Source organism: Gopherus flavomarginatus, chromosome 5 (assembly GCF_025201925.1).
Source record: "Gopherus flavomarginatus isolate rGopFla2 chromosome 5, rGopFla2.mat.asm, whole genome shotgun sequence".
Lineage (NCBI taxonomy): Eukaryota > Metazoa > Chordata > Testudines > Testudinidae > Gopherus > Gopherus flavomarginatus.
In genome coordinates, this window is record NC_066621.1 from 25,367,527 (window position 1) to 25,508,785 (window position 141,259).

Consider the following 141,259-nt stretch of genomic DNA (forward strand, 5'->3'; position numbering starts at 1 on the left):
CCCGGCCCCGCGCCTGCTGAGGACAGAGAACTCCAGGGCTGCGGGCACTGGAGCTCTCTATCCCCGGCAGGCACGGGGCTGCAGCTTCTTTCCGGTCCCGTGCCTGCCGGGCACAGAGAACTCCGGAGCTACAGGCTCCAGTGCTCTCTGCCCCCAGCAGGCGTGGGGCTGCAGCTTCTCTCCAGCCCTGTGCCTGCCGGGCACAGAGAACTCCAGGGCTGCAGGCCCCAGCAGGGGAGAAAAGCCAGGGCCCCTGCCTGCTGGGGACAAAGTACTTCGGAGTTGCAGGCTGCTGACGCCCACATTCTGTGTCCTAGCAGCTTCTCGCTGCACTGCTCAGAACTGCCGCCAAAAAAAAAAACAACCTTCCACCTCTGCAGAAAGGACCAAATGCTGCCCCGTAGCATGTGCTGACACAGGCACCTGCTTGCTCCATTGGTGCCTGGAGCCGGCCCTGTATGTGAGTACTCTTCCTGCACTGATACTTCTGTTTTCTTGTGCTTTGCAATTTATTATTTTTTTAACATTTTGCTCCAAAATGAGTGGTTCAAATAAGAGACAACGTATGTATTATTTCAACCCAGAGTGGGAAGAATCCTATTGTTTTATTGAAAATAAAGGGAAATATGTTTGCTTATTGTGTGTGGGTGCTGTTGCAGTGCCGAAAAAACATAATGTCAAACACCGTTTTCAAACTAATCACGGCTCTTTTGACATTAGCCATCCACTTAAATCTCAGTTGAGAAAGGTATGATTTGAGTTGATTAATTTTCTTCTATCGGCCCAGCAATCTGTTTTCACTAGACAAGTGGTAAAGTCTAAAGGTGCTACTATTGCTTCCTTTAAAATTGCTCATCTGCTCGCAAAGAAGAAAAAACCCTTTCAAGATGGTGAATTGCTGAAGGAAGCATTTTTGACTGGTGCTGATTGCCTGTTTCAAGGATTTCCTAACAAGGGTGAGATTTTGTTGGCAATACAAGACTTGCAGTTATCAGACAACACAGTTACGAGAAGGATACATGCAATTGCAAGCGACATGCAAACTCAGCTAAAGGATGACTTGGAAATATGTGACTGGTTTTCACTGCAATGTGATGAGTCGACAGATATATCGGATACAGTGTAGTTGGCAGTTATGGTGAGGATGGTATTTAGTGACTTCACCGTAAAAGAAGAGTTACTAAAAGTATTGCCTATGAAAGGGCGAACAAAGGGTGAGGACATCTAAAATTTATTCAAATCATACGCAACATCAATTAGTATGCCACTACACAAGCTGTCTGCAATCACCACTGATGGGGCACCAGCAATGATGGGCAGTGCCAATGGATTCATTGCACTCTGTAAGAAGAATGAATCCTTTCCAAACTTTGTATTATCATTGCATTATCCACCAAGAATCTTTGTGCCTCAAAGTTCTCTCTTTTCAACACGTCGTGATTGTTTTATTAAAATAATTAACTCTATTCGAGCGAAACCTTTGCAACACCAACTTTTTAAGGCCCTGTTGGAAGATGTTGATGATAAACAATCTGGTCTTATCTTGCACACAGAAGTACAATGGCTGAGCAAAGGTAAAGTTCTTGCATGTTTTTTAAGCTTAATAGAAGAGATCAAGGAATTTCTGAAGTCCACAAATCAGAACTTCGAGCAACTAGAAGACTCCAGCTGGTTAATGGACTTGGCTTTTCTTGCCGACATCACTGACAAATTGAACATTTTAAATCTTGAGCTCTAGGGAAAAGACAAACATTGTGGCTCAAATGATAGGTTCTGTAAAATCATTCAAAGCAAAACTGATATTGTGGATGTCACATATGAAGACAAAGTCTCTCGAACATTTCCCAAGTATGAAGAAAATGGTATGTGACAGTGATTTTAACCCATCACCATTTGTTATCCACATTCAAACACTTCTGGAACAATTTGAAAAGAGATTTCAACAGTTCACCATCACTGAGCCTGTAGTTGTCTTTCTTGTGAATCCTTCTACTTGCCAAATAGAGGTAACAGAAATGGCTACATCAATTGCGAGTCTCATTCAAGTAAGAACAGAAGATGTGGAACTGGAGATTTTGGACCTTCAAAATGATATTGTTCTAAAATCCTGCGCAACAGATGAAAACTTTTGGAATCTGGTTGACCGAAAACTTTCCTACCTTAAAAAATGTAGCATACAAAATAAAATCTTATTTCGGTTCCACTTATCTGTGCGAAGCTCTGTTTTCAACAATGAACATCATAAAATCAAAATACAGATCTCGGCTTACAGATGCCCATCTTGATGATTGCTTACGAATGGGAATATCATCCTACTCTCCCAACTACGAAAAATTGGCTGAAGAAATGCAGTGCCAAAAATCACACTGACTTTATTAGAATAACCATGTGAATTAATGATACCTATTTTCCAATATGTGCTGATGAGTGTGTATGATTAACTAGTGTTTAACTTTTTTTATTGTTTGTTTGTTTATTGAAATACAGATATAAGTAACAATACAAAAAATATTTTTAATTAACCATAACTGGCTATCTATGTTAAAGTAAGAATAATAAATATATTTGGACCAGCAGTTCAACAATGTTTTACTTTTTTAAAATAAATAAGATGAAAACTGTTTATGATATTTATTTTGTAAAAACTCCTTAATTTTTCTTACAGGTAGATAAAAAAGAGCAAATTCACATGGTAAGGTGAAAGAGTAATTGACGAAGAATTTAATTAATACCTTTTACATGTACAATTACCTTTTTTATCGTATGGATTCATATATTATGTAATATTAAATATGATTTTCATACTATTTAATGTACAAATGCAAAATAAGCCTTGAAAAATTGTTGACGCCCGCCACATGTGTTCTTCTGAAAACATGAATGTGCTACTGGCCACAAAAAGCTTGGGGACCACTGCCCTAACCAGTCACTATCACCATCCTGGTCAGGTGGTTGGTAATATATCCAACTGTTATATTCTTATTATTAGAGCATGGAATTATTATCCATAGAGATTCTATGGTACAGTTTGATTCATTTATGATTTTTACTTCATTTGATTCTATGTTTTCGTTCACATATAGTGTCACTCCCCTACCAGCACGACCTGTTCTGTCCTTCCGATATATTTTGTACCCTGGTATTACTGTATCCCATTGATTATCTTCATTTCATCAAGTTTTTGTGATGCCTATTATATCAATATCCTCATTTAATATGAGGCACTCTAGTTCACCCATTTTAATATTTAGTCTTCTAGCATTGGTATATAAGCACTTTAAAAACTTGTCTCCTTTTATCTGTCTGCCATTACACGACGTAATTGAATGGGACTCTTCTTTATTTGACTGTTTCTGATCAGACCCTGCCTGTATTTTATCATTTTCCATCCTCTTGTTCTCACTAGGACATAAAAATTATCTAATAATAGATCTTCCCCTAAGGGATGTCCAGACCATGTGCTCCTCTGCACCTGTCGGCTTTCCCCCAGCCCTTAGTTTAAAAACTGTTCTACGACCTTTTTAATGTTAAGTGCCAGCAATCTGGTTCCATTTTGGTTTAGGTGGAGCCCATCCTTCTTGTATAGGCTTCTCCTTTCCTAAAAGTTTCCCCAGTTCCTAATAAAGCTAAACCCCTCCTCCCTACACCAGCATCTCATCCACGCAATGAGACTCTGCAGTTCTGCCAGTCTAAGTGGCCCTGCATGTACATAGCAACACATACACAGCAAAACTTCATAACTTCACATACAATGATAGAACATACAATCCAATGAGATATTAATGTTTAGTAAATCAAGACTTTTAGAATGATACCTCACAAGGCATACTTTGTACAAAACATATAAGTATATGACAGTGGTGAATATGGGGGTGTAGGGGTGTTGCTTTGGGGCATAGAGTGTCAGAGGGTAACTCAGAGGGTTGCCCTGGAGGTCAAACACTGCTGACCCTCCTAGGGCCCTGGGTCAGAATCTGGTGGAGGTGGTGGGCCGCGGTTCCCCTACCACTTCTCCATGACTGAGTGGATGCTAACTCCTAGGCCTCCCAGCCCACTGAGAACCCTATTACACTGCTCCTTTTAATTTTCATTTAACTGGCATACTCATTTTTGAATAGTTCCCCTTTTTCAAATTAAATACTACTGTGGTAGGTTTCTTTGGTATTTCCCCCCTACAATGATGTTCAATATAATTACATTATGGTTGCTATTACTAAGCGGTTCAGCTATATTCACCTCTTGGATCAGATTCTGTGTTCCACGTAGGACTAAATCAAGAATTACTCTCTAGCTGCTCCTATACATAACCCCTTGCTGCAGCAAATACCCCTCGTTCACCACCCACACAAATCAACACAAAGCTCCCTGCACAACACACATACTCACCTACCCTCACTTATATTTACCATAAAACCATAAACTTGAGCAGCAAAGCCACAGCTCAGCAATAGTAATGGAAACTGGGATGTCTCTGTGCAGCTACTGAGGCATGATTTAGAGGTGTCTAGTGGATGGGGTACTGGGCTGGGTTCTTTCTCCAGCTCTGCCACTTGCTGCTGGGTAGGGTTGCCATCCTTCTAGTTGCACAAAACCAAACACCCTAGCTCGGCCCTTTCCCTGAGGCCTTCCCCTGCCCCACCCCTAAGGCCCTACCCCTGCTCGCTACATTCCCCCTCCCTCTGTGGCTTGCTCTCCCCCAGGCTCACTCACTTTCACTATGGTAGGGCAGGGGGTTGGAGTGCAGGAGGGGGTGAGGGCTGTAATTGGGGGTGAAGGCTCTGGAGTGGGGCTGGGGATGAGGAGTTTGGGGTGCAGGAGGGTGCTCCAGGTTGGGGGTGTGTGTCAGGGCTGGGCCAGGGGGTTGGGGCTTGGGCTTGCCTCGGGCAGCTCTCAGTCAGTGGTACAGCAGGGGGGAGGGCAGTGCTAAGACACGCTGTCTGTCTGTCCTGGCACCATGTTGCGTGTGCCCCAGAAGTAGCCAGCAAGTCTAGGTCCTAGGTGTGGGGGGAGGGGCACAGGAGGCTCCACGCACCGTTCTCGCCTGCAGGCACTGCCCCGCCACCTCTCATTGTGCAGAGCCAGTGCTCGGGGCAGGGGCAGTGTGAGGAGCCATGTGGCCCCCCACTCCAGAGCCTAGGAGCCAGACCTGCTGGCTGCTTCCAGGGCACAGCATGGAGCCAGAACAGGTTGGGGCTAGCCTACCTTAGTGCCACAGCACCACCAATTGGACTTTTAATGGTCCAGTCAGCGGTGCTGACCAGAGCCACCAGTGTCCATTTTCAACTGGGTGTTCCGGTCAAAAAACAGACACCTGATCATCCTACTACTGGGTGAGTTATGGCCAGTCCCTTCCCCTTGATGTGCCTCAGTTTACCCTCCCACTCCGTGCCTAGGGTTTCCAGTTCTGGTTGGTTTCATCCCATGACATAACCTTTTATTAAAAATTCATCTTTAATTCCTTGAGACTCCAGGTCTATCCTGGAGGGCTGGCAACCATACCTGTGCCTAAGTGTACTGTGAGCTCTTTGGGACAGGGACTATCTTTCAGTGTGTGTGCCACGCTGACACAGTGGCCTAATCCCAGCTTGGGTCTAGGCCTGGTACCAATAATAATTATTTTTTTAAAAATTGGAGTCGCCTATCGGTACTCGATTGAGGAGGCCTAAGAGCGTAAAGTCGTTTGATTGGCTTCGCCTAGCCGCTCGGTCTTCGACTGGTTGCGTCTGGCCTGTGCTTTCAGCGCTCGGCTGGCTCTGCCTGGCGGTTCCGGCTGTCGCGTTGGCTGTGGGCTGGGAGGTCGTGGCGCATGCGCAGAGAGGATCGGAGCGCCCCGGTCTGTGAGATGCGGTGACGGGAGCGGCTCGGGACTCCAAAGGGGCCGCCCCTCCCCCCCCCCGTCGCCATGACCAATGGTGAGGGGCGAGCGTAGCCCGGCGTGTCCTGCCCGAGCTCAGAGGCCTGGGTTCCGCGGTGGGGGGAGGGGGCTCTCGGGCCGGGCGGCGCTGGCCAGCGGCCGCCTCTCAGCAGCCTGCCTGGCCGAGCCCCCGGGGCGCAGAGATGGGAGGGAGCCGGCCGGGGGGGGGGGAGGGGGGAATGACCCGGGGCCGGCCAGGGAGGAGGGGAGACCGGGGGGAATGACCCAGGGCGGGGCTGGGCCCGCGCCCGCTGCAGCCGGTGACGCTCTGCTCCACTTGCCTTGCAGCCTACTCGCTGGACGGGGTGCTGGTGTTCGGCCTGCTTTTCGTCTGCACCTGCGCCTACTTCCGGAAGGTGCCGCGGCTCAAGGCCTGGCTGCTGTCCGAGAAGCGCGGGGTTTGGGGCGTGTTCTACAAAGGTAAGGCGGGGGCTGGGCCGGTGGGGGCGCAGGCAGGAACTCCGGGGGTCCCAGTGTTGCAAAGCTCCACTCACGGAGGGCGCGAGGCTACCTGCTCTGGGAAACCCCTGGGCAGGTGAGAGCAAGGCATGGGAGCCAAGACACCTGGGGCCTGCTCCTGATTCACTGTAACTTTCTTGTTAGGGGATGGTAGCTGTTTAACCTTTCAGACACTAAACCATCAGTAAAATGGGTCCGATAGTTACCTACACGTAGGTGTTGTGAGCTTTAGTGAATGTCATCCTGAGATGTGTGCTGGAGATGCTATGTATCTTCATTTTGTCTTTCAGCTGCAGTGATTGGCACCAGACTTCATGCAGCGGTGGCTATATCCTGCATTGTGATGGCTTTTTATGTTCTGTTCATAAAATGAATCTCAAGGCTGCAGACACACACATCTGTTTGGGAGAAGCTGCTGAGAAGGAGAACTTACCTGAGGCGGAGAGAGGCCAATGGAATGGACAGAGCCCAGTTTGGCGATGCCAAGAGGAAATTTACCCATTACCAAGCCTTTTCCAAACCAAGAGAGTGACCCTCTGCTCTTCACAGCAGCTCCAAGTTCTCTGTGCTTTCAGCAAAGTGAGAAGATGTTCTTTTATCTTCCTACCCCTTTATAAAGTAATCAGCAAAGATCACTTTATATATGTATACAGATCAAATTCTCTTTCTTATAACATTATACAGTCTGCTTAAGGAAAGCCTCTTGTTGTTTCACAATTAATTGCTTGGGCCTACCAAAATGGATACAGTTTTCAGTTTGACAGAACATAGATGGGAACAGGTTGCATTTAAGCTATTTTAGGAATAATACCTTTAAGTCCCAATAAGTGTAGTAAGAACAGCTGGGGGGGGAGAGATAAGTTGACCGTAATGACACTCTTGTGTTAGAGCTACGTATTTTGGGGCCTAAGACTAGAGAGAGATGATATCCTAAAAGCACAGACTTCAACTGAAACTTCTCAATAGGTAACAAAATGAAACTTATCTAACGTGGTTCTGAAGACTATCTTCTATATTCACGTAAGAAGGTTTTCCAAGCAGAAAGTAGATCTGGATTGCAATGGGCAGCAAATCACTGTTCAGTGATAGCAGGTTGTCATTGGTGTAAATGTAGCATGAACTACAGGTGTCTAAAAGACTGCTTGCTCTCTGGGACCCTGACATACTGTACAAATCATCTTTGTCCTTGAATGATGTGCTGGATGAAAGTGGTTTAGAAGCCAACACAAGCCTTGATATTTATACTAAGGAGGGAGTAGGTGGGGAGGGAGTGGGAACACTATGTAACTAAACTTAATAGTAAAGATAATGTCTAAGCCACATTTTAACATCACAGCTTGTATATTTGGAAAGTATATAGATTGTTAAAGACAAATGCCTCCTATACTCATGTTATTCTGTATTCTATTTCCATCTCCAATGGGCCTGTCTTCTCAATTTGTTTTTTACCTCTCTGAGCTGTTCTCTCCAGCTTCTGCACACCCAGATTGAAATGTAGGAATCAATCCCCTACAGTAGTTGCAGTGAAGGGATCACTCAACTACTTTTTGTAGCTTAGTTTTTTTAAATTCTCCATTGTTTAAAAAATCCTGAACAAAAAACTTGCCAATAAAATGTCTCTTCCCTACTGACTTTGTCCATTTTCATTTGGCAAAGACTGAGGTATTCCCTTCCCAGCCTCAGTTTGTCTTTCTAGTAGCTAGCACCCATTGGAGTCAATGGGAGTCTTTCCATTGACTTGCATTGGCTTTGGATCAGGTCTCAGTAGAATACAGAATTTTTTTGTGTGCTACCTTATTTGTGCGCCTGTTACACTAGTGTTGGCAGGGATGTGAATGAGTTTGGTTAACCATGTGCTACCAAGAGCTTGGAGGGCAGCTCAGGGATTTGATGTCGCAAACTGTTACCTATCTGTTTAGTTTCTTGTTTCCAGAGCAGTGGAGTTTGAGAACTACTTAGAATGCAGATGGCATTTTTAGCTATGTTTATCACCTTCTTTTAAGGCTGGTGACCCCCTTAAAGGCAGCTGTTCAATTAATGTACACATCAGTTAATGGGACAACACTTCCCTGTGAAACATTCTCCAAGTGTGTGATGCTGAAAAGGTCCTGGGGATTACAATGAATGAAAAGCTGGATATGAGCCAGCAGTGTGACCTTGTTGCCAAGAAGGATAACAGCATATGGGCTGTATAAGTAGGAGCATTGCCAGATCAAGGGATGTGATTATTCCCCTCTATTTGGCACTGGTGAGGCCACATCCAGTTTTGGACCCCCCACAACAGAAAGGATGTGGACAAATTGGAGGGAGTCCAGTGGAGGGCAGTAAATCAGCCAGAAGTTAGGGGATATTTCAGGAGTGAGTGAGGTTCTGTGGCCTGCAATGTACGGGAGGTCAGGCTAGATGTTCATGATGGTCCTATCTGACCTTAAATTCTATGATTCTATGAAATGATCAGGGGGCTAGGGCACATGACTTACGAGGAGAGGCTGAGAGAACTGGGCTTGTTTAGTCTGCAGAAGAGAAGAGTAAGGGGGGATTTGATAGCAGCCTTCAATTACCTGAAGTGGAGTTCCAAAGAGGATGGAGCTCAGCTGTTCTCAGTGGTGGCAATGGTGTTAAGTTGCAGTGGGGGAGGTCTAGATTGGCTATTAGGAAACACTGTTTCACTAGGAGGGTGGTGAAGCACTGGAATGGGTTACCTAGGGAGGTGGTGGAATCTCCATCCTTAGAGGTTTCTAAGGCCCAGCTTGACACAGTCCTGGCTGAGATGATTTAGTTGGGGATTGGTCCTGCCTTGAGCAGGGGATTGGACTAGATGACCTCCTGAGGTCTCTTCCACCCCTAATCATCTATGATGGAAACTCAGTGTAGCTCCCATGAAAACTTGTGTGGATGGAACCCAGCATGTGAGCTTCTTAACCCTCTTTTCTCACAATAGCCATTAGGAAAGCCCAGTTGAAATAGGGACTTTTGTGCATGGATACTGTTCTTGGAGGTCTGGGCACGGATTCAGATGTGTTAGGGGGAGGGTATCAGACATTTAAGTTGGTGTTCTGAGGGACTGAATACTAAAGATGGTGTAAAATCCACAGTAAGTTCTTCTAGGGCCCCCATCTGGGCACCTCATAATCTTTAATGTTTATCCTCACTCCTCCTATGAAGGGGGGCAGTATGATTCCCATTGTACAGAGGGAGACCTAAGGCACAGTGTGACTAAATCACTAGCCCAGGGTCACACAAGAAGTCTGTGGTAGAACAGGGATTTCAACCTGAGTCTTCCAAGTTGTATGCTAGCACCTTGTCTTCTATGCCACCCTTCCTCTCACTTGGCCTCTTTCTGCTTCTCTGATTTTTCTGCTTGGTGAATGAATGTGGAAGTTTCAGCCGTCACCTAGAATGGAGTCTAAACTAACCCCATTGTAGCAGAGCCTGGAAAACACATCCCCTCTCTATAGTCTGGTTACTGGCTATATGGAGCGTGTGCTAGCCTTGTAGGTATGGCAGAGGGCACTGCCAGACAGAATTTGGGATTGGGCTGACTATGCAGTTGACCAGATGCAGGAATTTCATTCAACAAAGGCCAGCAGAATATCTAGACTGACCTCCTCTAGCACCCACACACTAAACCCAGCAACCAATATTAGACCCAAGTATTACAGCCCACAGGAGTCAAATTATGTCCCTTCTATACTAACAAAACAAACGTGTTCCCAGACCCTGCTACATCATGGAAGTGAGTTAGCATGTTATAGCAGTGTCCTGGCCTGCACAGATGGAGTGACTGGTGTTACTGAATTGTGCTAGACTGGGGCTGAGCATGCCTGTGTCTGGTGTGATCTACTGTGCACAGACAAAGCCAGAAATCACACAAGCTCTGAAAGCTATGAGCCAAGTAAACTCGGTGGTCAGAATACATTTATCAAACTATAATGCAAATCACAGAAAAATACAGAGGGAACAAATCTCCTCCCTGCATGGAAAATAATTGAGTATTTAGAGCCTGAGAACTGATAGTGACTTTCCCTGGCCTTCCTGCATATGTGCAGATCTACCTCACTTTTGTATTTGTGCAGCTTAAGTTTTCTGTCCAGATCTCTAAAACAAGACAATTTCATATTATGGAGCTGCCCCAGCCACTGTGGACTGTACCCATTTTCTGGTTTGGGACTGATGCTAGCAGGTGTTTAAGGTTCCTCCCAGTTCTGCAGAAGAATTCTGTGGGTGAGACAATGGGATGTTTAAGTCTCATAGTGTGTTAACATCTCCCCTCAGGAAAACACACGTTTTGAGCTAATCGTTGTTTCTAAATTATGTTAAAATAATGTTGTTGGCTGGAGATGCGGAGATGTCCCGATTCCAGCTCACCCGGCCCCGGTCCTGGCTGGGGGCAAAGGGAGCTGGACGTGAAAAGCAGCGATCCAGGCAGGAGGGTTGCGTGAAATCCTCCCGGCCGAAGAGGGCGCCCGAGAGGCCGCGGCCCGTCTGGGGCGAGCTCTATGGAGGCAGCTGGTGCTCCCATGATACACTGCGGCCCTAGGCTGTATAAAAGGGAGCTGTTGCGCACGAGGAGCACTGCAGGGGAGCGGACGGCGCGTGAGTGAGTGTGCAGGGGATGAGTGTGCAGCTGAGCGAGCGTGGGGGTGCGGGGGCGGGGTGCATGTGCAGGGGTGGGGGCGTGTGTGCGCAGCGTGTGGCCCTGCTGGAATCCCGCCTACACGTTGATCTTATTCGATCGGGCCGGGGGCGGCCGCCCGGCCCGAGATGAGAAGACCCCTCCCGCGAAGCCCGCGGGCGCTGTGCGGGGCAGAGTTGGAGGCCGCAGCCGGCTCGTCCGGCGCTCAGAGGTGATGAGTCGATCAGATAGATGAGGCCGCGGGGCGGGTCCGCGCTGGCCCGAGCCCCCGGCCCATGAGTATCGAGGCGATTCTGATCTGAGCCCGGCGGCGCGGGCTCTGCCTTGGGCAGCGTGGGGGCGCGGCCGAGCCCTTCGGGGGAGGGGTGTGTGTGTGTGTCGCGAGCCGGGGGTGTTTCCGGGCAGGGCCGCGCAGCGCTGGCTCTAAGGGCGCGGAACAAGTGCTGCAGAGCAGCCGCTGGTAGCTTTGTTCACACGGTGGCCCCAGAGTAGTAACTCCCTTTCCAGCCGCCCGCGGGAGGCCCACGAGGAGCGGGGTTGCCTGGGGCTTCCTTGTGCTACAGGCGGGGAGACTCTGATCAACCCGCCTGCGCCCACGAGCAGCCGACTGCAGTGAGCCGCCCGGGCCACTGTTCCCCGGGAAGCGTTGTGCCCTGCAGCCCCAGCTAGGCTTGGGGCTCCATCTGTCCCTGGAACACATGGCCCTTCATTCCTCCCTAAGGAATGCGTGCCGCTCCGGGGGCTTCCTGCTGGGCGGCGGGTTTGGAGGGGATGGGGGTCAAGCTCATAATAAATAAAATTCTTGTAAGTCTTCATTTTAAATGTGGTGGTGTTGCCCAGGGTGGCTGGGGGCAGCCTGTTATCCTGCTCCGTTGGCCAGAGGGTGATTTAGCTGCGTGGCTCTGGTATTTAGCTAGACTTCAGCTGTGCCTCTAGACACTCTGCTTTGCCAGTAACAGGACTATACTTGGATGTGCGCTGCACTCACAATGGGGGGTGGGGAGGTGGTTTCAAGTAGGCTCAACATGCAACATACAGATGTGGCCCCTTATTTTAGTGCTGTGAAGGGAACTGAGCTTTCAAAATCTGAGCCACACTGTGGTACCCTCCACTCCTTAAAATCCTCCTTGTAATCTCTGGTGTTCAGCTCCCCAAATTGCATGCAGGCTGGAGTAGCTTAGTATTCTCCAGAAGAAAATAAATGATCCTGATCCTTGGCTCATGGTTGACTGTAATCACTAATCCACAGAACTCTCACTGAGCCTGGACATGGTGCCTCACTTGGTTTTCAGGGTGAAGTTCCTGGGTGCCTCTTGCTGCTTCCCTCTAGGGGGTGGATGCCTGTCTCCTGCCTAAGTCCCAAAGGAATTCAGCTGCCCATCTTGCCTGCTAGGACCAGGGATACTGTGATGTGGGTTTCTCTCCATCCCTTTTCTTGAAACTGGTACACTGTGGCTAAATTATGAAAGTTGTGTTAGGCCAGAGAGACTGACTCTAGCTCAGGGACGGCCAAGGTCCAGTCCCCATGCACCACTCACATTTAATTATCCAAAGTGGAGTGGCTTCAGAGATTGAAGGAGACCCACAGCAGAATGTCCAGGGGTTTGGGCAAGCTCCTGAGATGAGAGACCCCTGTTCCAATTCTTCCCCCCAGCAGAGGGGAGTTCTGGGACAAACCCACAAGTTGATTTCCGCTGAGGTCTGGTCTACATTTTGGGTTGACATTGCTATGGTGCTCACAGTTGTGCAAACCTCATACTCCAGTGCTGTTGCTGTGCCACGCTTGCCCCCGGGGTAGGCACAGCAAGGGGAATGGAAGAAAGTGTCCATCAACCTAGCTCCTGGGCTTGGGGACATGCTAGTCAGAACTCCCTTGCTGTGGTGCTAGTCCCTGTAGCATAGAGGTGCCTTAGCCCTGCCTGGAGTTGGAGGTTAATGTGGCACTGAAGTGAATTGGGGGTCGTGAGGTTCACACTTTTGGCTGCTGTAACATTTGGCTAGAGCCATGATTCTGGAAGGCTGGTTAGCTGCCCATCCATCCCACCGCAACCCTCTTCTATTGCCAAGAGAGGAACTTCTTTTAATGGAAACTCTATAGAGTTCTTCAAACCGGTGAAGAATCATGTATGAGCGTTACTCTTTCCCCGTTGTGCAGGCTAAGGCAGGGCTAGCCCAGCAATGAGTGCCAAGGAATAAACGCTGGAGCTGATCCACAGCTGCAGTAAACTGGTGTGTGTGTTTCTTGTTCCTGAGGCATACATGGAGGGGGAAATGAGCAGCTGCTGGTGTGAGCGGGGTGTAATGCAGGCAAGTGCTACAGTAGCATCTTCCACATTGGAAAGGTGCTTGAATTCTATCAAGCCTTATCTGTCTCAACCTATGCACCTTGCCTCTGACTGGCTGCTCCTACTCTGAGACCAACTATTCCCCAGAGGAGTTCAGACAAATATAAAGCAGCTGTAGAGTTGAGATCATCAAACTCATTTCACATATGGCTTGACCCTGGGGCTGGATGTGTCATGTATAGCCACTGATCTGCACATGGCTGTTTTGTACCAGTATAAGTAATCCATTTAATTGCACAGGTGTAAACCCCCACTATAGAGCCATTTAATCTGGATTATTTTAACCAGGTAATTTAATGAATTAACCTGGTTTAAATCCATCTACATTAGGCCTTTGCCCTGATGTAACTAATTCCATGTTGTCATGCTAGTGCAAGCTTTCTGATACAGACCAGCTGCAACTGGGCTTCCCCCAAACTGGCTCGTCTTAGAAAGCTGGGAAATGGCTCCTTTAGCTGCCTGGCACTGAGCATCAGGTGTGTTTTTGAGCCCCAGGCTGGAGATGTGCTAGTGCTGGGTGTTACACGTGGGGCCTGAATTACCTTGCTGAAGGCCATTTGCTCACCATGCAGAGATGTCTGGCAGCATCCCATGATTCCTGAGCAACATACGTGTACCTATGCTGGAACCATTGTAAGGACAAGGAAAAGCAACTCTTCCCAAGAGGGCAGAGCCGAGGCGTGAACTCGCTGGCTTGGAAGAGACCAAACAAATCACTTGAGTTTTTTTTAAAAAGCATCTTGTGGGGAAGCTGGATTTCTGTCCATGATGATTTAATCCCAAAACAGCAGGCGCATAGGAACCCCCAGCATGGATCAGCCCATGGCTCCATATAGCCCTGTCTCTGGCAGTGCCCAGCCCCAGCTGCTTTATAGGCTGGTGTAAGAACCTTAGGATAGCAGAATGGGGGTAATCTGCCCCCACATTAGGTCTCATCCTGGTCTCTAATAGAGATGAGTTTGAGCCCTGCAGCAGGAAGGTTAATATCCCTGCCAGAATTAACTCTACTCTGAATTTTCTCATTTCCATGGAAAAATCCCCAATCCTTTTAAAAATCTTGCAAATTCTTGGCCTCAACTTCTTGTGGCAGCAAGTTCAATAGGCTAAGTATCGTGTGAAAAAAAAATGTCCTTGGATTAGTATGGAATTTGCTGCCTTTTCAGTTTATTGAATGCCCCAATGTTTTTTAATGCATAAAGCGCCACGTTGCCACGTGCGGTGCCTGCTCTTGCCCACAGGCCAGCTTCCGGAAAACAGCCTCTTATTTTAGGAGCCCTGATTATTGGAAGCCCAAGTTAATAAAGGGTCTGATTGGTTACCTACTGGTCCTACAGGCTTTATTGGGGGCTGTGGGTACTGAGCACCAAGTTGGACCCCCAGAATTAGAAGACCAGACTGGATGGCTGACTGGAGCCACGTTGGAGGTGGAGAGGTAGCATAACGTATTCTGGGCTGATGCACGAAGGTCAGTGTTGCTGCTGCAATGCTGTGTACCCCACAGTTACCCAGCCTGGAGGGATGAATGCAGCAAAGAGGACAGGGAAACAAGACTGAAATTAAATTAAAATCTCTCCTGTTCATGGCTGTTTTTCTGGACAAGCTTTGCTGACCAGAGGGATTTAATGCACACAGAGCAGACAGAAGAAGGTTCACTCACGTTGGAACTGGGTCCAGAGCCGCACAGCCAGGGCACAAGCCAGCAAACTCCTCACTGAGAGAAGAAGCCGCCGTTCTCCTTGCGGGAGTAACCACTGTTGGTGGCAGCTGTGTGGGGACACTCTAGGGAAGGAGAAAGTCATGTGATTACTACTACCAAGCGTGGAAGGTGGCATCAGGCCGGGCCTCATGCTGGAGTGAACGGGGACTCCGGTTCTAGTAGTTATCATGGTGGCCGTAGAGCTCCAAGTATGTCACAAAGGAAGGGCACCATCATTATTCCCATTATACAGATAGGGAAACTGAGACAGGAATGCACCATGAATCACCCAAGGTCACACAGCTGGGTGGCACTGACCAGGTCTCCTGACTCCCATACCAGTGCTCTATCCGTAAGGTCATGCTGCCTCATGCATCCCCAGTTCTGACAGGCTCACTGGTGGCCTTGGGAGAGTCTCTTCAGCGGGTACTCAGTGCCTCTGATAGCTAGCCAGTCAGCCACCTAATCTCTGAGCCTCATTGCCTGGGGTCCTGCTGATAAGTAATGGCAACCACTGATCCTTGCAGAATAGTTCCTGTGACGTAGGTAGGATAGGATTTGCCCAGGCAGCCTCATACCACAGCCACATTGGAGCTGAGATCTCCATATGGCTGTGAAGCAGCCTCCATAGTGCCCTGCACTAAAGGAGCGGCCCCTTTGTTACTGCCCCACCAGCCCTGGTCCTGCCCACTCCCAGACTTTCAACCCTGTGAGCTGTGACACATTTTGAGGCCCATCCCATTGGCTGATCTCCATTAAGATGGAGGCACAGGTAGCTGCCTGCTGCCCTTACCGATGGCTCCCTCGATGCTGTGGATCGACTCCTTTGTGGGGCTGACCCAGCATCTCACAGACAGGCCCCTGGCTGTACGGTGCTCCATGGGGGGCGGCTCGGATTCCTTCACAGGCTCGAGACCCTTCAGTGCTCTGGAGCAGGCAGGAGGGGAGGGAAAGGCATTAGAATTCCAGACTCTGCGCTCCCTGGGGCAGAGGCCAGCTCTTACTGGGTACATGTCCAGCACCTAGCACCATGCCACCTGCATTCTGGTTGTGCCCCCGGCGCTACTGTAACACAAAGAACCGTCTGGGTGGGTTTAGTGCATGTGCTCAGGGCTCCCAACAAAGGGATCAGCTGCTCCTTGCAGCTATCCAGGCTACTGGGTCTGACTGCAGGACTGAGAGCTTTCAAATGGGAAAAACCTGATCAGACCTGTCTTCCCCCTGGGGCAACATGCCCATGGTAACGATAACGTGATCATCTTGCATGTATTAATTGCCTCTTGATTCGTTGTCAGGTGCAGCATCACCAGCCCCAAAGTCAGGAGTGAGGCCCCCAAAACTTTACAAACGATGCTTTTGGGTTTCTTTGCCTCCTGCTTTCTGAGCCTCTCTGGTCACGCTCAGGGCACATTTCCAAGCTTTTCTCTGCAGCCCAGAGGGCTAGAAATGTACTTTGTTTAAATAAAAGCTGAGGGTCTCCCACTTCCGGAGCTGGGGCTTGAGGGAAAATACCAAATATTGCAAGATGTGTGATAAAGTCACAACAGTTGGCAACTCTGCAAAGAGCACAATATCCTGCCTGGTTCTGCCTCCTCCTCCATTTGTAGGGAGAAACTGACAAGAGCAACACTGTGGCCAGGGTCTGTGCTTGTGCCTCTGGGACACAAGGCTCTGCCGCTGACACCCCCCAGCCTGCAGGGACTGGACGCCTGTAAAAAGCTGCCGAGTAAGTTCTGCTGGCTCCCAGAGGCCTGTTACCACCCCAGCGTATGAGAAGAGGGCAGCGTGGCTATTGGTCAGCGCCAGAGCCGTAACAAGGGCAAGGTGAGTGAGGCACTTCCCTCAGGCGCACAAAGCCAAGGGGCGCAGAAAGCGACGGAGGGGGGAAAACAAGAGAAAAAAGTCACGATCGGTGGCGCTTCACAGCAGCTCTACTGCCACCACTTCATTCATTCTTTGGCAGCAATTCGGCGGCAGGCCCTTCCCTCTGAGGGGGACTGAGGGACCCACCACGGAACTGCCGCCAAAGAGCTGGCCCTGGGGGAGGGCGCAATTTTATATTCTTGCCTCGAGTGCAAAAATACCTAGTTACAGCTCTGGTCAGGGAGCAGGAGGCAGAGTGAGGGGCTGAGGAATCAAGCTCAGGCTAAGGTTTCTGTTCTGTTCTCCTGAGCAGGGATCCATTAGCCTTTATGCAGTGTTGGTAGCTGTTCTCTGGCCCAGCAAGAGGCTGCCACCAGCTACCATGGAATCCTTCCAGCTGGCTTGTATCCCAGGTACAGGCTCTTAGTGCAAATAGCTACAAACCGTGTCAGCTGGGTACCTAGTGGGGACTCACCAGTGTGCTACCTAACAATGGAGCCCTTTCAGAGCAGCTGTCAGTATGACCAAGGCCATGCCACTCATCCTGCAGCGCCCAGCAAGCTGGCGAGGTAGGCAGCCGCTAAGGTAGTGCCTAGGCATGCGTTGGCCAAGTGACTTGCTGATGTCAGGGCTGCTCTGAGTTTATGTAATGCTCTGCAGGGCCAGGATTTGAGCTCCTGGGGAGAAATGTGGCAGGAGCCCCAGCCGAGGCAGCAGCCTTTGCAAAGAAGCTGCCCTCCCATGATCCTTGAATGCCCAAATCTGAGGTAAACAAAGCAGCTCTTCTGTCCTGGGAGGTTGCAACCCCGTATCTCTCTGTAGCATTGTTCTCACAGTAACTAGCTGCAGCGTATGGACTCTGAAGTCACTTGCTAGTCATTAACTTCAAACACCCCTCTCTTCTGTCGTGGTACTAGGGGCACCATCAGATCTGTCCATACCAGATCTCCTAGGTTTCTCTGCCCCGGTGCTGCCAATGCTGTGATGGGCTAGCAGCATGCTGGGCTACATGCCAATACTGGGACTTTGTGACTGAGAATTTCTGCCTCACCCCATTCCCTAGCTGCCCCAGGGTGGTGCCCAGCTCCCAGGCACTGGAGTCTGGGCTGCTCCAAACCCCAGGTAAGTGGGCACAGCCCAAGGCTGATGGTGGGTTGGATCGTGGGGGAATCTGGGCACAGCCTGGTACAGTTGGCTGATTGGGACAGATGGCTGCAAAATTTGGGAACCAGGAGCAGGAGCTGTGTTGGCTGAAGGTGAGCTGCTGGGGCAGGGTCATTTTGGGAGCTGTTGCCAGGGAGGTGCCTTCCCTCCCCATAATGACCCTGCAGCACCACTGAACCTATGCTTAGACCTCCTCCATGCACAAGCCAAGAGGCCAGAAGCTTCTGCAGGATGTAGGCTTGTGACAGGGCACACTAGCCCTGCACTGGTCTAGCAGGAGTTAAGCCCACTCTATGGGCCAAAGAGGCCACGCCTCTGAGCTGGTTGGAACCCGGGTATAAACGGAGCAACTCAGCTTGGTTGGGGCTGACTGCTAAAGAGGTAGGATGCAAGAGCTGACAAATCTATAGACCGCAGAAGCTAGATGTGACGGAAGATGCCCAAGAGGGGTTAGAGCTGCTGGGAGCTGCTCACACTGATGAATCCTGGGATGCTGGGGATGCCAGGACCACCACACGAGGAGATGGGGTAGGAAGTGGCTTAGGGGGATGACCTATTAGGCTGAATGCTGTCACTGTGTTGCAGTGGGATCCCCCCATACCCAGTGGTGGAAGGTTCTCCCACTATTAGCAAGGAAAGCTACCTTAGTGAGGTCAGAACATGTAGGGATAAAGTGAGAAGGCTAAAAGCCATGTAGAGTTGGACCTTGCAAAGGGAATTAAAACCAATAGTAAAAGGTTGTATAGCCATATAAATAAGAAGAGAACAAAGAAATAAGAAGTGGGACCGCTAAATACTGAGGATGGAATGGAGGTTAAGGATAACGTAGGCATGGCTCAATATCTAAACAAGTACTTTGCCTCAGTCTTTAATAAGGCTAATGAGGAGCTTAGGGATAATGGAAGGATGACAAACGGGAATGAGGATATGAAGGTGGATATTACCACATCTGAGGTAGAAGCCAAACTTGAACAGCTTAATGGGACAAAATCAGAGGGCACAGACAATCTTCATCCAAGAATATTAAAGGAACTGGCGCACGAAATTGCAAGTCCGTTAGCAAGAATTTTTAATGAATCAGTAAACTCAGGGGTTGTACCGTACGACTAGAGAATTGCTAACATAGTTCCTATCTTTAAGAAAGGGAAAAAAGGTGATCCGAGTAACTATAGGCCTGTTAGTTTGACATCTGTAGTATGTAAGGTCTTGGAAAAAATTTTGAAGGAGAAAGTAGTTAAGGACATTGAGGTCAATGGTAATTGGGACAAATTACAACATGGTTTTACTAAAGGTAGATCGTGCCAAACCAACCTGATCGTCTTCTTTGAGGTGACAGATTATTTAGACAAAGGAAATGCAGTAGATCTAATTTACCTCGATTTCAGTAAGGCATTTGACATGGTTCCACATGGGGAATTGTTAGTTAAATTGGAAAAGATGGGGATCAATATGAAAATTGAAAGGTGGATAAGGAACTGGTTAAAGGGGAGACTCCAACGGGTCGTACTGAAGGGTGAACTGTCAGGCTGGAAGGAGGTTACTAGTGGAGTTCCTCAAGGATCGGTTTTGGGACCAATCTTATTTAACCTTTTTATAACTGACCTTGGCACAAAAAGCGGGAATGTGCTAATAAAGTTTGCGGATGACACAAAGCTGGGGGGTATTGCTAACACAGAGAAGGACCGGGATATCATACAGGAAGATGTGGATGACCTTGTAAACTGGAGTAATAGTAATAGGATGAAATTTAATAGTGAAAAGTGCAAGGTCATGCACTTAGGGATTAATAATAAGAATTTTAGATATACATTGGGGACACATCAGTTGGAAGCAACAGAGGAGGAGAAGGACCTTGGAGTATTGGTTGATCACAGGATGACTATGAGCCGCCAATGTGATATGGCCGTTAAAAAAGCTAATGCGGTTTTAGGATGCATCAGGCGAGGTATTTCCAGCAAAGATAAGGAGGTGTTAGTACCGTTATATAAGGCACTGGTGAGATCTCATCTGGAATAGTGTGTGCAGTTCTGGTCTCCCATGTTTAAGAAGGATGAATTCAAACTGGAACTGGTTCAGAGACGGGCTACTAGGATGATCCGAGGAATGGAAAACCTGTCATATGAAAGGAGACTCAAAGAGCTTGGCTTGTTTAGCCTATCCAAAAGAAGGCTGAGGGGGGATATGCTTGCTCTTTATAAATATATCAGAGAGATTAATATTAGGGAGGGAGAGGAATTATTTAAGCTTAGTACCAATGTAGACACAAGAACAAATGGGTATAAACTGGACACTAGGAAGTTTAGACTTGAAATTAGACGAAGGTTTCTAACCATTAGAGGAGTGAAGTTCTGGAACAGTCTCCCAAGGGGAGTAGTGGGGGCAAAAGACATATCTGGCTTTAAGACTAAGCTTGATAAGTGTATGGAAGGGATGGTATGATGGGATAGCTTAATTTTGGCAATTGATCTTTGATTATCAGCAGATAAGTATGCCCAGTGGTCTGTGATGGGATGTTGGATGGGATGAGATCTGAGTTACTGCAGAGAATTCTTTCTTGAGTGCTGGCTGGTGAGTCTTGCCCACATGCTCAGGGTTTAGCTGATCGCTATATTTGGGGTCGGGAAGAATTTTCCCCAGGGCAGATTGGCAGAGGCCCTGGAGGTTTTTCGCCTTCCTCTGCAGCGTGGGGCATGGGTCACTTGCTGGTGGATTCTCTGCAGCTTGAGGTCTTCCAAACCACAATTTGAAGACTTCAATAACTCGGACATAGGTTAGGGGTTTGTTAGAGAAGTGGATGGGTAGGGTTCTGTCGCCTGCTTTGTGCAGGAAGTCAGACTAGATGATCATATTGGTCCCTTCTGACCCTAAAGTCTATGAGGGCCTTAGGCTGGGACCTGGTGAAGTAGGGTGGGTCTGGATTCCCCTACCCCCTGCTGCCAACCACACCCTCAGGATAGCAGTCTTCCCACCTTAGGCCAAGAGGCCTGCATTTGTCTGCTAAACCAGGCCATAAGACCCTAAACTGTTTAACGTTCCACCCTACCAGAGGGCCCGGGGCAGTCGGACTGACTCTGACTATTAGGCCACACTTCCCTGAGGCTAAGGGGGGACGAGCGAACTCAGCCCCAGGACTGCAGTAGCACTGTCCCTGCCCCAAAAAGGGGATGGGGCGAACAGCCATAGCTACTGGTGCCCTTGCAGCTGTGAGCAGACTGGGGCATTTGCTGTCACCAATAAGCTGCTCCCAGAGGAGGCTGTGCCCTGTCTGAGATCGGGGAAAGGCCGCTTGCTCTTGCTCACCCATGGTCATCCAAGAGGGTCTCCTTGTGGATGACGATCTCACTCTTGTCTCTGAGCTGCTCCTTGTGGTGGTTGTAGAGCGAGGTCAGCTTAAAATCCAGGCTGTCTCTGGGAACCTGCCGAAGGGTTCAGAGAGAGTCACTAGCCAGAGCCTCTGACAAGCCTGGTAAAGGCGCCTCATCCCTGGGTGCTGCACGGGCTTCACCTGAGGCAGGGGACAAATTACATTATGCTGCATTCACTGTGGGGAGTTACGCAGGGAAGACTTTCTCTCTCTTATTCGGCTGCTTAGAGCAGGGGCGTGGGAGTCAGGACTCCTGAGCTGTGCTCCCAGCTCTGGGGAAGGGACGGGTCTGAGTGGTTAGAGCAGAGCAGTGAGCCCTGGAACACCTAAGTCCTACTCCCACCTCTGCCACAGCCACACTGTGTGATCCTGGGCAAGTTGTTTTACTTTTCTGCATCTTGGTTTCCCTATCTGTAACACAGATCTAAGCCAAGGGCAGTGGGGGGATCGACAACGTGGCCTGTGCCCAGGGGCCCCAGCCAATTTGGGGGCCCTCAGCAGGAGCGCCAGAACATTGGTAGAAGAGGACAGGCATGAGGCCCTGCCCCTCTCTGTGGCCTTGCCCCTCTTTCTCCTCTTTGCCCCCAGTCCTGCCCCCTGCTCAGGCTGCCTGGAAGCGAGAGCCAGGTGGTGGTAAGAGCCGCTCATGGAGTCCAGGCTGCTGTGGGGAGCCCTGGATCTTCCACTTGCCCTGGGCAGGAGGCCAGGTTGCTGGAGAGCAGAACACTGGCCTGCGTCCCCACAACCCCACCCCAGCCAGACAGTGGGGCCTCCCGAGGGGAAGAGCAGGGGCAAGGCCATCGAGAGGAGCCGGCTCTCATGGGGAGGGGTGGCTAAGATTCCCCTCATTCCCTGGGCAGAGGCTGGTGCTGCCAGCAGGGACCTTGCTTCACCAAGGGGGAGCTGATCACTTTATCGGCTCCCCCCCGCCATGAAGCACAGCCTCTGCTGGTGCCTACCTGAGGCTTGTGGTTTGGGGGAGCAACATGACCCCCTGCCCGCAAACTACACCCATGTTAAATAGTGGGCAGGCCTCAGTTTTTAATAGGGTGTTTTGTGCCCAGGGCCCCAGTAATTCTTAATCTACATTAGGACGATTGCGAGGCGAGGTTAATGTTTGTCAAGGGCTTGGAGAGCATCTAGAGAGCAGCAAAGTGTTCCGAGAGGTGTCCCGGATGCTTCGCAGCGTGGGTGTTATGCGCTTCCTCTCTGCTGCTTGGGGTGGGGACAGCACATGGGCATGGCCTGGGATGCTGCTGGGCAGAAAGCAAAGCCCAGAGGAGCAAGTGGAGCACAGAAAGGAAACCAATGCAGCTGCAGGTGAAAGGCTTTACTATGCCCTTGGCCTGGCCAGTGCAGCTGCCCAGCCTGGGCGAGGAGATGGCTGTGCACTGGGGAACTTGTATCTGCTAATTCTGGACCATTGCAGGCGCTGCCCTTCGGGGGAGGGTAACCAGAGGGTGCGGGGTGGTGAGGAGGGGGAGGAAGCAGCAAAAGGCAGGGCGGGGCAGAGGAGCACTTGGGGACCTCTACCTCAGGTTCTGTATACCAGACTTCCTTCCTGGTGCTGGACAGGGTGGGTGTTCTGTGCAGGCGATTCCAGGGGTCCTGCTGCTGGGCCAGGTGGGTGGGCTCAGTATAAGGGCCTATCTGGAACAAACAACAGTCAGCCACTCGTGCTCTGAACACCGATTGTCAGATGGTCTTTACCATTGGCATCAGGGCATCCTCCAGACACATGCACTGCTCCCTACTCCAGTGGGTGTGTGGGTGATTCTGTATGTAGTGGAAGTTAGCCCTCTGTCCCTAGCCTGGTGCAAGGGGAACCCTGATTTAACTGCAGGCACTTGGGACCCCCGGGGATCAACTGCCCCCCTCCGCCCCCCACATGCCAGCAGGGCTGTGCAGGAGGCCACTGCCTAGACCTGTCATACTGGCGCAACAAGGAAGGTTTATGCCTCTGGTATCCCCACTCTCCCTGGCATCACTTGGGCTGTTACGACCCATAACAGCTCTTTTGGGATGGAGACGATCTTGTTCTGTGTTTGTGCAGCCCTTAGAGCTATGGGGTCTGTCCTGCTCAGTGATGGGGGCTAAAAATAATTGGCAGTGAAAGCCACTGCCCATCAGAGCAAACAGGTAACTCCTGTTCTCCCCCACTCCCGGCCCAGAGCCCTTTCCAGTGACTGCCCAAGCAAACCTCTGACATAGTTTAAATCCCACAAGAACCCCCCTGCTGCTTTCTGCCTACCCAGACTCCTTGCTCCTCTGCTACTGAAGATCTGGCCTCACTCATCTTGTTTGCAGAGTTGTGGGATTCTTGATTGTTTTCAATTTGCTCCTTTTTTAACACAAGGTCTAGTGATCTAGCTATCAGAGCTAGGGCTGGAGTATAAAACTCTGGTGAAAGGTCAGAGTCCGCAGTGAGCTCTGCACACCAGCACCTGGATGGCAGCTGAACTCGGGCCCCATTTCTAAGTAGCTCATTGTGACGAAGTGGGACTGTTCTTAATGTTTCCTCTGAATACTGTGTGGGTGCCTCAGTTTCCCCTATGCATTTCTTAAGTCTCCAGTGTGCATAAATGGCTGACAATCTGTCTCCTAGCAACAAATGGCCATGGCCCTTCCTTCCTTGCAAGGGGATGGCTAAAGGTGAACAAAGAGGTCAAGTGACCTCCTGGCCCAGGAAAGAGACAAAGGCCAGAAAGGAGGGGTTGGAGGGTTTCAGTTTGGAGCTGGCTGGGGATGGGAAGCGAGTGCAGACGGGGATGTTTGGCTTGCTGGGCCCCAGAATGGACCCGGCTGAGGGGTCCTGTTCTCTGTACCTACAAGCTCTGTTTTAGACTGTGTTCCTGTCATCTAATAAACCTCTGTTTTACTGGCTGGCTGACAGTCACGTCTGATTGCGAAGTGGGAGTGCAGGACGCTCTGGCTTCCCCAGGACCTTGCCTGGGTGGACTTGCTGTGGAAAGCGCATGGAGAGGCACATGCTGAATGCTCCAAGGAGAAACCCAGGAGGTGAAGCCGTGTGAGCTTCTTGCCCTGAAGACAAACTCAGGGCCGGCGCTTCTATTTAGGCGACCGAGGTGGTCGCCTAGGGCGCCAGGATTTGGGAGGGCGGTATTTTGCTGCTCTCAGCGGCAATTCGGCGGCAAGGGGTCTTTCCGTGCTCCGGGTCTTTGGCAGCAATTCTGCGGTGGGTCCTTCACTCACTCCGGGACCCGCCACTGAAGTGCCCCGAAGACCGGGAGCTTGGAAGGACCCCCCTGCCTGCCACAGAATTGCCGCCGACCAGGAGCACGGAAGGACCCCTGTCTAGGGTGCCAAAAACCCTGGCGCCGCTCCTGGACAGACTGCTTCAAGGGAGAGGAGGCTCCCCAAAGTCCTGACTGGCTTTGTGGGGAGCAATTCCAGAGCATCGCCCGGGGACTCCGTGACATACATGACGAAGCGGGGGTTGAGCTGGACATAAACATTGAAATGTTGATTTCAAAGGGACCCCACTGACTTGCAAGCCAGGCATTTTTTATATATAAAAGGAGTCAAAAGTAGTTTCAGGCAGTGTCTCGCCCCTGACCCCGACCAGTTTGTTGCCATGTGAAAGATCCAGCCAGGCAAACGGGAAACTGAGGCTAAATCTTTCACAACAGACAGTGGATTCTGGGTCCTGCCTCCTTAATTTAGTTCCTTCCCTTGCTAGCAGCCGCGGTGCTCACCAGCTGCCCTGTTCCCACCAGAGGTGGCTGCATGTTGGCGGGGGGCAGGTTGGGCTGGAGCTGGGTCGATGCAGGGCCCGGTAGGAACTCGGGCAGCCCAGCAGGGGGCGGGACCTTACCTGGCCCGGCCTGGCCTGGCCCGTGAAGGTGTCCTCGTTCTCGTAGCGGGGGTAGGGGAAGGGGTCCCGGGTGGGCGGCATCCTGCGCCGGGCACAGCAGCGCTCCTAGCCGCTTGTTTGCGAGCCCGGCCGCGGTTGCCAGGCGACGGTCCCCGCCCCGGGGATTCCGAGGAAGCTCTGGCGCTGGGGCGCCCCCTGATGGCTGGAAAGAGCGGCGCGGCGGGGCGGCCCCCAGGGACTGGGGGACAAATGAGGGAACCGGCACGCAGCGGCCCGGAGGGCAATGCAGGGGGCCGCGCTGGGTTGCAGGGCTGGGCATGGAAGGAGTGTGCATCTTTCCCTGCAATCTTCCCGCAGAGAAACTCAGGCATGGATGGAAACTGCGCCTGGAAAAGCCAAGCATCAGCCTGCACAGCGTTTATTTTAAAACCTGCTGCCTCCATATTTCCCCCCGCCCGCTTTGTTGCACATGGCTGGGCACTGCATGGCCCTGCTTCCCCAAGCTGTAGAGGACAACACTCAAATCCGCGGGCCAAGCAAAGGGCTGTTGAAAAAGTGCGCGGGGGGAATCTGATTTTGCAGGGAAGATGCCCATGTGCGAAACGGGACACGCGGCGCAGAGGCAGAACAAAGGGCTGAGTGCGAAAACTTACATGGGGCTAAAATGGGGAGGGGGATGAACGTGCAAAAGTAGGTCATTAATGCTGGGGCTAACGGACGACGGTGCGAGCCCCCAGGAAGGACTAAATCCGCACGAGAGAGAGCCGCATAGCTGGGAGGGGACCAGACGGGCCCGGGGCTTTGCACAGGGGAGAGCGCAGATTTGGCCTCGCGGCGCGTTGCGCACGAGAGGCTGTGGCTGGCTCTGCCCGCGTACCGGCGCGCGGGCGCATCTTTCGAGCCGCAGGTGCGTGGCCCAGGTGCGCGCGGCGGCGGTTGCCGGGGGTGGGGCGGGGCTCCGGCGTCCTCCTGCCTCCCCGCGGTGGCTGTACCTGAGCCCCGCTGACGCCTCGCAGCACGGGCGCTGCTGCTGCACCATGGCTGCGGCTGGCCGGCTGCGTCCGTCCGCGGGTTGCTGCTGCCGCCTCCGGGCCGGGCTCAGGCTGCTGCTGCTGCTCTGGGCGGGGACCGCCATCCAGGGGAGCCGGGGCGAGGAGCGGGAGCTGCACGCCTGCAAGGAGGTAGGGGGGTGCGGGCCGGGCGGAGCCCTGTAGGATGGAGGCACCGGAGGCGGGGGAGTGACTCCTAGTCCTGGGGAGGGACGGCGGAGGATGGAGGGGGGGATCTGAGTTCTCCATTGGGGGTGCTAGAGACGGGCACTGCGGCAGGGTGAGGGGGTTCTTGTAAGGGGTGATCAGGGCTGTAGAGGTGGGGAAGGAGGGGCTCTGGACGGGGTCTGCCAGTCCTAGACCCGGCAGTGATCTGGAGGGTTGGGTAGCAAGGCATCCTCTTTGGGGCTATGGCAACAGAGCTGCAGGCCCCGTTTGAGGGGCTGTGTGCCCCCTTTGAGGGGCTGAAGAGAGGGGACTAGGCTGAAGGTTAGAGGCTATGTCCTGTGTGGGGCGGCATTGAGGCAAAGGTCAGGGTCTGTAAGGGGCAGTGGAAGGGGCTGTAATGATGCAAGAAGGGGGGATATGGAGGGGCAGGGGAGCCTGAGAGAGAGGTACTGCCTGTTCAGTACAAGGGGTGCTATGGAAGTGATTAAATGCCTCATATGGGGGCAGGGGCTGCATGCTCTGTATGGGGGGTTGAGGCTGTAGGTCCTACTGGCCTGACAGACAGTGGTGAAACTGTGCTAGATACATAGATGGCAAAGTGCCAGATATGGTATGGGATGAGGAGCTATGTGGACACACCTGATGGTTCCTGTATGTTTTGGGGGGAGAGAGGAGGCACATAGCTGCCCTGCCTCACTAGAATTAACATAGCCTTGCAAAATCATTCGGAAGAGTTACCAGTTTGGGTTTTCCGGCCCCTTTGGCGCTGCTGCTGGAATCAGCCCACTAAAAATGCTAGAGGCAGAAGCAAAACATGCTGTCTACTCATGTCCCTAAAAATAGCGTGCTGGGGGAGTTGAACTTAGTGGGGCTGTGTTCATGGAGACAAGAGCCAGACCAAAACCCAGGTGGCAAAGGAGTTTCCCAAGGAGGGCAGCTGCTGGCCGAGTAATGTCATTCTACAGAGTCAGCCCAGTCCTCTATATGCCAGGTTTTGCTCAGCACTCGGTTCCCACTGTGCTGAGCCCTTAGCATTCTGGCTCCATGTCTCCCCTTGCTGGTACTGATCAGGGGTTCCAGGAAAGTGGAGTGCATTGCGCCTACCCTGCTAAAAGCAGAGGGACACTTCACCATGCCCTGCCTGTGATCTGTGCTCTCCCTTCTCGTTGACCACTGGCTGTAATCCCACCTGGCAAATGGTCTCTTCTTTCTACTGCGGCAGGCTGCCTGTAAATTGGGTTATATAGCTTTCTACTAGGTGAATGGAAGGAATTTGATTTTGCGTGGGTTTTTTTGTTGGTTCATATCTAAAAATGTCTTTGAAAAGAGGGGATGGCAAAAAGAAACAGTGACAAAGGAAGAAAGAAAACAAGGGTACAAGGGAAGGAGGTTGGAGAACGTCAAAGCTCAGCGAGAAAGAGCAGCTTCCATCAGCTGCTTCTTGACACCTGTGGCTTGTTTGCTCCACTCTGGTCAGTGGAGGTTTCTTTCCACTGACCTGAGTGGGAGCAGGATCAAACCCTTACAGTAAAGAGGTTGCTGGGGAAATACCCCTCATCCAGTGCTTTCTCACCCCTTCCCCATCTGTTCCTTGATTGCACTGGGCATTGGATTGGGCCCTTAATGAGCCCTGTGGACCAGGGGGACTTGGATTGGGCTCTCACACTCTACAATTGAGGAGTATTTCTGTGCTAGTCACCATCTCTTTTTGTCTGTGGCTTTACATTCTCCTTTACTAAACATGTTACCGTGTTTGTGCCTTCTCAGGCCCTTCTGAACAGTTTTGGGTTCGGCGCAGGCATGCAGATGACTAGGTTTTGTATGCTCGTTGGAGGCTTGCTTTCACAACAGCACGGGCTCAGACTGGCTCTCTTCCAGGATCTGATCCTTTTCCCTTTGCAAGACTGAGGCAAAGCCTTTCTGATTTAAGTGGAAGTTCAGGTCAGGTTCTCTGTGTATTTATATTTTAGCCAGAGGAGAGGGATGCTTTTTGCCATATTACATCAGTATATTTTTAAATCATCCGATTGTACTAATGAATTTTTTTCATGCTTCTGACAACTTTATCCTTGTCATATGGTCAGAGTGTGCTCTTGACTTCCTAGTTCTAGTCATGTGAGGAGGTTAGGGTTATTAGGGTAAGATTCCTGTTACGTGGCAGGGGTCAGGATCTGGTAGGGTGACCAGACAGCAAGTGTGAAAAATCGGAACGGGGGTGGGGGGATAAGAGCCTATATAAGAAAAAGACCCCAAAATCAGGACATCTGGTCACCCTAGGATCTGAGGATGTCAGTGGCTGCTGTAACATTCCCCCTTTTGTTTGCATTTCATTTTTTAAAAAATCTCCACCAAATATAACAGCCGGAAATGAATGCAGCTAATCAATAACGCACCAGTGGAGATATCTAGGCCGGAGGAGATCACCTGGTATGATGTCTGCCGTTTGCTGGACATGTGTCTAAAGCAGCTGACTTCAGAATCTCATTGGCTTTCTGAGCCCATAACCGCTTGTTCTTGGAGCACTTCCTCCCTCAGTGGCATGTTTGGCTACTGAAATGGATATGTCCTCTGGTGCCTGTTTGCTTCTGCTGATGAACCAGATCATCTGCTGGTATCAATGGGCATAGCTTTGCAGACTCCAGCTTGCACCACTTGGGGGTCTGTCCCAGGGTGATTTCCTCGTTGGTGACTGTGTACAACTGTCAGCAGCATCCAGAATGTCCTCAAGGAACAGAAACAGGGTCCCTTTTGCTTTTAGTCAGGTTCTTCTGTTCCTACTTCAGGATTGGCTCTTGGAGGGGCTCTGACCTATGGCTTGGGGAGGTGGGATCCCTGGGGCTTGGCAGGCTGCTGGCCAGCTTCTCTTTTGCCAGGGGGATGGGATGTTTGACACTCCTGTAACAGTATTACGTCTGGTCTAGTTTCCTGGCATATGGCTCTCCTGTAACTGGGCCAGAGTTCATTTTCTGTAGCCCAAGGAGCTCCTTAGTGGTGGGCTCTGAGGGTTTTGTCCTTCTGCCAGGAGTGTGTGAACTGGCGAGCTGTGCTGGGACTGCTGACAGTGCTACGGATGGGTCCCTGAGCCTACTGAAGCTTTTAATATTACTGAGTTCTTTGCTCTTTGTGCTGTCTTCTGCTAACCCATTTGACTGTGTCTGACAAGAGCTAGACAACCAGTACTGGAACTATTATATCGGAGAACTGTCAAAATGAGCAGCTCATTAATCTTACATTTTAATGTACCATTAACAGTGCATGTTCTCTTACTACTCAGTGTGTTGCGAAACAGGTCAGGTTGAACAGCTGACTAGCAGGCTGTGATAGGTCGTCTTTCCTGTTCAGTGCAGCTGGAGCTATGCCACCCTCGGACCAAGGATGGTCAGGACTCTCGTGTTCTCAGTGGTTCTCTTGCACTCGACTGCAGATGTCACACTTGGTACCTGGTCTCTGCTGGCAGCATTCATGCCTAGACAGAATATCACATCTCTGGCTCAGTCTAGACCCTTCAAATCCCCAGATGGGCACTGTGGCTTATGCTGTTTCTGATTCCTGCTGTGGTGGAATCTCACAGTGTCCTCTGTACTGAATATTGGCATTCGTGGCAATTTCACCTCTATCTGGAGTACCTGAGAAGCATTTTCTCTTGGCTCTCCATCTACAGTTATTTTCCCAAGCAGGTGTGAGGCTGGGTCACTCTGTCTCTGCTTGTCAGATTCAGTCTGGCAAGTGGGTAGTGCTTGAGTCGTATTTACTTCCAACTCCTGCTGCAGTTCTTTGCTTTCCCTGTATACAGGTGTTTCTGAAAGCAGGGGCACTGCATGAAGCCCCTTACTGGGCTTGTATTTCACACTTCTGTGCTTGATCCCTTGCTGAAGTCTTCTTGCCAATGGCTTCTGTTATATGGCTTCCAGCAGTTTATGGTCTTTCTACCTCAACCAGTTTCTGCCCACTAACGTATACACAAAACCTCCTGCAATCCTCCTACAATGGCTAGCATTTCTGTTTTTCAGTCTGAGCATAGCTGTGCCATGTCTTTGAGTGATCTTCTTGAAAGAAGACAGCTACCCACCCAGGTGGGCTTGCCCAGACGGAGATCGGAGGCTTTGTTTAATGGCAGAGTTTTGGTGCCAGTAGCCTTTCCCTTGTTGCTGTGGAAAGGCAGAGCAGAACGACACTGGGGTAAGCAGTTTGGGTGGAGTGGTACTTGCTCATGACAAATCAGTGCTGGATTTGCTGAGCTATGTCATGTGATCATGAATCCTTACGGTGGGGCAGGTGTTATCTTTTTTTGGGACCAACTTCTGTTGGTGGAAGAATCAATCTTTTGAGCTACACAGAGCTCTTCTGGTCTGATCTGAAGAACCACTAAGTATTAGTGCATCATCAGCTCTTCTTTTCTCTCTGTGTGACGGGGACTCTGTGTAGGCTCCACATTTCTGCCAGCACCTGAATTCGTTAAAGCAGCACCTCGGACTTGGCGTGCCGTGTGTCTCTTGCAGAGAAGTTGTGCACCCACTGGTCATCTGCACTGCGACAACTGTTCAACTGCTGTGCCCGAGAGTTGCTTTCTGTGGGTCTGCCGTTATACAGACGTGCATGCCAAACGGGTTGTTCTATCGCTAATTCTGTGTGACTCAGCACCTGGTGTGCTCAACCCCACTCTGGACCCCAACAACAGACCTCTACGTTGTATTTCAGACACATCAGTGATGAGTTTTCACTGGCTGTGCAGATACGTGCGCTTCTTTGCACTGTGAAACCCATTTCTCAAAATACAACTTTGCTCTGATCTGGTTCTCGGCAGACTAATTAGAGACAGACTTGTATGTGGTAGAACTAACTGTTCCAATTCACGTTACTTAGCTTTTGGTAGCTCTGTAATGTAAAGGTCTTGCCTGGTAGCTGGCTTGTTCAAAACTTGCCTTCCCAAGTAACATTCTCCTAGGACATTCTCTCTCAACGCTGTAGCGTCAGAGTATCCATGTTCTTGCATGGGGTTACAGACCCTTGGTGTTCCCCTAAGGTGTATGGCAGCTGCCTGTTATCTCTGGGCTTGTTGCTTAGTGCAGTGGGGACGGTTCACGCCCACTTGTATTTCTCTGCAATGCCTCTTGCTCCAAGGAATAGATAGAAGTCCTGAAGCCACCTCGCTACCAGGTTGCCTTCCAGACCGAGGGGTTCAGGCAGCTTCCTTGGCACCACTTTTGCCAACATCTAGTTTCTTCTGACACACCCAAGTGCAAGGAAGCCTGGGCCATTCTTGGCCCCAGCAACCTGGCTGAAGTCCTGGCAGCAGAAAGGTCATATTTGCCTTCTACTTACCCTGGAGTTTGGAATGAGCAGCTTTGCCGTTAGATTTTATATTGAACTCACTTGCTTAAAGCAGAGCTGCATCTTTGGCCTGGATCTGTCAGTGGTGTAAATTCACCGACTTAAAGACAGTTACAACAGTGATGAATTAGGGTACATGTATTTTGAGTTATAAAATTTGCAGCATACGAATTCAAGCTGACGAAGCCTTCTGGGGTTGCAGTGATATTTGCTTGAAGTGGCTACACCACTGAAAACACAGTGGCAAGGGGATTAAGAGGGTGGAGGATGTGTACAGTTTTTGAAAAAGACGTATCTTAAATCTTTAGAATAAAAATCTATTCACCTCCTCTGTAGTCCTGTTGGTTAACTGGAGCAAATTCTGTCTTTCATCTGAGTTCTTCAGAGGGGCATTTTTAATTCAAGAGAATTTTGGGGCTGTATTCTGATCAGTTACACTGCATTCACAGCAGTATAATGCCCATCAGTGAGGTATTGTAGAGTAATTGAGGTCAGAGTGCAATTCCTCATGTTTCTTTAAACTGAGGTTGTGGAGGAAATCTGGTGCTTTTGATGCAGCCAGCAAAGTGGCTTCTTTTCCCTTTTAATTAAGCTGTTTTAGTGTTTTCACCCTGCTGCTTTCAAGTCTCAAACAGACCACTCTCTGCAAAGGACACAGCTGGCAAGGCAGGTTGTGGGTGTGTGCATGATACTGATGGCAAGTAGGTGATTGAAAAACCCACCCTTTGTGGACATGTTGAGAGGAAAAAATCCCCCCACCCCTCCCAATGGTAACGTTTCATGGCAAAGGTTGCTGATGTAATGAGTGGCACTGCCAGGCATTGGATTTGCAGGCACTTATTCCAAAAAATGTAGCCATTCAAAGGAAGGAATTGTCCAACCTTCTAGATATGTGGGGCAAGGGGAGCTTTGGGGCAGTCAGTGCAGCACGCTTGCTAAGTTTACCCGCTTAGATGGTCAGTTCTATGGGGCAGGGACCATCTATTTGTTCTGTGTGCGCATAGTGCCCATCCCATCATCCTGGGGCATGATTTGGGGCTTTTAGGTGCTACCATAATACATGTAATGTGTCATATCCACTATGGAGATTAGCCACAAGAGGTTTCAGAGTGGTAGCCGTGTTAGTCCCTATCAGTAAAAACAATGAGGAGTCCTTGTAGCACCTTAGAGACTAACAGATTTATTTGGGCACAAGCTGTTGTGGGATATAACCCACTTCATCAGATGCATGGAGTGGAGGATACAGTAGGTGGGTATAAATACACAGCATATGAAAAGATGGGAGTTGCCTTACCAAGTGGGGAGTCAGTGCTAACAAGGCCCATTCAAAGTAGATGTGGCCTGTTCCTAGCCATTGACAAGAAGGTGTGAGTAACAGAGGGAAAATTTATTTTTTGTAGTGACCCAGCCACTCCCAGTCTTTATTCAGGCCTAATTTGATGGTGTCAAGTTTGCAAATTGATTCCAGTTCTGTAGTTTCTTGTTGAAGTCTGCTTTTGAAGTTGTTTGGTTGAAGAATGGCCACTTTTAGATCTGTTATTGAGTGTCCAGGGAGATTGAAGCGCTCTCCTACTAGTTTTTGAATGTTACAATTCTTGATGTCTAATTTGCGTCCGTTTATTCTTTTGAGTAGAGATTGTCTATTTTGGCCAATGTACATGGCAGAGGGGCATTGTTGGCACATGATGACATATATCACATTGGTAGATGTGCAGGTGAATGATCCCTTGATGATGTGGTTGGGTCCTCTGATGGTGTCACTTGAATAGATATGCGGACAGAGTTGGCACCGGGGTTTGTTGTAGGGATTGGTTCCTGGGTTAGTGTTTCTGTTGTGTGGTGTGTAGTTGCGGGTGAGTATTAACTTCAGGTTTGAGGGGGGCTGTCCAGATAAGAGACTACTACTGCTACCAGTTAGGAGTTACTACCGTAGGTCAAGTGGCAAGGCCTGTGGTTTTAGTCCTGAATCTCCCAGGGTTGATCCCCATTTGCAGTCTTGAGACCGGATCCATAAAGTTACTTAGGTACATCTACATCTGAGGGACTGTTAGGCTAGAAATGTCCCTCAGTCAGAGCTTTTGCTGGCTTATCCCTGCTCTGAATGATTGGAGTAGAGGGACACCATCAAAAAGGGGGATCAGTGTTGAATTGACAAGCAAGGATGGCAGTTTGGCAGCAGCGTCCTCGGTGTTCTGGAGGGGAGTGAGAGCGGCTGTGGGATTCCAGAGAGGAGCAGGGTGTTGCAGCCACTGAAGCAGGAGACCAGCAGGGGGCCAATATTGCATTTTACCATCAGACTTGTTGGATATGAGTCTACTACTGCTACTGGGTAGAGACATTCCTACTTCAACTCAAGCAATGCAGCCATGGAGGAAAGAGCGCAAGGCTTGGTGATGATATGGATGTGTGGGGAGAAGGAGGAATCCAAGGTAATGGCCATAGAGGAAAGATGAGGAGGTGCTAAGTTTTAACCTTGTGGAGGTGAGAGGTGGTCCAGTCAATACCAGAGGTTGCCCTAGTGCTGAGTGCAGCCTCCCTCTCTCCTAATCATTTGTAGGTAGCAATCAGTAGATTTAATGAATTGTCAATGAAGTCCTTTGTTCCTTAAGCTAACCTTCCCCATTCCCGCCCCCCCCCCCCCCCCCCCGCCAATGACGCTCTGAAGCTGCAGTGCTGTAAAGCTTAATGAGCTCTAAAAATAATGCAGTGAGCGTGACTGACAGGAAGGGGACTTTCCTCGAGGAGCTGAAAGTATAGATGTTGATAGCTGGTTAGGTGCCTGCTGGAGGAGCCATGGGATGTCACCCGGTGTCAAACACAGCAGCCTCAGCTACACAAGGGCTGCAGAACGGCTCCTCAGCACAGGTGAAGCCAGCTGCCTGGTGCCATTGATCTTATTCCAGTCTGACACGGCAAGGAGCTGTGTAGAAATCACTGACTGTAGCTGCTAGGCTGTGGCAGTGTTGCTTCTACAGTGGTTTTGTTCCTCCGCATTCCTATTTAAGTTAGATCAGTCCCTGTTAGTCCTTTTTATACCCTATGTTCTGCATGAGTTGCAACCTGTACTAGGTTTAAAAGCGTGAAACAAGACTGTGTTCCATGGCTGGAGGACTTTAGCCACGTAGGTAACAGGATGATGTAGACAAAGAATCTTTTCAGGAAGTCATCTCTAGAGCTAGCCCCTATAATGGACACAGGCCCAGCTGATTATAATGGGCTTGGACCAAAGAATCCTGTCTCTGCTGGTTAGAGCAACGGTGGTAGAACCTGCTGGCAATGACTGACCACAGGGATCCGTGGGTTCCACTCTGCAAAGAGGCCACGTAAAAGCAGCCCCTGCTTCCCCAGCTGTCTGTTCCCAGGATGTCAGTGGTGGGAGCTGCTGACCTCAGTGATTACTGCAAGCTTTCACCTCTCTAATCCTGTCAGCCCCCTGGGCTAGCAGAGCTGGGAAAGTGAGCTGGTCCCTCTCCTCCTCCTCAGACATCTGCAGCAGCATTCGTTATGCATTCTTGATTGTTGGCTCTGTGGAGTTGATGATGTGAGTGCCGGAAAGAGCCCAGCTTGACTCTGAACTCTGGCTGAGACGGAGGCTGGTGGTTAAGGAAAAGGTATTCCTTGCCAGCAGAGCAGATGGGGGCTGCTCTCCTTCCCCCCCCCCCCCGCCACACTCTTTATAATGTCCCTTCTCGGAGCAGTCTCACTTGAAATCCGGCTGTAGTGAGCACAGTTCTGATCATAGCCAGGAACAGACCCCAGTGGATCAGAGTTTAGTTTCTATTTGATATCGCCCATGCTGTTATGTGTGCAAACATGTTAGTCATCGCTGGCTCAGCAGCAAAGGTGTTTCTCTGGTCCCCATTAACCCTGTGAGCTAGAAAAGTGTTCTAATGTGCCTTGATTGCCCATATGAATAATGGCAATCAGAGCACTTAGGTGCTGGAACTGGAGGTGCTGTCGCATTGCCTGGCTTGAAGTGGTTTCCATCATACCCAGAGTTTACAGTTTGGTTCAGTGGCTCTCAGCGCCCCTGCTGAAGGCTGGTCTACACTGAAAACTTACATCAGCATTGCTCCATTTCTGAGGGGAGTGAAAAATCCACCCCCTGAGAGATGGCACTATGCCAGCCTAACCCTGGTGTAGGCAGCGCTAGGTCAACGGAAGGATTCTGCTATTGACCTAGCTGCCCTAGGAGAGCCCTTCTGGGGTGAGCCACCATGCTGACATGCAGCTGCAGCATTTAAGCATAGGTACAGCTTAAGTGGGAGTTGGTGGCAGACCAGGAAGTTGAACCTGGGTCTTCAGCCGTCCTTCCTCTCTGTTCTTTTCCTAGGGGATGTTTGCTTGGTTACTGGGGCTGCTTCTGGTGCCGTTTGTGTACAGACAGAGCCATGTAACTGCTGCACTCATCAGACACATTTGCAGCCAACCTTTTTCCAAACACCTGTCAGCACCTGCCATGCTGTGCAAGCATGTTTGTACCAGTGCATTGTGGGAAAATCTAGACAGCTCCTATCCTGCATCTGCTGCTAGTGCCAGAGATGGGAAGGCTTGTGGATGGTGGGTAGTAGTAACATTGTGCAGTGGACTTGGATCCTCCCGCATGAAGTGCTGGGTGGTGGATCCTGGGTACAGCTATAGAATAAGGGTGATTCACAGGCTGACAAGCTTGTTGAAGCCCTTGTCATAGGAGCCAGGCATCAACCCTATCCTGTACGGAGTCAGTTTCCTTAGCTCTTCTGAGCACGGTGCCATGCTTGCGTTGGTCACACCAGCAGCACTCAACTGGGGCTGCAGCAGCAACTCACCAGGAGCCTGGGGATATAAAATGGAGAAGATTGTATTGCAGGGGAGTCCTGCAGCCTAGGTGCTGCCTCCAGAGACCTCAGGCCCCAGCATGCAGTGCTCCGCCTTAAGAACGGCCCTACTGGGTCAGACCAAAGGTCCATCTAGCCCAGTATCCTGTCAGCCGACAGCGGCCAATGCCGGGTGCCCCAGAGGGAGTGAACAGACAAGGTAATCACCAAGTGATCCAGCCCCTGAATGATCCATCTCCCAACACAAGCTGGGGCTGTAGCCTGCTGTGACCTGTGGTCAGCTCTCTGTATTGCAGGGCCCATGGCTGCACAGTGGGCTGCCCTGGTCCTGGGAGCGCCTCGCTGTCAGTCTGAACAGAACCACCCCGGTGCATCAGCACACTGATGTGACTGGTCAGCTCCAGGGCCACAGACCCTGTGTAAATCAAACACAGCTTCTTGAGTGTTTATAAGCATTGGTCGGCCCTACCCCAGGCTGGTGCAGCTGGGATCAATTAGCTCTGCTTGTGCTGAAGTATTATTCCAACCTGATTTTGCATAAGAAACCTGGGAGGGATTTGTCCCCTGCTCTGAAGTTACAGTGCAGCCTGCTGATCCCCTTCAAAACTGAATTGCCTCTTGATTAGACTCTGGAGTTATATTGTCCTGTCTCCCAGCTCACCAGCTGTTCTCAATGTAGGTCTCAAAAGGAATAGCTTGGTGAGATGTGCACTGGCCTGCTAAAACAGGCTAGCAAGAGGCATCACTTTATGTATTCCTTCCTCCACTTCTGGAACACTCCGCTGGTGTCATGTGCCCTTCGGCATATCTCACCCCTTGCCCTGAGCGGGGGATGAGGGGGCAGGAAGGGGACTGTGATTGGCCTGGCTGCTGCGTACGGGGACATGCATGTGCACGCACACACCCGTTAACTCTTATCACGGAACCCAGGGAAGGTATCCAGCTGAGCTCACTTGATGGAGGGAGGTTTTATTCCATGCTGCCCATCTCCATTGTGAGCATCGGGGGTGGGGTGGTCAGCTGTGCCTTTATCATGCCCGTAGGGCCTGATCCCATGTGCTCTGACCATGGTGGGAGCCCTGCTGCTGTTGACTGTGCTAATGATACAAATCTGGCTGGCTGGATTCGTGTCCTTTCAACTCCAGCCAGTGTAACTCACAAAGGGCCTGATCCTGGCCCAGTGCCTCCACGGCAAAGTTGCCCATGACTTGATTGGGAGCGAGAGTGTACCTGAATTGTGCCCACTTGGCCTGCCTTGGGCAGTTCCTGGTCCATCTGCCCCCTGCAACCCAGAATAGAACAGAAGGGACCCCAGCACGTGGAGCTGACTCTGGAGCTTTCCATGTGCCTGGTTCCAGTATTCAGACCTTGTCTGCAAGGGAGCTTCCTGAAGGTCTGATGGAGCCAGGAGCCTGCTGCCTTCATACTTTGGGGGGCCTGATCTCAACCTCCACCCCCACTGCAGTGCGAGTCATGAGTGACCCGCTGATGTCATGGCACTGCCTCAGAGTGGGAAAAGAGCTGGGGGTCCAGGCACCTTCAGAGGCTGCCTGTGCTAGGAGAAGGTTTGTGTGGGGAATCATAGAATATTACCGTTGGAAAAGACCTCAGGAGGTCATCTAGTCCAACCCCCTGCTCGAGGCAGGACCAACCCCACCCAAATCATCCTAGCCAGGGCTTTGTCAATCCTGACTTTAAAAACCTCTAAGGAAGGAGATTCTACCAGCTCCCTAGGTAACCCATTCCAGTGCTTCACCACCTGCCTAGTGAAAAGGGTTTGCCTAATATCCAGCCTAGACCTCCCCCACTGCAACTTGAGACCATTACTCCTTGTTCTGTCATCAGGTACCACTGAGAACAGTCTAGATCCATCCTCTTTGGAACCCCCTTTCAGGTAGTTGAAAGCAGCTATCAAATCCCCCCTCATTCTTCTCTTCTGCAGACTAAACAATCCCAGTTCCCTCAGCCTCTTCTCATAAGTCATGTGCTCCAGCCTCCTAATCATTTTTGTTGCCCTCCGCTGGACTCTTTCCAATTTTTCCACATCCTCCTTGTAGTGTGAGGCCCAAAACTGGACACAGTACTCCAGAAGAGGCCTCTCCAATGTCGAATAGAGGGGAATGATTGCATCCCTTGATCTGCTGGCAATACCCCTACTTAGGCTAAAATGCCTAGGCAGAGGATGTACCGGTCCTTAGACAAGCTCATTCTTTGTCCATGGGGAGGTGCAGGATTTTGCCTGTCTGAGGGAGTGAGAGGAGTGCTCAGGACCAAACCTGGGTTTCGTTTCCCTGCTCTGCCACAGACTTTCCCCGTGACCTTGGGCGTCTCTGCCCTGGAGTTGGCAGGGTAACTTCCAGTCTGGACGGACCTTCCTACGCTGGCTCACTGTCACAGCCCCCAACTTCGAGAGCCCAGGCACGAATGCAGGACAGGCTAATGTTCTCAGTCCCCCAGCTGTACCCTGCCCTGCCCCACCCCACCACATGTGCCAGGATCAATACAGTAACGATTGTGGGGTGCAGATGCTACAGCAGGGATGGGCAAACTTTTTGGCCCAAGGGCTACACCTGGGTATGGAAATTGTATGGCAGGCCATGAATGCTCATGAAATTAGGGGTTGGGATGTGGGAGAGGGTGAGTACTCTGGCTGGGGGTGCAGGCTCTGGGGTGGGGTCAGAAATGAGGGGTTTGGGGTGCAGGAGGGGGCAGCGGATGGAACAGAGGGGTTGGGAGTATGGAAGGGGGTCCAGGCTGAGGCAGAGGGTTGAGGTGTGGGACGGGTATGGGCTCTGGGCTGGAGGTGTGGGTTCTGGGTGGGGCCATAAATGAGGGGTTCAGGGTGCAGGAGGGGGCTCTGGGCTGGGGCTGAGGGGTTCGGAATGGGGGAGGGAGCTCTGGGTTGGGGCAGGGTAGCGGGATGCGAGGTGTCTGGGTGGCTCTGGTGTGGGGCCAGGGATGAAGGGTTTTGGGGTGCAGGAGGGTGCTCCAGGCTGGCACCGAGGGCTTCGGAGGGCAGCAGGTGGATCAAGGCTGGGGCAGGGGGTTGTGGCACAGGAGGTCAGAGGTGCAGGCTCTGGGCGGCGCTTACCTCAAGCAGCTCCTGGAAGCAGCAACATGTCCGCCCTCCGGCTCCTACGCACACTGCCCCATCCGCAGGCGCTCCTAATGGGAGCTGTAGAGCCAGCGCCTGGGGCAGGGGCAGCGTGCAAAGTCCTCTGGCTGCCTCTACCCATAGGAGCTGGAGGGGGGACATGCCACTGCTTCCTGGGAGCTGCGTGGAGCAGGGCAAGCCCCTAATCCCGCTCCCGTGCGGGAGCTTAAGGGCCAGATTAAAAGGTCTGACAGGCTAGACACAGCCCACAGGCCATAGTTTGCCCATCCCTGTGCTACAGTGCTCAGGTTAGATGGACCCTGGGCGATTGAGCAGTATGCTGGGAAGTGGGCGTCGGGTGGGGGTCCCATTGCCAGTGTAGGGGCAGGGCTGGTCCATGCAGAGTTTGGACTTTGGCTCCAGAGAATTGTTCTGCTCTGCAGCTGGTGTGAAAGTGTTGGTCTACCCCACCAGGTGTTGGCTCCGGAAGGGCAAGTGTGAGCAGCAAGCTCTCCCATGTGGCACTTCCCAGGCTCCCTGTGTGTTTGCTCAGCTACATACAGCAGATATGCCATTAACTCTTCCCACATGGACAGGTTCTGAAGTGTTTTGTTCCCCTGGGAAGGGCCAGCTTTGCAGCTTGTAGAGGAGACTTCTGTGGGCTCTGGGCCAGGGAGCTAACATTTGCCTCAGCAGGCAATGTGGGAAAACCTAGGGCCACAAGGAGCTAGCAGGGCCATGTTATACCCAGCCCCCTTACAGGTGGGGGGGGGAAGGAGGGGGGAATGAGAGGCTCCCCTTGGTGTTGTCTCGCTGCAGGGCCAGCTACCCTAGTGTTCAGAGAGCACAGAGCCTGCCCCAGCTGGGCATGCCAGACATGTGCACAGTGGGGGAGCCAGCAGCATGGTACCCCGTGTCCAGAGGAGGTGTGATCCCTGGGAGCCTAGGCGTAGCAGCTCTCTAAAGTCCAGATGAATGTGCTTTATACATCACTCAGCTGGTGCTTCTGCATAGAGCAGATTCAGCATCTTGTGGCTCGTAAACCACCCCTGGCTTATTAGACACATCTGCATAGCTGAGCAGCTCAGCATTAGCTAGCTTGGCACTCAGCCATAGCAGCAGGGTGGGATCTGCTCATCCATGGTCCCTGCGCTCTAAAACCAGCCTTTCCAGGTCTGAAAATGCCATTTGGTGAGGTGCGCAGGGATCTATCCCAGGCAGGCATCCTCCACTGCTGTAGAATCTGGACAAAGATTTGAGCCACTAGAGCTGTGAAGACAAACTTCCCAGTGGAGCCAGCTTTGTCGGGTGCCAGGCTGGCTGCCTGAGTCTGCAGGCAGAGCAGCGCCTCAGTGCTTTTCCAATTCTTGTGCGTCTTCACAGGTTTTCTTCACAGCCCTGTGGGGAGAAGCCTGAAACTGACATGACCAAGGTGAACACTCTGCTTCGGCTTGGAAAAGGTCCCAGCAGTAGAAAAGCATTGGAGCTATTTACTGGGATGAAGAAGATCTCGGAAGATGGACTAGATGAGGGATGAGTAGTGGGCAGATCCTAGCCCCTCCAAGCAAGGCTTCGCTTTCATCCATAGCCTGCCCTCTAGTGTGTAGTTATCACAGCAAGTATGACACCCTCTGGTGTGTCCATCTCACCCTCTTCTGAGCCCTCCCATGGAATTGGCATGACAAGGGAGGAGATCCCAGCCATGATTGCAGCTAGTCTGTATTTGATGGCAGGAGCAATAGATCATCTGAAGTGTAATCTCGCTGGGGCAGGGACTGTTATCTGTATTATGCTTATGGAGCCTAGTGTCATGGGGCCCTAAGCCAGGAGGTGGGCACCTAGGCATTGCTATAATGCACATGATAGATGAGTAATAATTACGAATAGCTTACCCTTTGCAGAGTTGGCTCGCCAGCCGTGCGGAGGCCGTACCCTTTCCTGCGGGACCAGTCGTCACAAAGGAGCAGGGCTGCTTTAGCATGAACCAAATAAGACATGGCACATTCTTCCTGCAGCAGCAAGTGTCAGTCTCATTTCAGGTGCCTGCAGAACAGCATGTGTGAGCAGCAGAATAGTTTCCAGGACATGTGGTTGACATAACCTTAGTCCCAGATTTGGACCTTAGCGTCCAAAATATGGGGGTTAGCATGAAAACCTCCAAGCTTAGTTACCAGCTTGGACCTGGTACCTGCTGCCACCACCCAAAAAATTAGAGTGTTTTGGGGCACTCTGGTCCCCCTGAAAAACCTTCCCTGGGGACCCCAAGACCCAAATCCCTTGAGTCTCCCAACAAAGGGAAATAATCCTTTTTCCCTTCCCCCCTCCAGGTGCTCCTGGAGAGATACACAGACACAAGCTCTGTGAAACTACACAGAGAGACTCCCCCTCTCTGTTCCCAATCCTGGAAACAAAAAAGTACTTTCCTATTCCCCCAGAGGGAATCCAAAGTCAGGCTAGCAATCCAACACACAAATCTCCCCTTGATTTCTTCCTCCCACCAATTCCCTGGTGAGTACAGACTCAATTTCCCTGAAGTAAAGAAAACTCCAACAGGTCTTAAAAGAAAGCTTTATATAAAAAGAAAGAAAAATAAGTACAAATGTTCTCTCTGTATTAAGATGATACAACACAGGGTCAATTGCTTAAAAGAATATTGAATAAACAGCCTTATTCAAAAAGAATACAAATCAAAGCACTCCAGCACTTATATTCATGCAAATACCAAAGAAAAGAAACCATATAACTTACTATCTGATCTCTTTGTCCTTACACTTGGAAACAGAAGACTAGAAAAAAGAAACTACTTCTCCAAAGCTCAGAGAAAGCAGGCAGACAGAAAACAAAGACACAGACACTCAATTCCCTCCACCCAAAGTTGAAAAAATCCAGTTTCCTGATTGGTCCTCTGGTCAGGTGCTTCAGGTGAAAGAGACATTAACCCTTAGCTATCTGTTTATGACAGTGGTAATATCTCAAGGGCCCTGGCTTAGGGGAAAGGGAGCTGTCCCTGGGCCCAAGCCTGGTCCTGTTCTCGGAGCAGTGTGGCAGGGACTGGAAATGACACTGAGCTCCTGGCCTTTAATCTTCAAACACACTCCCAGTGTGATTTCAGGATTCTCGCCTTTGAGAAGCAGGCAGGCCATCAGCCTTGTGCTGCAGGTGGGGAAGTTAAAGCCCAAAAAGTGGCCAATGGTTTTTGTTTGTTTTTTGTTTTTTTGTTTTTTCCTGCATTCCTAAGTTTTTGGATCTCTGTGTAAGATGCTGGGGCCTGATCTGACATGTTGGGCACCCACCACCCCCTTGACTTCAGGTGGACACTTGGCACCTTCTGAAAATAAAGTCCCAGGCGTCTGCTGCTAGGCTCCCCAAAACAGGCCTCAAATTCAGTGGCTGCACTTGAAATATTAGCCCTGAATTGCTGAAGGCCCTGTGCTCAGCATGGGGCAGAGCCATTGGTGGACCCCTGATTCCTCACCCTGGACTTTAGCCAATAGTCAGGGCTTCCTCTTATTCAATAGTTGGCCTAGCAATGATCCAGCTAGTCAGAGGGAGGTTCTGGGCCAGTGTTTCATGAACCATACGGGCTAAGCATTCCCACGGGGCCAGATTCACACTGGGGTTGTCTTTCTCTGTCTGGCAGGGGCACTGAGGACACACTCAGTAATATTTGAGACATGTGGATATTATGAGGCCGTATAAGCACTTGGATAGAAGAAACAATATAGCATAGTGTGTATGTCATTTTAGGTTGCAAAGGTCAGGCCAGAAATAAGGCAAATCTAATTAGCTGTTGGAGCTCAGTGGATTTAGTCACTTGGAGACTTTACATTGAGTTGGATGTCTCTCTTACATTTAAAAAGGGGTGGGGGACAAGGAGGGGCCACTGGCTCAACCACCAGGCAGGCAGGAATTGCTGGGTGAGGTTCTCTGGCCCATTCTTTGCAGGAGGCCAGACTGGATGATCAGAATGATCCCTTCTGGCCTTAAGTGAGTGGTAACTGCAGTTTGGTTAGTGTGTTTCTTCTCTGACCCACTGACATACGCTGCTCAGAAGGAAAATCTGTGCCTTGCCATAACAGTTGGTCCTGGATGCGCTGCGACAGAGATCAAGAGATTTCACAAATCTCTACGGCACATCAGGCAGACTTAATGTGAAAGATTTTTCTCTTGCTCTTTCTTTTCCCTTCCAGCTATGAGTTGTTATGAAACATCAAAGGTTTGTTTCTGCAAACCTGAACACTGAATGTTTCAAAAGGCACTTTTTGCACCAACCTGGGAACAATTTTGAAACCTCAGCTACACCATATTTAATAGAAATGTTTTTCTGGAGCTGTTCTAAATTTGAGTCCCCTCCTTGCCACCACTTCTTATAATAAAAAAGTAACTTGCAAAACAGCCAAACCCCAAGCCCAACACCCTATTAATGCGGTGTTAAAACCGCTCTGTTAACCTCACATCAGAAACTGCAGAAGTCAGTCCCCAGCAATGGGGGCTCAAGCCCATTCAAACCATTTAGTTATGGGGGGGTAGGGTTTGTTTGCCCTGGTGGCAGCTGGGGACCGCAGTGGAGATGCTCTGCACAATGGGGACTGGAGTAAGAGGGTCCCTGACAGGCCCAGGTGAGAGGAGCAATGGAACCCCCCAGCAGAGGGGTCAGCGTTGCAAAGGGCAAGCTAGTGCTACCACTGTTATTGGCTTGATTGTAGTTTTGGGGGTGGGTTTTGCTTAGGGAGGATTAGCTAAAGGGGCTAATGTAGGAGGGGGCAGGGAAAGTGGGGGGAGGGAGTGCATGGGAGAGGTTTGGAGCAGAGAGTGGCAGCAGTAACAGTAATCAGTAAAAAGTGGCTGGCCCAGTGGCTGGGGAGCTGGATGTGGACTCGGGAGAGCTGAGGTCAGGTTCCCATCAGTGCAAGGGGGATAACAGCAGTGGCCTGCCTGCCTGCCAGGGGTGTGCCCAGGCAAATGCATTACAGGGTGCTATGTTCAGCTGCAGTGTGTGTGTGTGTGGGGGGGGGGTGTCACATCAGTACCTACAGCAGATGACATGATCAGTGTCCAGCGGTCCCTGATGCAGCAGGTGCTGCAGAGGGGCCTGGACACCACCTGCCCCCCAGGATTGGGATCTGCTCGCCATCCTGGGGACTGGCCCTGCAGTCCGATTCCCCATGGTATGGAGGCCTCTGTGCATTCTGGGGAGCAAACCCCTGTGTTAGAGAAACTGGAACTGAAAGTGTGGGGAAAACCAGTAACATTCTAGAAAAGCATGTGGGTGAAATTCACCTTGGTGTGCAGGGTCCCCTTACCTGGGGTTGGGGGGTGAGGATGCAGGGGAAGCAGCCACACAGCTCCATCCTGCGCAGCCCCTGCCTCCCACAGAGGCACCTCCACACGGCCCTCAATGGGAGGTAGCAATGTACTGGAGCAGTGGCTCTCAGTGTTTCCAGACTGCATACCCTGGTCAGGAGTCTGATTTGTCTTCGTAACCCAAGTTTCACCTCCCTTAAAAACTATGTGGTTACAAAATCAGACATAAAAATACCAAAATGTCCCTGCACACTCTTACTGAACAATGGGGTGCTTCCTTTCTCATTTTTACCATATAATAAAATAAATCAATTAGAATCTGAATCTTGTACTTACATTTCTGTGTACAGTATATAGAGCAGCATAAACAAGGCGTTGTCTATATGAAATTTTAGTCTTAGCTAGTGCTTTTTATGTAAAACTAGGCAAATATCTGAGGTATCCTGGAAGACCTTTATGCATAGGCACTGCCTTCCTCTCTGCTGCATGGGTGCTCGACCCCTGGCCCTGCACCACCCTTGCCCTGCCCCAATTCCACCCCCTTCCCTCAAGTCATCACCCTGTCCCGCCTCTTTACCGCCTGCTCTCCTCCCAGAAAGTCCTAAGCGCCACCAAACAGCTGTTAAGCAGCAGACAGGAAGCGCTGGATGGGGGAGGAGCAGGGATGCAGCGTGCTTGAGAGCGGAGGAGGCGAGGAAGGGGTGGGGTAGGGGGCGCTTGGCTGCCGGTGGGTGCAGAGCACCCGCTAATTTTTCCCTGTGGGTGCTCCAGCCCCGCAGCACCCACAGGGTTGGCACCTATGCCTTTGTGTACCCCTGGGAGTGCATGTACCCCTGGTTGAGAACCACTGTGCTAGCTCCAGTGGTCTCAACCGCCCATATGGGGAACAGAGCAGCCAGAGCTGCTGTTTCAGCCTAGGCTATGGCCCTATGTCCCAACCATGTGTTGGCAGGGACAGTTTCTGCCCTGACTACACAGGATTTGGATCATTGGCACCATCTCCACCATGTCTGGAACACCCATGGGAAAAAAATTAGTGGGTGCTTAGCGCCCACCAGCAGTCAGCTCCTCCTTCCCCCTGCCCCAGTGCCTCTGTCTACCACAATCAGGTGTTCTGCAGCATGCAGGAGGTGGTTGGGGGAGAGGGACAGGAGCAGGGATGGGGTGCGCTCATGGAAGGGGGCAGAACTGGGTGGGAAGAGGTGGGGTGGGACTGGGGGTGTGTGTTGGGTCCTGGGGCAGAGCAGGGGCTTGTGTACCCCTGGGGTCTGGAAGAAGCCGCCACCTGTGATTTGGGTGGTGGGTGGATGGGAACAAACATCCAGCTGCCTACAGCAGTGGAAGCACTGTTGTATTTTTACTCCATGCATTCCCCTGTGGTATCTCTGAAATGAGGTTCAGGGTGCTGGAGAGGAGAGCCTTGGAGAGATGCTCTTCCCTTTCTGCTAGAAACCTAAATAGATAAAAATATGAATCCAACCTGGTGCTGGTTCAGGGGAAGCCCCGAGTGAAACTGAGTAGAAACAAAAGTTGACCAGCCTGGTGTCCAAGTGGAGAGAGAGAGGCAGAAAACTGGGAAAATGGCATTAGCAGCCCTCCTTACATGCTCAGAATCCCCTTTCACTCGGCCGGGACAGAAGGAAGGCCGTGATCTAATTTTTATTTAAAAAAAAAAAAGTATGTCCTTTTTATCAGACAAAACATCCTGCTCCTTAATTAGACTTTACACTGAATCGATAGCCGTTATGTCTGTTATCTCCTCATCTCTGGCCTTACAAATCTCCTTCTCTCATTTATTTATGAGAGTTGTATTGTAGTAGCACCTAAGGGCCCCAGGCCTGGCCCAGAGCCCCATTGTGTGTGGTGCTGTACGAACAAACAACAAAATGATGAGCCTTGCTCCGCGGAGCTTTGAAGCGAATTCTTGTCAACGTACAGAAAGATCAATGGTTTTGTTGAATAAAATAAACTAGATTTTTTTTTAGTTTAAATCAAATACATATTTTCTTCTAAAAATAAACTATTAATAACGGTTAACCCTTAAATTTAATGTAATTCATTAACATTGAATTTAAAATAATATTCAAGCAGCAGGTGTTTGCCAAAGTTTTAAAGCCAGACTATTTAACTGGTGGCAATCACTGGCTAGATACCTGGAACCAGAGTTCGTTGAAGCGCCAAACCAGCTTTTGACAGCAGTTGCCTCTTCTGCAGGTGCAGAGAATATTTTTCTCATTTCAGTTTATTCAACTAGTTCAGTACAATAACTAGGTCATTGAAAATTGAGAAGGTGATTGGGAGTTGAAAAAGCTGGCAAGCTTGTTTTTCATTTCCCGTCTATGAATAAAAGCAAGGTGTACGAGGAAGAGCGCTATAGGTTCAAACATCTTGAAGGACATGGTGACCAGAAACAATCACTTCAATTCACGAAGTACAGAATATACTTTGTTTAATAAATCATTTCAAATGCAAAACACAAGTAAAAAAGGAAGCTGGTGTACCTAAGGTAGTTAAATATAACGTACAGTTTTAAAATGCTGGTTTTGTTTATTAATGTCGTCTGTTAGTCATAGACCATTGGACATAATGTTCTTTTTGTGCTTTTTTTAATTAAATTCCAATTTCCATTCAAATGCAGCTTGACACATCACAAGTAAAAAAGAGTATCTAATAAATAAGATATGCATTATAATTTAACATCCCTGTGGAGGGGAAAACACCACTGCAGCCCACCACTGTAGCATTTAATTTCAGAAAGGGGAACTGCACAAAAATGAGGAGGTTAGTTAAACAAAAATTAAAAGGTACAGTTCCAAAAGTGAAATCCCTGCAAGCTGCAAGGAAACTTTATAAATAGACCATAATAGACGCTCAACCTAAATGTATTCCCCAAATTAAAAAACATAGTAAGAGAACCAAAAAAGTGCCACTATGGCTAAACAACATAGTAAAAGAAGCAGTGAGAGGCAAAAATTCATCCTTTAAAAAGTGGAAATTAAATCCTAGCGAGGAAAATAAAAAGGAGCATAAACTCTGGTAAGTGACATGTAAAAATATAACTAGGAAGGCCAAAAAAGAATTTGAACAACAGGTAGCCAAAGACTCAAAAAGTAATAGAGAAAACTTTAAGTATATCTGAAGCAAGGAGCCTGCTAAACCACCAGTGGAGCCACTGGCTGATTGAGGTGCTAAAGGAGCACACAAGGACGATAAGGCCATTGTGGAGAAACTAAATGAATTCGTTGCATCTGTTTTCAGAGTTGGGGATGCAAGGGAGATTCCCTAACCTGAGCCATTCATTTTAAGTGACAAATCTGAGGAACTGTCCCAGATTGAAGTGTCATTAGAGGAGGTTTTGGAACAAATTGATAGACTAAACAGTAGTAAGTCACCAGGACCAGATGGTATTAACCCAAGAATACATATTGGGCTGCATTAGTAGGAGCATTTCCAGCAGATCGAGGGAAGTGATTATTCCCGTCTATTTGGCATTGGTGAGGTCACATCGGGAGTGTTGCATCCAGTTCTCCCCCCCCCCCCCCCCCCAAAAAGAAAAAAAAGGATGTGGACAAATTGGAGAGAGTCCAGCGAAGAGCAGCAAAAATTATCAGGGGGCTGGGGCACATGACTTACGAGGAGAGGCTGAGGGCACTGGGCTTATTTAGTCTGCAGAAGTGAAAAGTGAGGTGGGATTTGATAGCAGCCTTCAACTACCTGAGGGAAAGGTACAAATAGGATTGATCTAGACTGTTCTCAGTGGTGGCAGATGACAGAACAAGGAGCAATGGTCTCAAGTTGCAGTGGGGGAGGACTAGGTTGGCTATTAGGAAAAACTATTTCACTAGGAGGGTGGTGAAGCGCCAGAATGGGTTACCTAGGGAGGTGGTGGAATCTTTTTCCTTAGAGATTTTAAAGGCTCAGCTTGATAAAGCCCTGGCTGGGATGATTTAGTTGGGGTTGGTCCTACTTTGAGCAGGGGGTTGGACTAGATGACATCCTGATGTGTCTTCCAGTCCTAATCTTCTATGATTCTATGATGAGTTCTGAAGGAACTCAAATGTGAAATTGCAGAACTAATAACTCTGGACAATAACTGAAGTACAAATGCAAAACATGATTAAAACCAGTTATTTAAATTAAGGTTTCCTGCTTGCTGATTTAAATCATGATTTAAATCAGCTTCTGTACCAGATGACTACAGGATAACTAAAGTGATGCCAATTTTTAAAAAGGGCTCCAGAGGTGATCTTGGCAATTACAGGCCGGTAAGCCTCACTTCAGTACCAGGCAAACTGGTTGAAACTATAGAAAAGAACAGAATTGTCAGACACACAGATTAACATAATTTGTTGAGGAAGAGTCAACATGGTTCTTGTAAAGGGAAATCATGCCTCACTGATCTACTAGAATTATTTGAGGGGGGTCAACAAGCATGTGGACCAAGGGGATCCAGTGGATATAGTGTACTTAGTTTTTCAGAAAGCCTTTGACAAGGTCCTTCACCAAAGGCTCTTAAGCAAAGTAAGCTGTCATGAGATAAGAGGGAGGGTCCTCTCATGGATGGGTAACTGATTAAAAGATAGGAAACAAAGGGTAGGAATAAATGGTCAGTTTTCAAAATGGAGAGAGAGGTAAATAGTGATGTCCCCAGGGGTCTGTGCTGGGCCCAGTTCTATTCAACATACTCATAACTGATCTGGAAAAGGGTAATCAGTGAGGTGGCAAAATTTGCAGGTGGTACAAAACTACTGATGATAGTTAAGTCCAAAGCAGACTGTGAAGAGCTACAAAGGGATCTCACAAAACTGAGTGACAAAGTGGTAGATGAAATTCAGTGTTGATAAATGCAAAGTAATGCGCTTTGGAAAACATAATCCAACTATACATGCAAAATGATCAGGTCTAAATTAGCTGTTACCACTCAAGAGATCTTCTCTGAAAACATCTACTCAATGTGCTGCGACAGTCAAAAAAGCAAACAGAATGTTGGGCATAATTAAGAAAGGAATAGATAATAAGATGAAAAATATATTGCCTCTATATAAATCCATGGTACACCACACCTTGAATATTGGATGCAGATGTGGTCACCCCACCTCAAAAAATATATTGGAATTTGAAACGGTTCAGAAAAGGGGAACAAAAATGATTAGGGGTATGGAATAGCTGCCGTATGAAAAGAGATTAATAAAACTGGCACTTTTCAGCTTGGAAAAGTTACAACTAATGGGGGATATGATAGAGGTCTATAACATCATGACTGGTATGGAGAAAGTAAATGAGGAAGTGTTATTTACTCCTTCTCATAACACAAGAACTAGGGAGTCACCAAATGAAATTAATAGGCAGCAGGTTTAAAACAAACAAGAAATACTTCCTTTTTCTACACAACACATGGTCAACCTGTGGAACTCCTTGCCAGAGGATGATGTGAAGGCCAAGAGTATAACAGGGTACAAAAAAGAACTAGATAAGTTCATGGAGGATAGGTCTATCAATGGCTATTATCCAGGATAGGCAGGAATGGTGTCCCTAGCCTCTGTTTGCCAGAAGCTGGGAATGGATGATAGGGGATGGATCGTTCAATAAATACCTTGTTCTGTTCATTCCCTCTGGGGAACCTGGCATTGGCCATTGTTGGAAGACAGGATACTGGACTAGATGGACCTTTGTATGGCTGTTTTTCTCATAACAAAAATGTAAAAATTAAGAATCTGAATGAATATAAAACTATATAAAGCTTAAATCAATGTGTATAGATATAGTCTATCCTCCTGGTTAGCAAAAAGATGCACCAAATTTTGTGTAAATGTTTTTAGTTGCAAATATACGTATTTTAATGATGACCAATCAGTGTGAATCAGCCATTCTTTAGGAAAATAACTGAAGTACAAATGCAAAACATGATTAAAATCAGTTATTTAAATTAAGGTTTCCTGCTTGCTGATTTAAATCAAGATTGAAATCAGTGACTTAGGTCAATTCACCCAGATGCTCATAAACCATTAAGGGGCAAGTTTTCAACATCCTCATTCTTAAGAACTGAATTCTGTTCAGCTATTGTGAGGTCAGCGTGGAAATTGAACCCAGCAGGATTAGTCCTTTACGTTGCTAAATCCTCTGGCTGCTTGCCTACCACTTCTGAAAATTAAATGTTCCAGCAGGTCTTACTGGTCTTAAGTGTTGCTTTAACTCGTAGGTAAATATCCCTCCTTCCCTCCCTGCTCTGGATATCGGCTTTCAAGGTAGCTTGTGGTGGGGAAACATAAGCCCCAGTAACAGATGTTCTTCCATATGGCCGTATTGAACGGGATCAAAGATAAGGTGAGGCTGGTCAGAAGGTTCCTGCGCCTCTTCTGAAGTGAGGCGGGGGGGAGAGGCGTCGTCAGGGAAGCCCTGCACTCCTGTCCCAGCACATAAGAGCTGGTTTACTCTGGCATCTAGGAAAAAAGTTAATTTGTCTTCTCTCTTCTCGCATCTGAGCTCTGTGTGCAGATCCAAGGCCGTGTGAGGCGGCGAGCCTGAGGCTCTGTAGGCAGCTGTTTCAGATGAGCAAGGAAAGGGGGATGCCTTGGTGCTCCCTACCCCTCCTATAGCACCTTTCACCCAAGGACCTCGCTAACTAGGACTGAGCCTCACAACTAGCCAAAGGACAGGCCCCAGTGCATTAGGAGGCAGGGCTGGTGGGAGGTGCTTGGACGGTACAAGGACCTCCGGAGAACAGAAGGGAGAGTCTTTATCTCCATTTCACAGGTGGGAAACATGAGGCATAGAAAGGGGAAGGGACTTGTGCAGTCACACACCGAGTCTGTGTCATAGGCAGGGATAGAATCCAGGAGTCTGACATGCCGACAGACCCCTGTTCCACCCCAGCATGATGCTCTTTCCCAAGCAGTCAGCCGAGCTGCCAAAAGCCTGAGGAGCCATTAGCAATCTTCTGAGGCAGCCAGTCTGCCTGCTGTGGTTTGTGTCCGTGTGCTTTAGTTGTGTGTGATGCGATAAGTAAACACTGTGGGCACCAGTTCAGCTTATGAAACATCTGGTGTGAATGTCTCTTAATTGCTCCTGCTTCCTTAGGCAGAACTCTGTGTCCGGGTTTACCTAGGAACCTGTTTAATGAACAACGTTCATTGTCACACTAACCTCTGGGTCCCGCCAAGATAAATACACCGCTTTCATAAGGCAGGGAGCGCTGGCCTGACTGCTCGCTAAGTTCATGCAACCCCCCTCAGGCTTGGAATGCTGTCAAACTAAACTGGAGCCCATGGTTTAAATTAAACTGTGTGTGAAACCAAAGACTACTTGAATGTTGCTGGGTTTTTTTACATTAAAGTTTATAAGGCTCAGAAACGCAGGGCTCTGTCCAGCCCTGCCTGGGAGCAGCAACTCCCCCAGGCCCGAGGGGTTTGGATTATTTGGGCAGCAGTAGCATGAGAGGCCTGTTGTCCAAACCCACAGAAAAGAGAGAGACCCTACCCCAATCGAGCTTACAATTGAAGTCCAAGAGGAGAGACCGGCAGATACAACAAACTGATGCGGGGGAGGCACATGACAGCAGTGAGACCATTAGGACCAGTATAAGTGATTCCTGTTATTTCTGTGTGCTCCTCCAGGGGTTGGCTGGCTGTATCTGCCTGTTGTCTTGTCTTGTCTTGTCTTGTGCTGATTGGGGTACGGATCCGCCTCTTGTTCTGTGAGTGTACAGCGCCGAGCACAAGAGCCCTAAGCTACACAACATTTTGATCGGTGACCTGGAGGAAAACACAAAATCTTCACTGCTAAAGTTTGCAGATGACACAAAACTGGGGAAAGTGGTAAATAGTAGAGGACAGGTCACTGATACAGAGTGATCTGGGCACAAGCCAACAATATATGTTTTTAATAGGGTTAAATGTATCCATCTAGGAACAAAGAATGCAGGCCACACATACATGATTGGGGATTCTATCCTGTGGAGCAGGAAGTCTGAAAAAGATTTGGGGGTTGTGGTGGATAATCCGCTGAACATGAGCTCCCAATGCGACATATTGGCCAAAAGAGCTAATGCCATCCTGGCATGCATAAACCAGGGAATCTCAAGTAAGAGCAGAGAGGTTCTTTTACCTTTACATCTGGCCCTGGTGCAATCGGTGCTGGAATATAGTGTCCAGTTCTGGTGCCCATAGTTCAAGAAGGATGTGGATAAACTGGAGAGGGTTCAGAGAAGTGCCATGCAAACGACTCAAGGATTAGAAAATGTGCCTTGTAGTGATAGACTGAGCTCCTTTAGTCTATTTAGCTTACTGAGGAGAAGGTTAAGGGGAGACTTGATCAGTCTGTACGTATACGTACTTGCGTATTTAATAATGGGCTCTTCAGTCCAGCAGAGAAAGATCTAACATGATCCAATGGCTAGAAGTTGAAGCTAGACAAATTCAGACTGGAAATAAGATGTAAATTCTTAACAGCGAGTGTAATTAACCACTGGAGCAATTTACCGAACATCATGGGGGATTCTCCATCACTGACCATTTGTAAATCAAGATGGGCTGTTTTTCTCAGAGCTCTGCTCTAGGAATGATTAAGGGAAGTTCCCTGGCCTGTGTCATGCAGGAGGTCAGACTGGGTGAGCACAATGGTCTTTTCTGGCCCTGGAGTCTATGTATGAAACAATGGGCTCCTAGTCCCTGAGTGGGCTCCCGGTGCCACCAGCTTACAAGGATCACAGTGTATGGGAGACACCTGTACTCATCATCCTGCCCTTGCATTGACAAACCTCAGTATTCAGCCCACATCTTCTCTGGTAGAGGTATCTGGAGAAGTCTTGGCCCATCTCTCTGGCTCCCTGGTCAGCACAGCTCAGTTGCGTGGCTTCGGTCGGATGACTCTGGCCATGGACGCCCCCTCAGCAAGGGGCTCGTGCAGGTTAGGTTGGCCGTGTAGCCCAAGCAGCATTGTCTGGCTGTGACGTGACAGCAGCTGTCTGAGGTTGAAGTTCTCCATGCAGTCAGGTAGCCAAGCACCCCATGCTTGGTCTGTAAAGAGCCTTCTGCTGCACAGCCCCTGCGGGGAGGGTTGGTGAAGCAAGCACAGCCAGAACTTGCAGGCTAGCAGGTTCGTATCTAGCGAGGTTCTGGGTTCAGGCTCTCCCTGTCGGTGCCAAGCCTGGGGAAGGGGTGGTGGCACCTCTGCAATGCACCTTCACAATATGATGCATGGGGCCAGATTCCCAAAAGCTCAGCGCCCCAATGAGGATAGATGTACAGTAAAGCTCAGCTCTAATGTAGCACCCAAATAAGGGCTGATTTTTCAAAAGGGGTCAGTCAGCACCCCACCCGCTGGGCTCTTCTGAAAGGCCAGCCCAGATTGTGGGTGCTTTGAAAATTCTGGCCTTATCTGAGGCCTCTCCTGCCTGTCGCCAAGGTTGGGGGTGGGGCTTGGAAAGGGACCCACCACTTCCTTCTCACGCTGAGCCTTGGCTGCCGGAGGTTAGGTAACAGTACTAAGCCAGCCCACGGACTTAACCCAGACAGACTTGCCAGTCACATTAATGGACCTGATCCTGCGCTCTTGACAGTGGTTTATTTTTTAATAGCTGTAATTCTGTTGAGGGTAATGGATTTACTCCTGATTCCCACGTGGGCGAGTGAGATCAGGATCAGGCCCTCTCTGTGCAGACCTGTCATACTTCAGCTTTGCTGCTGGTCCTTCAGAAAGCATTGCCTCGTTTCACACCAATGCTTCCAGTAGAAGGGTGCGGGCACTTTCTCTGCCAGCGCTGTCATTGAGACAGCTTGCTCCAGCGAGCCCGCTGAGCTGATATCACCCGACAGTAAGTGGATCCTAATTGCTGGGGCTCTTGTTTCCACCAGCCCCTGCCAATGGCAGAGAACCCACATGCAGTGAGGTAGGCTGTGTCTTGAGCACCTTTATGTGGTGGGCCGCTCCAAGCCACATTCATGTGGTGTAGGGCGCTTTGCTTTGAGCATGATGAGCCACCCAGCTAATCCCAACATGCTGTGCTGACACATGGCCGCGGTGACTTACTCTGTTTGCTCCGTAGGGGTTAGAAGTGAGTTTTCCCAGTGTGGAAGAGGGTGTATAACACATGGGGCTGGTCGCAGCCTGTGAGGGTACTGCCTGTGGGAGCCAGCCGAGGTCGCTCAATTAGGGTGAACTGCAAACAAAATGGGGCAGACAAGCCCCAGAAGCTGGTGGCTATTCCAATACATAGATTTACCAAGCCAGCACAGAACAGCTTCTGTAGTACCTCACTGGTTACTCAGAAGTTCAAACACTGCACTTCCCTTAACGTGCCCAGCCTCAGGCCTCCATCCAGACACACACGTCAGATATGATGATGATTACTGAAAATCTTATCTCATCATATAAAAGAGAGGTTCTTCCAACCCCAAAAGATCAGACATATACCCAGGTCCAATTATAACTTAGATCTTACCCAAAATACACGCTATAGCCAATTCTTGTTAACTAAACTAAAATTTATTAGAAAAGAGAGTGTGTTGGTTAAAAGATCAATATACATACAGACTTGAATTCAATTCTTGAGGTTCAGATACATAGCAGAGGTGAGCTTGTAGTTGCCAAAAGTCCTTTTAGAAATAGTCCATAGGTTATAGTCCAATGTCCATATTCAAGGTGACACCAGTCAGTGACTGGGGATCTCAATCCTTATGGCCTAAGATTTCCCTCTCTTGAAACCCAAAGCAGATCTGAGATGAAGAAGGATCGTTTCCCAGGGTTCTTATACATTTCCAGCAGCCTTTTGGCCTGAGAAACAGGCTTAACTATCCTTCTCCCAAACATCCTGGCAATTAGCACAGGTTAATTTATCCATTAAACAGTTCAGATACAGGTTATCACAACCTTCAAAGAAATATATAGACAATAATAGTATTTCACTCAAGTATCTTCCCAAATGTTGAATATTCCTTTTTTATCTTTGAATCAATGCTATAGTAATAGACAAGACTTGTTTGCTTATATCACAAGAGCTGAGCAAATACCTACCCTTCTACCTCTAACAATGCAGACTTGCATTGCAAAGCTCTATTCGTCTACGGATCTTTGTAACAAGTCTCTAAAGTTCGGCCATGGGTCAGGTCAGTCTATGAGGTAATTAATATAATATCTCATTGAAAGATGACAGGGCCAGAAGGAGTTAAACTCATAACATCACACAGCCGCGGGGCCCTGGATGTACGCTGGTGTCTGTCTGTGTGTGATCCTGCAGGCGAAGCCCCTGGGGCGTGGAGTGGTTCAGTGTGCACACAGCCTGTCTCATGCCCCAGCATGCACTGAAGGGGGAAGAGGGGTGTCAGAAGCAAGGAGAGGAGGGGTGGCCAAGTTAGCCTGGCACTTTGGGGACCTGAACCCAGATCTCCAGCTCCCCTAGCTGGGAGTGTAACTGGGCATGGCCCTGGGTATGGCTACAGTGCAGGGGGAGTGAGCCCCTGGAACCAAGCTTGGGGGCCAGCCTGCATCTCTGCCGGCACAGCAGCCTCCCTTCTGCTGTCTCCAGTGGGCTGGCTCGTCTCTGTGCACCGGAGCAGCCAGGCTTCCTCCCAGCTGCAGTGTAGATGGACCCGCCAGGCCTGAGCTTCCCATCTGTGCACTGGGGCTCACAGCATGGCCCTGCCATGCAGAGCAGCTGTGGTGATGTAAGAACTGAGGCACTCAGACCCTGCGGTACTGGGGGCCTGACAGACATCAGGCACGTTGATTCTGCTCTTCCCTGGCTTTGCCAGACGCCCAGTTGGCGGGATCTCAGAGATGGGAGCGTTGTCAGTCTCCGAGTTCTGAATCGTTCCCATGGACCCCTTTTCTCCCAGGGTCTGTCAGGCAAGTGAGGCTTAGATGAGTTTGAAAATAAAGCTTTAAAGAATTTGGATATAAATTGCTTCCCAGCTCTGTGAATCAGTTTCCCCTTCCACAGTTTTGCAATAGCATGACCCCTGCTCTTCTCCAGTAGCCCAGAGAGACTTTGGGGTAGGCAAGCCCTGGATTGCGTATGTTAAAAAAACAAGCAGTGGGGGCAGACTTCTGCAGCCCTTTTTTATACAACATAAAGAAACAACAAACAAACCTCAAATCCGTTTGTGTCCCCTGTAAGGCCAAACAGAACGGCCAGCTTGAGTACCCTCTCTTCAGGTGCTTACATGTAGGGAGTATGTTGGTCAGAGGGGCCAAATTCACCTCTTGGCTTCAGTGGCGCACTGATTGCAGCAAGGGGGCGCAGATGCGATGGAGGGAGACCTGCCTGAAGAGGAATTGGGTGGTAAATGAGCACCTCTTGAACCAATTTGCCATCCTGTGTGTGCACTAAAGGAGCATCACATCCCTGTGCCGAGGGCAGAGAGAGGAAAAATAACAGGAGGAGAGTGGAGGCAGGTCCACCTGATGTCCTCTGCTTACGTCTGCTGTGTAACGTACAGCTGCAGTTACATCAACACCATGTTAGGCTCAGGACCTTCTGTGATGCAGTAGGGACTGTCTGTGTGGGGAGTGGGAGAGCAGGGGAGGACTTTAGGAGATGGACGATGCCAGAGCCTGTAACCTGAGCTAGGTAAGGGAGGGGAAAGGTCAACACCTTTGCCCGGGAAGGGGACAAAGGAAGGGAGTGGCAGGAGGGAAGGAGTTGGAGTTTGGGCTTGGGGCTGGATGGGCGGAATTCAGGGTATCCTAGCTGGGATCCAAGCACCCTGAAAGCCCAGAAGGACTCGGTGGAGGGGTCCTGACTGTGCCTGCAAGCTCTGCTGTAACCTGTGTTCCTGTTGTCCAATAAACCTTCTGTTTTACTGACTGGCTGAGAGTCACTGTGGGTCCCAGGAAGAGGGGTGCAGGGCCGGACTCCCCCACACTCCGTGACAACTGGTGGCAGCGGCGGGAGATACTGCACCCCGTGGACGGCGCTTCCTGCAGTAAGTGACTGGGGAGCAGTAAAACGAAGGGGTGGTTAACCCCTGGGAGTGTGTGCCTAGTGAGAAGGACTTTGCAGTAACAGGGTCCCCCGGGGGATTGCAGCGAGCGGTCCCAGGGGCGGAGGAGTCTGCAGCTCGACCCTGGCAGAGAGGTGGTGACCTCCAGAAGGGCTGGTGCACTAGGGGTCCCCTGGAAACCGTGGGGAGCGGCGAGCACCCCGGCCTGTGAGTGGCCAGCAGGAAGATGTATGCCAAGCGGCGCAAGTGTGACCTGGTGGAGCTGTGCAAGCAGAGGGGGCTGCACCCAGGGAGACGCACCAAGGACCAGCTGATTGCCCAGCTGGAGGAGGGAGACCGCATGAATGAACGGAGCCCTGTCGCTGAGGGAAGCAGCCGAGCAGATGCAGCGCAGGCACCAGTGTCTGTCCCCGCTGGGAGTGGTCAGCCGGCGGACGAGGGCTTCCCGAGACCCCCCCTTCCTAGGCGTAGAGGAAGGGCGGGGAGGAGCCCAGTGTATACCGAGGGCACCGTGACACCCCCGGCCAGCAGGGGATCTGCCCGGCGAAGCCCACCCCCCAGCAGGGGATCCTCCCGGCAACGCTCGGCATCCGTGGAGCGGATGCGGCTGGAATATGAAAGGGAGCTGAGACGGGAGGAGCTCGAGTTAAAGAGGCGAGAGCTGGAGGAGAAGGCGAAACAGCGTGAACATGAGGAGAACCAGCGCCAGCGTGAGCAGGAGGAGAAGGAGAACCAGCGTAAACATGAGCGGGAGGAGAAGGAGAAACAGCGTAAACATGAGCTGGACCTGGCCCAGCTGAGGAGCAGTGAGGCCCCAGCTGCGGTGAGTGAGGGGGGACCCAAGCCTACAAAGAGCTTTGATAAGCACTTGCTGCCCCGGCGTAAGGAGGGGGAGGACATAGATACCTTCCTGACGGCCTTTGAGAATGCCTGCGAGCTGCACAGGGTTGACCCTGCAGACAGGATCGCAGTTCTCACCCCCTTACTGGACTCCACAGCCGTGGAGGTGTACAGCCGACTGAAAGGGGCGGAGGCAGGGGACTACGAACTGTTCAAACAGGCCCTGCTCCGCGAGTTTGGGCTGACTCCTGAGATGTACCGGAAAAAGTTCCGGAGCCAGCGTAAAACCCGTGAGGTTACATACCTACAACTGGTCAACCGGGCGCAGGGGTATGCCCGCAAGTGGACAGCTGGGGCCCAAACTAAAGAGGACCTGCTTGACCTATTCATACTGGAGCACCTGTACGAGCAGTGCCCGTCCGACCTGAGGCTGTGGTTGATGGACCAGAAGCCGGAGAACCCGCAGCATGCAGGCCAGCTGGCCGACCAATTTGTGGACAGTCGGGCAGGGGATGGCAGGGAGGAGTCTCGAAGGAGCAGGCCTGCCTCAACGCAGAGAGAGAGTCAACATGGGACCTCCCAAAGGGGGCCTATGGAGAACCCCCCCAAAAGGGGAACATCCAGCGGCAGGTCCCTCCGACCCACTCAAGGGGACCCACGAGATATGGGCTGCTATCGCTGTGGCCAACGAGGTCACATACGGGCCCAGTGCCCCAAGCTCAGGGACAGACCAAGCAGACCCAACCCGCAGAGGGTGGACTGGGTAAAAACCCAATCGGAGGAGGGGCTACGTTCCCAGGAAAGGGGGGTTGGCAACATACCACCTATGGATGCTCCCGGTTCCGGGTTTTTGGTTTACCGGGTGGGCGCGGGGCTGCCCCTCCGGAAAGAGTGCATTGTTTCCCTGGAAGTGGATGGGAGGAAGGTCACTGGGTACTGGGACACGGGCGCAGAGGTGACGCTGGCCCGGCCCGAGGTGGTGGCCTCAGATCGGATGGTGCCCGACACCTACCTGACCCTGATGGGCGTGGGCGGGACCCCATTCAAGGTACCCGTGGCAAGGGTACACCTGAAATGGGGGGCCAAGGAGGGCCCCAAGGATGTGGGGGTACACCAATATTTGCCCACTGACGTGTTAATGGGAGGGGACCTTGAGGACTGGCCTACTAACACCCAGAGTGCCCTGGTCGTGACTCGTAGTCAGAGTCGGCAAATGGCACTGCACCCCGAAAACGGGGAAGGTACTCGACCTGAGGTGCAGGACCCTAACTCAGGGAGCGGGGAACGCCCAGGGGCACGGTGCAGAGAGGCTGCGGCCTCAGACCCAGCCAGCAAGGGAGAGCCGGTCCCCATTCCTGTCCCAGCTGCTGAGTTCCAGGCCGAGTTGCAGAAAGATCCCTCCTTGCGGAAGCACCGGGACCGGGCTGACCTTAGTGCGGTACAGACCATGAGGAGAGGTTGCAAGGAGAGGTTCCTGTGGGAGAAGGGGTTCCTGTACCGAGAATGGGCTCCCCCAGGGGAAGTAGAGTCATGGGGGATCAGGAGGCAGTTGGTGGTTCCCCAGAAGTTCCGTCACAAGCTGTTGTACCTGGCCCATGACATCCCTCTCGCAGGGCACCAGGGAATCCGGCGCACTAGGCAGAGGCTGCTACAGAACTTTTACTGGCCTGGGGTCTTTACCCATGTCCGACAGTACTGCCAATCCTGTGATCCCTGCCAGAGGGTGGGGAAGGCCCGGGACAAGGGGAAAGCAGCTTTGAGGCCTTTACCCATCATAGAAGAACCTTTCCAGAAGGTGGCCATGGACATAGTGGGACCTCTCAGCAAGATGACCCGGTCAGGGAAGAAATACATCCTGGTGGTGGTGGATTTTGCCACTCGCTACCCCGAGGCGGTGGCCTTGTCCTCTATCGAAGCAGACACAGTGGCAGATGCGCTGCTGACAATTTTCAGCCGGGTGGGGTTCCCCAAGGAGGTCTTAACGGACCAGGGGTCCAACTTCATGTCGGCCCTGCTCCGGTCCTTATGGCAGAAATGTGGGGTCCAGCACAACTGGGCCTCAGCGTATCACCCCCAGTCCAACGGGCTGGTAGAAAGGTTCAACGGGACGCTGAAGATGATGCTAAAAACATTTATGAACCAGCATCCGCAAGATTGGGACAAGTACTTACCTCACCTGCTGTTTGCGTACAGGGAGGTACCCCAGGAATCTACTGGGTTTTCACCTTTCGAACTGTTGTATGGAAGGCGGGTGAGGGGGCCCCTAGACCTGATGAGGGACGAATGGGAGGGGAAGGCCTCTCCCGAGGGAGAGTCAGTGGTGGAGTATGTCCTGACCTTCCGGGAAAGACTGGCCGAGCTCATGGGCCTGGCCAGGGAGAATCTGGCCCGAGCCCAGAGGAGGCAGAAGGTCTGGTATGACCGCACAGCCCGAGCCCGTGCCTTCGCCACCGGGGATCAGGTGATGGTTCTCATCCCCGTGAGGAGAAACAAACTCCAGGCCGCCTGGGAAGGGCCCTTCAAGGTTATCAAGCAACTGAATGAGGTAAACTATGTGGTGGAGCTGTCAAACCGGGCACATCACCGTCGGGTGTACCATGTGAACATGATGAAACCATACTATGACAGGGGGAATGTGGTGTTGGCCGTGTGTGGACATTGGGAGGGGCAGGGAGATGACCCCTTAGTGGATCTATTCCCTGGGACAAAAACTGGTTCCCCCCTGGAGGCGATTCCCCTCTCTGATCAGCTGACCCCGGGCCAGCACGCTGAGATCAGAGGGGTGCTGCATCTGTACAGACAGCTGTTTTCCAACCAGCCTGGACGCACTAATTTGACTGTCCACCGGGTGGAGACCGGGTCACACCCCCCTATAAGATGCTCCCCTTTTCGGGTCACTGGTAAAACTGCCCAGGATCTTGAAAGAGAGGTCAGGGACATGCTGGCTTTGGGGGTGATCCAGCCGTCTTCCAGCCCTTGGGCCTCGCCAGTAGTGCTGGTTCCCAAGAAGGATGGGTCAATCCGGTTCTGTGTGGACTATCGAAAGCTCAATGCCATCACCGTATCTGATGCCTACCCTATGCCCAGGCCTGACGAGCTCCTAGACAAGCTGGGAGGTGCACGGTACCTCACCACTATGGATCTTACCAAAGGCTACTGGCAAGTGCCGCTGGACGCAGATGCCAGGCTGAAATCGGCCTTTATCACCCCTCTGGGGCTCTATGAGTTTTTGACCCTGCCCTTCGGCCTCAAGGGAGCGCCGGCCACCTTCCAGCGCCTGGTGGATCAGCTACTGAGGGGGATGGAGAGTTTTGCCGTGGCGTATATTGACGACATCTGCGTCTTCAGCCAGACCTGGGAGGACCACGTGTCCCAGGTTAAACAAGTCCTGGACCGACTCCGAAAGGCTGGGTTAACAGTAAAGGCTGAGAAGTGCAAGGTGGGGATGGCTGAAGTATCTTACCTGGGCCATCGGGTGGGGAGCGGCTGCCTGAAGCCGGAACCAGCCAAGGTGGAGGTGATCAGAGACTGGCCTGCTCCCCAAACCAAAAAGCAGGTCCAGGCCTTTATTGGGATGGCGGGGTACTATCGAAGGTTCGTGCCCCACTTCAGTGCCATAGCCGGCCCCATCACTGAACTGTGCAAAAAGGGGAAGCCAGACAAGGTGATCTGGACTGAGCAGTGCCAGGAGGCTTTCCGGGCGCTGAAGGAGGCTCTGGTTAGCGACCCAGTTCTGGCAAACCCAGATTTTGACAAACCCTTTATGGTGTTCACCGATGCCTCAGACACGGGACTGGGGGCGGTGTTAATGCAGGAGGATGAAAAGGGGGAGAGACACCCCATCGTGTACCTGAGTAAGAAGCTGCTACCCCGGGAACAAAGCTACGCGGCCATCGAGAAGGAATGCCTGGCCATGGTGTGGGCCCTTAAGAAGCTAGAGCCATATCTCTTTGGGCGACACTTCACCGTGTACACCGACCACTCTCCCCTGACCTGGCTGCACCAGATGAAAGGAGCCAACGCCAAGCTCCTGAGGTGGAGCCTGCTCCTGCAGGACTATGACATGGACGTGGTCCATGTGAAGGGAAGTGCCAACCTGACAGCGGATGCGTTGTCCCGGAGAGGGGACCCTGAACTTCCCCAGGTCACTGGGCAGAGTGACCCCGCTCAGTTCAGTCTCGAAGGGGGGAGAGATGTGATGCAGTAGGGACTGTCTGTGTGGGGAGTGGGAGAGCAGGGGAGGACTTTAGGAGATGGACGATGCCAGAGCCTGTAACCTGAGCTAGGTAAGGGAGGGGAAAGGTCAACACCTTTGCCCGGGAAGGGGACAAAGGAAGGGAGTGGCAGGAGGGAAGGAGTTGGAGTTTGGGCTTGGGGCTGGATGGGCGGAATTCAGGGTATCCTAGCTGGGATCCAAGCACCCTGAAAGCCCAGAAGGACTCGGTGGAGGGGTCCTGACTGTGCCTGCAAGCTCTGCTGTAACCTGTGTTCCTGTTGTCCAATAAACCTTCTGTTTTACTGACTGGCTGAGAGTCACTGTGGGTCCCAGGAAGAGGGGTGCAGGGCCGGACTCCCCCACACTCCGTGACACCTTCTTACTCAAGTCCTGTCTTACTACAGTCAGTCTACTAACAGGGAGCCCCTCCTGGCCATGGAGGAAGGGCCGTGTGACCAGAGCAGTCTTGCAGTCCATGCAGCCAGGGCTAGGGAAAAGGGAGTATAAACTGATGCCTTCCTGAGCAGGGAAGGCACCAAACGGGAGGCTCAGGAGAACTGGGGTTTATTCCTGGCTCTGCACTGGCCTGCTGGGAGACCTTGGGCGTGGTCCACAGAAGAGCTGGGCTGGCATCTGTGCATCTCAACCGCAGGGTCCCCTGGACACTGGGTCCCTTGTGCTTCTCCTTCAGCTGCAACTGTTCCCCTGCAGCGTCCTGTGCTCTGTCACTGCAGTGACTCTTCTACAGCCTGGGCCTGTAGCTTCCCCGATTTCTGCCCGGGCGAGAGGAACTAGAGGAGTGTGAATGTGAGACCTTCTCTGTCCTGACTCAGCCCCTGAAAACACAGGTCTTGTTCAGCATGTGATCTGCTGGTGGCACGTGCCTGGTCACAGCAGGAACAAAGCAGGCATAGATAATCGTGGATCAGACTTGGGTACAATCAACATGGTGTGATTAACACATGCCGATGTCATGGAAGGACAAGGACAAGGAAGGGGGCCTGGCCCTGGCTGTTATGGCCCTGAATAGACCAAAAACATGGATAAACTTACCCGGTGCCCATGTGGGCCAGGAACAACTAGCTCTCACATGGAAAGACTGATCGAAATTCTGTGGGCTCTTCTGTCCAGCGGCTCAGAGAAGTGGTAACCACTGGAGATGAACATTATCGGGCAGCATTGTTGCAGAGGGGGGGTGTTGGGCTCAGTTCTTCTCTCATCCCCATGGTAACTCCACAGGCCTCATGATGCAAGTGGGAGGAGAGTGGGGCCCATGGTCCCGCGTGTGCCCAGGCACTCACCAGCCTGACACCTAAAGAGGCAGGTAGTACCTAGTGGTTTTGCAAAAGCACCTGAGCAGCTTAGGCCCCAACTTCTATGGAAAGTCGACTCTCCTAGGTGCTGTGTCTCTCTGCATCTTCAGGCCCCTGGGGAAATCTGGCCCAAGGGCCTGGTGTACACTGGGAATAGCTCCAACTGGCCCTGGTCTGCTCACCAACCCCTGCCAGCATGATGGCAATGAAAACACCGATGAAGCTCCTCTTGGCAGGTGGTCCCCAGCTACAGCCAGGTGGGGGCGGGGTGTGAAAGGCTGTGCTCATGCGTGTGTTGGACCAGATTCTGATTCCGTGATGGTGAGACTCCATTGGCCCGATTCTGATCTCGGCTACTCCAGTGTAGCTGGGAGTAACTCCAGTAATGTCAGGGCAGCGCGCCTGTGCTACACGGTGTGCCTGGAATCAGCCTGGCACAGGGGTGGGTCCAGCAGGAGACAGGCCCATAGCGCTCCCAGTGCACATGGCTGGTGCTGTGTGGGTCTCGCTCTAGCTCACCTCCGTGCTTTCTCTTCCAGTCTGAATACCACTACGAATACACAGCTTGTGACAGCCTCGGCTCGCGGTGGAGGGTGGCCGTGCCGCACACTCCAGGACTCTGCACAGGCCTGCCAGACCCCATCAAGGGCACGGAATGCTGTAAGCTACTGGCCTGCCCCAGCTGACCTGTGTTCCCTGCGCAGGTGGTGACTGGGGGAGGCTGCACTTGTCACATCTCATCTGTGCCACTGCCTCCGAAACGTCCCCACCAGGCTGTTAAAGGGCACAGGCCTGCTCCTGCTCCCTGTGAAACGTGGGGGGTAGGGGGGAGTGGGGTTTGCCACTTGCTTCCCAAGCAGCAGGCCAGCAAATATTAGGCCTGATTCTCCTATGGAAATTAGGAGTAACCCCCTGAGGCCTCATTCCTCTCTGACCCTAGTGTAAATCAGGAGTAACTCCAACGAGGTCAGTGTAGCTAAACTGAGGTAGCACCAGTATGAGCGAGAGCAGACTCAGATCCTGTGTCTGGGGTTTGCTGAGCATTTTTCCATGCAGTGATTATTTTAATAGAGGCTCCAGAGAAAGACGATGTTTCATAAGCTACGGAATGGCACAGTTCCCTGAAAGGGACCAACAGAACCTGTCTGCGGATAGCAGTGGGCATTTGTTAACCAAGACTCAGCTTCTCTTCCGTTCCTGGGGGAGACTAGAAAGACAGGACTGCAGCAGGGGAGCCCTTTGAAGTGAGCTTTAAAGTTGCGTCTGGAGAAGTGGGTTTTTACCCTTGAAAGCTTCTGCCTAAATAAATGTTGGTCTTTAAGGTGCCACCGGACTCCTGGTTGTTTTTAAAGTGAGCTGTGTATCAGTTCAGTCAGACGTACAGCCCTTAAAATGGGGATAACAGATCAGACTATAGCCCCGTGCTGGGGGTCTATGATCCTGGCACTCCGGATGCAATACAAATGCTGGGGATCGCTGTCTAAACCCCGTTCCGTGTCCACCTCTCTCTGAGCTTGCTCTCTGGGGTTCTGTGTTACAGCTTTCTCCTGCAAAGCGGGGCAGTTCCTCGACATGAAGGACCAGTCGTGCAAGCCGTGTGCCGAGGGCAGGTATTCCCTGGGCACTGGCATCCGCTTCGACGAGTGGGACGAGCTGCCCCACGGCTTCGCCAGCATTGCAACCAACCTGGAGAGCGACAGCAGCGTCTCAGAGTCCCTGGAGAACTGCACCACGTGAGTTGGTTGTTGTTGCGCCTTAGGGCACGGCCACTTTGAATGGAGCCCCGGGCTGCAGCCAACATCTTTGGTCCCCTGCAAGGACTCCTGTTGCCCCCCAGCAGACCTGAGCTGCACCAGCTGAGCTGCTCCCACCCTGCAGCACGTAGCTCTCTGGTTCCCCTGTTTGCCCCCATGTGTCTGAAGCACAGATGTGCTGTTCAGTGAGTTGCCAACCCGGAAGCCTGGTCCTTTTTCTAATGAAATTGCGCAAAGGTTCCAGCTGCTTCTCCTGTTGCACGAGGAGGCATGTCGGGAGCTACAGATCTGCTAGAGCATCCAGCCCACGGCCCGGAAGACCCTTCCCTGCTGTACACTTTTCCAGGGTTTCTCTAACCCCGCTGTTGAATGTCCCAAGCTATAGAGTTTCCATCCTTTCCCCAGGTGACCTCCTGCCATCAGGAAGTCTTTCCCAATAATCTGGATTCGCCCGTTCTTAACATCCCTCCAGGTGTGCTGCACCCCTGGAGCTGTGCAGGCTCAACACTGCACTGCCCCCTTCCTTCAGTTTTTGCCCAGTGCATAAGTAACCTGTGGAACTGACTGTCATATGATATTAGTGAGGCCAAGTGCTCAGGAGGATTCAAAACAATGGACTAGGCATCTCTGGATAAGAACAGCCACAGTTAGACTAAAGTGTTAATGCGATACGGGCTATAATCCCTGGCGCACCATGGCATGAGCCGGCCAGCGACTGTCTGGGCTCTGAGCAATATTCCATCGGCACTCACTGAGATTCTTGCCCCTTCCTCTGCATCAGCTGGTGCTGGTGCTGTTAGCGCCAGACTGGGCTAGATGGTACCTGGTCTGATCCAGGCTGGGGATCCTGCCACCTTCTAGGACCTGCCTCTTGCCCCTACCCCACTTCCACTCCTCCCATCTTCAGAGTTGCATAGAAAGCCTGGCACTCTTGCGGGCACGTCAGCCTCAGCTCTCTGACCAGGGAGGGTCCAGCAGCACCTGCCTGGGTGCAGGGACGGCCATTTTAAATCATCCCTGGTGGTATCTTTCTGCACTAGATCAGAAACAGTGCCTGTATTGTAAGGCACCTGTCACTGCAACCAGCCCTAGTAGCTAATTGTCATTTGTTAGCGTGAATGCGATAACCTCTGGCCTCTGAAAGGCTGCCCAGGGCTTTACCAGTGACAAGGGATGGACAGATACACAGGTATTGGTTCTCCCATCACGGAACTGCAGCCACCTCTAGGGTGGTACATGGCAGCTGTTCAATAGCCCACAGCACCTACCCAGCTGTTTTGGAGGTGAAGGAGAGCACTGTTGCTAACTGCAACTGCTGGAGGAAACTATGGCCTTGTCTATCTTCAGTTGCATTACTGCTAATTTAAGCCAGGCTTACTTTAATTTAGCTTAATTTGGCAAACAATTGACTTAAACCTGGTTTAAATCTAATTAAGAGCATCCACGGAAGCAGTTCAGTAACATGCCATTAGTTAAACCAGGGCAACTCTGAATGTAGACAGGGCTCAGGCAGGTTTTAGATCTCCTCCCTGCGGCTGAGTTTGCACCACTTGCTGCTCCTGGACATTGTGTGCAGTCTGCCGTCCCGCACAGCTTTCTTTCCCTCCTGTCCTTTGATCAATTTCCGCGCCGAGAAGGCTCAGATGCTTCAGTCGGAAACAGGCTTTTCATGAGTCACTCTCCCTGGAAGACTGCGACATGGCACTAGCGAGAGCGTTTATGCAACTTGCAAATGTAACCTACTTCTAGCATCACTTTAATTATTCATCCCACTTCCGGGCGCACTCAGAGCAGATGCAGCTCTGCAGAGCCTCATCCCCTTTCTTCCCAATAGGACCAGATCGGTCTGTTTGGCTCAGAGCAATGACCAGCAGTGGGGCAGGAAGGAAGGTCACCGAGGATGCTGCTTTCCTGCCATGTCACATGCTAGCGAGGGAGATGCACTAAGGGAAGGCGCGGTGGGGCTCCAGGCACTGCTGCATGATCACCGTGCTCGGGGCGGGGTCTTTCTAGTCAGCTGTGCCATTTGGAGCACATCTGCAAATCCCTGGTGATGCCAGTGACTGCACTGACCTGGCTGAGAGCACTGGGGCAGGCTGGGAGTGTCTTCCCCCTAGGCCTTGTCGCTCCCCCCCGTGAGCGATGCTGTTCCTCACTTTGTACTTGTAGTTCTCCGTTCCCTGAGCAGCGTCTGGCCTCAGTGCTCTGCTCACTGCTGTGCTGTTCTCACTGTTCCAGCTCAACCTGGGTGCCCCTGGGAGACTACGTTGCCTCCAACACAGACGAGTGCACAGCCACCCTGATGTATGCTGTCAACCTGAAGCAGTCTGGCACCGTCTCCTTCGAGTACATCTACCCGGACAGCAGCATCGTCTTTGAGTTTTTTGTACGTCTCCTCAGGTTGCTGCTCCTCGTTGGAGTTCTCTGGGACACGTGCCCGTATCAGAGTATCCAAGGGCTGGTCTGATGCACACTCTGGGAGGGTCAGGAGGGATTGAACCTGGGACCTAAACACGTAAGCCTCTGCTGCAGGGGTGGGCAAACTAAGCTGGCCCATGAGCCACACCACGCAGGTCCCAGAAGCCATGGTGTGGCCCTGCTCCAGCTCCTACGCACTCCAATAGGAGCTGCAGGGGCGGTACCTGCAGACAGGCCAGTGTGCAGAGACATCTGGCTGTGCCGCCACGTAGGGGCTGGAGAAGGGACATGCCACCGCTTCTGAGAGCCCCTTGAGTCTCTCCCAACGCCATGCCCCAGCCCGGAACTCCCCCGCCCTCCAAACACCTCAGTCTTAGCGCAGAGCACTCTCCTGCACCCCAAACCTTTCATCCCAGCCCCACTTCAGAGCCCGCATCCCCAGCTAGAACCTGCACCCTTTCCTGACCCCTGCCCCAGCCCTGATCCCCCTCGGTCCCAGCCCAGAGCACCTTCCTGCACCCCAAACTCCTCATCCCTAGCCCCACCCCAGAGCTCGCACCCCCAACCAGAGCCCTCACACCCCTCCCCCATGTCCCAACCCCAATTTTGTGAGCATTCACAGCCTGCCATACAATTTCTAGTTCCCGATGTGGCCCTCGGGCCAAAATGTTTGTCCACCCCTGCTCTACTGCCTGAGCTACCCAACCCAGCTGTGTTAGCCATGGATGGGGCAGGCTCCTGACCTCTCACGTGGCTCAGATGTCACTGGCGGGAGACAGGCCAGCTACTGTAGCAGCCCCAAGAGGAAACATGCATTGAGGGGTCCCTGCCCATCTCTCTGGTTCGGCAGGAGGTGGTTCGAGGTTGCCCGCAGGATTCTCTTGGTGCCCAGCTCCAAGGAGCTGCTGGGAGTGCCGCCTGCTTGCACTATCCAGAAGGCAGGATGGCCAAAGTGTGGCTGGCTGAGTTAATAAGCAAACGCTCCAGGTCCCAGCATGCAGTGCTCCATCTCAAGCTGCTGGGTGGGGTACTGCATGCTGGGACATGTAGTCCCTGTGGGTGGTCCCTACAGTTGATGTCTGTCCATGTGATGCTCTACGGCTTGTGCACGTTTCCCATCTCACAGAGCCCAGTTTGAGGGCTTTGCCCTGTGGCAGGGGGCTGGGAAGGCAGTGGAAGGGTCCTTTAAAAAACAGTCAGTGGGGTGAGAAACTGCGCTAAGAACCCAGCAGAGTGCCTCTGAGAACTGACCTGCCGAAACTGCATCCTCAGCCCGAGTTCCATGTGCCCTAGGTTCAGAACGATCAGTGCCAGCCGACTGTGGAGGAGTCCCGGTGGATGAGAACCACGGAGAAGGGATGGGAGTCCCACAACGTAAGTAGGAGCCAACTGCAAGATCTTCCATCTCCCCAGCACAGCGTGGTGCAGCTGGGGGCATGGCTGGCAGGCTGCGGAGACCCACACCTGCTCTCACAGCCCGTGAGCTAACCTTGTTTCCTGGGGCTGCTGGAGGAGCAGCAAAGGTCCCTCCTCCCCATCCCTGGGGGTGATCAGTTAAAATCCAACCAATAGCTGCTGGGGTCATACACTCAGCACCCCAGAGTGAATGGTCACATTAGAAAATCATGGCCACAGGGGATATCCCCGGTGTCCCAGCCAGCACTCCCTCCTTCAGCACAGCTGGTTCGAAGGCCCAGGATAACAGATGACCTGTTGCTGAGTGCAGGGCTGCTAGACTCTGATTCTGTCCCTGCCCATGCTGCTGTAAGTTGGGAGTGTCTGTGCTTGGTGGAGCTGCACTGGTCTGAAGCTTAGAGGATCAGAGCTGAGTCCCTGCTCTAATCACTGGGTATCACCCCATCCCTGTGTCAGTCAGCGCCTCTTTGGACCCTGCAAAGCAACATCCCATTTCCTGCCAGGATTTGACCTACCCCCAGGGGGTTCTGTTTAATCTCGTAGGTGGAACTGAGTCGCGGTAATAACGTGCTGTACTGGAGAACTACGGCCTTCTCCGTGTGGTCCAAGGTCCCCAAGCCCGTGCTGGTGCGGAACATTGGCATCACAGGTACGTGCTTGCCTGCTGCATGATGGCACCGGCCACGCCCAGCCGGCGACAGTCCGAGCTGAATTTGTGTCCTTCTCTCCTGCCCTAGGGGTGGCCTACACTTCGGAATGCTTCCCCTGCAAGGCGGGCACCTATGCTGCCACCTCGGGATCTTCCTTCTGCCAGCTGTGCCCAGCCAACTCCTACTCCAGCAAGGGTGCTACCTCCTGCCAGCGGTGTGAACCAGACACCTACTCAGGTAACGGGCTGTGTGTTCCCAGGCCTGCAGCCCGACACGCAGCTGCAGCATTAGGCACCCCAGGACCTTCTGACGTGACCTGTCCCAGCTGTGCTGGTCTCACTCCATTACAAACCTGCCCCAAGCAGCAGGGGCTACCAGTGCAGCGCAGCTTGTGGGGCCCGGAGTTCAAGGAGTGGAATACGGCTCGCTGGGAGGGCCTGGCACAGGCCCGGCGTTGCCATCGATGTATCCCGGACTGTCTTCGTCACTTCCTGTTCCCTGCCCACCTGTGGGATCTCCTGGCTGCATCTGCCTTACCCCCAGCAGTGCCCACCAGGAGGCAGACCTAGATCCTGGACTCAACCCTGGGCATTGCCATCCCCACCCCCTTACTGCTGTTGAAACTAAGGGTGAAGGTGGCTGCTTTGGTTTTCCTGCTTGTTCCCACGCCAGTGTCCCCAGAGATGACCACAGAGCCCTGCACAGAGAGATGGGACTGAACCTGTGTTGCCCTTCTCCCAAACTATGGGGCAAGGGTGAGATAAAGGGGGCCCAGGTCAAAACCAGAGGCAGGGGCAGGTCTGGTTTTACGAAAGAAAACTCTGCTCAGGTGTTTAAAATTCCCCCAGCCCCCTTCTGTTTGCTTGGAACCAGTTTGTCCCTGCTGCCCCGGAGCCAGCAGGGGAGCCCCAGAGGTTCCAGTTTTTCAGGCCTGATATAAAGGGGAGCTATTTTGTTACAACATTCCTGCAGTGGAGTGGTGCATTTACCAGAAACTTCCGACTCTGGAGAATGTGGCTCAGCAGGTCATTGGAAGACCAGCTGACTTCTCTGAGGTGTCCCATCGAAATGAAAGCAGGCCCAGGAAAGCCCCACCTTCGGGAACCTGTCACCTATCCCCAGTTGGGGAAACTGAGGCACAGAAAAGGGACATGACCTGTCCAAGGTCATGCAGCAGTTCAGTGGCAGAGTCCAGAATAGAACCCTGGTGTCCTTGTTCACTGCTCTGTCTGCTAGGCTGTAGGCTGGCCAGTGCGTGAACCAGTTGCTGGCTCTGTTTCAGACGTCTCATTTTACAGTACCCAGCAGCTCCCTCCTGCGTTGACTCGGGTCTGTTACCCACTAGATCTACCCTGCCCAGCTGCTGGCCGTTGTTGTGTGAGGCTCTGCCAGGAAGCCCGTGCTCACTTTCGCACTGCACAAATATTTGAAGAGGGAAGCACATGCTAGTTTCCACCCTAGATGTCTCCCCGTGATTGCTACAGGCTTTGCTGAGCCATTTGACTCTGGGCAGGGCATGGACTGCCCATGTTGACTCTCCATGCCCCCAGTCAGCTCATTGAGTGCCTAGGGTAAAAGCTTGAAGCCCCTCTGGCAAACCTCCTACTGGCTTCCGGGAGTGGGGCACGGCAGGGCAGCAGGATGGGCCATAAGGTGTTGATGGTCCCAGCGAGCCCCGTCATGTGCTGGCTGGTGTGAGAAACAGGCCATGGCACACACGGCGGGAGCTAATCAGAGCTGGAGTACCCAAAGCAAATTGATTGCCAGCCGCCCGCTTTCTGGGAATGGTGCAGAGTGATGGAGCTGGCAGGAGCAGTGACGAGGATCCGTGCCCTACAGCAATGTATTGGACTGGCTGGGCTGGCCTGTAGGGAGGTGGGGCCAACACGTCCCTAAGGGCTAAATTATGACTCGCTCTGACTGTGGTTAATTCACCTGACAACTCCAGAGCGGAGTCTGAAATATGGTCCCTGGGAGCTGTCAGTGATGGAGCAAAGTGCAGGGAGGATGGTGCAGTGGTTAGAGTGCTGGCCTGGGACAGAGCTGGGTTCGGTTCCCACCCTGCCACAGACCCCTGTGTGGCCTTGGGAAAGTCACTTACTTCCCCCCGTCTGATGGGGATAGCGGCCCTGCCCTGCCTCACTGCGAGTGTGAGGAGAAACACATTAAAGGTTACTCCAGCAGTAGGAGCTGGATGACACCTGAGGTAGATAAACATACAGCACATAGTCAGTGCATCCTGCTAGTGACTGTTGGGGGAAATATGCACCATTAGACCCCGGATGGGTTAATCAGCGAGCAGCAGCTAGTCTGTGCACCATGGACAAGCCCCACATCACGTGAGGGACCCTGGACACGCTAACGGGAGGGCGTGAATGCTGAGGAAGAGCCAGAATCGTTTTCTCATGGCACATGCTACTTGTGCTTCTGGGACTGAGTGGGCTGCGCTGCTCTCATTGCTTAGTTTTAACCACAATCTTTTTCTTTCTCAACAAAGACCAAGGCTCCAGCTCTTGCAAACCTCGTCCGCCCTGCACAGATAAGGATTATTTCTACACACACACGGCCTGTGACGCCAGTGGAGAGGTACGTGCCGGCCAGTCTGTGTTACTGTCACGAGTTTCTATTATTTAGCACAGCAGTAACACCGTGCTCCTCTGTTCATGTTCAAAGCATTGACCAGCATTAACTACTGAAAGGACAGTTTACTTAAGTCATGCTCCTGTCTGCAAATCTTTACTTGCCTTTGTTACACCCAACCCTGTGAGAGCCTGCAGTGGGCGGAGAGCGCACTGTGTGTTTGCTTTGCGTCTGGCAGCGCTCTGTCTCACACTGGTCTGACCATTTCCCTGCCCCGTCGGCGGAGAGCTGGGCAGCTTCCCCCATTGGGTGTGTCTTTCACACCCACACCTGGGGAAAACAGGCTGACTCCATGGGAGCAAACCCACTGCTGGCCCGTTGGTGAGGGTTGTGTCTTTTTACATATTAAGGGCGCAGTGGGTCTGAACAACCGTGGCACTAAGTGTAGGCAGCGTACAGGGCCTCGTGATGCACGCTGAATGGTTCGAGGGTCTCCTGGTGTGCAGAACACAGCGAGGGCCACTGGAAGGCTCACTAAGTACTTAAAGGGGTACCACCCAATTCCTCTGCACTGCCTTTAGGGTTTGGCTACTCCCAGCAGTTGTCCTGCTATAAATAAAGAGACATAGTGAAAGTGAGACAGCCCATGGTGCATCTGTCAGCGTAGGGGAGTGAGCTAGACTTGGGAAGGCACCTCTGTGAATACCTGCATGCAGGCTAGAGCCCAGTATGATTGCGGTGAAGTGATGCTGCCAGGAGCGGGACCCACCGGCACATCCTGCTCCTGAGTATGGCCGGCAGGAAGTGGAGTCTTGTCTCTTCGCTCATTTTCATTTGTTCCCTGGAAATGCACATTTGCAATCAAGGGGCTGGTGTGGGGCTTGATAACAACAAAAACCTGAGCGATTGCCAGGAACCCAGCCTCTTCACCACATGGCTCTGCTTCAGCCAAACGGCCTTGTCGTTGGTGGAGCAGCTGTGACCCAGTTCTTCAGCCTGTTCTAGTGCTGAGCTGTCCTGAGCCCTTTCCTATGAACACTCAGCCGCTGCCCAGTGCTCTCAGCACTGCGGGGTCTGAGCAACTCCCAGTCTTGCCACATGTCTGCCTGCACGCCCCTGGAGGGCAGGGCAAGGCTGTTCTCCCACAGCTGGGCCCGGAGGGCCAAAGTGATCTGTCACTCAGGAGTCTCTGGTGGAGCTGGGTAATGATCCCATGTCTCTTGGGTGCTGGGCAAGTGCCCTCAGCACTGAGCCATCTCCCCAGGTCAGGGACAAGTCCAACGTAGCACTTCTCACCTCATCCCCTTGGGAGCATTCGTATTAAAAACGGCACCAGATCCTCAGCCCCAAGGGAGTCTGGTGTTCCTGGCGGCGTGGCAGGGACTGGAGGAGACAGACTGTAACGTGCTGTGCTGTGGGGATCCTGGGATGGCAGAATGGTGTGTAGAGGAGAGATACCAGCATAAGCTAGAGCAGCCAAAGGGCTGCTCTGCCTTCCATTGCCCTCCCAGCAGCCCAGGATCAAGCTCCCTGGCTCTGTTTAAAGCCCTGCCTCTTTACATCCTGATGTACAGTCCTGGGGGTGGGAGCAGGGCTCTGGAAGTCTGCACTGGTGACTCCCGGTCCCAGCTCTGCTCTGCCTTCCCATGTGGCCTTGGGAAAACCCTCAGCTGGGCGCAATGCGCTTCCCAGGCCCATGGTGAGGTTCAGTTAACAACTTTGCGCGAAGCTTGGAGATCCTCCAGTGAAAGGAGCATAGAACTGCAAATCCTTGGCATGACAGCAGCTGACTCTGCTGCCTGCTAGCCTGTGTGGAGGTGGTGGGGGCTTCTCTTCAGGATCAGGGTGGTTTCTGATTAAGAAGAAATCTCCACTCACCTCCCCAGGGAGCGTGCTGGGCAGGGTGCCGAGTAGCAGTTGGGAGTGTGTACATGCTGACTTCCCATGGCTGCATCCCCACCCTGCCCACTCCCACGTGGGGCACATTCCCAGCCAGGGATCTCCTCTGTCATCACCCACTGCAGGGCCAGCAGGGAGCCCCTGTGGGGCCTTACTCAGCCCAACTGTGATGGCTGTTGTTGCACACTGCTGGGGGTGGGTCCCATGTACAACAGCGCCTCCTTGTGGAGGTGATTCCTTTTCTGTCTCCCCACCAAGCTCATACCAGTTGCCAAGTGCCGCTGCCAGGCCCGGCTGGGCCATGCCCACTCTCACCTGGTTTCTGTGCTCTTCCAGACACAGTTAATGTTTAAGTGGGCAGAACCAAAAATCTGCAGCGAGGATCTGCCTACAGCCAGGCATCTGCCCCCCTCAGAGGTGAAAACCAAGTGCCCGCCCTGCAACCCTGGGTTCTTCAAAACCAACTCCAGCGCCTGTGAGCCCTGCCCATCCGGCTCGTACTCCAACGGCTCCGGTAATGCCACCCTGTCTATGTCGGCTGAGTCCGGCAGGGCTGGAGCTCTGCTCTCCCAGCAAGGCACGGCCTGGGTTTGCTCCCCGTTAGCCATTCTCCGTGGGCCAGGGAATCAGGGCAGGTTTGAGTTCTCGACCTGGGGCGAGTCACCAGCCCAGCCTTTCTCATGTTGCTAAATGGGAGCGTGGGCCTGGCTAGCTCCCTGCCAGGGCCCTGGGGGTATGGAGAAGGGATCCCTGCGCTGAAAGGGGCAGAACCCCCGGCTGCCCCCTCAGCGTGTTGTCAGGCAAGAAGGAGCATTTGGCTCTCCTGCCTTGCACAGGGCAGAGAACCAGGGACACCCCCATCTCACTCATAGCTTGTGGTTGAGCCAGAGGCTGGATTTGAGAGAGAGACACCCCGTCCCGTCCTGGAGAATCCACCCCATCCCTTAACCATTCCACTGAGTAATTGCCCTCACTTAAAATCTGCCCCTTATCTCTGCCTGAGCTCTTCTAGCTTCAGCTTTCAGCCACTGGATCCTGTTCCTTGGACTCCCCCTCTGACCATCCTCCTCTGCTCGTTCCATGTGTGCGTCCCACCATGTGTCCCCATGGATTGCACACACAGCTAGGGAGGCAGCATGCCTGGAAAACGCCCCCTCCACGGACTGGGAGTGAGACCGCTGGGACTGCAGCGCCCTGCTCCTGCTGCGTGGAATCCCTGGCGAAAGCACAGCACTCTCCCCCTGCTTCCAAAGCTGAGCCAGAGTAACATGGTTTCCCTCTGCTCCCAGGCTGTATCAGCTGCGCTGCTGGCACTGAGCCGGCGCTGGGCTTCGAGTACAAGTGGTGGAACACCCTGCCGGCTAACATGGAGACGACCGTCCTTAGCGGAATCAATTTTGAATATAAAGGGATGGCAGGTACCTGTGCAGGGGCGTTTACCAGCGTGCTTTCCACAGGGGGCTGGCCATGCTTCTCCTGACGCAGGAGACGCTGCAGCTGCCGGGGCTCGGTTAGCTCTCAGGATGAAGATGGCCCTCGAGTGAGCAGCTCTGCGACCAGGTTTCTGTCCCAGTGGCACGGACGGCGGGTATAATAGGCCAGGGGAGGCTCTGCTGCTGCCACCAGACCCCTGGTTGTGGGGTTTTGTGGGGAAGTTTTGTTTTATTATGCCCCGTGCAGGTTCCTGGGCAGCCAAGGAAATGGTACAGGTCTGTCGCATCTTATGCTGGGGGTAAAGCACGTAAAGCGAAAATCTCGTATAGTCAAAATTACATTGAGTGTCATGGTTGGCGGAATCGCCCACACTACAGGTGCAGTATTAAAATTGTTATTTTTGTCTCTTTTTGTTGTTGTTTTGCTGACCATGTAAAGCTGAAATAGTGCATGTTAAATGCATGTAAGATGCGATGGACCTGTATGTGCTATTCAGCTTCCTGGGTTCATCAGTAATCTCCCTGGAATCCAGAGAGAATACTGGTGAACCCAGGAAGCTGAATAGCAAATACCCTCGGCCATCCTGGAACCTGCATGGGGCATAGCAAAAGCTTCTTCCGGAGAAGATTCTGAGAGACGCTTTTTTCCGAGCAGCTTGGGGTCTGGGGAGGAGAGGCATGGCTGCAGCTGACCCTGGAGTCTGGACTCCTCCAGGCAGTTGTGGGAGACTCGGGGCCTCAGCCAGCTCGGGGCTCCTCTGGCCATGGAGGACCGAGGGGTTCTTGGGGCTCCATCGGGGTAGGGGAGGGTGTCTCAGGGCTCCGGCTGTGTGGGGGGGGCAGAAGGGGGGCAGGCAGAAGGGGTGGAGCTGGGGCTAGCCTCCCCGAAGTGGGTCTCCACCCACTGTCCATGTGTGTTCAGTTATGTCCGGAAAGGGGGTGCTTGTCCCTGTAATAGTTATCCTGATACCATCCCTCACACGGTTCCCCCTGCCATCTGGCACTATCTGTGCCAGTGCAGGATCCACACCAGAGGGTGGCACTGCTGGGTGCTGGCAGCGCTGAAGCAGTGCAACAAATCCAAAGCAGCAGCCAGGCAGTGGAGGGTGACTCGCCCATGCTCTGCCAGTACCCGATGTGTTTCCCACCAAAGCCACTGGCTAAAACCCATCAGAGGCACAAAGGTGCCTGGGGGGGAGCTGATAAGAATTCTCCTGTCGCCCTCCCCACCGGGAGCAGCACTCTACCCTTCTGCCCAGGGGGAAGTAACGGCACAAGGAACCAGATGGGGTGTGACACTTCCACCTTGATCTGCCCCATAAATGCCCTCTGTCCCTGTGGCTCTGTCCTGGTGGTGGTCGTGCCCTGGAAGTCCTGAGAGGCTGTGACTGGTTCTGACTCTTGGCCTCTGCTGTTCCAGGGTGGGAGGTGGCTGGTGACTACATATATACAGCAGCAGGTGCCTCCGACAACGACTTCATGATCCTGACAATGGTCGTTCCTGGCTTCAGGTGAGAGCTGGGGTGACTGCCTCTGACCTCGCTGTACCCGGGATTCCAGGCCCCAGAAAGCTGCAGGGGTCAGTGCTCCACAGGACAGATTTCAGCGAGTCACGGCCCTGCGGGCAGGTGATACAACTCAGTGCACAGATGAGCTCAATCGGAAGGGCTGCCCTCACTCCCAGCACAGGAAGCTGGTGTTATTAATCATGCTCACTCCAGCAGTGCCTGCTGGTTGGCCAGGATTAGGCCTTGTTGTGCCAGGTGCTGTACAGACAGACCCTAAGATCTCACAGTCTGACCAGACCAGACAGACCAGGGGGAGGGAGGGGAGAACTGGGCAGCCGGGTTGGTGCCAGAACATTGTGGGAGGTGGGTTTAGTTAGGAGGGAATAAATGACAGGTCGAGGGATGTGGAAGGAAAGCGGAGACAGGCAGCAGAGCTGGGGGGCGGGGGCAGGGGCAAGAGTGGAATGAAGCTGAGGGAGGGGATTGACTGTTCCTTCCCATCAGCCTAGGGCAGGGAAAGCCCAATCAGAGATGTAGGAAGGACCCTGCTTTGGCCATGGCTCCAACCCCCATCTGGCTGGCTCCTCCCGTCAGTTTTTCCCCAAGGCCATGTGGTCAGGGGAGGGGTGGGCACCCCTGGGTCCTGGAGCTCCATAGGCGGGGCGTCTCCACTGCATAGTATCTGGCCCAGGAAGGTGCTGGGAGGAGGGAGGTAGGCCCATTTTCTCCCCTTCTCCATCCAGTAATCCCTGCTCTGGCTACTCCTACGGGCTTGGTCTCAGACACACATCCTGAGACCTAGACTCCATCATTGGGGTAAATCTGGAATGAAGCCACTGAGCGAGGTCACTGAGTAGAACCTGCCTCCCAGCGCCGGTCACCCTGACCTGGTGGGTCAGTGCTGTACACTCAGGCGCTCTCAGCCCTCGCCGGTGCCTGACGCAGCCTGGGATCCGCTCTGTGTTCGCAGGCCCCCACAGGCCGTGGTGGAGGACGTCGAGAACAAAGAGGTGGCAAGAATCACCTTTGTCTTTGAGACCATCTGCAGCGTGAACTGTGAGCTATACTTCATGATGGTAGGTCGGCTCGGCGGCTTCCTGCGCTGTTTCCATTCCCACAAATCAATGCTCTCTCTGCTGCCTATGTGAGGGGCCTCCCCTGCCCTGTCGCGCCCCCTATGAAGTGCTGTGGGTTCTCTTGGGGGCAGACATGCAGCTTTCAGGTCTCTGAGTCGAGTCCAGGCTGGTGAGCAGGGGCCAAAGGCCAGCTCAGGCTGCAGGCTGCCCAGCGGCTTCCTGGAGACACATTGGTGGGTCTCAGTTCAGCTGCTGGTGGGCAGAGATCCAGGTCACAGAAACTGCCAGTGCATCTGGCTCCTGCACTGGCTGTCTCAGCAGAGAGGCCCAGGGCTGAGGTGGAGAGTGAGCTCCCCTTTGACCCATGGTTGATGGGTTGTGGGAGAAGCTGGCCCAGCTGCTGCCTATGTTGTACCCGCTCTGGGTTAGGGGCCATCTGTTTCCAGTGCTCTCACCCAAGCACTTCCCTGCAGCTCTGAATTCCGTTAACCCTGAAAAGTCCTGTCCCCAAAGGGGCTGGAAGAATGACCCTTGGAGAGGGGCATCTCCTAGTTACCACACCTCGCCCCACTGCGCACACCCCTCCACCCAGCACACTACTCTCCTTGCCACCCTGGCATGCTGAGGCCTCCCTCCCAGCTGCTGCAACCAACCATTCCTGTGTCTATGTCCTGCCCTCACTGCCATGTCCCCCGCTGCCCAGTGGTCTGCCAGCCAGCACCATCCATCTGCATTGCCATGTGTGCCCGCTGAGCATCATCTCCCCTCCCGACCCAGTTCTAAGAGTGGCTGTCACGTCCTGGCAGAGAAGTTGGGTGAGATGAGCAGGGTCTGGGTATCAGGGATGAGGCTTCTAGCCAGCTACATGCACAATGTGATCCCTTCCACAAGGGGAAAGGACAGGAGCTTCAGCTGTGGCTGGGGGGGTTCTTCATCTCGAATGGATAAAAGTGAGAGATGGTTGAACTACTATGTGCAAATGGTTCGTGCTGGCCGCATGATGTGCATCCCTCCTGTTCTCTGATTGGTCTCCTGAGGTGCCTGGCATCACTTCTGCCCTGATTGGATGGCTGGAAGCTTTTCTAGAGCGAGCACTGACTCAGGAACATCTCGTGGACAATTCACAAGTCGTGACTGGGTCAGTGCCCAGTGGGTGTCTGACTGCGCCACCCAAATGACCCATGAGTCACAGCACCTGAGTGACTCGCTCTGAATTCCATCTGCAAAAGCTGAGTGCCCAAGTGGCTTTTGGAGCTGGAACCTGACAGCAGATGTCTCTGAGCTGCTTTGAAAGCTGCAGCCCAGCTGGGCTGTGACGCAGGAGGATTTGCATCATGAGGGCCGGCAGCAGGAGGGAACTTGGGGCTCTGCGTAATAAAAGCCTTCTGAGTAGAAGTGACCACTCCGGTGCCTGCTGACCAGACCCTTTTTTCTTCCCACCCCATGGCAGGGCGTGAACTCACGGACCAACACTCCCGTGGAGACCTGGAACGGCTCCAAAGAGAAACAGTCCTACACATACATCATCGAAAAGAACGCCACAATGAGCTTCACCTGGGCCTTCCAGCGGACAGCGTATCACGAGGCGGTAAGGCGGCAGCGGCCCAGTCCCAAAGCTCCTTGCTCTCCTGTCCTGGAGACCATCTGCCCATGCTAGAAACTGGGATTTCCTTGCAATCAATTCCGGTTAGCAATGTCCCTTCAGCAGAGGCTGGGCAGCTGGGGGCAGGCCTGGGGCTCGAGAGACCCAGCTTCAGTTCCTCTCTCTGTCCCAGTGAGACCTTGTGCATGTCCCTTAGCACTTCTGCCTGAGCTTCCATCTGCACAGTGGGGATGGTAGCTCCACCCTCCCTCCCAGGGTCACATCAGTGCTGCGAGGGGCTCAGACACTGCAGGCTGGGGGCCAGGCCCCAAGGTAGGGAGCCGGGAAATGTCCCTTCATGTCCCAGGACAATCCCTGTGTTCCCGGCATGCCTTGGGGCAGTGCTGCTGGTGCTGGGGGTTCATGGGGGCCCCTCTATTTCAGGGAAGAAAGTACACGAACGATGTCGCCAAGCTCTATTCGATCAACGTGACCAACGTGATGGATGGTGTGGCCTCTTACTGCCGGCTCTGCGCCCTGGAGTCCTCAGGCTCCTGCACCTCCTGCCCGCCTGGGAATTACATCGACCGAGCCTCTGGTGCCTGCCACCCGTGTGCACCCAGCACTTACCTGAAAGCCCATCAGCCCTATGGCAGTCAGGCCTGCATCCCCTGTGGCCCCGGCACAAAGAGCAACAAGGTGTTGTCCCCTCTTACCCATGGTGATGTGGGGCTGGTGCACCAGGTGCTGCACAAACACCCATGCTGAGTCAGCCCCGCCCTGAGCAGGCTGATCCAGCAGACTGGGGTGTGTGTGTGTGTGTGTGTGTGAGAGCAGCCTTGTACGTCCAGTGACGTCATGTGGGCAGATAGACTGGCTTGCCTGGATCTGAATGCAGGATCTGGGCCTGATCCCTGGCATAGGTGCTGACTCCATGGGTGCTCTGGGGCTGGAGCACCCATGGGGAAAAATTAGTGCGTGCTCTCCACCCCGCCCCACAGCTCACCTACGCCTCCTCCCCTGAGCGCACCGCATCCCCACTTTTCCTCCCAGCTTTTGTCGCTGTGAAACGCTGTTTTGTGGTGTAACAAGCTCCAGGAGGGAGGGGGAAGGAGCAGGAATGCAGCACGCTCGGGGAGGAGGCGAGGATTTGGGGAAGGAGTCCAATAGGGGCAGGGAGGGGGCAGAGTTAGGGCGGGGACTTTGCGGAAAGGGTTGGAATGGGGGCATGGCAGGAGTAGAGTCGGGCAGGGCTGGTGCTGGGGGGGGTCGAGCACCCACTGGCACCAGAAGTTGGTACCTATGATCCTGGTAAGGGAGAGCTCTTCTATCTCTGTTCAAACTTGCAGTGACTGCACCTCCTGTCAGTGCATGTGTCACAGACCTCCCCAGCCTCAGGGTGAGGTCCTTTCCTGCTGGGCTGACGGGTTTGTAAAGTGTGATCCTGAGTTTGAGTTCCGCTCTCCTGTGCAGAATCCAGGTTGCCACGCAGTTGGCGGCCCACCAGTCAGTAGCGAACAGGCAGGGATGGGCCTGTAGTGAATGCAAAGGGGATTTTTTTCTGAGGTGGCTGGACATGTATGTTCCGTGGTACCAGAAGTGCTAAGGCAGTCTTCTGCCTGGGTCACCACGCAGGGTCTCCAAGGCCTGGCCTGCCCGTATCATTCCTGCTGACCATGCTCCAATTGTCCTGTACCTGGCCAGATTCTGCCAGGAGTTACACTGACAAATCCAGCAACTGTTGACTTCAAAACTTGTCCTAGGGTGGGACTGACAGAATCCCAGCAGAATGGACCTCCCGGGACTTATTTCCTTAAAATCTTTTTTCTCTCCTCTCCACCCCCAGTTTTTCTTGCCTTGAGCTTAGATCCTGTAACACTGGGGTGGGGGTGGAATTCCAGGCTCAGAATTACACAAGGCAAGTGTGCACATCCCTACATAAAACTTTCATTGCCACCGAACCTGCATGGCACTTGGGGCAACACGGACTGTATGCCCACAGAAGGGCCCAATGCTGAGTGCGCTACCCCAGGCTGGGGGACCTTCGGGTCAGTCCCCTGCTTTGCTTAGGCTCCCTGGATCACCTTGGTCTCTGTTCCTCAGTCTCTGAAATGGGATAATGGCCCTGCCCTGAGGGTGAATATGATGCAGATTCTGATCTGCCACATAACACAGTGACAGGGGCCAGTTAAGTACCTTAAACAGATGGATAAATTACTTGAGAGGTCCCTGTAGAAATGCCCACATCCTTCCGTGTGTCAGGGACGCTGCTGCCTTAAAACACAGCCCATCCAGAGGCCATTTTTTTTAGAGTGCCCCTGAGCCAACAGCAGCTGTTCAGCACACTCTGGAAAGGCTCGTACTGGCTGACTGGGACATTCCTCCCCCCAGATCCATTCACTATGCTACAACGACTGCCGCTTCTCGCTTGACAAGGACGGCAGGACCCTGGAGTACGACTTTTCAGCACTGGCCAACAGCACATCCTTCGCAGGCGGGCCAAGCTTCACCTCCAAGGGGCTGAAATATTTCCATCACTTCAGCATCAGCTTATGTGGGAACCACGTGAGTGCACGGGGGCATTTTTGTATCCTCTGCTGACCCCCGCAGACTGGGGCAGCTGAGGCTGGGATTTCAGCCAATGCTGGTGCTAAACCTGGCTCCTTTTTTCTGCTTGATATATTGGCACCACCTTGCCAGAGATTGGAAGGTCCCCTCAGTTCAAAATGCTCCTTCGAGTTATAAATCCACAGTCCAGAGAATTGGAGCAGGAAAGAGGCAAAATGGAGAAGTCTCAGGGGTCTTTTATATTCTCTGCCATGTGCACAGACACTTGCTGTCCCAAACAAAGCCCACAACCATGGTGGGTGGAAAGTTACTGGCCCAAGATGGAGTCCAGGGACACATGAGCATATCATATACCCTATGTCAGTGGTCTCCAACCTTTTTGGCTGGTGGGCGCCAGCTGAAGGACCACAGGCATATTAAGATGCCCCTGCGGGTGCCATGGCGCCCATGGGCACCACGTTGGGGACCACTGCCCTATATGGTTTGCTGAGTCACAGGACATGGCCATTGGCTCCTCACTGTCTGAGGCATCCCCAGGAAGAGATATCTGGGTGAGATGGGTTTCTTCTATGGCCCATTGTGAGAGTGGAGTGTCCTTAATGGGCCAGCAACACAAGCTGTCTAGCCCTGTGTAATGTTGCTGCCTTTGGTGGGATGCAATTGAGAGTATCAGTTCATGACAAATTGCTTAGAGCAGGGCAGTCACAGCCCCGGGCTGGTGGTTCTCCACCTCTAAGGCAAACCAAACCAGCCAGACAGAGAGGACTTCGGTCTCACCCCACTGGTTAACCTTAAGTCATACAAGCAATTCCCTTAGACACTCCAGTTTCCCAGTATCACCACCAGTGCCTCTCGTTATAGGGACGAATGGTTATGAAAACCAGTGCCCCAGTAAAAGAAAAAAAGTTCTCCTGATCCCACAAATCACGCTGTTGCCAATTCTTTAGAATCTAAACATTTATTCATAAAAAAAAAGTAATATAGATGAGAACTGAAACTGGTTAAATGGAATCAATTAAATACAGTAATGACAAAGTTTTTGGTTCAGGCTTGTAGCAGTGATGGAATAAAATGCAGGCTCAAATCAAGTCTCTGGAGTACAGCCACAGCTGGGATAGATCATTCAGTCCTTTGTTCAGAGCTTCAGTTTGTAGCAAGGTTCCTCCAGAAGTAAGGAGCAGGATTGAAGACAAAATGGAGATGACGATGATGCCTTTTATAATTCTTTTGCCATGTGGCTTGTGCTTTCTTTGTTCCAGCCACAAGCCACCCAGCACATGACCTGGAAAAACCTTAGAGTTCTGTCCATAGGCATGTCCCTGCATGCCTTGCTGAGTCACAAGATGGATCTGCCTTCTCTCAGGCCTTGGCTACACTGGCGCTTTACAGCGCTGCAACTTTCTGGCTCAGGGGTGTGAAAAAATACACCCTGAGCGCAGCAAATTACAGCGCTGTAAAGTGCCAGTGTAAATAGTGCCCCAGCGCTGGGAGTGCAGCTCCCAGCGCTGTAAGCTAATCCCCTCACGGAGGTGGAGTACCTGCAGCGCTGGGAGAGCTCTCACGCGACCACACTCGCACTTCAAAGCGCTGCCGCAGGAGCAGTCCTGCAGCAGTTTTAAGTGTAGCCAAGCCCTCAGTGGGTCAGTTGTAGAGCTGATAGTCTTTAATGGGCCATCAAGCAGGCTAGGCAGTGCTGGTGCCAAATTGTCTGGGGTGTCACCCAGAAGCACAGTACTAGTTTGAAATACAGACAGTATAGAGCCAATACTTATAACTTTAAATACAAAAACGATACATGCATACAGATAGCATAATCATAAGTAGCAAACCATAGCCTTGTCATAGACATCTTACTTGACCTCCTTTATACAAGATTTGGTGCCAGTTTATGACCTTGGTTGCAACAATGATCTATATGGTCACAGTTTATGTCAATAGTGTTACACCCTGATGGAAATCTATCTGGGCAGTGTCACCCAGGAATACAACACGTTTAAGATACTAGTCCATGGTCGGTATTCATAACTTAAGATACAAAGATGATACACAGATTTACAATGTATCCAGTATGATTATCCTGGTTAACTGTTCCATTGACACCTTACATGAGCACGTCAGATGAAATTTGTTGCAATTGTATAATATTGGTAGCAATACAGATTCAAATGGTCATTTTCAGTCATACAACATCACACACACCAGTCATGATTTTATAGACCTAAATGGAGCACAGGATCTGGTCCAAGAGGTGAATATATAGCTGGGCTGCTTGGTAATAGTGACCATAATATAATTAAATTTAACATCCCTGTGGTCGGAAAACACCACAGCAGCCCAAAACTGTAGCATTTAATTTCAGAAAGGAGAACTGCACAAAATTGAGGTGGTTAGTTAAACAGAAATTGAAGGGTACAGTTCCAAAAGTGAAATCCCTTCAAGCTGCATGGAAACTTTTTAAAGACACCATAATAGAAGCTCAACTTAAATGTACCCCCCAAATTAAAAAGCATAGTAAGAGAACTAAAAAAGTGCAACTGTGTCTAAACAACTAAGTTTAAGAAGCAGTGAGAGGCAAAAAGCATTCTTTAAAAAGTGGACATTAAATCCTAGTGAGGAAAATAGAAAGGAGCATAAACTCTGGCAAGTGAAGTGTAAAAATACAATTAGGAAAGCCAAAAAAGAATTTGAACAACCGCTAGCCAAAGACTCAAAAAGTAATAGCAAAAAAATGTTTAAGTACAGTACATCAGAAGCTGGGAGCCTGCTAAACAACCAGTGGGGCCACTGGATGATCGAGGTGCTAAAGGAGCACTCAAGGACGACATGGTCATTGCGAAGAAGCTAAATGAATTCTTTGCATTGGTCTTCACGGCTGAGGATGTGAGGGAGATTCCCAAACCTGAGCCATTCTTTTTAGGTGACAGATCTGAGGAACTGTCCCAAATTGAGATGTCATTAGAGGAGGTTTGGAAGAAATTGATAAATTAAACAGCAATAAGTCACCAGGACCAACCAGATGGTTTTCACCCAAGAGTTCTGAAGAAACTCCAGTGTGAAATTGCAGGACTACTAACTGTAATCTGTAACCTATCATTTAAATCAGCTTCTGTACCAGATGACTGGAGGATAGCTAATGTGATGCCAATTTTTAAAAAGGGCTCCAGAGGTGACCCCAGAAATTACATGCCGGTAAGGCTGACGTCAGTACTGGGCAAACTGGTTGAAACTATAGTAAAGAACAGAATTGTCGGACACATAGATGAACATAATTTGTTGAGGAAGAGTCAACGTGTTTTTTGTAAAGGGAAATCATGCCTCACCAATCTACTAGAATTCTTTGAGAGGGGTCAAGAAGCATGTGGATAATGGGGATCCAGTGGATATGGTGTACTTAGATTTTCAGAAAGCCTTTGGCAAGGTCCCTCACCAAAGGCTCTTAAGCAAAGTCAGCTGTCATGGGTGAATTGGTAACTTGTTAAAAGATAGGAAACAAATGATCAGTTTTCAGAATGGAGAGAGAAAATAGTGGTGTCCCCCAGAGGTCTGTACTAGGATCAAACCTATTCAACATATTTATAAATGATCTGGAAAAAGGGATAAACAGTGAGGTGGCAAAATTTGCAGATGATACAAAAGTACTCAATGTAGTTAAGTCCCAGGCAGACTGCGAAGAACTACAAAAGGATCTCTCAAAACTGGGTGACGGAGCAACAAAATGGCAGATGAAATTCAGTGTTAATAAATGTAAAAAAATGCACATTAAAAAGCATAATCCCAATTATACATATATAATAATGGGGGTCTAAATTAGCTGTTACAACTCAGGAAAGAGACCTTGGAGTCATTGTGGGTAGTTCTTTGAAAACATCCACTCAATGTGTAGCAGCAGTCAAAAAAGCAAACAGAATGCTGGGAATCATTAAGAAAGTGATAGATAATAAGACAGAAAATATCATATTGTCTCTTATATATAAATCCATGGTACACCCACATCTTGAATACTGCTTACAGATGTGGTCGCCCCATCTCAAAAAAGATATATTGGAATTGGAAACGTTTCAGAAAAGGGCAACAAAATGATTAGGGATATGGAACAGCTGCCATATGAGGAGAAATTAATAAGACTGGGACTTTTCAGCTTGGAAAAGAGACGACTAAGGGGGGACACGATAGGTGTCTATAAAATCATGACTGGCGTGGAGAAAGTACATAAGGAAGTGTTATTTACTTCTCATAACACAAGAACTAGGGGTCACCAAATGAAATGAAGCAGCAGCAGGTTTAAAACAAACAAAAGTGAATATTTCTTCACACAACACACAGTCAACATGTGGAACTCCTTGCCAGAGGATGTTGTGAAGGCCAAGACTATAACAGGGTTCAAAAAAGAACTAGATAAATCCATGGAGAGTAGGTGATGATGACCTGTTCTGTTCATTCCCTCTGGAGCTCCTGGCATGAGCCTCTGTTGGAAGACAGGATACTGGGCTAGATGGACCTTGAATCTGACCCAGTACAGCCGTTCTTGTGTTCTTAGACCTCTATCATTTTCCCTCCTTAGTCATCTGTTTTCCAAGCTGAAAAGTCCCAGTCTTTTTAATCTTCATATGGAAGCCGTTCCATACCCCTAATCATTTTTGTTGCCCTTCTCTGTACTTTTTCCAGTTCTAATGTATCTTCTTTTGAGATGGGGTGACCAGAATTGTACACAGTATTCAAGGTGTGGGCGTAGTATGGATTTCTGTAGTGGTGTTTTGATATTTATTGCCTTATTATCTATACCTTTTCTAATGGTGTGTTAGCTTTTTTGTCTGCTGCTGCATATTGAGTGGATGTTTTCAGAGAACTATCTACAATGACTCCAAGTTCTCTTTCTTGAGTGGTAACAGCTAATTTACACCACATCATTTTATATATATAGTTGGGATTATGCTTTCCATTGTGCATTACTTCACTTTTTTCAACATTGAATTTCATCTGCCATTTTGTTGCCCATTCACCCAGTTTTGTGACATCCCATTGTAATTCTTTGCAGTCTGCTTTGGATTTAACTATGTTGAATAGTTTTGTATCATCTGCAGATTTTGCCACCTCATTGTTGACTCCTTTTTCCAGATCATTTATAGATACATTGAACAGCATTGGTCCCAGTACAAATCCCTAGGGGACACCTCTCTCCATTCTGAACACTGACCGTTTATTCCTATACTTGGTTTTCTGACTTTTAACCAGTTACTGATCCATGAGAGAACCTTCCCTCTCATCTCATGACTGCTTACTTTGATTAAGAGCCTTTGACGAGGGACCTTGTACACTGTATCCACTAGATCCCCTGTCCACATGTTTGCTGACCCCCTCAAAGAATTCTAATAGATTGGTGAGGCATGATTTCCCTTTACAAAAGCCGTGTTGACTCTTGCTTATCATATTGTGTTCATCTATCTGTCTGATAATTCTGTTTTTTACTAAAACAACGAGTCCAGTGGAACTTTAAAGACTAACAGATTTATTTGGGCATAAGTGTTTGTGGGTAAAAATCCCACTTCTTCAGATGCTTAGAGTGAAAATTACAGCTGCAGGCATTATTATACTGACATACAAAGAGAAGGGAGTTACCTCACAAGTGGAGAACCAGCATTGACAGGGCCAATTCAATCAGCGTGGATGTGATCCACCCCCAAATAACTGATAAGGAGATGTCAATTCCCGGAGAAGGAAAGTTTCTTTTGTAGTGAGCCAGCCACTCCCAGTCCCTATTCAAGCCCAAATTAATGGTGTTAAATTTGCAAATAAATTTTAGTTCTGCAGTTTCTCTTCGAAGTCTGTTTCTGAAGTTTTTTGTTGAAGGATGGCTACTTTTAAATCTGTTATAGAATGTCCAGGGAGATTGAAGTGTTCTCCTACTGGCTTTTGTATGTTACCATTCCTGATGTCTGATTTGTGTCCATTTACTCTTTTACGTAGGGACTGTCTGATTTGGCCAATGTACATGGCAGAGGGGCATTGCTGGCACATGATGGCATATATCACATTAGTAGATGTGCAGGTGAATGAGTCCCTGATGGTGTGGCTCATGTGGTTGGGTCCTCTGATGGTGTCGCTAGTGTAGATATGGGGACAGAGTAGGCAACGAGGTTTGTTACAGGGATTGGTTCCTGGGTTAGTGTTTCTGTGGTGTGGTATATAGTAGCTGGTGTAGGTTGTAGGTGTAAGAATGGAATGGCTAGGCAGCAGTCCTACAGAAAAGGACCCAGGGGTTACAGTGGACGAAAAGCTGGATATGAGTTGACAGTGTGCCCTTGTTGCCAAGAAGGCCAACAGCATTTTGGGCTGTATAAGTAGGGACATTGCCAGCAGATCATTCCCCCTCTATTCGACATTGGTGAGGCCTCATCTGGAGTACTGTGTCCAGTTTTGGGACCCACACTACAAGAAGAATGTGGAAAAATTGGAAAGAGTCCAGCGAAGGGCAACAAAAATGATTAGGAGGCTGGAGCAGATGACTTATGAGGAGAGGCTGAGGGAACTGGGATTGTTTAGTCCGCAGAAGAGAAGAATGAGGGGGATTTGATAGCTGCTTTCAACTGCCTGAAAGGGGATTCCAAAGAGGATGGATCTAGACTGTTCTCAGTGGTACCAGATGGCAGAACAAGGAGTAATGATCTCAAGTTGCAATGGGGGAGGTTTGTTTAGGTGGGATATTAGGAAAAACTTTTTCACTAGGAAGGTGGTGAATCACTGGAATGGGTTACCTAGGGAGGTGGTAGAATCTCCTTCCTTAGAGATTTTTAAGGCCCAGCTTGACAAAGCCCTGGCTGGGATGATTTAGTTGGGGATTGGTCCTGCTTTGAGCAGAGGGTTGGACTAGATGACCTCCTGAGGTCCCTTCCAACCCTAGTATTATATGATTCTATGTAGGTTGTAGATCGTTGATGATGTGCTGGAGAGGTTTTAGCTGGGGGCTGTATGTGATGACCTGTGGTGTTCTGTTATTTTCCTTGTTGGGCCTGTGCTGTAGCAGGTGACTTCTGTTTTTTACTGTAGCTTCAACCAATTTGCCTGCTACTGAAGTCAGGCTTACCAGCCTGTAATTGCCAGGATCACGCCTGGAGCCTTTTTTAAAAATTAGTGTCACATTAGCTATCCTACAGTCAAGTGTTTCAGCTGATTTAAGCGATAGGTTATATACCCCAATTAGTAGTTCTGCAATTTCATATTTGAGTTCTTTCAGAACTCTTGGGTGAATACCAGCTGGTCCTGGTGTTTTACTACTGTACTTTACAAAATTTTTGCTGTTAGTTTTTTGCTAGATGGTCTTCAAATGCTTTTTTGGCCTGCCTAATTATACTAGACTCAGTAGGATTTGACTTCCAATTTTTAAAGGACGCCTTTTTGCCTCTAAGCAATTTTTTTTTCTTTTTTCTTTTTGCCTTATTTAGCCTTGGTGGCATTTTTTTGGTCCTCTTTACTACCATTTTTTTATTTGGGGTATACATTTAATTTGAGCCTCTATTATGGTGTTTTTAAAAAGTTCCCATGTAGCTTGCAGGCATTTCACTTTTGTGACTATTCCTTTTAGTTTCCATTTAACTAACTTCCTCATTTTTGTGAAGTTCCCCTTTTTGAAGTTAAATGCTACTGTCATGGGCTTGTTTGGTATTCCCACCCCCACCACAAGGATGTTAAATTTAATTATGGCCACTGTTACTGAGCGATTCAGGTGTATTCACCTCTTGGACCAGATACTGTGCTTCATTTAGAACTAAGGCTATGTCTACACTACAGAGTTAAGTCAAGTTAAATTATGTCAATGATCACATCCACGCAATGTATCTTGTGTCAGCTGAGCGCATCCACAGTTATTGCTCTTGCATTGACAGGGAGAGCTTTGCATTGTAGGAAGCTATCCCACTGTGCAACTCTGCACCCTTTGTCACCCTCTACTGCTGGGAGCTTTGGGAACAGATCACGGTGCATCATGAAGATGTGTTCGCTATCCCATAATGCAGTTCTTTCCATCCCATCATTCCGTGGGCTTCCTACTTTGTTTCGTGCCATTTTTCAGCAGCCTTTGTAAACTGTACACCAACAATCTCTGCCTGACAGCATGGATCCTGAACTGCTGACCAGTCTGGTGATGAGTGTTATGAACACAACGCAGGGCTGGTCCTGCAGTACTTCATGAGCTGCGAAACAGAGTGAATTGGTGATGCCTGCCCTGCTGTCTGCCATGGAAACAAATAATTCAAGAGTGCTGCTTGCATTCATGGAACAGCTTGCCATGGTGGACCGTTGGTAGTGGGCTCAGGAACCAATCACTGAGTGGTGGGATTGCATCATGATGCATGTATGAGATGACGAACTGCAGAACTTTCAGATGTGCAAAGCCACCTTCCCAGAACTGTGTGCAGAGCTTGCCCCAGCACTGCAGCACAAGGACGCCAGAATGAGAGGTGCCCTCGCTGTGGAAAAGCAAGTGGCAATTGCTGTCTGGAAGCTGCCCACTCCAGACTGTTACAGGTCAGTTGTGAATCAGTTTGGAGTTGGAAAGTCCACCATGGAGTTTGTGGTGATGCAAGTGTGCAGGGCTATTAGTCGCCTCCTGCTAAGAAGGACTGTGACTGGGTAATGTGTGGGAAATAATTCATAGTTTCAAGGCAATGGGATTCTCAGACTGCGGCGGGGCGCAATTTTGGCCCCCGGCCATCTTGTGATGGAGTACATCAACCAAAAGGGCTATTTCTCAAGGGTCTTTCAGGTGCTGGTGGAATACTGGAGTTGTTTCACTGACATCAGTGCAGGGTGGTCCAGGAAGGTGCATGATGCCCCCATGCATCTTTTGGAACACTGTACTGTATAGAAAGCTGCATGTTGGGATTTTCTTTCCAGACCAGAAGATTCCAATGAGGAATGTGGAAATGCCCATAATGATCCTTGGAAACCCCACCTACCCCTTGCTCCCATCGCTCATGAAGCCTTGCACCGGGAACCTAGACACCAGCCAGGAGCGCTTCAGCAACTGGGCGCAGCAGATGCCGAATGACTGTTGAATGGGCCTTGGGCCAATTAAATGGTCGCTGGTGCTGTCTTTTTTGCCAGTTAGACCTCAGTGAGGAAAATATTCTGATGGTCATTGTGGCCTGCTACAATACAGCCCCCAACTAAAACCTCTCCAGCACACCGCATAATATTCTTGAGCGTTAATTGCAAGGAGCAAATATTCCTACTGATAGCCTCTGTGTATCAGTTTTAGCACCCAGTGATGTAGGTATGTCATAAATAACGACTCATTTTATTTCAAAGACTTAAGTTTAATAGCCAGATAAAACTCAAAATTTTAGTCAAACAGGATGTGACATGAGCAGCAGTCTCGTGGTTAGGGCTCTCTTAACTCCATCTTTCGTTGGCAAACCAGTCCCTAGGTGTGGAGTGCATGGGGTACTGTGAGGGACTGGGAACAAACAAAGAATGTGATGGGAGAGTTTGGGGAAGGCATGGACCAGAGTGCTGTAGTGGCTGGAGGGGGAGTTGGGCAGGGGCTCAGATTGCAGGGTAATAGGGACTTCAATCATCTCTTTCATAGAATCATAGAATATCAGGGTTGGAAGGGACCTCAGGACGTCATCTAGATCAAAGCAGGACCAATCCCCAACTAAATCATTCCAGCCAGGACTTTGTCAAGCCGAGCCGTAAACCTCTAAGGATGGAGATTCCACCACCTCCCTAGGAAACCCATTCCAGTGTTTCACCACCCTCCTAGTGAAAAAGTTTTTCCTAATATCCAACCTAAACCTCCCCCATTGCAACTTGAGACTGTTACTCCTTGTTCTGTCATCTGCTACCACTGAGAGCAGTCTAGAACCATCCTCTTTGGAACCCCCTTTCAGGTAGTTGAAAGCAGCTATCAAATCGCCCCTCATCCTTCTCTGCTGCAGACTAAACAATCCCAGTTCCTTCAGCCTCTCCTCATAAGTCATATGTTCCAGCCCCCTAATCATGTTTGTTGCCCTCCTCTGGACCCTTTCCAGTTTTTCCACATCCTGCTTGTAGTGTGGGGCCCAAAACTGGACACAATACTCCAGATGAGGCCTCATCAGTGCTGAATAGAGGGGAATGATTACATCCGTTGATGCTGGCAATGCCTCTATATTTATACAGCCCAAAATGCCGTTAGCCTTCTTGGTAACAAGGGCACACTGTTGACTCATATCCAGCTTCTCGTCCACTGTAACCCCTGGGTCCTTTTCTGCAGAACTGCTGCCTAGCCACTCAGACTCTGCACTGGTTCTTGTTGAACCTCATCAGATTTCTTTTGACCCAATCCTCTAATTTGTCTAGGTCCCTCTGTATCCTATCCCTACCTTCCAGCGTATCTACCACTCCTCCCAGTGTAGTGTCATCTGCAAACTTGCTGAGGGTGCAGTCCATGCCATCTTCCAGATCAGGAGCTTTATCTGGATCTCCAGGAGCTTTATCATCTGCTCTTGACTCTGTGTCCTTCCCTGGCCATCCAGCCTCAGTCTTTCATTGATTGTCTCCCACCATGCTCTTGAAGTGCTGCATTACTTATCTGACAGAGGCCCTCCACCAGTATGGAGGAGTGGGTCTTCAAGGGCATATCTGCAAAAGGCAAAGAAACAATTAACAGAGACTGTATTGTGAGTGCACTCACAGCTTGAATCACAGCAGTTACACACACCTCTTTCTCAGCGTCCATTGGCTAGGGAGTCCCAATTATGGCGAATTCACAGGGCAGGAGGGCAAGGGGGAAAGGGCAGGAAGGGACAAAGAGCGATTTGTGAAGGGGGTTACTGTGAGCAGCTAGAGAGCCTTGAATATTGGCACCCTTTTCCAAAGGCTGGGGTAATCAAACCCGATATCTCACTCCTCAGGGTAACTCAGGATGCAAGGGAGCATCTCCTGCATGTGTGCAGCTTCAGAGCGGCTCTGTAGGCTGCTTGCCTGTGTGCCGCTCTGGCCCCTGCAGAAATATTGCCAGGTGGTGGTGCAAACTTTCCTATAGTAGGGAGAGAAACAAGGCAGCTCTCCCAAGGAACCTTCAGCAGAGGATTGCAGAATACCTACAGAAAAGTCCCTTGTACGTTAACAAACATTTCCATTGTGGCCCCACTGCGCAGATGGACAGGCTCTGTTGTTAATTTCTGTCCTTATCCCTCCTTTATCATATAACAAAGTACATCAGAGCCAACTCTCCTCTCACCGTGCTGTTACCGGAGCTCCCCTTTCCTGCATCCTGAGCACCGGGATTGGCTGGACCCTCCCAGAATAGAAAAGAGGTCCTGACTCAACTCGCCACTCCACTGGACAACCCTGCCATGGGCTGCACATCGTCCTCCAGCTCCACCTTCTCGTCCACCACTTCCTCATCGGGGATGAGTCCGCTGGCAGCTTCCTCCATCCCCCCCAGTGTCTCCATGGGGCTCTTGGCGGTGGGTCACCGCTGAGGATGACATGCAGATCCTTGTAGAAGTGGCAGATCTTTGGCATCGCACCAGAGCAATGGTTGGCCTCCCTTGCCTTCTGGTATGCCTGCCTCAGCTCCTTGGTTTTAGCACAACAACGGTGCATGTTCCATTCGTGCCCCTTCTCCTGCATGCCACTAGCAATCAATCCTCTCTTCCCAAGCTTAGCAGATCCAAAAGAGGAGAGCATCTGCTGCAGAAAGCCAGTGTGGCCAACTGGGAAGATCCTGTGTGAACTGTACATGCCTGAGCAAACAGGAAGAGGAATTTCAAACATTCCTGGGCCTTTAAACGGGGGAGGGGTGCATATCTCTGTACCTTCAGGGCAGTGGAGTTCAAACTGCTGACCAGAGCGGTCACGATGGGCATAGTGGGACACCTTCTGGAGACCAATTAAGGCGACAAAACCAAGCACAGTGTCTGTACTGACACTGCATCACTCTAACTACATTGCAAAAAGCTCTCTGCCGCTCGTCGAGGTGGTTTTAGGATGTCGGCCTAGCAGGGATGTTACGTTGGAAGGAGCAGCATTGCAGTGTGTACAGTGATGAGCTCCTAAAATCCTAAGAACAGGTTTCCTCCCAGGTCCTTGGCGGCACTTCAGCAGCGGCGGCAACAGGGTCTTCACTCGCTCTGAGTTTTCGGCGGCGGGTCCCTCACCCAGAATGAGTGAAGGACCCACCACCGAAGTGCCGCCAAAGACCCGGTAGGGAACCATGCTGTTAGTACAAGCCCCACGTGCCTGTCTTCCGCCCTATCCGACCCCAATCCACGTCCTGCCCCCTCACAACCTGCAACCCATAACCCCCCCCACTCCTTGTCCCCTGACCACCCCCTCCCAAAACCCCCAACCCTAACTTCCCCCCCAGGACCCCACCCAACTCACCCTGCTCCCTGTCCCCTGACTGCCCCAACCCCATCCACCACCACCCTGATAGACCCCCAGAACTCGCACGCTTATTCAACCCCCTCGTTCCCTGTCCCCTGACTGTCCCCCCCCAAACCTCTGCCCCATCCACACACACACACCCCGTTCCCTGCCCCTGGGACTCCCTGCCCCTTATCCAACCACCCCAGCTGCTTACCCCTGCTTCCCCCCTCTCCAAGAGTCTCAGCGCGCCGTGTCCAGGAGTGGCCCTGGACAGCGCTGCAGCGGCATGGCTCTAGTGGGAGGAGCTCAGGCCCCATTGGAGCTACGCCACTGCAGCACTGTCCAGGGCCGCTCCTGGACGCGGTGCACTGAGGCTCCGGGAGAGGGGGGAGGCGAGGGTAAGCAGCATGGTAAGGGGCCAGAGGGGTTGGATAAGGGGCAGAGGTTCTAGGGGGGGCAGTCAAGGGACAGGGAATGGGGGAGTAGGGTGGGGGGGAAGGTGGAGGTGGAGCCTCAGATTCTCATGGGGGCCCCTCTGAGGCAAGGGGCAAATTGCCCCACTTGCCCCCCCTCAGCCCGGCCCGCCCCCCCAGCCCCTGACCAGGGAGCGGGGCTACTTAGGGAGACCAGGGCTTTAAAAAGCCCTCGCCTAAGAGACCAGAGGAGCTAGCAACCAGGAGCGGCCAACAGGGAAGTTCTCCATGGGGGAGTGTGAGCTGGGGCTAGAACTCAACATTCTTGAAACTTAAAAGCCAAAAACGATCCCCCCCGCCCCCGAAAAAACAACAACAAAGGACCCAGCTGCAGGAGTGAGAAGACAATGCAGGCAGAGTCCAGCAACAGAGTAGGGGCTACCCAGTTTATTGGGCCCAATGCAGCATGTCTGATTACTTGCCCTATGGGCAGGTGCCGTATGTGTGCGTTCGGTGCAAGAAGCTCCTGGCCCTCAGAGACTGTGTACGGGCTTTGGAGACTAGAGTGGCTGAACTGGAGGAGCTGAGGGAGGTAGAGAGGTACATAGCTGAGACTTTCTGGGACACTGTAGAACAGTCTGACAGCCTCTGTGCTATTGAGGAGGATGAAGGTCTCAGGAAAGGAGAACATCCAAATGGAGCAGAGGGAAACGATCCCATAAGTAGGACCCTCCTTCCAGATGATTTTGGGGTATCCTGTCACACTGAGGATACTCCTCCAAGGGAGGGAGCTCTAGCTACTGAAAAGAGACAGGTATTAGTAATGGGCAATTCAATCATTAGAAACATAGATAGCTGGGTTTGCGGTGACCGGGAGAACTGCATGGTGACTTGCCTGCCTGGTGCCAAGGTTGCGGATCTCTCGAGAAATCTAAATAGACTTTATGTAGTGCTGGGGAGGAGCCGGTGGTCATGGTACGTGTAGGTACCAGTGACATAGGGAAGGGTAGGAGAGAGGTCCTGGAGGCCAAATTTAGGCTGCTAGGTAAGGAATTGACGTCCAGGACCTCCATGGTAGCATTCCCTTAGATGCTCCCAGTTCCACGCGCAGGGCAAGGTAGACAGGCAGAACTGCAGGATCTCAATGCATGGATGAAACGATGATTTAGGAAGGAGTGGGTTAGATTTATTAGGAACTGGGGAAACTTTTGGGGAAGGGGGAGCCTACACAGGAAGGATGGGCTCCACCTAAACCAAAATGGAACCAGATTTGGGGGGAGGGATAGCTCAGTGGTTTGAGCATTGGCCCGCTAAACCCAGGGTTGAGAGTTCAATTCTTGAGGAGGCCACCTAGGGATCTAGGGCAAAAAAATCAGTACTTGGTCCTGCTAGTGAAGGCAGGGTGCTGGACTCGATGACCTTTCAAGGTCTCTTCCAGTTCTAGGAGATAGGTATATCTCCAATTATAAAAAAATAAATTGTTGGCACTTAACATTAAAAAGGTCATAGAGCAGTTTTTAAACTAAGGGCTGGGGGAAAGCTGACAGGTGTGGAGGAGCACGTGGTTCAAACATCTCTTAGGGGAGGATCTATTAATAGAGAAACTCTATGTCCTAGTGAGGACAAGAGGATGGAAAATGAAATAAAATACAGGTAGGATCTGATCAGAAACGGTCAAATAAAGAAGAGTCCCATTCAATTACATCGTGTAATGGCAGACAGCTAAAAGGAGACAAATTTTTAAAGTGCTTATATACCAGTGCTAGGAGTCTAAATAATAAAATGAGTGAACTAGAGTGCCTCATAAAAGAATTTGAGGAACAGTTAGCCTGCTAAACAACCAGTGGGGCCACTGGACAATCGAGGTGCTAAAGGAGCACTCATTCATTTATGGTTGTTTAGCAGGTTCCTGCTTCTGATGTACTAAGAAAAAAAAAAGTACGATAAGGCCATTGCAGAAAAACTAAATGAATTCTTTGCATCGGTCTTCATGGCTGAGGATGTGAGGGTGATTCCCAAAGCTGAGCCATTTTTTTTGGTGACAGATCTGAGGAACTGTCCCAGATTGAGGTATCATTAGAGGAGGTTTTGGAACAAATTGATACCAGGACCAGATGGTATTCGCCCAAGAGTTCTGAAGGAACTCAAATGTGAAATTGCAGACTAACTGTGGTTTGTAACCTATCATTTAAATCAGCTTCTGTACCAGATGACGAGTGTAGCTAATGTGATGCCAGTTTTTAAAAAAGGTTCCAGAGGTGATCCCGGCAATTATAGGCTGGTAAGCCTGACTTCAATGCCAGGCAAACTGGTTGAAACTATAATAAAGAACAATATTATCAGACACATAGATGGACATAATTTGTTGAGGAAGAGTCAACATGGTTTTAATAAAGGGAAATCATGCCTCACCAATCTCCTAGAATTCTTTGAGGGGGTCAACAAGCATGTGGACCAAGGAGAACCAGTGGATATAGTGTACTTAGATTTTCAGAAAGCCTTTGACAAGGTCCCTCACCAAAGGCTCTTACACAAAGTAAACTGCCACGGGATTAGAGGGATGGTCCTATCATGGATTGGTAACTGGCTAAAAGATAGGAAACAAAGGGTAGGAATAAATGGTCAGTTTTCAGAATGGAGAGAGGTAAATAGTAATGTCCACCAGGGGTCTGTTCTGGGCCCAGTCCTATTCAACATATTCATAAATGTTCTGGAAAAAGGGGTAAACAGTGAGGTGGCAAAAATTTCAGATGATACAAAATTACTAGTGAACGTGTTATTCCTTGACTTTAGCAAAGCTTTTGATACAGTCTCCCACAGTATTCTTGCCAGCAAGTTAAAGAAGTATGGGCTGGATGAATGGACTACTATAAAGTGAATAGAAAGCTGGCTAGATCATTGGGCTCAAAAGGTAGTGATCAATGGCTTCATGTCTAGTTGGCAGCCAGTATCAAGTGGAGTGCCCCAAGGGTCAGCCCTGGGGCCAGTTTTGTTCAATATCTTCATTAATGATCCAGAGGATGGAGTGGACTGCACCCTCAGCAAGTTTGCAGATGACACTAAACAGGGAGGAGTGGTAGATATGCTGGAGGATAGGGATAGGATACAGAGGGACCTAGACAGATTAGAGGATTGGGCCAAAAGAAATCGGATGAGGTTCAACAAGGACCAGTGCAGAGTCTTGCACTTAGGATGAAAGAATCCCATGCACTGCTACAAACTAGGTACCGACTGGCTAGGCAGCAGTTCTTCAGAAAAGGACCTAGGAGTTACGGTGGACGAGAAGCTGGATATGAGTCAACAGTGTGCCCTTGTTGCCAAGAAGGCTAACGGCAATTTGGGCTGTATAAGTAGGGGCATTGCCAGCAGCTCGAGGGACGTAATCATTCCCCTCTATTCGGCACTGGTGAGGCCTCATCTGGAGTACTGTGTCCAGTTTTGGGTCCCACACTACAAGAAGGGTGCTAAAAATTGGAAAGAGTCCAGTGGAGGGCAACAAAAATGATTAGAGGGCTGGAGCACATGACTTATGAGGAGAAGCTGAGGGAACTGGGATTGTTTAGTCTGCAGAAGGGAAGAATGAGGGGGAATTTGATTGCTACTTTCAACTACCTGAAAGGGGGTTCCAAAAAGGACGGATCCAGACTGTTCTCAGTTGTAGCAGATGACAGAACAAGGAGTAATAGTCTCAAGTTGCAGGGGGGAAGGTTTAGGTTGGATATTAGGAAAAAAAATTTCACTTGGAGGGTGGTGAAACACTGGAATGGGTTACCTAAGGAGGTGGTGGAATCTCCTTCCTTAGAGGTTTTTAAGGTCAGGCTTGACAAAGCCCTGGCTGGGATGATTTAGTTGGGGATGGGTCCTGCTTTGAGCTGGGGTTGGACTTCATGACCTCCTGAGGTCCCTTGCAACCCTGATATTCTGTAATTCTACTAAAGATAGTTAAGACCCAGGCAGACTGCTAAGACCTACAAAAGGATCTCTCAAAACTGAGTGACTGGGCAACAAAATGGCAGATGAAATTTAATGTTGATAAATGCAAAGTAATGTACATTGTAAGGCATAATCCCAACTATACATACAAAATGATGGGGTCTGAATTAGCTATTATCACTCAAGAGAGAGAACTTGGAGTCATTGTGGATACTTCTCTGCAAACATCCACTCAATGTGCAGCAGCAGTCAAATAAGCGAACAGAATGCTGGGAATAATTAAGAAAAGGATAGATAATAGGACAGAAAATATCATATTGCCTCTGTATAAATCTATGGTACACCCACATCTTGAATACTTTGTGCAGATGTGGTCACCCCATCTCAAAAAAGATATATTGGAGTTGGAAAAAGTTCAGAAAAGGGCAACAAAATGATTAGGGGTATGGAACAGCTGTCGTATGAGGAGAGATTAATAAGACTGGGACTTTTCAGCTTGGATAAGAGACGACTAAAGAGGGATATGGTAGAGGTCTATAAAATCATGACTGGCGTGGAGAAAGTAAATGAAGTGTTATTTACTCCTCATAACACAAGAACTAGGGATCAGCAGACGAAAAATTGGCAGTAATTAATAAGGAAGTATTTCTTCACACAACTCACAGTCAACCTGTGGAACTCCTTGCCAGAGGATGTTGTGAAGGCCAAGACTATAACAAGGTTAAAAAAAAGAACTAGATAAGTTCATGGAGGATAGGTCCATGAATGGCTATTAGCCAGGATGGGTAGGGATGGTGTCCCTAGCCTCTGTTTGCCAGAAGCTGGGAATGGGTGATGGGTCACTGGATGATTCCCTGTTCTGTTCATTCCCTCTGGGGCACCTGGCACTGGCCACTGTCGGTAGACAGGATCCTGGGCTAGATGGACCTTTGATCTGACCCAGTAGGGCCATTCTTATGTTCTTATGAGTTTGCTGGTCAGGCAGTGACTTAGCAGGTGGATTTTACCTAGAAATCTCCATAGACCCAAGTGCCAACACAGACTGTTGCAGCCATGGAGAGCCCCAGGATAGTAACAGGTTCTCACAGGTCTGGGCCGAGAAGTGTTGTCAGAGACATTCACCTCAAATCCCCATTCCACGCATGGCTTGGCCCCCTCCCCAAGAAAGCAGAGTGCTGGCGCTGGACAGGGGCTGACTGCTTTATTCCTTAACCATAGGGAAGGAAGATGGCCACCTGTATGGACAATGTCACCGACATGAGGGTCCCTGACGGGGAGGCAGAGTTCTCGAAATCGGTCACTTCTTACGTGTGCCAGTCCATCATCGTCCCCTCTGATGTGATGGGCTACAAAACCATAGTGTCCTCCCAGCCTGTGAGCCTGGCTGACCGTGTCATAGGTAGGTGCTGCTGCCCCTGGTCCAGGGATGGGGACTGGCCTTCCAGGGCCAGATCCAGCCCTGTCCCACACCAGAGAGCTCCTGGGCACAGTGGGGTGACCTGCACCTGCTGCCATGGGTGGAGAACAGAGGCTGGGCAACAGTTTGCACTGGGGTCAGTGATTCCACTCAGGGCAGGGCAGGGAGGATCGGGCCTGCAGCCCCTGTGCTAGGCCCAGAGTCTAGAAACTGGACTCCTGCCCTGCTCCACTGAGAGGCACCTTCTCGGTGTAAGGGCAAGGACATGCTGATGCTGCTGCGAGTAGTGTCCCGTGGGTGCCCCCCTCTAGGTTCTTTTAACTCTAGGTGTCTTTGCACCCCATGCGCCTCGGATCGGAGATTTTAGGCAGCAGTGTCCATTCAGCCTCAGCATGCGCCCTCCTTGCCTCGCACCCCGCACCAGGGCTAGTGCTGTGTGTGCAAACCACCTCAGTTCCCTCTCAGCCGGGTCTGAGCTAAGATTACCATAACTGTATTTCTTTCTCTTGCTCATGATAGTTGGTGTTAGTTCCTTGAGTTTCACTTAGTTAGTGGCAGTAATCCCTTTCCTCTCTTTCTTTGGTTAACCCGAAGGAAAAAAAAAAATCTTACTGGGATAGCAGCTGTTGCCCATCCATCTATTTTTTTTCCCTTTACCTTTTACCCTCAGGGGAAGTGAAACCCGGGAAGGGTATGCCCAGTTCCCCCAGGTTTAAACATTGCCTTTCAGGCCAGGAGGCTATCCCAGCCAGTCACAGACATTCCCGCTGCATATGCTGTCTTGGGGAGTCACGTGTTCCTCAGAAGTGTAATTTCTGCCTCAAGTTAAAGTTGAGGGCCAGAAAGAACCAAGAACTAAAACTGCATCTCCTTACGATGGTGCATTTGCTCCAACTGGCCTCTGCCCCCGGCCCAGGGACTCCCCTTGTACAATGGTCCTCTGCCAGACCAGCCACGTCAACTTCCTTGGGAAAACACACCCCAAGAGCTTCGAAGAGGAAATAGTTGAAATCCTCTCAAAAAATCTCTTGGAAGCAGTTTCAAGTCCCCATAGTAGATAGTTTGCTGCAAAGAGATGGTCGCCAGCCAGGTCAGTCTCCTTGGCACCCACGGGCCTGTGACTCAGTACTCATGAGGTTGCAGGCTCGTCAAGGACTGTCACATTCAGCAAGCCTAAGGACTTTAAGAGCTCCGGCTCTGGAAGATCGGTACTGTCAGGTGAACGGAGCGGTACAGAGAAGACCAGCTCTTCTGCACCAGTACTGGCAGAGCTCCCTAGGGCCTCGGTACCTAGTACTTCAGCTCCATAAAAGACCAGACCTACACCTACTGTCCATTCATCAAAGCGCATGAGACTTCCGATACCGTCGGCACCTTGTGGCACAGCCATCTCTGTAATCTCACTTCATCAGCACTGTCCATCCCGGTACCGCAGGAGTTTCCTTTTCCTAGGGACTTGGTGGTTTCAGAAATGCCTGAATCTCCCCTGCTTGTCCCAAAGACGTTCCTGGTACCGATCACCTCCCATTCCTTGGAGATGCACACATTACCGACAGAGTATCCCTTTACTTCCAGGACTGGTCCACCTCTGCCCAGCAATGAAGAGGAAGAAGATGATGGGGATTTTTCATCAGTCTCCCTCATTCTGTCCAAGGCTCTTTGGGCTACCAATGAGCCCACCTTCCTGAGATCTCTACAGACCCAGCTTACCCTCATGAGAGACAAGCCCCACCCAGATGGTATGAACATGCCTTTTGCATCACCTTAGTGGCCCTACTTGGACCCTTGGGCAGCTTATTGTCAGCAGTTTTCAAGGGCTCCTAGTGCTTCTTGCCAAGAGAAGAGAAGAGACTCTCCGACAGCGTCTCTCTCTAGGTCTCCTGATCCACAGGTCAAGACCTTTGAGGACCAGGAAGTGAGAGTAGACAAAGAGATTACTCCTTACGACCAACATTTTTCCATCTTCCCCTAACAAACCCGCCACCACATCCTGGGCTGCTAATTTTAACCCATTTCAGGACCTTATTAAAAGGGTGGCGGATCCCTGCTTAAGGAGTCTCGGCATAAACTACTTGACAGCCTGCACACCACCTCCCCTGGCCGTGTCGCATTACCCATCCACAACGCTGTGGTGGACCCAGCAGAAATAACATGGCCTGGCCTGGCCACCATAAGAGAGCTGACACAAAACACAACGTTCCCACAACTCAGACTTCTTATTTTCACATCCCCCGCAAACTCCTGTGAGCTCAATGCTGTGAACAAACATGGCAGCTAGGACCACTACCCCAAGTCCACGCCACACGGCAAAGATTTTAAGCATCTTGATTTATCTGGCTGTAAGTCATGCTCCATGTAGGATTGCCAATTACCAAGCCCTCATGGCAAAGTATAGCCACACTAATATGCCTTTACTGAGCATCTTCTAATGGATGAGAGGGAGCAGTTTCAGGCAATCATTGCTGCGGGCCAGCTGCTTGCAAAGACGTCCCTACAGGCTTCTTTGGACGCTGCTGACACAGCTGCTTGTTCCATCTCTGTGGCAGTGGTCATGAGGAGGGCTTCCTGGCTTCAGCTGTTGGGTTTTCTGATTGAAGTCCAAACTACATTCAAGGGTCTTCCGTTCCAGGGATCAAACCAAGTTTGCCAAGAAAACTGAGAAATTCTTCCTCACCTTAAGAGACTCTAGAGCAAGGGTCTGCAACCTTTCAAAGAAGTGCCATTTTTTTGTTTTTGTCTGTAACCAAAATATTCCTAGAGCTGCATCATATGCAAAATGTTGGGGTGTGGGGGGGGAATGAGGGGGGGCGCTCTAGGAGGGAGTTTGGTGTAGGAACAGGCTCTGGGCTGGGGCAGGGGATTGGGATGCAGGGTCTGGGAGGGAGTTTGGGTGCAGGAAGCAGTTCTGACCTGGGGCAGGAGGGTGCGGTGCAGGAAGGGGTGCAAGGTGAAGGCTCTGGCCAGAAGGTGCTCACCACAGGTGGCTCCCAGCTGGGGTCACAGCAGGGGTCAGGCAGGCTGCCTGCATGCTGTGGCCCCATGCTGCTCCCGGAAGCGGCTGGCTGCTGGCATGTTTCTGTGCACCCCATGTGGGGAGAGGGGCAGTAGAATCCTTCTTGCTGTGCCTGGGCACTCAGCCCCCACCAGCAGCACCAGACTGTGCGCAGGGTTCGGCAGGGGCAGGCTCCTGCACAGTCAGCAGCAAGTGGTGCCCCCGGTGCTGTTACCACGCTGCAGCCCAATGGGCATCGCTGCAAGCAGGGGGCTGCGGCAGTTTTACTGAGCGTCACCTGCAGATTGTCTGTTCCTGGTGCTCACATGCCGGCCATAAGGAGCCCAACGTGGCTCACTGATCTACGGTGAGTGCGCAGGGGACCAGCCTGCTGTGCATGTCTCTCGGCACTTGCTGGGAGCCCACCTGGCTTCTCAGTCGCCCAAGGTGAGCGCTGGGAGCGGAGCCACTCTATGCTAGGATCCTCATCAGCTTGGGTATCATTTCAGGGGTGACAACAGAAACAACCCTGGACAACATCACCTCCTTGCCTGAGCACTTCACCCCTGGGAACATGGGGCTGACCGACGTGATCTTCTTCTACAGGTAACGGGGGCCTCAAGTTCAGGGGGGCAGGCGCCTGGGACCCTGCTCGCCATCGCCACCTCCATAGCTCAGCATTGCCAAGTTCCGCTCCAAGCTGCAGAGAACTGCTTCCACCTCCACGTGGAGCCTTTTCCAGGCCCTTAGAGAGTAGTCCAGGACCTCCCTTTCCCACCCCAGGGAGCAAGGGAACCACAGTCATATCCACTGTCCCCTTGGGCGGGGGAAGAGGGCACAAGGATCTTCTCCCCACCCCCACTGTGTGACCTGTCTTGTGAAGTGCTGGGCCGTGCTGAGCATTCACACTAGACGAGAGGCCTTGCTAAGTGTGGTTCCATTGCCTGATCTGCAGGTCCAATGACGTGACCCAGTCCTGCAGCTCTGGGCGGGCCACAGCCATCCACTTGCGATGTGACCCCCTGAAGACAGGCTCTGGAGCCCTGTCTGTGCCAAGGTAAGCACCAGGGCTGCCATGCACTGTGGGCCCCCTGCTGCTCTCTAGGCAGGCTCCTGGCTCAGTACAAGGCAGAACAGGCTGCCAGGCCCTGGGCTGTTTGCATCACAGGGTGTTGATCTGTTTGGTGTCCACAGTTTACTCAGCGACAGGTTGCAGTGGCAGCTTGCCAGCTGGTGGAGAGCTGTGTCTAGTAGGCACGCCGTGGAGCCAGGTGCCCTCGGCCTTCTGAAAGCCCCCAGCAGCACTGCTCCCAGTCTTGCAGCCCCACACGTGGCAGCAACCGCAGGAGCCCTAGTGTAGACAAGGTGCCACTGTGGCATACAGACCCACTGTGAGCCGGTTGAGCTGGCCCTTGGAGCCCTTCCTGCACTAGCGCTGCCCCCAGAGGGGAGGGACATGTCTTGGTAGTGGTGCAAAATGTCTGAGAAAACCAGCTGGCCCAGCCACGTGGCTCAAGGTGGAGTGTTGCATGCTGGGAGCTGCCGTCTCTGGGCCTCCCCTCTCTCCTGCTCACAGAAGCGTTCCCCAGCCCAAATTCCAGCTGCCTCTGCTGCAGGGTGTTGCTTGTGGAGAACCCTCGGCAAGGGAGGGAAGGGCAGGCTGGGAGTGTGGCCGCAGGTGGTGTCGAAGGGGTTCTCCCCACCCTGCACAGGACAGCCAGATTCTTTCCCCAGGTCCATGGGCAGCAGCTGGCTCAACCTGAAGGCTGCTTTCAAACCTGTGTGCTAGACTGAGGCCAGCTGGCTGCCTTGAGTCCAAACTGGCCCTGCTCCTCAGCCAAGCTCCCCCAGACTGTGCTGGGGCAGTGCCGGATTCTGTTCACACCCCCCAGTCCTGACCTGTGTCCTTTCCCCAGCCTCCATCAGGTTCCCTTCTCCTCTGGCACCATCCAGGCCTGCTTTTCACAAACAGGTCAGCGTTTCCAGCCCAGCTCCTGGATATGGGTAGTATCTGGTGCTTGCTGGGCACAGAGCTCACAGTTTCTCTCCAAGCCCGCCACTCTGGGATCTTGCTTTTTCACAAATGGCTGCTGAGTTTGGGTGGCCAAATTGAGACGCACATTTCCCATTGGCATCCGCTGAAGCTGTGAGCACCTGGCACCTCTGTGCATGTGCACTGAGAAACAGAGCCAGCTCAACTCAGTGGCCACGCTTGGAGATGTGGGCCCTGGTTCCCGGGCTGTTTGGATGTGTGCAAGGATTTGGGAGGCTGTTTCTGTAACCAAACTAGAGCCGGGTTTGCAGAACATGGCCTGGCCTGTCACAGCAGGGACCTTCCCCCACAGCTCTGCCACCTTTCTCAGTGCACGTGTTCCTGCGTGAGTGCGCCCGAGCTGCTGACCAAGGGAGGGACTGCAGACAGTTCTCTTTGCTCTTCACTCTTGTTAGCCCTCTGGGCCCGGCCATGGGTGAGCCAGATGGGGTTGCTCCTGCGTCACATTTGAGCAACAGAGCTGTGAGTGACAATCCAGTGCAGAGCTGCATTATGGCCTCAGCTAGCCTGGTCCATCGCCAGGGTGTGACTGGTGGTGGAAAGCAGCCGGCAGGATCTGTATCACTGGGGATGGTGCCCAAGCCAGAGCTTGTCAGCCAGGCCCCAGGGCTTGGACACTAAGCATGCTGTGCCTGGAGTCACGCCGCAGCTCACCTGCGGTCCTGTCTGGTCACGCGGTGCTACAGGCAGCAACTGGGGCTGGCAGCTAAGGATCCTCCTCATCTCTCCTGACAGTAAATGCCCTGATGGGACGTGTGACGGGTGCACGTTCCACTTCCTGTGGGAGACCTCCACAGCCTGCCCCCTCTGTTCTGCCTACGATTACCATACCATCGTCAGCGCCTGCCTTGGCGGGATCCAGGTGAGCTCTCACGCAGTGGAGCTGTGTCTCCATGCAGCATTGCAGTGATGCTGCCGCAGGGTTCTTAGTCCCCAGTGCCCTAAAGCATTCTGAGAGAGCCCAGCAGGTCTTCAGGGAGCCTCGAGGGCTTGTAGCAGAGGCCAGACTCCCACAATTCCATGGGAAATTCCCACAAGTCCCTGGGAATCAGTGCCCGTTCCCGGTCCTTGCCTCCGAGTGGAGGTCAGGGGGAATCAGGAGCTGTTGAGGCGGTGGAGAATGGTCCAGCAGGGCCTGAAGGGAGTGGAGAGCAAGCCCAGAGCTACTGGATGCATTCCTGCCAGGGCTGCCCCAGAAGGAGCGGACTCCCTTTAGCACGGTGCTGCTCCAGGGGCCTGGCTGCACCCCCCCACTCCTGGGACGTGTGGGACTGAAGGGAGGGCTTGTCTGTTTGCACCCTGCAGAGAACCACGTATGTGTGGCGGGAGCCAAAGCTGTGCTCAGGCGGCGTCCCCCTCCCAGAGCAGAAAGTCAGCATCTGCAAAACCATGGATTTCTGGCTCAAGGTGGGGATCTCGGCCGGGACCTGCGCGGCCGTCCTGCTGACTGTCATGACCTGCTATTTCTGGAAGAAAAACCAAAAGTGAGTAGCTGCCACCTTGTTAGAGGACTGCCACTTGGCTCTTCCCCTGGGGTTAGTCCTAACCCCCAGGGAGGAGTGTCCCCTGCTTGCCAGCACTACCTCCTCTGGGGGTGTCCCATCCAGTTGACTCCCAGCTTGGACGAGCTGCTGGAAGAGGGGCTGCTCAGCATGTGGCTGGGAGAGGAAAGCGGTGCCCTGTAGTGCCTAGTACCAGAACCACCTGTTCACTGCAGTCTCCAGGGAGGTTGCACGGGGCCCTGCCAGGGACAGATCCACTTGCTGCGGGCTGGGTGCAAACCCGGGCTGGGGGGCAGTCTCACTGGACACGTCCCCCCATTGAGCCCACACAGTCACTCCCTCACAGCTCACTCCCTGCTGCTGGATGCCAGGCTCAGCTGCCTCCTGATGCCCCGACCTACCAGCTCAAGTGGCTGCCTGGCCTCCGCACCCTGGAAAATACAGCACATCCCAGCCGTTTGCTCAAACTCCACCTCAGTGGGATGCCCCCAGGGAGCTGCGGACAAGGGCTGCCAGGAGCCACTGCTCCCAGAGTTGCCAGGCAGCGCTGCCACGGCAGAGAGGGACAGCCCGCCTGTCCCAGGGAGATCAATATCTGCTTCCCCGTTTTTACTGCACCCCAGATCTTTTGATGGTTTTACCACCCTGCACCCTCTGAAAACCAGGGCCTTACAGTACACAGATCCCTTTGTTTATAGCTCTGGGGTGCCCACACAAAGGGCCCGGGCCATCCACTCTGCTCTTCCTTCCCCTGAAGGTTGGAGTATAAATACTCCAAGCTGGTGATGAACTCGACTGCCAAGGACAGTGAGCTGCCAGCCGCCGACAGCTGTGCCATTATGGAGGGGGAAGATGTGGAAGATGATCTGATATTCACCAGCAAGAAGTCTCTCTTTGGCAAGATAAAGTCCTTCACTTACAAGGTGGGTGCCTGTCTCCTGTGCCGTTGCTGAGGGCAGCAGCTGTCACCAGCTCCCCAGATCACAGGCAAGCCTTTGAACCCACTTGCTTTGGCAGGATGGGCAGAAACACTGCTGGGGTACTCATGGAGTGGCAGAGGGGACTCTGGTCTTGTGGTTATGGCACAGGCTTCAGAGTCCGGATTCCTGGATTCCTTTCCCAGTTTAGACGCAGACCATTTGCAAGCCACCAACACCTCTGGGCCCCACTTTCCCAACCCAGTTTGCCAGTGGGGATTTGGCAGAACTGCTAATGTTTCTAAGAGCCCCTCAATCCCCACAGCACTCGCTGATCATACACACACTCCTTGCATGCCCGTCCTCAGAGCTGCAGTGAGCAAAGAGCTGGAGGATAGATGGGGCCTAGTGCTCTAGTGAAAGACAGGAGGGATTGGAATCCCCGGGTGTGATCAGGGGGTTCTCAGTCTGCTCTGAACAGGGCCTAGTGCAGACTAGGGTGACCAGATGTCTCTATTTTATAGAGACAGTCCTGATGTTTGGGGTTTTGTCTTATATAGGCACCTATTACCCCCTGTCCCGATTTTTCACACTTGCTGTCTAGGCACCCTAGTGCAGACTTACCTCAGTCTTGGAGTTTGGCTCTCTGGGAAGCTCTCCCCAAGCTTGGCTGATCCTGGGATTTTCCCTGCAGGGCCTCCTGTCTCAGCCCCTGTGTCTCCCTGCTTCATGCATCTCAGCCACTGGGGCTTTGCAAATAGATGCTGAAGCTGTCTTCCCATGCTGAGCAGCTCCTCCATCTAGCCAGTGAGGAAGCAGTTACACCAGGACTCTTCTCCCTTTCAGATCCCTGTCACATGGCACCCAAGGCTGTCTCAGTACCTAGCAGCTGTGTAGTGTAAACTGACAGCCCTGGCACCCTCCCTCACCTGTGTTAATGCCTGTAGCCCCATGGCCGCACTCCCTGCCCTGCTGATGTAGGATTACAGTGTTCTCACCTGCAGGGTTACAATGAACCACTTTGCAGCCTTTACCCCAGTAATGTGCTCAAATACAAATAAACTCCACAGGTTCTGCCCATTTCCCTGGCCTGGGCCTAGCTCTGACCACAAGGCAGTAGTGCTGGGCCCTGGTCTGTCCCAGATCTGTCGCTGGAGTCTCCTGCCCCCAGAGTGCCGCCCGTGATCGCTGGGACTGGAACCCACTTTCCCACCCTGGCATTGTTCATGAGGAAGCTACTTTGAGTGCTTGCTCGTTTCCATTCAACCTAGGTGTGCGCTCGCCACATGCACCGGTGCTGGAGGTGTTTTCCCTCAGCAGTGTCCATAGAGACCAGTTCTGGCACCCCCTGGAGTGGTGCACATATGCTACGGTATATAGGGCGTCGCCGGCTCCCCCCACCCTCAGTTCCTTCTTGCCGCCAGTGACGGTGCTGGAACTGTTGCTGCTTCAGTTAGTGCTGTTGCTTTCTTGTTTGTACAAACTCGTTAATCCTGGTTTTATAGTGTGTAGAGTTTTCTGTTAGTAAATCCCTTAGCTATAGTTACAGACTTCATAAGTCCCAAAAGGGACTTTGTCTTGGGATGGGGCTTGCCTCAATCCCCAGGCTTTAAGCCCTGCAATCGCTGCAAGAGGCCCATGCCCATTAGTGAGCCACACAGCAGCTGTCTACATTTCTTGGGCAAAGGGCACATTAGTGAAAAGTGCAAAATTTGCAAGTCCTTCAAGCCAAGGACTAAGAAGGAGCACGATATTCATTTAAGAGCGCTCCTTATGGAGTCAGTCCTCACCCCAGCACCGGAGCAACGCTCTGACTCAGCACCAAGCACCGTGACCTGCAAGTCACTTCCCCTCCCGTGGCAGGGCCTGTCTCCCGGTGTGCAGCACCCGGCACAACGAGGCTCCCATAACCCAGATAACAAATGAGCATGGGCCTGCCAGCACTCGACTCGCAGCTCTGCAGCAGACATACTGGGCCTCAGCTTCCGCATCCCTGAAATGGGGCTAATGAGACTGACCCCTGTGCCAGGGCAGGTCTCAGGCTGGGTCTTATTTTATCTAGTTCCTGGGGTCTGTCGGGTGGCTGGCGCTAGAGAAGCGCTAATGAAGGTGATTTATTTCTAGGAGTAAGCTGCTAATGCGAGGCTTGCCTCCAGCCCTGGTTGTATGTCCATTCAGCAGTGCTCAGAGGCTCCACACCCTGCATCTGCTGCCATCCTCCCACCTGCCATGTGCTGCACCTCCAGCTCACCCCAGCTGGGGGATGAGGCTCCTCCAGGACCCTCGGCCAGAGGGGGCCAGATGCAGGAGGGATGGAGGCAGGTGCGGTGGAGTCTCACTGTGGGTGTGGGATGCTTCTCCCTTGGCCCTTCAGCTCACCCGTCTCATCCCATGTTGAGCTGAGGGAAGGGTGCAGCGTGTGCTGGGTCTGGAGGGACAGTGGGCAGCAGGGAAGATCAATGAATCTTTGAGGTGGGGGATGGGGACTGGAAGCTTCTAAGGCCTGAATCCACCAGCCTTCCCCATTTGCTAAGAGGCTGCCTGGCTTGCAGCCCCTTGCTGGCAGATTGAGGATCTGACAGCCAGCGCTGAGCCCTGCAGCTCCCTGGGCTGGAACTGTGGATGCTCAGCACCTCTGGAAATGAGCCCAGAACAGTGCCAGCCTGGAGTCGGTGCTGGTTTGTGAAGCTCTTTTGCCTTCCCACCAGCTTCTCCTTCCCCACTGCCCCTCCTGGCTGGATCCAGCTGAGTCTCCATGGCTAGCCCAGGCTGCAGGGATCAGGCCCTGGGGTGTCAGCATGTCTACACACAATGCAGTGACAGTCCCGGGGGTGTGGAAGGTGTCGCTTATTTCCACCTGCGCAATTCCGCTCACAAAGGCAGGGTTGGAACCCCCAGTCTCCTCATGCCCCGCCCCCCCCCAAGGCTGGGGAGAGGGGGAGGGGCACACAGAGCAGTAGGGAAAGCAGTTGTGGGGCTGGAGCAGCGGACTGCAGGATGTGTTAGTAGACGGGGTGGCCGCTGAAGGCAAAGGCACACTAGTCTTGCATACAGGGCCGCCCTTGTTCTCCGACCATCGGCTCACTGTCTGGGCCTTTGCCAGCTGATGAGAAATTGTCTAAACCAGGGCCCTCAGCCTAAGGGCGCGACCCTGGGGATCACAAACACGTGCCAGGTGGTCGTAACCATCCTGCTCTTCCCAGATTGCTATTGGGACCGGGATCACCTTTGTGTTGTGTGTTCGTACAGCGCCTAGTGCCATGGGTCCTGCTCCAGCAGTGGGCTCTAAGGCACTGTGGGTGTACAAGTCAATGGGAGGCTCTCCTTGGCGCAGGGTGAGATGCGCTGACCGGAACCTATTGACAACTGCTCTCTGTTTCTGTTCCCAGAGGACGTCAGACGGGTTCGATTCTGTCCCGCTGAAGACCTCGTCGGGTAGCACAGACATCGACCTCTAAGGGAGCCTCAACCCCACTGCCTTTGCTGCAGGATCCCTCACCGCCACCCCTTGGTGAACCCTGCGCCCCGACAACTCCTTGTGGCCTTATCAGATACACTTTTAACTTGAGCTGTTGTTGCTTTTTTAAACAAACTCACTCTGAAGTTAACATTCCCTCCAAAAGAAATCGCCAAATACAGGTGTGTTTTTAAACGACGCATTTGCCTGTTTCCTGTGTCCAGGCAGGCTGACCTGCATCTCTGGGTTTCAACATGGTCCATGTCTCGCCAAATGACTGTGTCCAAACTCACAGTGGTTTGTGCTTTCCCTTTTCTAAGCCCCCTGAAATCGACTAGCTTCCCCTCTGCATCCAAGCCCGGGAGCCAGCCTGCTAGCCACAGCCTGCTTAGGGCCTCGCCCGCTCACACCCTGGGACTGCAGCAGAGGCCGGTGGATTAATGCAGAGGTCTGATGCTCACAAGAGCCTGCCAGCAGCTATAGTAACGTGCTGGAGACAGGAGTTCTCTACACTGCATAGGCAGTGCCTAGAGAGAGCTGATTTGATGTGTCCCTGTGGCAGGGAAGCAAGGGCCTTGGAAAGAACAAGAAAGCAGGTTCCTTTCTTTTCCTTTTCACATCTGGGCCCTGTGATTACGGCTTCCCATAGAGAAGGGCCTACTCTGAAGTCAGGGTCCAAACACCCCGAAGTTTGGCCGTGTTTGGCTGTGACACAGGGTTTCAGTTCAGCCAAGTCTTGCTAGCAGGAAAGCGACAGGGCCTGGCTGTTGTAAGCACAAAAAGGAGACTTTATCGAGGCTGCAGGACACAGGCAGAGCCTGTGGTTCTCTCTAGCTCTGTCACTCTGCTGCCCAGTGTCATCACTTAGGGTCGCCAGAAGTCCTGGCGTTGCCTCAACACTGATGGAAGGGGCTGCTGAGTGCACTGTGCAGCCTGTTATGGGGCCAGATGCCAGCTGAAACCGAGAGCTGGGGCCAAGTGTCTGTACTGACAAATCTTGCCTTTTGCTGAGGAAGGCATGGAGCGTTCCTGAGTCTTTGCGTGATTATTGATGATTATTCATCCAGTTAATTCTGCTTTAAGAGGTGGGGATTGTAGGGCTGTAGGCCCAGAATCAGGCCCAACAGAGTCAAGGTTATCGAGTTCAGTACCTGGTTAGGAACGTTGGGGTAAACAAGGAGGACACTCACACCGAGGGCAGAGCAAAGCTTTAACCACTTCCATTAGCACAATGAGTAAAGAGACACGTACTCCAAACCACACAAAGATAGAGCAGTCATGCCAAGTTAGGGTTTGCTGTTGTGCCATCCCATGTACTCATATACTCACCCCTCCTTAAGAGACAAGCTCTGTCCCTGGCATGGACCAGACCAATCCAGATCACTCACTCACTTAACCAGCCACCAATGACCTTTCTTACATGGTGGTCTGTTCTAGGGCCTAGGGCTGTCATGAGTAGTCATTCAAGCACCCAGCCTCCCTAGTCCATCTCTATCTTCCTCACCCTAAATCTAGAGGTGCCCTTAGCCTATAGGTTAGTACAGGGGTAGGCAACCTATGACACACGTGCCAAAGGCAGCACACGAGCTGATTTTCAGTGGCACTCACACTGCCTGGGTCCTGGCCACTAGTCTGCATTTTAATTTAATTTTAAATGAAGCTTCTTAAAAACCTTATTTACTTTACATACAACAACAGTTTAGTTATATATTATAGACTTATAGAAAGAGATCTTCTAAAAACGTTAAAATGTATTACTGGCTCGCGAAACCTTAAATTAGAGTGAATAAATGAAGACTCTGCACACCACTTCTGAAAGGTTGCCAACCCCTGGGTTAGTACATGTATATGAACGATTTTGGCTTATTACCATATACGTCAATTTGTCATCAATGCAAGTTTGCAGTTAAGCATTTGCCAACATTTTATCCTAAAATATCTAAGCCTAGTATCAGTTCCATGGTGTTGAGGTTACCTGGCACAAACTACCCCTTAACCATACCTTTCGCAGAATCCTCATTCCGCAAAAGTCAGGGTGACTGGTGGGCCATCTAGCTGTGCTCAAAGCCTTGTGCTAACTGCTTAAGTGCATCCTTTGCCAGATACGGGCCTGTGGGTTCCTTGCATTACTGCCAAGTAAAATAAAACACTAAAGCTAGTGCTATGGGTGACGAGAGTTAGAGACAAGGATGCTTTTAAACCAGCAGCTGTGCCTGCCGAGCTGCAAGCCAATTGGATGGCACTCTGAGCTCAGCCCTGGTGTTTCACCACCTGCAGCCGGTGGAGTCCTATGGGGGATGGATTTGACCCATGTCCCAGCTTCCTCGCTCTGTGCTTTATTCCCTGGAGCAGAGGAGTCCGCACAGAGCCTAAGCCCCACTTCACTACCACAGGCTTAAGGGCAGGCTTCCCTCAGCTGAATTGGTAAGATATGGCTGGCTGGGCCCCCTCTGCAGGGTTTTACCTGCGGCACTAGTTGGCTGCCACTCAGGAAAATAGGCAGAGAATTTGGTCATGAATGGCAAAAATGTCCCTAAGCCTGTGTCCAATGGGAAATCTCTGCCTTGGTCAGAGAAAACGTGAGACCAATGCTCAGGAGAGAGCTACATCCACAACAACTTCTCTTGCATGTGAAGGGTGCTGAGTTATCCTCTTCCCCCTCCAAACACCTACCATACCAGAAATGAAATACTCGAGGGGTGGCTTGGAAAAAAGCCAGTGGAAAGCAGAAGTGCGGGTGAGGAGGAATGTGCAAAGATTGCAGCAGAACATCTGCAGCAAAATCTTCTTGCTGTCTCTAGCAATGTGTACCCCTGGGCTAGGCCAGGCCTGTGTATGCCAATGCTTCTGAGTCATGGGACGGTCAGGTGGGTACAGCTTTTAATTGTGTCCCCAGTCTCTGTTCAAAATGGGATGGCTGGCAACACCCTTCTGGCTTAGCAGAGGTAATGCAGTGCCCGGGTGCCCCCAGGGGGGCTGGGGAGGAACTAAACAGTTGTGAAAGAGGTTTCACTTACCACATTTTGTCCTTTGTATTGTAGTAGCACTGAGGAGCTGATGGCTTGTCACGTGTGCACTGTCTGGCTTCCCAAGCTGCCCAACCCCTTGGTGTTGAGCAGAGGGGAAGGATATGTAACAGACCCAGGCCAGTGGGGTACAGGAGTCTGGTAGAGGGCAAATATACTGGTCACTGGATGAGTAGTTTTCTGTTCCCTGAGTGACCAGAGTGCACTAGAGTAATCAGGAACCTGCTAGAACCAATTAAGGCAGACAGGCTGATTAGAACTGCTGCAGCCAATCAAGGCAGGCTAATCAGGGCACCTGGGTTTAAAAAGGAGCTCACTCCAGTCAGGGAGGGAGAGCCAGAGAAGAGGAAGTGCACGTGAGAAGCTGGGAGCAAGAGGCACCAGAAGCTGAGAGGGGGAGGGATAGCTCAGTGGTTTGAGCATTGGCTTGCTACACCCAGGCCTGTGAGTTCAATCCTTGAGGGGGCCACTTAGAGATCTGGGGCAAAAATTGGTCCTGCTAGTGAAGGCAGGGGGCTGGACTCAATGACCTTTCACGGTCCCTTCCAGTTGTAGGAGATTGGTATATCTCTAATTATTATTATAGAGTGAGAGGATGTGCTCCTGGAGGACTAAGGAGTACAAGCATTATCAGACACAGGAGGAAGGTCCTGTGGTGAGGATAAAGGTGTTGGAGGAGGCCATGGGGAAGTAGCCCAGGGAGATGGAGCTGGTACAGGAGGCACTACAGACAGCTGCAATCCACAGGGCCCTGGGCTGAAACCTGGAGTAGAAGGCAGGCCCAGGTTCCCCCAAAACCTCCCAACTCCTGATCAGACATAGGAGGAGTTGACCCAGACTGTGGGGAGGATCACTGAGGTGAGCAAATCTGACAATAAGCACAGGACCCACCAGAGCAGAGGAGGAACTTTGTCACAACTTGCTTCCTAATGTACAAGTTCTGTGGGATGCTTTGCTGGGTGCAAGTTGTGATCCTACAGTGTTCATCTTAGGCAACTTTTGTGAGCCAAGCCTGGCCTGCTTGCTAATACCTGCCAGTGACTTTGCAGCACAGCCATGACCACTGTCTTTTCACTTAAAGTGACCTCTTCACACACCTCAAAGCTCTCAAGGGGGATATCCCTATGGCATTCAGGTCTCAGATCAGGAACAGGGGCTGTCTTACAATCCTCTGCACAGAATATCATCTTGACAACAGCTTCACTGTTGTGATGCACTTTTAACCTGTTTATATGCACAGTCCAAGATGCGTCCCTGCTGTGGGGCCTGTGTACATTGCAGGTAACAGCATGACCCCTCCCTGCCACCTCAGAAGGCCCCTCCCATCAGTTTTGCAATTTGTACTTTTCCACAAGGAATAACACCAGCAGTAGATCCCCTGCATCAAACGATCGCTCACAAGGAGAGCAGAACCCCCTTTATCCCATCGAGTTGGGACCAGGGCCAGATTGGTTAACCATAACGTCGGATAATCGGCTGAATGGGAAAGTGCCAGGCTACAGCGCCATCTAGGGACCATAGGAAAGATTGCCCACTTCTGGACCTGTGTGTGCTGATTTTGGGGTTAATACAGAGAACCGGATAATGGAGGGTCAGATAAACAGGGTTCTACTATATTGTGATCATCCCATTCTTTCTGAGCTGCTTGGCTTCTAGTGAGGCTTTGCATCACTATTCCAATCATGGTTGTAGGGAAACTTAATTTAGGCTCCTCCCTGTGAAAGGGAAAGGAAAAGTGAAGTGCTTCAGTAAGATCAACCTTACCAGAATGAAATTCCATTTTTTGGTTTCAAAAGGACATTTGGCTTCACAGGTTTATTTTATTTTGGATGAGATTGTGCCTTTCATGTTTTGTGGCACACAAGCAGACAAGTTAGAGAAAATATAAAATACTTTTGCTGAATGTTCACAAAGTTTCGCTAATTTGTTTCTTAGGAGCCAGAACAATCACACGTAAGAACCCAAAACTCAGAGGGAGAGAAAGCAGGCTACTGCCTATAACAGAGAGGCACAACTCACTGGGTACCTGCTGACTGGCTGCTGCTACGCCCTGATTGTGTACTGCCCTACCGAGCTCCCTAGCATGCAAGCGTGCCCAGGAACCCTGCCCAACATTTAAAGTCACAGTATTCAATTTTAACACAACCACAAATACAACAGAGCATCAACATGTTCTGTTTTACAAGGCCTCTCCTTTTTTGGAACCCTTGCTTCTAAACATGCCATGCAGGATTTGAATCAAATTTCAGTGACTAATTATCATGTGGGTGGAATCATCATTAATGTGTATTCTGGGTAGTTATGTTGTTGGCTACTTAGGAAATGTATGAAAACAGGAGCACTGGGAAAGCCTCCCCCAATCTCACACACACATACACACCACACATTTGCTGCCCACTGGTGCTGCCTGAGCAGTAGCAGTGTGACATCAGAGATAACCCACCATTCAGCACTCCCTCCCTCCGGTTCATTTTCATACTTGGGGAGAATGACTAGCACCCTGGCTGCCATGGCAACAGCTACCTTTGACAGCTGGTTTCCCCCTTGTTACCAGATCATCATCATCAGACAGGAAGTTTGTAATGAAACAAGGCCAGAGCTGGATAACCAGGACAGCCCCTGCTGTGCTCAGTGGGGTTTGCGCTGCGGCACGGTGCTGTGTTCCTTCGCAAAGGGCAGGTGTTTGCTACTGTCCTCAGTAAGGCCTAGGTGAAAACAACATGAAAAATTCCAGCTCTTTTTCTTGGATATTGTTTCTCTGCTTCTTGCACATTCAGGGTTATAGCTGAGAACTGTCACTGACCCTGAAGTTGCATAAAATGAGTTTTGTTTTAATGCAGTTTAATTTAATGACTTTCAATACTCTGATCAGCACAGCACTGAGTGGTGAAATGGGGATTTTCACCAAGAGAACAATGGCAATAAAATATAGACTGAACCAACGCATGAGTAAGAGCTTCATTGTTTAAACAGCATGTAGAGGTGCAGACTCACCCCCACAGCGCCTCCTGCTCGTGACTTCTGGGAATTAGCTCATTCTAGCTCCCGAGAGCCCTCTGCAGGCCAGTGATCCACCTGTCCCCTGGACCCGGTGCCCCTTTAGCAGGGGTGCTGCCTCCTGGTGGTAACCCCTCAGTCTCAGGGTCTCCCCTCCCTTGGGAACCCCCAACCCACTATTCCCACCTTGCATCAGTATATGGCTACTGCCAGTCATTCTCTAGCCCCACACCCAGGGGCAGACTGCAGTATCAGCCACTCATCCCTGGAAAGGAGGGTCTGGAGCTGCTGCCTTGGCCTACCCCTGGGCTTCCCTCTGCAACCCCCGGGACCTGTTGGCCTTGTGCTAGGCCGCAGCCTAAGGCTTTCCAGGTTGGAGTTCCCCAGCTCCTCTGCCTTTCCCCAGCACTGCTCCACTCAGGTACCCTGTCTCTCGCTCCCTGTAGCCAGGCCCATCTTCCTCTACAAACAGAGAGAGACTGATCCTTCTGCCTTCCCTGGCCTTGTTATAAGCCCTGTTGCTCAGGTTGGGACATGGCCCCAGCTGCAGCCACTTTCCCGAATCAGCCAGGGTTTTACCTTGCCCAGCCCCAGCCCTCTGCAGGGCTTTTCCAACAACTTCCAGGCTGGAGCTGGGGGTCACCCCGTTACACAGCACAGAGATAAAAGATTGTCTTTCTATTAAAAAACCCAAGGAAATTAACAAACAAAAACCCTTCACTTAACGTTACTCACGTTTGCTTTCATCAATCAAATCATTAGGAAATACAAAGTCAAGGATTTTAAACAGGATGGAAAGGTTACAAAGTGAAGCATTCTCAGGTTAGCAAATGTCCAAAGAAGTGTTGCCCTGGGCACCCTCAATTCAGTCCTCTTGTGCATTTGCAGGATGATGCAGACTTTAATGACATGATCCCATAGTATTGTTTTCCACAGGACCCCTGCCTTATTCAGCACACAGGATTTTCTGTTTTCTGCTCTGGGGCTGTGTATTGAAGGATCCCTGCCTCATTTACTGCAGAGTTAACGTTGCACAGGCAATGCTCATTCTGGTATTTCCTAACTTGAGAGTGCTTCACTTTGCAGCCTTTTAGTCCTCTGTGCATTTCCTAATGTTTATAGCTTGCTTTACTGAGGAGAACAGTCTTCATGACAAAGGGCTTGGTTATTTTTTGTGTGTGTGATGTCTCCATTGTTTATCTGGTCAGTGTCACTAGTGTGCGCTTTACAAGACAGAGAAAGTAAGGACATTCCCTGGTACAAAGCCCCTATGAGCTAAGGAAGACTGACACATACAAAGAAAGCAGGAGATGTAAGAACTAGGACATTCTTTCTTTCTTTTGATGAATAGTCATTTATTTATTAAGAATTATTATTATGATTAAAGAAAGGGTGGTGGGTTGGGGAACTTGTGTGGTGAGGATGTTCTATGCAGAAGTTTCCATTGTTTGGCACATGCAGCTGATCTGAAGTGCCACGCAGTGCTAGGTTTTGGGTAGCAAGCCCTCTCACAATGGCAAAGAGTCTTTTCAGAACTCTGATGCAACCTTCTCTTGATGCTGATCATCTATGGTGGACTTTAACCTTAATCTCATCTCAAGCTCTTTCCACCTATAGAATGCTCCCTGGTGATTTGCTGCCTTCTCATGGCATGCCACATTTCTAGCCAGATTCTTCCAGTCCTTTGTTCCTGTAGAATGCAATGTGACTGGAACATTAGACTGGAAGAGTTTGCAACAAAAACAGCATGCAGCATTCTGGGTTTTTGAGTATCTAAGCCATGGCCTCTCCACTTTGTCACCATTGGGGATTTCACACCAGGAATGTGTTGGATGGAAACTTCTGTTTTCATTGTCTTTGGGGAACATGAAGTTTTTCACTTGCTGTGGCCTAGGCAGTACAAGGAAGTCCCTCAGGCTACTGCTCAAGTGGGTCCACACTCCTGGATCATCTAGACTTAAGGAACTAAACTCAGCAGCAGCTGTTTCTTGTGCCTCCACCAAACTGTTCTCTGAGCTACACTTTTCTTCAGGAATGTGCATGGTTCCATCCATTTGAGATGGAGATATGGATGCTGCAGTAGCTGCCAGGTCACCTGCACTCTGACTAACCGGAAGATCAGGCATCTCCTCACTACTCACATCCTCACTAGGGCCAGAAGGCTCACTGTGAACATTTGTGTCTGTGTGTCTCAGGAAAGCTCCTTCCTGCTTAGACAGAAAAACTTCCTTTGCTTTCTTTCCTTTTCTGAATGCTGCCCCAGAGGGGAGTTTTCTTCTTTCACTCATGACTGCTGTTCTGTGCCACCTATAGTGGCTCTCAACACTACGTTGAAGGGGACAAATAAGCAGGCTGGTAGCAGGGCCTGAGTGAGGGAAGATATCAGCGTCTTAAGGGCCTAACTGGCTCCTACTACTTCAGCTGACTGCCTGTTCTGCTCAAGCAGGTTCAGGGAAGCAGCAGGAAATAGGAAGCTCTCTGAGAAGCTGGTGTGAATCAGTCCAGGCTCCTGGGGGTGCTCGAGAGGTACATAAGAGGCTCCTCCTCCTCTCTCTCCCTGCAGCTCCTGTTGCTTTCTGTTATTCCCTCTCCCCTTCTCTCCTGTCTGCCTGTTATGTCTCCTGTGCCCTGCTTCCTCCAGCACAGCACTCCACCATCTCTGTGCATCTCAAGCAGAGAAAAAATATATGCACCAGCACCAGACACAATTTTCTACACTCTGGGTCCTAGTGGTGCCCTTCCACAGTCTGGCACCTGAGGCAGCGGCCTCAGTTAGCCTCATGGTAAGGCCAGTCCTGTCCTGTGGGCACAGAGAACCTAACTCCTATTGAGATCAGCCAGGGAGGTTCGATGTGCACATTGCAGAAAATAGACGTTCAGGGCAGCATAATCCACTGAAAAAACCACGTATTGCTAATTGCAACCCAAGCTCTCCCTCTGCGGCTCTTCATCCTACCTCTGTTGGCTGGAGCATGAGCAGAGCTTTCTGAGACAGCTGCTGTGGCTGTGGCTGTGGCCAGCCATCGAAGTGCGTTTCCCATCGTCTCTCTTCTGGCTGTGGATGTTTGACTGCAGCAGCCCCACAGAGGTCCCGGCCTCGCTTTCTAAAGTCCATTTTCCCCTTGCTTGCATGGCGCTTCATGGACCATTGAGTAGCCTCATGAAAACATCCCAGCTGTGGACACAGGCACCAGCACCGATTCCCCAAGCTAAAGTCCCCTTTGCCATCCAGGGAAAAAGCCTGGGTTGTCTGGAGCACAGGGTTTGGCCCATGGTGACTGCAGACACTGCCCCTGCTGCACAGCAACTCCTGGGACCCCTCTAGCCCATCAGCACTTGGCTCTCCTGAATTCTGCTGAGCAGCTGAGATCTGGGGGAACAGAAACCCTTTGTTAGAGACAGAAAATCTCCTCCCAGGAACACTCTGTCAATGGCTGCCAGAGGCCGTCCCTGTGAAACCCCAAATGTGCAGCCCCTCGGATTCCCACAGGGGAGATCTCAGCTCATTCACTTGTCACCCATGGCTGCAGTCTCTGAGAGGGGGAATGTAGAGGGGGTTTGCCAATGTTCCCTTCTACAGCACCCAGAATGGGAGGAGGTTTGGCCTTGTGATGTGTGGCCTGGGTCTGAGAATCAGGGCTCCTGGGTTCTGGGGCTCTGGAATGGGATGTGGTCTAGTGGGTGGAGCTGGATTTGTTGACAGTGAGTGAGAGGGGCTTGTGCTGAAGGACCCTGGGTCAATCCCCACCTATTCCTGTGATGTCTACATGTGGCCATGATTTTACTTACCTCTCAATGTAGGTTATTTAGCCCATTCCTGGACACACGTGTTACATCTGCTGCTGGCCACCCCTGAGATGTAGGTCCTTCATCCACACAAGGACATGGCACATCAAGGTCAATCCAGCAGCTCCCATCCGGTCTTCACCTCCGCAATGGACGGCAAGCTCTAACCTGACCAGAGAAAGACAGGGTGGTGTTCTTCAGGGGAATCTGCTGGTGCTCCTGCATCCCCTGCTCCACCTCACACCCCGACACGCTAAGGGTTTTCCAAAGATACCACTAATCTCGGAAAAACAAAGCAGCTGAGATGAGGTCAGTGTGGGTGGATTTACTGAGCAGACTGGTTCTAATGGAAGAACAGATTTCTCCCCTGCTCTAGGGAGATTCCCATAGGAAAAGTCTCGGATGGTGGGGGTGGGAGCAATGCAACCCCCAGCCCCGTGAATGGCAGGAAATCAGGACTCAGGGAGTTAAGGGGTGTCTCTGTCCTGCTGAAGGGAGCAAATCTGGAGAGCAGGAAGAGCACTAGTGGCATTGTAGGAAAAACAGAGACTTCTACCTGTGAAGGTGGCTGAAGCTATTGGCAGACACTAGAGTCCTGGATCCTTACACTTCCTTTGGGGATCCTTTTCCTAGGAATAAAATAAGGACACCACACAGAGAATGACATTTGAATCCCAGGTCTGGGATCCAGGGAAAAGGGATGATCTCAGCTAGGCTACGTACCAGGAACCTGATTTTTGTCCCAAGAGCCACAATTACCCAGATGAGGTTTTCTTCCCCATTTGTTTTCAGGTTGTTTTCTCACAGTATTCATTTGTTTGCTTTGCCCAGTCTCCACTCTTTGCAGCTGTTCATTGGTTTTAGTAACTATCTTTCAGCTTTTGCTTCTGTTTCCTCTTCTTACAGGGTAGCATCTGCTCAGCCCTTTTTTTTAAAAAAAATCAATTCAAAACAAAATCCTGATCCTACATTGCAGAGGAAGGTTTCTGAGAATTTGGCTGCAGAACTTTAGTGTCTGCATATTTCATTCCCAATTATTTATACAGGTGCAGGTCTGATGCAATCTGCACCCCCAAGAATGCCCATATGACGCACGTGGGGCCCTTCGAATACCTGTTAAAAGAGAAGAAGAGAGTAGATTAAAAGGTGAGGAAATCAACCAATGCATCAGCACTTCTCTGCATGATTGAAGCACCAGGCATCGGAGCGAAACAGGTTACAAATCCCCATGGTTCTTTCCCACTAGACAGACGTCCAAAAAGAAAAAGGCCTTCAGCCAATTATTTCCTTACACTCTGAAGGGGTGAAATTCAGCCCTGTGCAGACAGCCAGGGCAAGGTCTGTGCATCACAGCGGGTTTAAGTGGCACTTCACTGCACAGGTGCTGGGAGACTTCAGTGGCACAGTTTTCCTCCTGGATTGGAACAGCCGGCTGGAATCCTGTGAGGTACAGAGCAGAGAGAGGTTAGGGCCACAACATTCATCTCAGAGGCTGAGCTTCTGCAGACTTTTGGGATGTTCCCGTCTGAGGAGGAGGATTTTGGCCAGCCCCAGTTCAGAGCCTTCAGTCACTTCAACCAGTGATTCTCTGGCACAGTTGATCTAAAGCAGCTGAACTTTTCAGGCCTTGCCCCCATCTCTGACCCCCCTCGCACCTCGCATTGCCCTCTAACAGCCCTGTCCCTTCTCTTGATCCCTGCCAAGCCCAAATACAGAGCTTAGCCCACACTCCTCCTCTCAGACCCTCTCCTCACATGATTCTCCTCTACCTTTGACTGACTAATCCCAGTGCCCTTTACCCAGCTCCTGAAGAAATCATGGTTCTTCTTCGAGTGCTGTCCCTGTGGGCGCTCCACTCTAGGTGACAGTGCGTCCCGGCGCTGTCGATCGGAGATTTTCGGTAGCAGTGCCTGGTTGGGGCGCACACACCCAGATGGTATCTCCCGTCTAATTGGAATCTTCCTGAGTGCATGCACCCCACACCCTCCTCAGTTCCTTCTCAACCGTCCTCAGCTGAAGACGGGACTCGGGGCAGTGCTATCTTCTCTTCCCTGGTCTCTATAGGAAACAGTAACAAAGAATGGAGAAATAATTATTAGTTACATCCCAGTTGTTTCCCTTCCTTTAGTGTAGTTACATAGTTAGTTAGTTACTTAGTTTGAAGGAAAAAAAAAATCCCTCTGGCTTGTCTCCCGTTGAGACACTCTCCTCGGCCATCTCTAATTCATAATGCCAGAAGCTTCAGGATTCAAAAGGCGTATTTCCTGTCAGGAATCCATGCCACGGACAGATGGGCACTCATACTGTGTGAAGTGCCTCAGGGACACCCACATCCCTGTGAAGTGCCTCCCTTGCGCGAGCCTCAAGTCAAGAGCTCATCGCGACAGGGATCTGCGGCTCAAAATGCTGATGACGGAAAAATCCTTACAGCCGCTTTTGGAGATGGGAAAGGTCAAACCCACTCCTACACGCGCCCAAGCCAGATCAGAACTAGTGGGCAGTGTTGCTTCACCCTCCCTGGAGCGGAGGCAAGAAGCAGAACAGTCTCACAGGAGAGACTTTAACAAGGGTAGGGGGTCTCCCACAAGATCCCTACTCTCTGTGCTGACAGCACCAAAGGCAGGTGCCTCAGCTTTTCTAATGCCTCAGCCGCAGCTCTGACAGAGTGCAGAGGCAGGGACCCGATCTCCCATGTCAGGAAGGTCCTTGTGGCTCCGATCCCCTTGGCACTGCAAACAGCCACGGTGCCGGCAGTGCGCTCCTCCTGGGCACCGCAAACGGCCGCGATGCCGGCAGCGCGCGCCTCTCCTCGTCACCAAAAGCGGCCCGGTGCCAGCAGCACACTTTTCCTCGGCATCGAAAACAGCCGTGGTGCCTGCAGCACGCCTCTCCTTGTCACCAAAAACAGCTGTGGTGCCGGCAGCGCAATGCTCCTCGGCACCAAAAACGGCCATGATGCCACCAGCGCAATCCTCCCCTGCAGGGAGAAGAACGTTGGCACCGAGACTATCTTCCACCCAGGCACCAGTAGCAGACCCCCTGCAGGGCACCTCCAAGCAGTCTGCAGCACTACTGTCACTTGCACTTTCTCCTGCTAATGAGCTAGAGCAGAGAGCAGGTTCAACTCAGCCCAGGGAGCAGGAGCAACAGTTTCTCACTCAATGTGACCTTTCAGTGCCACCTGAGCCTCACTCTCTGCTCCTACGTACACAGGGCTCATTTTTTGAACCATCGCTCTCTCCACCTGAACTGGCTTTCACTGATAGTGAACTTGATTTACAGCAACAAGCGGAGTTCTCCCCTCCTGCTTCTCCTCCACAGGCACCTTGCCACCTCAGGTCACGGCTCAAGCCCACCAGCCTCAGCTTCCCTACTTCGGCCCCCCATGGGCAACACCTGGGTTCTCCTACCCTATGCCTTGGCTTCAGGGGTACCCTTGGCAACATCCTCCCACTAGTCATCCTCCTTCTGTGCATCAGTCTCCTGCTCTGTCCACTTCTAATGTGCCTGAACCCCCTCCTGAGTATGCAAGTTACGCCATATCCTTAACTCTCCATTAGCCCTGGAAGGAGCCCTCCTCCCTCCACCTCCACGGGCCGTGGACGACTGTAAACAATTTAAAGAACTTTTCAGGAGGGTGGCACTCAGTCAGGATATCCCCTTTCAAGAGGGTCAGGAGATGCAACACAGACTCCTCAGAATCCTTCAACCATCTGCACCCTCAAAAATTGCGCTCCCTATAAACGAAGCACTCCTGGAGCTGGCTGACATGCTCTAGCAAACCCCAGCATCTTTAGTACCAACTTGCAAAAAGGCCGAACGTAGATACTATGTCCCTGCTAAGGACGCTGACTTCCTATTTTTTCCATCCACCACCGAACTCCCTTGTCATGGATGCAGTTGCACAGACTACGAAACAGTCACAATATCGACACATCCCACAAGACAAGGACCTTAGACGCCTTGACGTCTTGGGCTGCAAGGTTTATATGTCCTCCACACTACAATTCTAAATTGCAAACTATTCTGCTCCCCTCGCCAGTTACGACTTTGATAATTACACTAAACTTTTGAATTTGCCTCCTACATTTCAGAGGATATCAGAGCAGACTTCAAATCAATCCTGACTGAGGGCCAACTGATTTCCAGAACAGCCTTACAGGCATCTCTAGACATGGCAGACACAGCAGCCTGTACAACTGCAACTGCTGTGGTTATGCGCAGATCCTCATGGCTCTCTGCATCTGGCATCCCCAAAGAACTGCAGACCAAAGTGGAGGATCTCCCTTTTGATAAGGACAAACTTTCTCCTACCCTCCTACTTTTCCCCGTCCCTCTTCAGGGACCCTTCTCACAACCACTTACTTCGCACAGAAGTGGTGCATCTTCTACAACTAGGTGCAGTGGAAACTGTGCCGACGCAAAATCAAGGGACAGGTTTCTACTCCCATTACTTTCTAACTCAGAAAAAGACTGGAGGATGGAGGCCTATACTAGATCTACACTGACTGAACAAATTCGTGAGGATACAAAGATTCAAGATGGTCACACTGGGCACAATAATACCTGCACTGGATCAAGGGGACTGGTTCAAAGCCCTCGACCTACAGCATCACAGATGCTTCCTACAATTCACAATCAGTCATGACCATTTTCAATACAGAATTCTTCCTTTCGGACCCACCACAGCACCGAGAGTTTTTTTCCAAGACTCTAGCCGTGGTTGTGGCTCACCTCTGCAAACACGGGGCCACGCTGTTCCCGTATCTGGACGATTACCTTATCAAGGGCAACTCCTATGGAGAGACACTTCAAGCTATCCGTTTCGCCATCTCCCTCTTTCACAGGCTAAGCCTCCAAATAAACATCTGAAAATCCACTCTGACACCTAAACAACAGATCGAGTTCATTGGAGCTCATCTAGACTCAATCCAGAGTAGGACCTCGCTCCCATATCACAGATTCCTCACTATCATGCAGCTCAAACGCACGCTCTCTATTCATCCCAGGACACAGGCAAGACTTTGCCTACAGCTCCTTGGTCACATGGCAGCCACCGCCTTCATGGTTCACCACGCCAGGCTACACATGAGATGTCTCCAGGGCTGGCTCAATTCCAATTTCAAACCCAACAGATACACCTTAGGGATGCTGCTAACTCCCAATGTTATAGCTTCCCAGCATTGATAAACAAGTCCAGAAAACCTCTGCACAGGGGTTTCCTTCCAGCAATGTTCCCCAACACTCATGCTCACCACGGACGCTTCCCTAATCGGTTGGGGAGCACACCTAGGGTGGCACAGGGCATAAGGCCGGTGGTCCGCATCAGAGACGCACCACACATAAATCTCTTAGAGTTCAGAGCAGTGAGGCGAGCATGCCTTCACTTTCTTCCCCTCAGAAAGAACAAATCTCTTTGGGCCTTAAAAGACAACATAGCATGCATGTACTGCATAAACAGACAAAAGGGAGCCCGATCACATTCCCTTCCCATGGAAGCCATTCAACTACGGAATTGGTGCATACGACATGGAATACAAATCATCACTTCCTACCTACCAGGCTGCCACAACACTACTGCTAAGGCACTCAGCAGGCACTTCCTGACACAACGCAAATGGGAACTGCACCCCGCAGTACTCCAACAGCTCTTCTCCCTCTGAGGCAGCTCGTCAATAGATCTCTTTGCCACGACCTAGAATCGAAAATGTTCCGTTTTGCTCCAGAGCGGGACTCGGGACTGCATCCCTAGGAGATGCATTCCTCATCCCATGGAACAACTCCCTCCTGTACACCTTCCACCAATCCCTCTGTTACACAAGGTTCTTTGGAAGATTGCGGATGGCAAGGCCTGGGTCATCCTTATTGCCGCGGCTTGGCCAAGACAGATGTGGTATCCCTACCTACTCTGCATATCCTCCCGTAACCCACGGGCTCTCCCTAACAGGCTACACCACGTTTCCCAGGACAACAGACAGGTTCTTCACCCCAGCTCCAAAAGCTCCACCTCACAGCCTGGTTCCTTCATGGTTCCAAACCCATGAACTAGCCTGTTCTGAGCAAGTCCAATATTTCCTCCTGCACAGTAGGAAAGACTCCATTCGTAAAACCTACCGGCAGAAGTGGAAGCGTTACGCCCCCTGGTGCTCACGTAATCACTTAGCACTCAATAACGTGACCCTCCCTAACATTCTAGACTACCTCCTGAAACTAAAAACAGGAAGGACTTTCGCTCAGCTCCATCAAAGTGCACCTGGCGGCGCTTACCACCTTCCATGACCTATTAGACAGTTATTCATTCTTTACCCACTCCACCATAAAACGCTTTCTCATGGGCCTGCAAAATCTCCACCCTGAAATTCATCCAACAGTGGCTACATGGAATCTTAACCTTCTTCTTCATGCTCTCATGAAACCTCCATTTGAGGCCTTGGCTACCTCCTCTCATCTTCATATGTCCATGAAGGTGGCTTTCTTAGTTGCCATAACATCAGAAGGGAGAGTTGGTGAAATGAGCACCCTGATGGCCCACCCTCCCTACACAATCTTCTCCAAAGACAAAGTCACTTTGAGACCACATCCTAAATTTCTTCCTAAGGTGGTATCGACCTTCCACCTCAACCAACCTATATATTTACCTACTTTCTATCGCAAACCTCACAAGACTCCACAACAGGCAACCCTGCATACTCTCGATGTCAGGCGAGCAATCGCCTTTTATTTAGACAGGACCAAACCATTTCGTAAGTCCCCACGACTCTTTGTTTCCATTACCGAAAGGCATGGCTATCTCTAAACAACGTCTATACAAGTGGATCTCTGACTGCATCAGATCCTGTTACCATGCGCAAAATCTTCAACCGCCCGAAGGCATTAGAACTCATTCCACTTGAGCCGTGTTGACATCCGTTGCCTTCCTGCACAGTGTTCCCATTCCTGACATCTGCAAAGCGGCTATGGGGTCATCTGAACACAAGTTTGCAAAACGCTATGCTCTCACGCAAGACACCCCGGCAGACACCATAGTAGGCCATACAGTACTATCTACAGTACTCACTGCTGCATCTCCAAAGTCCCACCAACCATAGTGGGTACTGCTACACATTCACCTAGAGTGGAGCACCCACAGGGACAGCACTCAAAGAAGAAGAGAAAGTTACTCACCTTGCAGTAACTGAGGTTCTTCGAGATGTGTGTCCCTGTGGGTGCTCCACTCCCCACCCTCTTCCCCTCTACTTTGGAGTACTAGTTTGATGCTCCACGGTAGAGAAGGAACTGAGGAGGGTGTGGGGCGCACGCACTCAGGAAGATTCCAACTAGATGGGAGATACCATCTGGGTGCGTGCGCCCCAACCAGGCACTGCTACCGAAAATCTCCGATCGACAGCGCCGGGATGCACCGTCACCTAGAGTGGAGCACCCACAGGGACACACATCTCGAAGAACCTCAGTTACTGCAAGGTGAGTAACTTTCTCCTCCTCAGGACAACCGGGGAGTGGGTGGTTCCAACCTCTCTGTGGGGTGCATGGTTTTCCGTCTAAGCATCACTGAGAGCCAGCACATCTCGATTTCGCAGGATGAATGAAGTCTAGGAAGCGCTGCATGTCTTGAGGACTTCCAACATCGCCCCATATATGAATGGCTTCCACCTTATTTGGATCAATTGTAACATCTTCTGGGGAGAGGATGTACCCCAGAGTTGGCTGGAGGTTCCGCTTTTCCAATTCTATGTTGAGACCACGCTGCTGAAACCTCTCCAGGTTCGGATGTGCTGCGCGTGCTGCTCTGGGTTCTCCAAAAAGAGACATATGTCACCCGAATAGATGACACTGTCCCCAAATACACCATTGATTAAGTGTTTCAAGGTCAGGGGATCATTAGTTACTGCAAATAGCATATCAGACCGTTAAAAAGTCCATAGTGTGTTTTGAAATCTGTCTTCCATTTGTCCCTTGCCCAAACGAGCATTAGATTGGAAATCCTTGCAGATGAAGTTTGATGAAAACCTTTGCAGATTTCCTGTGAGCCAACAATTGTGGGATTCACAGCAGAGGGTAATGGTTTCAAATGTTCACTTTGTTCAGGAACTGATTGTCTAAAGAGAGGCGTAGCAGAGTCCCACATTTCTTCTTCCCAAAAAGGGCCTGTTCTTAGGACCAGTTTCCATGACTGTACGCAGGGAGATCCACTAATTCTGGTCCCAACAATGCGTAAATACCAGGAAAAGCAACTTTCAACCAAGGTGGTAGGTCAATAGGGCAGTCATAGTTTGGTCCAGAGGTAACGAGTCCACATTTCTTTCTAAGGTATCCATGTAATCTTGGTATTTATCAGGAAAGCCACTATCAATCAAACCCTAACCCCTCCCCTTGACCCTCCCAAGCCCTACCCGTTGACCCCTTAGTCCCTCCCACCTGTCACTGAAAGACTCGCCCCATGGATGGTTTTAATTCTGGAGTCAAGGTGGCCACATGACTGGAAGAAAGGTGTGTCATGTGACCCCTCTAAGAACTCCTCCCACCACTCTCTATGAATCGGGATGAGTTGTGTCCCAAAAGGACTATTCCGAGAGGAGATCTGACTTCCGGTGTGGGGGTGAAGGGTTTGGAAGTGGGTCATGTACCCCTCTAATAACTCCTCCCACAACTCTCTACCAATCAGGATGCGTTTCATCCCATAAGGCCCACCCTGAGAGGAGATTTGACCAATCAGGGTGAGTTCCGAGGTGGGATGACTCGTCCAGAAGTGGGTCGTGTGACCCCCTCTAAGAACTCCTCCCACTGCCATCTACCAATTAGGATGGGTTTTGACCCGATAGGACTGCCCTAAGAGGAGATTTTGACCAATCAGGGAGAATTCCGGGGCAGGGTGACCCATCCGGAAGTGCGCTGTATGACCCCACTAAGAACTCCTCCCAAGGCCCTCTGCCAATCAGGGTGTAGCACCATCACCTCATAAGTCCCAGCGCTGGACAGACGAGACCATCTCTTACCAAGGACACATGTTTTAGAAATCGTGGAAAGGCTGCTGAGAGGAAACATGGACTCCTTCACCACCCCCGCGAGAACTTCATACTCTGTCTTAGCCCCAAGGGTCTTTGACCATCCATGGAGAAAGCGCCACATCAGCGACAGTCCTGAGGAGGAGGAGGGAGTGACCGAGGGGAGCCCTTCGTCCCAGCCATTGATGGATAAACCGGAACCAGAACCCAAAATGCAACTGCTTGTGAGACACCCCAATGAGCATGGTGGCCTCTCTTTGTCCACCCCCTTAGAGGTGGAATGTGATTGAGGCTTGGGGGAGTCACCGGTGGACAAGGTGAACGGAAAAGACATCACACAGGTAAATGAATGATTAAGAAGCAATCGCTTGTTCCTTACCGATTAAGAAGCAATCACTTCTTAATGGGTAAGGAACCGGGGGTTGTGAAATCTAAAAACAAGCAGTGGGGTGCTTACACTGTTTCTGTTCTGAAAATCTCTCAACACCTCAATGATGCCTTTCTAGACAGCCCGAAGCCCTGGACAGCGTTGCATCAAGCAGGGAAGATGAACCGGGCCCACCTTGGTTTTGCTCAACGCCAATACAAATTGTTGAAGAGGACTCTGAGGATGATGGCCATGAGGTGTTTAGGAGGAGGCTTGGCATAGAACGAACTGGGCCAGTGCCACATCGTGAGCGTAAAAAAGTCACGTGGACTATTGTACGTGTTGCTGTTTATGCTGCCCTTAAGCACTGCCTTAGGGAAAAGCTTTGTGAAGATTGCGAGGGCCGTGTCATAGATGCGCCAGCCCAACGGCCCCATGACTGGGTGACTTGGACTTCAGTGGATATCATCTGCAAGCTCCGGGGCCTATCTGCTGAGCTGGGTTTGGAAAGCTGATTAAACACCGTTATTGCCAGAGGTTATGCTGTGCAATGTCTGTGCCTAAGCCAAGAACATTCAGCACAAGGGGGGACCTTGATCAATGCCCTGACCGTGTTTTAAAGTAAATAACCTGCTTACAGCTGGAGTGGAAAAATTGCAGGCATCTTCAGGTTCATTTTCTTTAAAACACAGTCAGGGTCTTTACTCAATTGCACAGCATTTCTCCAATTATGGCAATCGTGAACAAGGACGTGTGTATCACTAATTGTTTTTTTTTGCAATAAAACCTATTGAAAAATCTGTATTCAGGGAGATGCCAGTTCGCTGGTCCCCCCCTTGCATGCTCGTAATAAAGGGGCCTCGGGTGATTCTGACCCAAACACAATGCGGGGTCGTTTTTCCACAACACGGCGTGATATTGGCCGTCTAGTCCGCACAAAAAGTTACAGATCCCTGCTTAAGGAAAAGACTATTTGTAAGGAATCTAAAAGGATTCAGTTAGAGAATGGTGAGGGGAAAAACACCCGATAGAAAACTTGGTAGCTGTAAATTAAAAAAAAAAAACCCTTATTGAAAAGGGCTTTGTGACTATCTGTGTTTCTGCTCGAAGGCCTTTGGCCCTTAAGTGAGCTAAAAGTTTTAATGAAGCATCTTGGTTTGGTTTCAAGGAGCTGTATGTCTTGTAAATCAAAAATCAATTGTTTGTGAGAACCTAGCGCTTGTGGGTTTTGTGTGTAAAATTTACCCATTTACAGCAAAAAGCTGAAATGTATGTTGTGAAGAGGGGGAAATTCTAAGAAATGTGCTTACAATAAAACAGGTTGTTCAGACATGTGTTTGAGTACAATAGAGTTGACATCCTGGTGAACTGAGTGGTTTTAAACCCCCCCCCCCCGCCACTGAATAGCCAGGGTGACTGAGATTACTCACCCTTGTTGCCATAGGGTTAAATTTGATGCGGGTGGGTGGGGGTGGATGGTGAATTCTGATTAATATGAAGTGAAATAAAAGCTCAGGAATTCGCAGATGCTATTGGACAGTTTAAATATGACCCCAGGAGTTGGTGAAACACTATTGGACAGATTAAATATGGCCCTGGAGTTGATCGAATGCTATGGGACATTCTTTCTAGAAAACACCCTCACTCCAAACTTTAAGCATGAAAGAAACGTGTTAAAAAAAAAAAAACAACTCAAGCCCCAAGACATTCATTGATATCTGCAAAGGGCCCCCGCTTGGAAATGGGTACTGTTCAATACTGTAAGAAGGACCCACAGAAAAAATTTTAATTTACAGAAAAAGAAGAAAAAAAAATCCCTGTTGTGCAGGCAGCTTGGTTCCCCCATCCCTGATCACAATATGGTGTGCTGCAGCAGGGGTGCCTAAAATCCTTAAGGATCTATTAGTTCAAAGCGGTGGGGATTAAATTAACCTGCTAGCTACTATGCTGAAGTCTGTTTGAAACAATGGGCTAAGATGGTATAAAAACCTCAGGTCTGTTGGAGACTGTCCTTTTCAACAGAAACTTTCTTGAAAGGCTGCTGGACGGCAGACAGAGGTAAGGCTTGCTGGCTTGAACTCTGAAACTATATATTGTATAATGCCACTCTTTGGCCAGGCTGTCTTAGGAAAATAACGGTGCCTATCTTTATTGCAGCGTGATCTGCTTAGCATGGATCCAGTAACTTTAAGCTGCAGTTCACCACCAGGCCAAGGTAAAAACCATTTTAACTATAATTGTGCTTAATTCTGTTTTTAAAAACTTTAGGTATTACACAGTTTGTATAGGGATTTGGTAGTAATAGTAACTAACATTTTTGCTTATTCTTTAACCTGAAGGCACAAACACACATGGGGGGAACGGAACAAGCATGTGCCTCCAACACTTGATCCCTTAGTGAAAGGGAACTTTTTTGCAACTGGCTTTTAAAAGCATGGCGGGGGCAGAGGTTATTGAACAGTATATGGAGGCAAACTTGGTTTTGGTGTGTTTCTAAAGCTGCTGATTTTGTGTGAGAGGGGTCTGGGCAAGGCATAGGTGTAGGGTTTTAATAGTACTTGGTTTGTTTCAAACCAACAGGGCTTTTTTCCTGTGCAAAATGTGGTTTAAAATGGAGTTTAAAAGCAGTTTGGTTTTTATTCTGCAAAATGTATTTAAAAAAAAATGTTTGAGATTTTTGTTGTTGTTTGTTTGTTGTTTTTTGTTTTGTTTTTTAAGTGGTAGAAATAAACTCAAAACCTGTGTTTGCCGTAGAACCTGAAATGGATGATTTGTTTTAAAGCTGTGACTTTTTAAACAGAAAAAAACACTCTAATGAATATTTAGTTCTTCTTTGAGTGCTTACTCATATCCATTCCAGTTAGGTGTGCGCGTGCCGCGTGCACGTTCATCGGAGACTTTTTACCCTAGCAACACTCGGTGGGCCGGCAGGGTGCCTACTGGAGCGGCGCCGCTATGGCGCCGGATATATACCCCTGCCGGCCCCTCCGCTCCTCAGTTCCTTCTTACCGCCCGTGTCGGTCGTTGGAACAGTGGAGCGCAGCTTAGCTGATCTCCACCTCCCTAGCGATTCGCTCATTTCTATCCTATTTGTGTATATAGTTCGATTTCTTCAAGTATAATTAGTGTTTAGTTATTAGTTCTGTAGTAGTTATTGTAGATAGTTAAGAGGGATCGGGGGTTAGCCCCTTCCCCTCGCCCGGTACTGGGGCCCATGCCCGGTTCACTGAGCTTCAAACCATGCTCGGCCTGTCATAGGCCGATGCTCACAGGAGACCCTCATGACTCCTGCCTTAAGTGCTTGGGTGAATCCCATCTTACGGACAAGTGCCGCATCTGTAAGGCGTTCAAGCCCCGGACTAAAAAAAAGCGGGACATTCGCCTAAAACAATTTCTGATGGAGGCAGCATTGATTCCCCAGTCTTCGGCACCACCAGCGGCACTGGGAACAAGTGCCTCCTCGGCACCGGAGCGCACGCCAACGGTGAAGACTCCGCAACATCAACCATCACTGGCCCAAGCTCCTACCCGGCACCGTTTGCTCTCACCATGGAGCAAGAAGCACAAGCCTCCTGCGGCTGCTATATCTACACCGCAGTCTGAGCACTTAGCCAAGTCGGACCGCCCGGCACCGTCAACTGCCACGGCACCGATGTCCTCTGCACCGTTGATTCTGGCCTCGCAACAGCCATCGAGTCCGGTGCTTACCAGCTCCCCAGCACGTGCCGTGGTTGAGCTTATCGTGCCCTCCACTCCGGAGACGTTCTCCACGGCACAGGACTTGATTGCTTTGACAAAGCCTGAGCTGCCTCACCCCCCGGCGCCATCGGTGCGGGTTCCTCAGTCCATAGGCAAGCCAGCCCTCATGAGACCTTCTTCGCCCGGTACCACAGAACGCCGCTGGTCCCGATCCAGGTCCCACAGGCACTCCCGGTCCCATCATCGATCCCGGTCCCACAGCCGCTCGCAGTCCCGGTACCGTTCCCCATCAAGGTACCAGTCGTACTTGCGGCACCGTTCAAGGTCCCGGTTGCCGTCCAGATACTATTGGCACCACTCCAGATGTCGGCACCACTCGCGGCACCGTACCTCTCGCAGCCGATCTCGGCACGGCGATTCCATGCACCGGTCGACCTCCCGGCACCGCGTTGGTCGCAGGTCCTGGTCCCACTCCCGGCACCGTCACGACTCTCGGTACTGTTGTCCGGCACCGCGTAGGGACGGTTCGAGTGGACGCAGAGACCCACATCAAACGGTCTCCGCCCCCCCGTGGCCGTCTTGTCATCCGTCGATCTCCTCCCATGCAGACACTGCATCATATGGGGATTCAGATAACCACCAGGGACCTCATCAGTGGCCCTTTTGGACACCTTGGGCCTACCACCAAACCCAAGGTGATCCGCATATACCATCGCGCTCCAGCCCTTCTGAACATCGGGCGCCAGAGACCACAGTGAGAAGACCTCCCCCGGCAGGTACGGAGGAATCTCCAGCCCACGGACCAGACCCACAAGATCCACCACTTCAGGACATCCCCCAAGAGCAGGAGTCCATCCAAGACCCGCTTGTCCCTGGGGTTTCATCCTCTTCTTCCTTGGATGAAGCGGTGGCGGGGACGTCTACATCTGGACCTCTCCCAATCAACCTCAGGTCACACCAGGACCTTCTGCGCCACATCGCCCTCAATATCAACTTGCCTGTAGAGGAAGTTCCTGAGGTGGACTACCCGGTTGTCAGTATACTGTCGGCAGAGGTTCCAGCCAGGGTGGCCCTCCCCTTCATCCACTCGATCCAGGCTAGAGTGGATACCATCTGGCAATCCCCGGCATCCGTACCGCCCACAGCCAGAGGGGTTGAACGTAAATACATGGTACCCTCCAAAGGGTACGAGTACCTGTATATACATCCTCCTCCTTGTTCATTGGTGGTACAGTCCGTCAATGAACGGGAGCACCATGGCCAGCAAGCCCCTGCTCCTAAATCAAGGGAGGCCAGGCGTATGGATTTGTTGGGGAGAAAGATCTATTCCGCGGGAGGCCTCCAGCTCAGGGTGGCGAACCAGCAAGCCCTCCTGAGTAGGTACAGCTACAACACCTGGGAGGCAGTAGGGAAGTTTGCAGAGCTCGTCCCTCAGCACTCCCGCCAGTAATTCACAGCTCTCCCGGAGGAAGGGAAGAAAGTTGCGTGGACCTCCCTCCAGGCCTCGCTGGATGCCGCCGATTCGGCAGCTAGAACCGTCACCTCTGGAATTGCCATGCGGCGTATATCGTGGCTGCAAGTGTCAGGCCTGCCACCTGAACTTCAGTACATGATACAGGACCTACCTTTTGATGGCCAGGGCCTCTTCTCCCAGAAGACGGACCCTCGGCTACAGAGTCTGAAGGACAATCGCGTAATTGTGCGTTCGCTGGAATGCATACGCCGCAGACTCAAAGACGATCTTTCCGGTCACAACCTCAGCGCTCCTACCCCCACCCCCCCGCCTCGGCCAAGGCAAGACTTCACCAGAAGGCGAGGTCGTACCTCTCGCAGACAACAGTCTGGACCTCAGGGGGGTAACAATTCCAGTCCCACCAAACCACTGGCGGGACCGAAGCCAAACTTTTGAGGGTGCGCCCAAGAGCACTGTATCAATGACCTCCCAGGATCCTTTTCAGTTTGCTAACCGCCTTGCCGCATTCCTCCCTGCGTGGTCCCAGATAACTTCGGACCGTTGGGTCCTCCGCACGGTGGAGTGTGGCTACCGTCTTCAGTTTGTTTCAACCCCACCTTCCCACCCTCCCTCCTCGTCCCTCTTCAGGGACCCCTCTCACGAGCAACTCCTTCTGCAGGAGGTTTTGAGGCTCCTTGCGTTGGGAGCTATAGAGGAGGTTCCAGAGGAATTAAGGGGCAAGGGGTTCTATTCCAGATATTTCCTAATTCCCAAGGCAAAAGGAGGCCTCCGGCCTATCCTGGACCTGCGAGGACTGAACAAATTCATGAGAAAGTTCAAGTTCCGCATGGTATCCCTGGGAACCATCATCCCTTCCCTGGATCCCGGAGATTGGTACGCTGCTCTCGACAGGAGGGACGCATATTTCCACATCGCAATTTGCCCTCCGCACAGACGGTACCTATGCTTTGTGGTGAATCGTCAACATTACCAATTTGCGGTCCTTCCCTTTGGCCTCTCCTCAGCCACTAGGGTATTCACGAAGTGTATGGCGGTAGTCGCCGCCTCCCTTCGTCGTCGAATACATGTCTTCCTATACCTCGACGACTGGCTTATTCGAGGGACCTCCGAGGCTCAGGTCACCGCTCATGTAAACGTCATCAAGGCCCTATTCAATCGTCTAGGCCTGATAATCAGTCTGGACAAATCCATTTTGCTACCTACGCAGAGGACAGAATTCATAGGGGCCATGCTGGACTCCAATCTCGCAACGGCCAGCTTGCCCCCACCGTGGTTTCAGGCTATAGTCTCCCTTATACAATGACTACAAAGCTTCCCAACAACCTCTGTCCGCACCTGCCTCGGCCTCCTTGGTCACAAAGCTGCGTGCACCTTCATTACGAAGCACGCGAGACTGCGCATGCGTCCTCTTCAGACTTGGCTTGCCTCAGTCTATCGTCCACGCAGGGAAGCCAGAGACATGATAATCATGGTTCCACCAAGTGTTCTGGGCTCCTTCAACTGGTGGCTGATGCCCTCCCTGGTGTGTGCCGGTCGTCCGTTCCATCCGCCGCAGCCCTCTGTGTCCCTGACAACAGATGCTTCCTCTCTCTGCTGGGGCGCTCACTTAGGGCACCTTCGCACCCAAGGCCTTTGGTCCTTGCAGGAGCTGGCGCTTCATATCAATGTCCGCGAACTGAGAGCGGTCTGACTGGCGTGCCAGACCTTCCAGCATCACCTACAGGGCCGTTGTGTTGCAGTATTCACAGACAACAACAATGGCCATGTATTACATAAACAAGTAGGGAGGGACACGATCTTCCCCCATTTGCCAAGAGGAAATGCGACTGTGGGACTTCTGCATAGCCCACTCGATAGACCTGGTAGCCTCCTTTCTCCCGGGAGTCCGGAACTCTCTCGCGGATCACCTGAGCAGGTCCTTCCTGTCCCATGAGTGGTCCATCCGTCCGGACATCCTCCTTTCAGTATTCTGGAAGTGGGACTTTCCCCAGATAGACCTCTTTGCCTCCTGAGAGAACAGGAAATGCCAGGTGTTCTGCTCCCTGCAGGGTCACTCCCCAGGCTCCCTCTCGGACGCATTCCTAATTCCCTGGGAAGGTCGTCTACTTTATGCCTTTCCGCCCTTTCCCTTAGTCCACAGAGTCCTGCTCAAGCTCCGCAGGGACAGGGCCCGGCTAATCCTGATTGCTCCGGTGTGGCCGAGTCAGCACTGGTACACCATGCTGCTCGACCTATCTCTAGTGGACCCGATACCTCTGTCACTCTGCCCGGACCTCATAACACAGGACTTCGGCAGACTTCACCACCCGGACCTACAGTCCCTCCACCTGACAGCTCTGTTCCACCCCGGTGCAACAGGTCCTACTGGGAAGCAGAAAGCCTTCCATGCAGGCGACATATCTCGCCAAGTGGAAGCGCTTCTCCCATTGGTGCGCTCAGCATAACTTTATTCCCGAAGGTGTATCGGTCCCCATTATCTTGGACTACTTATGGTACCTCAAGGAGCAGGGCCTGTAGCTCTCTTCGATAAGGGTGCATTTGGCCGCAATTTCCACCTTCCATCCTGGGGAATCTGGCAGTTCGACCTTCTCTCACCCTATAGTTTCCAGATTCCTTAAGGGCTTGGAGCGGCTCTACCCTCAGGTTAAGCACCCTTCCCCTACCTGGGATCTCAACCTTTTATTAGCTAGGCTCATGGGCCCTCCCTTTGAGCCGTTAGCCACATGCTCGCTGCTGTACCTATCCTGGAAGACAGCCTTCCTCGTCGCTATCACCTCAGCCAGATGAGTATCGGAGCTTCGTGCTCTGATGGTGGATCCCCCATATACGATATTCCACAAGGACAAGGTACAGCTGCGACCGCACCTGGCTTTCCTTCCCAAGGTTGTCTCTGCCTTCAACATTAATCAAGACATTTTTCTACCAGTCTTCTTCCCAAAGCCTCATGCATCGCACCGGGAACAACAGCTACATACCCTGGATGTCTGCCGGGCCCTTGCCTTTTACATCCAGAGGACCAAACCTTTCAGACGCTTGCCTCAGCTACTTGTAGCTGTTGTGGAGCTCATGAAAGGCATGCCTATCTCTTCCCAGAGGCTCTCATCCTGGGTAACATCCTGTATCTGGACATGCTACGACTTGGCCCACGTTCCAACTGGCCGTCTCACCGCCCATTCTACCCGGGCTCAAGCCTCGTCTGCCGCTTTCCTGGCCCACGTTCCCATCCAGGAAATATGTCGTGCAGCTACCTGGTCTTCCGTCCATGCTTTTGCATCCCACTATGCACTAGTCGAGCAGTCTAGAGACGATGCTGCCTTTGGCTCAGCGATCTTACATTCTGCAACGTCTCGCTCCGACCCCACCGCCCTAGGTAAGGCTTGAGAATCACCTAACTGGAATGGATATGAGCAAGCACTCGAAGAAGAAAAGACGGTTACTCACCTTTGTAACTGTTGTTCTTCGAGATGTGTTGCTCATATCCATTCCACACCTGCCCTCCTTCCCCACTGTCGGACTAGCCAGCAAGAAGGAACTGAGGAGCGGAGGGGCCGGCAGGGGTATACATCCGACGCCATAGCGGCGCCACTCCAGGGGGCGCCCTGCCGGCCCACCGAGTATTGCTAGGGTAAAAAGTCTCTGACGAACGTGCATGCGGCGCACGTACACCTAACTGGAATGGATATGAGCAACACATCTCGAAGAACAACAGTTACAAAGGTGAGTAACCGTCTTTAAGTTTGCAAGACGGTTTCATGTGTTTTATAATAATGCTGTTTGCTCCACAGTATGGTGAAAACATGCGAGATCCTTAGAGCAGAGGGAAAACAAGCTCAAAAGAAAAGGGAAAGAGACAGCTGAAAGGGAAAATTCACCAGCATCAGTGACTGATGGATGGATGAAGCCCAGTAAATATATTTTGCTTATTGGTTGGGTTGTTCTATGAGGTTTTGTATTTTAAGTGAATACATAGGTGTGGGTGAGAAAGATGGTAAAGTTCAGTTTTATAAAATGGTTCCCCCCATCCCCCATAGGCATGGGCAACTTTTCTGACAATGCTTAGTCAGCGCTGCAAGGACACCTCCTCTAGAACCACCAAAGAACCAGGAATCTGCTTTGAGACCTTTAACAACGCAAAACAGCACAAGAGTGCAGATGAAACATCTGGGCAGTCCAAACCTCATATCTGTCAAACCCAAGGGCAAAACAAGACTCTGGTAAAAAAAAAAACAACCACACAATCACAACTCCAGTTCCTCAGTGGCCACTGCCACACCAAACCCTGAGAAAACGTCCACATTCACAAACCCGGAGCATATGCTCGAGGGGCTCTGAACGTGCGCAGAACCACACACATTCACAAACCCGGAGCACACGCTCGAGGGGTTGTGAATAAAACACCAAGGACTGACAAACCATTCTCCCAAACCATAAGCTCGTTACTGCTCCTCTGTATTCTAGTATTTGGGAAGACTCTGATGCTTCATTCAGAAAACTGATGGACGCTGTGGCCCCGGGAGTGCGGGGGGTTAAAAGAACGGCATTCTAAAGAGAGTTGGGAAAAATCTGACGCTTTGCTCAGAATACTGGTGACCTCTGTATCCTCAGGGGGCCTAACGACCGACCGCAACTCGCTTACTGGA

At 51.2% G+C, this 141,259-nt stretch overlaps 3 protein-coding genes and 1 non-coding gene across 6 annotated transcripts; 3 read left to right on the forward strand and 1 right to left on the reverse strand.

The window, feature by feature from the left end:
• The first annotated feature begins 5,785 nt into the window (after positions 1 to 5,785).
• TMEM167B (transmembrane protein 167B) lies at positions 5,786 to 8,000 on the forward strand. The gene is made up of 3 exons (XM_050956533.1): positions 5,786 to 5,912; positions 6,203 to 6,334; positions 6,664 to 8,000. The coding sequence occupies exons 1-3, from the start codon at positions 5,903 to 5,905 to the stop codon at positions 6,744 to 6,746; spliced, it is 225 nt and encodes a 74-aa protein (XP_050812490.1). The 5' UTR covers positions 5,786 to 5,902; the 3' UTR covers positions 6,747 to 8,000.
• A 2,914-nt stretch (positions 8,001 to 10,914) lies between these two features.
• Positions 10,915 to 11,311, forward strand: LOC127053028 (small Cajal body-specific RNA 2). Its single transcript, XR_007774950.1, has one exon. It is a non-coding gene; the product is annotated as a small Cajal body-specific RNA 2 (non-coding RNA).
• Positions 11,312 to 14,930: 3,619 nt separating this feature from the next.
• CFAP276 (cilia and flagella associated protein 276) lies at positions 14,931 to 25,440 on the reverse strand. Of its 2 annotated transcripts, XM_050956477.1 has the most exons (5): positions 25,277 to 25,437; positions 22,975 to 23,091; positions 21,378 to 21,493; positions 15,844 to 15,977; positions 14,931 to 15,133 (listed from the first exon to the last, which is right to left on the reverse strand). In XM_050956477.1, the coding sequence occupies exons 1-5, from the start codon at positions 25,355 to 25,357 to the stop codon at positions 15,063 to 15,065; spliced, it is 519 nt and encodes a 172-aa protein (XP_050812434.1). In that variant the 5' UTR covers positions 25,358 to 25,437; the 3' UTR covers positions 14,931 to 15,062. The 2 variants fall into 2 exon arrangements, with proteins under 2 accessions (XP_050812434.1, XP_050812435.1); XM_050956478.1 differs by lacking the exon at positions 22,975 to 23,091 and having other exon boundaries at positions 25,277 to 25,440.
• A 712-nt stretch (positions 25,441 to 26,152) lies between these two features.
• Positions 26,153 to 112,454, forward strand: ELAPOR1 (endosome-lysosome associated apoptosis and autophagy regulator 1). 2 transcript variants are annotated; one of them, XM_050956146.1, is made up of 22 exons: positions 26,153 to 26,183; positions 64,886 to 65,006; positions 65,887 to 66,079; positions 68,339 to 68,486; positions 69,812 to 69,892; positions 70,478 to 70,583; positions 70,672 to 70,821; positions 73,082 to 73,170; positions 75,400 to 75,577; positions 76,353 to 76,481; positions 77,917 to 78,007; positions 78,975 to 79,080; positions 80,531 to 80,668; positions 81,107 to 81,361; positions 83,054 to 83,227; positions 101,149 to 101,329; positions 104,849 to 104,945; positions 105,295 to 105,396; positions 107,128 to 107,254; positions 107,698 to 107,876; positions 108,652 to 108,817; positions 112,201 to 112,454. In XM_050956146.1, exons 3-22 carry the CDS (start codon positions 65,919 to 65,921, stop codon positions 112,267 to 112,269), a joined length of 2,727 nt encoding a protein of 908 aa, XP_050812103.1. In that variant the 5' UTR covers positions 26,153 to 26,183; positions 64,886 to 65,006; positions 65,887 to 65,918; the 3' UTR covers positions 112,270 to 112,454. The 2 variants fall into 2 exon arrangements, with proteins under 2 accessions (XP_050812103.1, XP_050812102.1); XM_050956145.1 differs by lacking the exon at positions 26,153 to 26,183 and adding an exon at positions 26,335 to 26,457.
• The last annotated feature ends 28,805 nt before the right edge of the window (positions 112,455 to 141,259 follow it).

Bases quoted from the DNA above. Each gene is read 5' to 3' on its own strand.
- ELAPOR1 (XM_050956146.1), top strand. From the start codon at position 65,919: ATGAAGGACCAGTCGTGCAAGCCGTGTGCCGAGGGCAGGTATTCCCTG. The intron at 81,362-83,053 runs GTGTTGTCCCCT...TCCTCCCCCCAG, and splicing joins CCGGCACAAAGAGCAACAAG to ATCCATTCACTATGCTACAA. The intron at 108,818-112,200 runs GTGGGTGCCTGT...TTCTGTTCCCAG, and splicing joins TAAAGTCCTTCACTTACAAG to AGGACGTCAGACGGGTTCGA.
- TMEM167B (XM_050956533.1), top strand. The intron at 6,335-6,663 runs GTAAGGCGGGGG...TTTGTCTTTCAG, and splicing joins TTGGGGCGTGTTCTACAAAG to CTGCAGTGATTGGCACCAGA.
- CFAP276 (XM_050956477.1), bottom strand. From the start codon at position 25,357: ATGCCGCCCACCCGGGACCCCTTCCCCTACCCCCGCTACGAGAACGAG. The intron at 21,494-22,974 runs GTAGAGGTCCCC...ACCCTTCGGCAG, and splicing joins TCTGGTATACAGAACCTGAG to GTTCCCAGAGACAGCCTGGA. The intron at 15,978-21,377 runs GTGAGCAAGAGC...TGCCTGCTCCAG, and splicing joins ACCCTCTTGGATGACCATGG to AGCACTGAAGGGTCTCGAGC.